General features: G+C 43.6%; 1 protein-coding gene and 2 long non-coding RNA genes across 7 annotated transcripts; 2 read left to right on the top strand and 1 right to left on the bottom strand.

Moving 5' to 3' along the window:
- Positions 1-7,971: 7,971 nt before the first annotated feature.
- Positions 7,972-12,662, top strand: LOC311427582. 2 transcript variants are annotated; one of them, XR_014687441.1, is made up of 2 exons: positions 7,972-9,304; positions 12,190-12,662. It is a non-coding gene; the product is annotated as an uncharacterized lncRNA (long non-coding RNA). The 2 variants fall into 2 exon arrangements; XR_014687442.1 differs by having other exon boundaries at positions 7,972-9,280; positions 12,190-12,563.
- Positions 12,663-28,997: 16,335 nt separating this feature from the next.
- On the bottom strand, positions 28,998-99,375 carry LPAR1 (lysophosphatidic acid receptor 1). Of its 3 annotated transcripts, XM_084503932.1 has the most exons (5): positions 99,251-99,363; positions 76,054-76,222; positions 63,463-64,210; positions 31,892-32,240; positions 28,998-31,804 (listed from the first exon to the last, which is right to left on the bottom strand). In XM_084503932.1, the coding sequence occupies exons 2-4, from the start codon at positions 76,111-76,113 to the stop codon at positions 31,939-31,941; spliced, it is 1,110 nt and encodes a 369-aa protein (XP_084360058.1). In that variant the 5' UTR covers positions 76,114-76,222; positions 99,251-99,363; the 3' UTR covers positions 28,998-31,804; positions 31,892-31,938. The 3 variants fall into 3 exon arrangements, with proteins under 3 accessions (XP_084360058.1, XP_084360056.1, XP_084360057.1); XM_084503930.1 differs by having other exon boundaries at positions 28,998-32,240; positions 99,251-99,375; XM_084503931.1 differs by lacking the exon at positions 99,251-99,363 and adding an exon at positions 84,982-85,003 and having other exon boundaries at positions 28,998-32,240.
- On the top strand, positions 98,968-104,292 carry LOC311427006. 2 transcript variants are annotated; one of them, XR_014687155.1, is made up of 4 exons: positions 98,968-99,233; positions 99,572-99,671; positions 100,079-100,174; positions 104,020-104,292. It is a non-coding gene; the product is annotated as an uncharacterized lncRNA (long non-coding RNA). The 2 variants fall into 2 exon arrangements; XR_014687156.1 differs by having other exon boundaries at positions 99,572-99,675; positions 100,086-100,174.
- The last annotated feature ends 27,727 nt before the right edge of the window (positions 104,293-132,019 follow it).

The following is a 132,019-nucleotide window of genomic DNA, read 5'->3' as shown; positions in this document are numbered from 1 at the left end:
GGGCAAAAAAACAACCAACCAACCGAACAGCAACAACAACAACAAACTTTATAGCATAGGTAAGACTTATACTGTCTCTTTTCTTAAAATATCTGCTGGCTGCTGTTGGAGCGAGGATATCAAATGTCTGACCTTCTGATGCCTTATTTACTATTTACCTTGTGAGATTTGTCTGCAAAAGGCCTGGGTTGTAAAACTGAGGCTCAGATCAGAGACGCCTCCAACCTGAAGGACATTTGGTTGGTCTGAGCCTGCCTTAGGGCATGTTAGGGAGTGTTACGTGTCTCTTGGATAAAGCTTTGATACCTTTAGAGCCAGCACTCCCATGGGTGCTTGCCCTGCGTGGGTCTGCAGGCCCACGAGGCCAGCGGGAGGAGCACTCGCTGCTCACCTGCACTTTCCCAGGGTGAGGTGAGACGAATCACCAGTGACCAAAAACTCTTCCTGACGTATCTTGAAACGTGCCTTGAACCCACGGGTTTGTGTTAATGACTTTTGAAGCCTTCACCGTGTTTTCAGCTGTCAAAGATGCAACGGTGCTAAAAACTAGGGCTCAGTCTGGTAGCAGCAAAGTGCTCAAAGCTGACTGCACAGCCCCAAACAGCTTCTGGAGTCTGGTCCCTCTGTGAGGTGGCCTGCTGCACAGACATGTCGGGATGAGGCCATTTTCCCCCTGCAGCTTCGGCAGTGCTGCTATTTTGTGCTCTTAGCAAGTGCTTTTCCCACTCAGTCACTCTCAGCGATCAGTCCCCCCACTTCCAATCTCGGTGGCCAAACACGATCCTTTCGCTTCCAGGCCCTGAAACCGTCGACCTCAGCAGCTGGCTGCCTCCCCTCCCTGGGGCAGACCTTCTTCCAAGGAACGCCATGATTCATCTGCAGATGGCTCCCTGGATCCGAAGGCATCTCCACCCACAGCCAGGAGCACCGGTGATCCCCGTGTGCCCAGAACACAAACCCAGTGCCCACAGCGTCCTCGTGCTGGTGGCCTCGTGTCTCACGTTCACCCTGGTCTCAGCAGTGGGAAGGACACTTGGCCTTGTGGGCATGTCAGGGGATGAGGGAGCAGGTCACAGGGAGTAATGGCTCCACACCACATCTCTGCTCCCTATGCTGACTCGAGATGAAACCACGCCACCAAGAAATGCTGTGATACTACAGCAGTATGTCCACGGGGCATCCCAGGGTGTGTGTGACTGCTTTGTGATGGCCTTTCTGTCTGTCCCAGAAAGACAACTCATCCTGGCCGAACAGCAGCCCGCGTGTGGATGCTATTAGCATGTAATAGACATCGTGGGATACAGCAGGGATCACATCCTGATCTGCTCCGCTTTCTGGGGAAGAAAAAGGGCAGAAGTGTGTGGAGGCAGTGTCCCTCGCCCTTTCATCCTTCCCCTGTGCAGCCAGCACTGCTTGCCCAACCTCCAAGCCGATCTTGAGGCTGGCAGAAGCTGGCTTGCTCAGAGCACGCTTGAAAATGCCACCCTCCCCGTCAGCAGCGAGGTTTCTGTAATGTCAGTAGTTATGCAAGGCAAAGATTTACAGCGTCCACGCCGACACGAATCCCGACGGTTCTGATCATGTACGGAGGCTTTCTGGAGTTGCTGCGTTTTCGGGCTGCAGTTATATAAGCGTGACCCAGCCCTGACCTTCCCTGGCAACTTCCCCCACGTAATTAGAGATCTCCTGGCGACAAATTCGTGCTGGGATCCAAACAGTTTGGCAAATTCCAGATACTCATTTTTGGCAAGCTGGGGCTCCCAGCAGCCCGCCACCGCCTCTGGAGTGTCCTCCCTGGGGAGGCACGAGCTCTGGGTTGGCAGAGGGAGAAGGAAGATTTCCCATCCCCATCTCTCCCTTTCCCCTAGAGGTACTTCCATAAAGATTATGCTCCCAGCATCCAGCGCCTAGCTGAAATAATAGCTTGTTGTGAGCTCTGGGGAAGCGCCCCTCCTGTGAGGCTGGTCTTTAAAATGAAATGTATGTTTTGCTATGGCCAAACCACTGCTCTCTGCCACCTACAGCAGGGCAAGCTCACGCTGGGAGGTTCCCAAGTCAAAACAGCAAGAGGACATCGGGTGACCCTTGCCTCCCTAACGCTTGAGACACAGCATTCATCGCGGCAGCAGAAGGAAAGCAAGTGGGAAAAGATGAGGAGGTGCATTGCTGGCCCCATGGGAGACGCGGCAGACAAAGGGTGCTGAGATACTGTGCCCTTAGTTTTACCTAGCACAACCCTGCGCTGAATGAGCAAGCAAATGGGTGGCCTTAGGTCCTTGGTGAGTTGCCCAGCAGCGCTCAGTGATGCATAGATCTGTCTAAAAACCACTCTCCTTGTTCTGGCCAAACAGATGCATCAAAGATACACCCACAGTAGCATAATGGAAATTTTGCTAGACCCACCACAGCCAGCTCATTATTTGGGACTCACACAAAATGGGATAGTCTGTCTGATGGTGAGCAAAGAGAAGCTCTCACCACTGCAGTGAATGGGTCAGGATCAGGCTAGTAATTAATCCCTGTTGTGTATTTTGTATGAGCTGCTGAGAGCTATTTCTGTGGAGCCAATAGGTGAGAATGCTCAACGGTGCTTTCCACAGGGGTGTGAGCAGTTTATCCCTTTCTGAGCACAAAAGATCACTGTTTGACACGGGCACTTGCCCATAAACAGCTGACTAGAAACCAAAAACCTATTACCAAACAAATAGGATACATCTCTGAGACACGATCAACTGTTCTTCACCTCTCTTTTTTTTTTACAATCTTGGGTAAAATGCAAACTAAAATAGGGTACACATCATTAAAACCATCCATTATATGCAGCATAATGAGGTCTGATCCCGCTTCCATTCAAGTCAGCTGAACAATTCCCATTGACCTCACTTGGGAAATAGCTGCAATCCGCGGCGAGTTGTAGCTAAGTTAAACACAAACCCAGGCATTCATAAAGCAATGAGGAGCATATGATGGCTGTTTTTCCCTGGAGCTGGCATTCTCAGGAGCCCAAGACAATGTGTGTGCCTGGACCTTTGTGGGAGAAGTTCTTTTACAGGGAAACAGGCTCTTTCATGGCCTTCTTCTAGCACTGAACCGACGTCTTCCACAGAGGTACTACACTAAATCAATTAGACTAAACAAGTGCTAGGATGGTGTTTGGGAATCTCTCCTGGAGACAGAGGGTGAGGCTGTTTTGTTGAGCATCTCTGCTGCTTTCTTTCACTTTTAAGTGCCTCAGTTTACTGGCTGTTGGCACTGACTGCCCCCCAGCTTTCTCTGCCACAGCCGTGATGAATTTCTGTAGGTGTCCAGGGGCACAAAGCATGGCTGTTTGATGAATAATGAACAAAATTATTACTGCTGCAGGGCTGGAAGAGGCTTGGACCACACAGGTTGCATCACTAGCAGAGAGTGCTGCTGGCTGGGCACTTCCGTGCGCTCTCTGGTTCAGATTTATTTACTCGAAGGGAAGAGAAGAGGGGTGGGGAATCAGCTCGTCACCTCTCGCACTGATTGCCCCAAATCTTCACGGTCTGACTAAGGGAGATCTCCTCTCCTCCCTTCAGATCCTGAGAAAGCCAGGCAATAGCTCTCATGACTTGACACCTCTCCTAATCAGGCTCTGATCCGGCTCTCCTCCCTCCTCTCATCGCCAACAGGGAATTGGGGAAAAGATAAGGTGAAGCTCTGCACTGCATTTTGCAGTTTGTGGTTTATGCAGGCAGAGCCATAGGCAGAGCCATGAGCTCTTGGCTGCACATAAAGCTACAGGTTGGATCTTCACCAGTGGGAAACACAGAAAGCTGGAAACTCCAAGAGAAAAAAAAATAATAATAATAAAAAAAAATAAACACACACACACACACACAAAACAACCCAAACAGAAAACACCTGTGGCCTTCCATGTGGGATTAAGAAGTGCCAGGAAGAGAGAAATTTTCCCCATGAAAAACAAAACGAAGGAAAAACAGAGCACCATAAATCAAAGCACGAGGGGCTGCGGCTGCTGAGCTCCCTGAAACTCGGGGAACTGACAACAGGTTTGTGGGCGTCCGATGTTTCGGCAAGGGTGTGCCTGTTCTTCAGGGGACACCGGCCTGCCAAAATATGATGTGCACTCAAATCACAGCCACAAGCTGTGCCGCCACAGGGGAGAAGACAGCACAGCATATTTTTTCTGGGAGGGGAACAAAATCAGAAGAGCCAGAAAAGCTATGAGGTGGGAGCTCACAGAAGGCCCTTTACCAGTTCCCTCGGCTCAGCTCCCCTCACACGCCCTGTGAAAGTGACAGACCTGCACCAGTACCCCTGCCAGGAGGGGGACTGCACGGGTTTGTACTGCTTCCATTTTGTGCTTTGGTGCTAGACCACAGCTTTCTTTGCCAGCACGTTCCTTTTGTGTGTGTGTGCTTGCAAGCAAGAAACAAAGTCTGCCAACGCGAGGAGGCTCAGGCCACATGCAGCATCTGTGGGCTCTCAGAAATAGCTGCTGCTGCCTTTTGGGGGAGGGAATTAGCTCATAAATATTTACAGGGCTGCTAGTTACTGCGATGCAAGACGGTTCCGATCAAAATATGGGAGGCAGGGGTTCAGCACGCCTGACTAATCTAGCCTGGTAATTGCCCAGCAAAATCATTTATGAACACAAGGAAAGCTGCTTCCCTCCCTCTGCTTCACAAATAAAGCAAGAGTGCATGTTGGAGGAGGGCTGCAAAACCCAGCACTGCTCAAAACGTGACCCTTGAGACTGCATTTTTCAGATGATATCTGAGCATGACTCTGTTTTAGAGAGGCTAAATAGCTTTCCTCCCTTCCCTTGTGGTTTTTAGGAAACGAAACCTGAATACATCAACTTAATTGTCACCCTGCGCCCTGAGTCACACAGTCTGGGGCAGCATGAGCAGGCGAGGCCCGGAGGGCACCCTGATGTCCTGAGGCAATGTCCCAAGGCCTGTCTCGGTCGTCCTGCCCCTAATGAGATGTGGCCTCATCAGGCATCTCCTGCAGGGACAAATGCTGCTGTTGCCCTTCTCCTGGGAGAGCGGTGTAACAGCTTGCTGTAACAGCAAGGCACTCATGTCTCCAGGTGAGGACTTGCTCCCTGTCTCTCTTGGAGCTCTCTGTGGCTCGTTCAAGTCTGCAGGCAATAAGTCAAGTCTCTGAGGGCTACACAGGCCTTTGGAGAACCACAAACTCACTGCTGCAAGCTTGATGCTGCCCTTGGCTGAAGGAGCCAACTTGTACACCTGGCGGACAGTCCCCTGGGAAAAGTAATGCCTGCCTCAAAATTTTGTTTTTGAGAGGTTATGGATTTACTTTCAGTAAAAGTTTATTGTTAAATATTAGGAAGGGGTTTATTATTATTATTATTATTATTATTATTATTATTATTATTATTATTATTATTATTATTATTATTATTCCTTCTTTTTTAATGCCCATATAGTAAATGATCTCAAGGCTTAGTTCAGTATTTTGAGCAACAGTACTCCACATCTTTAATCCAATAGATTGAATATGTCAATATAAGATATAGGAAAATATATGGATATAGGGATATAAGGGATATAAGGATGTAGGATAGAATGGAAAATAAAAGATGAGTCATGGTGGTAAGGTGAGAGACTCAAGCATCTAAGGAAATTAGAGGGTTGACATGGATCATCTTATGTTCCCCACCCCAGTTCACATTAATGATGAGCAGAACCTAGCCTTCTGGATACAACTCCACTGTCAAACAGACAAGAGGCTCTGGGCTGGATGGGTCTGTCTGCAGGAAGCTCAGCAACACAGGAAGCCTGGCACCAGCAGCTCTGCTGCCCTGCCAGAGGCTGCAGACATGAGCGTCTGCAGGGCCATGCTCTAGCACATCTGGAGCTGCTTCTAGCACATCTGGCCACTGAAATCTTCCTTTCAAAAGTTAAAATATTTTTTAAAAAAAGCTGAAAGTGTGTTATAGAAATCAATGCCATGGCATGCAAGGACTCACTAGAGTGTTATTCTGTCTTTGCTGAGGAGTAGATTTAAAAAAAAAAAAAAAAAAAAAAAAAAAAAACACAATACAAAACACAAAACAAAAAAAAATACAATTTTTGTTGGGAACTCAATCTTTTGAACTGCAGAGCAGCAGGTCTCATTGTTCATGTCTTCTACAGCATTTTTGCAGAAGCAGAGAAGGATAATATCAGTTCTTTGAAAGATAAAACTAGGTATCTGAGAAAAGTTTTGAAGAGCTATGGTGAATACAGCTGATATTTTGCAAAAAGAAGAAATACCTGTGAGTGAGATATGCACACTTTGAAGGGACACAGGCTAATGTCAGTATGGTGTCAGACCCTACAACAAAATAATCAGGGCAAAACTGGATATATCAAACCACTCTGGGACCAGAAGCTTTTGAAATGCATGTTCATGTTTGTCTGAATCACAAATAAAAGTGCTATTCAGAAAGGAAGAAAAAGCAGTTTAACTCAATGACTTAACCAAACCTTTATGTTATACTTCCAAGTATCATTTATTTTAGTTTATTTTTTTTTATTTTATTATTTTATTTTATTTTATTTTATTTTATTTTATTTTATTTTATTTTATTTTATTTTATTTTATTTTATTTTATTTTATTTTATTTTATTTTATTTTATTTTATTTTATTATTTTATTTTATTTTATTTTATTTTTTATTTTTTCCCTCATCTCTGGCCTCAGTTCTGCAGCCCTTCCCTGCTCAGCAGCACACTGAAATGGCTGTTTGATACCAAGCACTTCAGGGCTTTGCTGTAGGGGTACAGAGCCTTTACTGCCTGGCTGATGCTGCCCTTGCAGGGACTGCTGTGACACCTGGGCATCGGGGATTCTCCAGGATGATCCCCACCACGGAACTGCTGTGGAAGTCCCACAGGAGCTGCTCAGTGTGCAAGGAGCCAAACTCCACTCCTTGATGAACAGGAGCTGAAATGTTGCCCTGTGCCCCTCTGGTTCCCAGGTGGGCCCAGGAAGGTGCTGTGACATCTTTGCCCAGATCTCCTCTGCCCCACTACAGAGCACCAGGGCTATTGGCCTCCTAGCAATATCATGTCCCCAGAGTCAGCTACGTGAAGGGGGAGTGCCTGCTATGAGTGAATTTAAAACCTTCACAGGACGGAGTAGGTTCAGGAAGTGGAATACATATGCTAATTAAAGCTGTATTTCATTGCAGGTTACTTTTATGGCAGGTCTTAAGAAGGGCAGGATAGAGGTAACAGTCCTTAGGGGACAACTTGGCATCACTGTTGTCCCGTTTCCCCCTGCTTTCTGCACCACTAATTTGTACCAGCTTCCCAAAACAGACAAAAACCAGAACATAGCCATTGCTTTTCCCATAATTAAATCATATGTACAGAGTATAGAGGCACAGCGGGATTTGTTTAAGAAGTATGATCTCCTAAGGTTTGTCCTGTGTTTCTGAAGCAAATGCTCAATACCAGTCATGCATGTGCATATAACACATTCAGTATCTGCTCTGTCAACAGGCACAAGCCAGTACAAGTCCCCTTAGCTTGGTAAGATATATACGTCCCCTGTTCTTCCCTCCCCTTCATTCATGTGTACTTGGTCTACTTGGTCAAGTTCATCCCAGCCTACGTTTTTCACGTAGTTTTTTTTTTTTTTTTTTTTTTTTCCCCCAAAAATTTATTTATTTATTTATTTATTTATTTATTTTTACTGAGGGTGCCACGGAAATTTCACAGCTTAGCTCTTGCTGCAGGTGGGAGTTAAATCCTATCCTGAAAGCAAAGACAAGACCTACTAGTATCGTACGGTACAAAAAAACAGAAGTGACTGCATCCCCTCCTTGCTTCCTTTCTGCTCTGCTCAGCTCTGGGATGGATTAAAATAAGCCAATGAGCCCTGGAAAAGGGCTGCAGTACAATCTGAAAAGAGCACAAACCCCAAATCACATCAGGAGTGCTTTTAATGAAAGTGAGACACCATTCAAGGCAGCACTGGTGGTCTGACACTCAGCCTGCTGCTGTGGTTATCGTGCCCACACAGGCAAGGAAGGCCCAAGGACCAGGTCCTGAAAACTGGAGGCAAAAGAGAAGCATGAGGCACATGTAAGCTCCTCGTGCTTCTCCCTGCCTGGTGTGTGAAGCTTGGGAGCTCCTGCAGGCACCTCCTGGAGAAGGACAAGGGCCCGCACTGCTCGGCTGGCAGGTCCAAGTGGTGGCTGTGCTGCAGGGGGAGGCCACAGCCTTTACAACATGGCAGGCCCCAAAGAACGGGGACAATGCCTTTTGTGTGGAGGAAGTGCACCTCCCGGGGGGGAGCACGCGTTGTGTCTCACGACACAGAAGATGGGAGCTGTTTCACAGCTTTGGCTGCCGAGTTGCTCGAGTTGCTCGTGTTGTCGGCCCTGGACGCCTTCGGTTCCTCAGCTCCCTGACTGCTGTCCAAGAGAGGCTTGCGAATAAACAATTAAACAATATTGTCAGTGGGAAACGTGCCAAGAGGTCTGTAAAACATTGTGGTCAGCTGAAAACAAAATAAGGCCCGATCCCTGGCAGGAGATGTTGAGGACATCGGAGGATTGAGCCTGGGCCGAGCCAAAACAAATCCCAAGGAGCAGCAATAAGTCAGCAGCCTCCATGCTAAACACCAGTTTCCTTCAGTTTATCCACTTCTGTGGCGTTGCTGCTTCGGTGTCCAGGTTCTGAGGAAAACATTTTCTCAGAGATCAGAGGTCAAAAAAGATTCTTCAAAAGTGATAGACACCTCTTCACCTTTGACTGTGCTCGGGACCACACACAACCGCCTCCGCTGCTAGCTGTGGGCCTGCCTCCAAAGGCAGGACAGGACAGCTTTGGCAATATAGCTAACTGCAAAGCTAAAAGTTTTTCTGCTGTTACCTTAAGAAAACAGTAATACAAAATCTGTCTCTCCAGGCGCAGAGTGACGTTGCCCCAGGCCAGTATTTTATGAGAGCCCTCCTTGCTGCTCAATGGCAACCTCTAGCAATGCAAGGACAAAGCTATTCTGTCCATAAACAAGCCCCTGAAGGTGTGAATTCGGCTAGATCTTTGTGCTTGACTTTTCAGACCACCACTCAGATGCTGTTGACACAGGACAGTGCAATGAACCCAGATTCAAAATGTAGATTGGGGTTTTTCTGGCAGCTTGCAAGACCACGACAACAGGGGATCTGAGTGAGCAAGGATTCCTTGGGGTAGAGCACCAAGCAGGGGAAGCTTGCCCTCTCCTTTCTGCTGCAGAAGAGGAATCCTTCCCTTTCCTGTCCCTGGAGCAGGTGAGAAGTGCTTCCTCTCCTCAGGTATGCTCCCCATTACAAATTACTTTTTTTTTTTTTTTCTTTTTCTTGAAGCCTGCATCCCAGGTGCCCCCTGGATAGACGAGAATCTGAGGCCAGAATCAAGCTCTGAACCTTCCTGTAGTTGATATAAAAATGTTGGAAAAGTGTTGTAAGACCTGAAGGAGTGCTAACCAGCCGGTAGGGGTGCCCTAAAGTTATTATTTTCAGCCATTCATGATTTTTAATGTAGTGCCATGACTTGTGGATGTTTGGGTCTGCAATTACTGCTAAGAGTGGATACCCAAGGAGCACATTGAGCCCTGGTTCCTGCAGAAATACTGTGTAAAACAAGTATGGCCTTTGTTGCTCAGACCTCCTGCATTTAATCACAGATGCAGTTCCACACAGCAGATATTTAATGTCTCCATGTATTCCCTGACTCAGTTCTTAAATATCTCACGATATGCATATACTGTTACACAACCATTCATTACACACAAGCAGCCATGTCAAAGCAATCATCAATATGAAATCATGAAACGCTGGGGAAGCAGGTTGCCCAGGATCCCAAATGCAAGGTAACATAACTACTTTGGGACAGAACAGGAATGCGCATTTATTTTCCTGTCAGAGGACTAATAATAAAAACATTAATTTACTTCAAATTTTAATATGGTAAATGATTTTACAACATGTAACAAGGTCACATGCTAGAAACTTGAATTGCTGGGTTCATACTGAGCAGTTGTGTTAAAGAAAATGTAAAAAGCAGCAGGCACAAAAGAAGTCAGTATAACTACTGCATAAAACCTTGAAGAGTTGAAACTTTGTTCTTCCCTGAAATGTGTAGAAAGGACTGTGTTTGAACAGTGTGGGGGATTTCTGGCTTCTTGTGAGTGAGGAATATCCCAGGAAGCTGCTCTCTCTCATTATTTCATTCCCTCCTCCATTTCTAATCTTAGCCGTAAACCAGCCTGGAAAATTAAGGGTGGGGAGGGAAGAAGAATAAGAAGAAACTGACTATTTTTGATCCCCAGTGTCATGCATATCAGCAGAAGCTAAAAATATCGGTGCTGTGCTGGTGGGTCCTTCGGCAAAAGCACTAGGTCCAGCCTTGCCTTTAAGGGCATTGGGCCCAGGGTCCTGTTGCCACTGAAAATGAGACATGCCTTATCTTTGCCAAGTGTGAACAGGCACAAATCCATGGCAGCAGCGCTGAGATGGGTGAAAAATAGCAGGATATGCTCCTGGTGAAAATGGAAAATTGTTGAAAGTCTGTGTACACACTCAAAGTAATATCTTTTTTCCTTCTCTTGCCTACAGCCAAAATAACACAATGACCCAACTAACAAATGGATCCCTGCTCTGTCTTTCAGTGGCAAAAAAACACAGACATCCATTATCCAGGAGGTCTGATTGAAAGGGTAGGGGAGTCAGCAGAGACAGCCAGGGACAGTTTTTGAAGACTGCGTTACAAAATAATAAGATGAATGTATTAAGCAGCTTGGGAAACTTCACAATTGGCAAACTCCACACAGGAACTCACCATGAGTTTTCCAAGAAAAAAAAAAAAAAAAAAAAAAAAGAACACAAAGCATATCTTCCCCCCTCAAAAAAAGCCATCAGCTTTACAGGCGTCTGGCTGCGCTGCACCGGCTCTGCGTGGGAATCCTCCGCAGCCATCGCTGCACAGCATCGCGTTGTCTTGCTCTGCTCTTTCCCATGCACACAAAAATGAAATGGGAGATGGAAAGTGAAATCCAGAGATAAAAGTGAGGAGAGGAAAGATATGGAAAATTAATGAAGCGGAGAGATGCTGAAAGGCCAAATGGCAGGGCTGTGCTGTTCCACTGGGCCTTGGCACATGGCAAATGGCTCAGGCTCTTACTTTATTACAAGCAGATCACATGCAGGGGCTGGAACATCCCTCCTGGGCAGCCCTGCGCTTCACACTCCTTGGCTGTGTCTGTAAATAGATTTTTTCCCCTCTTTGTGTATTCTCCTGTTGCTCTTGCTGTTGTAGTTTAGTATCTGACAGCAAAATAAATTGTCGCATTTAACCTTGGTGACATCTAGATCACCACCCAAAAGGTTTAAAAAGTGGCTTGTTTGCCAGGTCCCAGCTTGCACAAGGCACAGAATCACCTTTGGCTGCATCCTTTGCCTCCTGGTCTGGATGCTTTGGGAAGGAGCAGCCTGTGCAGGAAAAGCAGAGAAGAGGCACTGACGCTTCCAAGTTCTCTGTTGCCCTCAGAAACTTTACTGAGAAAAATCCACTAAAAGGAAAAAACACCCTTAAAACCCGAAACAGGGAAGCAAATGGTCTCCTGGGTCCCCATGATGAAAAACCTGCAGAGGCTGGAGGGTCACTTGTGCACCCCTGGGGGGGCTAGTGATGGGGAAGTAGGCAGGGCAGCGTGAAGCCAGAGATGTTATTCATGGCCTGGTCACCACACTGCGGGTCAAAGACCACATGCAGAGGAGGGGTCTGTGAGCAGGGAGGGCACAAACAACAGGGTGCAGCTGAAAAAAGTGTGTCCTGCCTCACATTGAGCATGAAAAACCCACGCTGGGCATTTGTAGGAACCTGTCACCAGCAAAGCCCCAGATTGGTGGTGCTGGGTTTCAGGCACGAGCCTGCCAATGCCTCCCTTGATGCTGTGGGTCCACAAAACACTGCCTGCCAGCTGCATCCTGGGCACTCTGCTGCCTCACTTTGTGCTTTTCTGTCCTCAGCAAGCTGCCGTGCTTGGCTTTGGGTACAGAGTGCTGGAGACTAGATTGCCCCCAGACATCTCCTCATGAGCTTGCCACAGAGATCTTGCTAATCAACTTAACCATAACACAGAAAATGTGATTTCCTAATTGTGTGCTTTTTTTTTTTTTTTTTTTTTTTTTTCCCCTAGGTTTGCTAGCCAAGCTGTTAAAACTACCTTGCTGCCTTCTTTTATGCTCTTTCCTTCTGTGAAGACGGACAAGCTGCTTTATGGCTGAGGAGTAACGACGAGGCAGGCTCGGTTTACTGAGTCAGTCGGAGTACAGATGCCTTTTCCAGCAGCAGGGCAGGTGGTTTTGACATCTGGAGAAGCATGTATCTGCTCCTGTCTGGCAGTCACAGGGCCTCGCCCACCCTGCTTCTGTCTTCTGCATTGCTAGAAGCTGAAAACATCTCCTGTGCTATCTTCCCTGTGAACTTGCAGCCAATTTTATCCTCCCTTACGGAAAAAAAAAGTCTGATTGTAGAGTAGCAGAGGTAGTGAAAAAGACTTTGCCTTCCTCAGTCAGCCTAAGTGGTACTTGCCTTGGTGAATAGGTGCTTGGAAATGGGTGAATCATGCCATGGGCTCTGAGTGAGTAAAGGCAGCAGTTGGCGACAAAACACAGCTTTGTAGATGAAGAAGGTTTAGAAATAGAGCATAGGTCATGGTTTTCACAGAGGTTCACACACAAATTGTTTTAAAAAAGGTTGCTAATGGGTGCTTAGTAAATTGCCTTAGTGACTAGCAATCAATTTTTAAGGAGTCCAAAGGGCAACAAGTTGCCTCTAGCCATCAATTATTTCCAACTTGAAATCCACTGTGACACACACTAGGCATGAATCATTTACAATCTTGCACTAGCCTATAATAAATCTTTTCCCACATAACTTTCTTACAAGGTAGGACTGAGGCCATTCTGCAGTGCATTATGGCTCTTCCTGTCTGTTTAAATTTTTTGAGTACCCTGCAAAATGGGCCTGTGCCATGAGGATGACATAGGGTAAAATGACCGCCTTTCCTGTAATCTTCCCCAGGATAGTAACCTAGGTTTGGGAAACTGAACAGTGACACTGTACTGGTTCATAGAAGTTGTGGTTATAGCAGTTTTTCATTATAGGTAATGGGGAACATGACTAAACCTGCTAATGATTTCCTAAAGCTTCAATTACAAGGCATGTGGCTGTAAGGACTGGCTTGGTATGGGGTCATTCTGTTTTATTTTCCTTTCTTTAGAGTCACTTTGGGAAACATTTTTCATCTTTGCATATGGTTGAACCACTACAAAGTGATAAAATTCCCATACCAGCTCTTAGCTTAGAAAATTTACTTTTGACTAAAGGGCCCCTGTGACTAGCCAAAAATCCCTCCCAGAACAGTTCCGTGGAAAAGAGTTGCCAGCTCGGAGAGATTTGATTCACTAACCAGGCTGCTGATAGGAGGTGGAGCTGGGAATAGTCTTGGATGAATTGAATGAAGTCACCCCCAGACTTTCCATCCTGTTGGGGCAGTCCCTGTGCTCCATGTCCTGCTGCCTGGGACTGCAGGAGTGACTCTGGGCCTGCAGCAGGGACATGGCTGGGCTTCCCACCTGGGTCACACTTACCTGCTCTCTCAGTCCCACTAAAACCAGTACCATGGGCTGCCACAGGGTGCTGGGTCAGGTGAGGCTGGTACGTGGGAAGGCGTTTGTATCACTGTTTGCACAGGTATTTATTTCTTCCCCCTGTTTGTTGATAGCATACAGCTCCAGAAGAGGGAAGCGTGAGAAGTTGAAAAGGGAAAGCTCTGATGTGCATGGGCAAAATGAGCAGAACACTGGAAACAAAGAAGAAAAAAAAAAAAAAAAGCCAGGAAATACACATCTGCCATGTATCTTCTCAAACTCACATCAAACTCACATTAACTGCTCTCCGCAGTCCTGACATTTTTTTTTTTTTTTCCCCAGCAAAATTATTTCAAGTTGTGGAATCCAGAGAGCATCAGAAAACATCTTGTCTGATTCATATATTCACTGATCCAATAGACAGTTTTATAACTGAATCAGTGTCCTTGGAGGAGTAAGTTCATATTTGTCCAAAATCATTTTAAAGGGCTTAGCAACAGATTGAGACAGAATTTCATCCACGACACCCCGCACCACCACGTACGCAGCTCATGAGTTTAGCATGCCATTTCTCTGAAGCAGTCTGTCTTCCTTTGCTTTAGCGTGCAGGGATGGGCAGGATAGGGCCTCCCAGATATTTCTTTCTGTAGGGTGGGCTCATTTAGAAGAAAATCTGTTTTTGCTGTAATCATTACATACGTGCAAAACTCCAGGCTTTTATCTCTTCATGCCAGAGCAAACCCTCATGCCCCTTTAATCCTCAGCCAACGTGTCTAAATTTGGTGCAAAATTCTCAGCAGCGATGAGGGGCTTCCTGTAAAGCTAGGACTTTATGACACTAGGTGCTGCACAAACAAGCAAGGAAAAGGATATTTTTGTCCCACATCAATGACAATATGCATCAGGGGATGAAACAAGAGAGCAGGAACAGAGAGGAGAGAGCAAACAGAAATAAAAGCATTTTTTACTGCAGACAAGTGCAGCTAACTATGCTTGGGACATTGGGAGCTACAACTTCTTCCATATGACTGAGATGCGAGGTCAAAATGGAGAGAGGCTTATCTCAGATGGAAGTGGTGAAAGATGAATGTTAGTTATTGTACCATCTGGCAGAGGAGGTAACCCAGAAATAGAAGAAATGTGCTAACAGAAAGAAGCTCTGAGGTGTTGGTCAAAACAGCAGGGAGCAGATTCAGCATTGCCGAGTCAGGAGGCACTTAAAAGAGAAGGAGCATGCTCAAAAAGAGAGGAGGAGAAGGTGAGGTGGAGAGGGGAAGGGGCCTGTTACGTGGCAGCAGACCCAGAGCAATCAGCATCTGCAGCTGGTGGAAAAGGAGGAATACTCTGTTTTTGAAAGGGACACTTCACATCTGCAATGGTCAAGCTACCTTTTAGCTGCCTTGATTTTTTTCCAGGCAGGCAGATTTTCCAGATCACCTCTGGACGTTTATGGGAGAAAAGGTCTCTTAATAACACTTCTTCTCGCAAGAATCCATCCCACAAGAATTTCCATTAATCACGTTGCTTAAATATGGATTTTCCAGCTGTGGGAAGAGACCTGTCAAGCCTCGCAGTCCCAAACTCTGGGATAGCTTTTTACAGCACAGCTCACATGCCACGGTGCTTTGCACACTTTTCTCAGATGCACATGTTTTGATTCACTTGAAGATAATTTAGAAGATAGTCCAGATGATTAATCTGCCTGTTCTGGGCACGGAGCTAAGAAATGTGAGGTTAATGGATTTCCAGGTTCCCGCTGCACCAGCGAGACAACAGCTGTGGATGAAGAGATCCTCCTGCATCCACACGCCAGGTTGGGCCTGCTCCTGCTATCATCATCACCATGATGGAGCTGGCATCTGGGCACACAGTCTGGGAGGTGCTTCTGCATCCTCCGGGGTGCAAGGACATGCAGGTGGAAGAGGGTGACGTTGTCCCCTTGCTGCATCCATGCTTTGCTGGTCCTCTAATGTGCCCCAGGATAGCTGCACACCTGCATTTCCCCCTCCTTGCTCTGCCAGGAGCTTAGGTTTTGGGTAGGATTACCAGCATTTCCTGACCAGTGGCAGTGTGGTTGTGTCATATCAGGAGTTAAATGCTATTTCCAGCCCATATTAGCCATCTGGCCAGCATGAGGGGACATCCTGGGATGGGGGGACATCTCCTGGGGACACGTTGTCCACCCAGCCACACCACCTCTCCAGCGTTCCCACCCATGGGAGCTTCAGCAGGCCTGAGGCAGGCAGCTTTCCTCCCCCCATTTTTCTGTTTTTCTTTACCTTTTGATTGATTGATTGATTTATTAAATAACATGGTGCTTGGATAACTCCCCCCAGGCGATTAGTGATTGCATAATACTCAACAAGTTCGCTATGTTTGTTAACAGCACCACGTGCCAATACATGACAACCCTTTATGGTGAGTTGCCACATTGCCTGAGGTTACCAACATGGCTTTTGCCTCAACTTACTGTGTTAGGCCTTCATAAAGCCTTCATGCCGAGGTTGGACGTGGACTCACCAGGAGCAGAGCGGAGACCTGCAGATCCAAGTGGTTTCTCTCTGTAGGCGTCATCCTCAGCTCCCTGGTGAACCTGTTATTCCTGTGTCCTTAGACCAGAACGTTAAGATTTTGTCCCATTTTTCCATGCACAACTAATCCTACCATCTGGTGAACATCACCCACATGCCAAGAAGTGCATCACCTTGAACAAAATGTAGGAAAGTCTTTTTGCAACAAAGCAGAGGCTCTCTATAAATGAGCAAGGGCCCCGCTCTTCATCTGTCCTTTATGGTGCTGGAGGATGAATGCTCCTTTGGGCAAAGGGTTGTTGAAGACATGCTCCGTGGGAGACAAGAAAAGATCAATTATGACTACCATTGGAGCTTACAGAGCCATGGCATTTCACCTGCTATCGATAATCAGAGCACGAAAAATAAGAGTTTGAAAACTGCCCAGCATTGGGCTAACTCCTCTTCCTGGGAGGACGGGTAAGGGCAAGTGCAATGGGAAACAAACAAACAAAGCAAAACAACAGCAACAAAAACATCAAACCAAAACAAACACAATAAAATAAAATCCTCCTCTGGAATCATGAGGAAAATTGTTTTAAATTACTGTGTAAGAGAGACCTGTACCTGGCTGCAAGCGATATGTGTGCTAGGTTGGAGGATCAGAGGCAACAGGTCTCACACCACTTTGCAGTGACATCACTCCCTGGATCCGTCGGACAGAAAAGCCTCTGTCTATGAGGGCTCTGCTTTCAGTTTCCATTTCCTCTCTGCAGCCCCCACACTTCCCTTTTCCAACAGTTTCTCCCTTCCTGGTGTTAACACCTCTCGGTACAGTGAGCGTCATCCTGACATCCCTTTCCTAGAGCTATCCCTCAGCTCATTCCCGGTCTTCCCCCATCAGGTGTGAGTGCTCCTGCATGGAATGGCAGGAAATGCAGTCAGCACTGCTGACACGTCTGTGCTAACGTGTGATGGATCATTTCTGGAGAGATCTCCAGCAGCCCAGCCTGGCTCAGCCCTTCAGTGTTTGCTGTTCCTCGCCGCTGGCGGTGAGCGGTGTCGCAGGGCAGTTCAGGCTCCTCAACACTCCTGCTTCAGCTGGAGGTGGGAGAGGACCCTTCTGGGATCTGTAAGGGCTGCTGCTGCATGGGGATGGATGATCCTCGGGAGTCAGAAATGCTAGGTATGTGCTGAAGGCAGACCCATCTTCGTGCCTGGAATTCTGCACATTCCCCAGCTCCTTTGGACCATCCCTTTTGGCCGATAAGGCTCGTACCAAACACATCCTTCAGTCAGCCTCCGATCCCTTCCTCCAGCTTCCCTCTCTCCCCACAGTCCCGTGGCCTCTGCTTATCATAAACCTCACAATGCAGTGAGGATTTTTTCATGAGGCAGTGAGTCTCTCCCTCAGCAGATGTACAAACTTTGCCTGCGCTTTCCTAGGACTGCCCACCACTGAGACAACTCTGAGGCTTGTTCTCAACAGGTGAAGAAGGGACTTGCAGGTGAAATACAGCACTTCTTTTTCCACATGCCAAATTATCTGCTGAAACAGAAATATCCTGAAGAAAACCACATTGTCTACCAGCTTTAAATTTATTGTAGCTGGATAACCAACTAGGAAGCAGGTAAAATCAGCTAATGTCAAACTAAATGGTAAATCATTTTATTCTTGGATTTTTTTTTTTGACTCTGAGAAGGACAACAGATAGCAAACACCTTTGAAAATGTGAAGGGTAAATGCATTTTAGTACTTAGCTTCAGGGAAAAAAATTTTTTAAGTGTTCACAATGTTTAAAAGGAGTTGCAGGAGAAATCAGGTTATTCTGAATCCTACCTATATGAACAAGTCTCTTGCCTTCATGGTTTTGGGTCTCCAGGCAATCACATCCACTTCTCCAGGGTGCAAAATGTGCCAGGAAACAGGCATGTGCCCAACTGGATGTGGGTCTTTACCTGAATTCAGAGCTCCATTTTTTCCTTGAATAAAAAGTCTTGTTGCTCTCGGTTATGATGTCCCAGAGACATACGGCATGAACAGCCCACATGTTGGACGGGAATGTTTCCCTAAAGTGCATTTGCACAGTTAGTTTGGGATTCCCACTGGCTGAGAAAGGGTTTTTAATTTTCCCCACCATCAGCATTAGTTCTATCCAAGATGTTCAGAATAATGTGGAGAGCTTTTCTTTGGGGACCTCAGCGATTATGTCAAACTAAGAACATGAACTTTACATTAAAAAAAGGAAAGTGCTGTGAGGATAATGATAAAGATGATTGAAAATTTGTGCTTGATGCTCAAAACCAGTCTCACCCAAGTACTATCCATGCTCCAGTCACGCTTGCAGCCTTCCATGCCCTGATCACCTGCAGTCATGGAAGCAGCTCAGAGACTCAACACCAGTCCTTGTCAGAGGGGAACTTTGCCCCTGATCTGAACAGTAATCTGGACTTCAGCTTTTTTTTAATGTTCATGAGTTTTCCAGGGTTACATGTTATCAAAGGCAGGTTTAGCTTACTTACTTGAAAGCTAGTAGAAACACTGCCCAGGTTTTGATCCTGGTTTTATAGACTTATATATGGAGTAGCTTTTCTTGTTGTGATATGATCAGCTGGTATATACAGAAAAATGATACAAAACCATGATCGTAGGGATGACAGTAACACCACTTTCTGCATTTCATCTTGTGTGGTTCTGACAGCAGCGTGAATAACCTATTTTAGTATGATTTTAAAGCCTTTTAACTCTTACAGCTAATTTGTGCAGGGTATGCCACCTGCAAGCCTATGAGAAAAAAAAAAAAAAAAAGTTAATGAACTTATTGTGGAATAGTTCTCACTTCTGCTGGGTGCAGTGCTGAACACTGCAGAAAACCTGATGGAGGTTTCATGAAATGAGAATGCTGTTTTTTCTCCAAAGAATGCTGGCCTGTCCAAAGAGCACGTGTTTGCTCTAATGGACATATGCTCTTATCAGATGGACACAAATGGTTGGCATTCCAGCCAAGCCACTGGTGTGCACCACTGAGCATCCTGAACATCCACCCTGAGGCATGCTGCTGGGCAGTGTGGGAAGCCCTGCGCAGGTTTCAGTCCCTGGGACCATCAGTGGAGACGTGCTCTTCCCTCCATGGTAGGGATGTTCCAGTCAGCAGGACTTCCTTCTTCTGGAAGAAAAAGGCTGGGAGAAGGCAGCAGACCCCTGAACTCAATGATTATTCAAAATTACGTAGATGGGAAGTCTTGCATGCGTTCTGAGTCCATTAGCACTCTGTAACTTGCAATATTTTAGAGCCAAATCCCTTCCAATGGCACCAACCTTGTTGGTCTTGGACATGACATTCCTGTTCAGTTATGCATATACTTGCCTTCCCCTCTCTCTCTACACGGAGGTATGAGCACACTGCAGTGAGGCAGACTTCAAGCCACTGTCCTACCACCTTCCTTCAGCTTTGCCATACTTGGTTGTTTCAACAAAATTTAGCAAGACAGCGTTGGGCTGACTTTTAACAATATATGGCTATGGCTGTGGCCTTAGCTTTGGTGAAGGAAACCAGGATCCTATTTTCAGTTGTAACAATGGGAAGGAAAGAAATAAGCCCAACTAAACTCAGCACAACAGGAAACAGAGGGGCTAGCAGCCGGATGGCTTGGACTTCATCCTGCACAAAGTCCAATGGAAACCAACCCCAGTAAGCTGGCAGCCAGCCCACAGAAGGTCATTTTGATGTGGTCACTGGAGCTCTACTCAGCCCCAGATTACAAGTTTCATCTCAGTATTTATCTCTTAGTTGCCCCTGGGGTAGTACCATGCATGAAAGGAAAGCAAGCCCAGGAGAGAAATCCAGGGAACATGGCCAGGGAAAAGCCAGGTTATGTTTTTTCATGGGGTGTTATGGATTCATGCTCCCATCCAACAGACATCTCTCCTGCTAGTGAGTTTGATGCAGTAGGTACCAGCCAAAATCCCTCATAATACATCTCTTGTTGTCAAGTCAGTCTGCTCTAACAAATATCCCTCTGTGCTCTGGCCATATTTTGGTGCTGTATGGCTCAGCGCCTTGTTTTCCAGGCAAAGCCCATTCCCTCCCCTCTCCTCCCAAGTACCACAGGCTCACCTTCGAGAGCCGCTCACAGGTCAACAAGGTCCCACTGGTTTTCCATAACCTTCCTCGGTAGCTGTAAGGATCTGGGTTTGCTTGGATGATAAACTTGCTAACTCAAGTCTTCCAGGCTGTCAGAAAATGTAGTCATTTCCCACTGGACACTACTTCAGCATCCTACTTTCAAGCAGGTCTTTCGGTGCCTTCCTCATCTCCACTCCTGCACAAAAGCAAGCCTTGCGCTCGCATTAGCTTTCTGGATGTTGTCCAGCAAGGTTTGACTGCAAGGAGTCTTTTAACTTTACTTTAAATCCATTACATTCACCTTTTCCTATATTTCCCCTGTTGGTTTACCAACACTGAACATACATTTTGTCTTCTTCCTTCATTACTAGTTATTTTAGTGTCCAACCGCATTCTGATGTAATTCCTTCTTTCTGCTTTCTGGTCCCAACTCCAAAGAATGAGGTAAGTACATTACTTAGCAGCTCATCCTGGAGTTGACAGCGAGTCAACTGAGTGACTGAGTTGCTCTACTAAGGGACTCCTGAGTCCTGCACCAGAAATGGCCTCATTTCCTGGTGGATGCTCATTTATTGCTCCGAGTTCTGCATAAAAGCATTACAAAGAGGCATTCCCCATTTTGTGGTATCTGTGGTGGAAAGGGAACAGAGAGGAGAAAACTACTGCCCCTTGTTGAAGCGGAAAACTTAGTTACTGCATGGAAATTGCCCACAGCCATGCACAGCCTGTGGCAGGGTCAGGAGTCGTATCTGTATCTCCAGTCCTGCTCCAATATTTTACTCAACTGGCTGTATTTCCTCTCTCTTTTGGTAATTTGCATTTGTTGACTGTCTCTGGGTTAGAGCAGGACCAGACGTGGTGTTGGTGCAGTGACCTAACCACTGCACTGTGTTGGTGCTGTGGCCCCGTGCACATCCAGCCAGCCCCAGGAGCAGGGCACAAGTGGGACCACAGCCCCAGCCCTTGAGGGCAGCCCTCCACTGCCAGCTGTGGGGGCAAATCCAGTCACAAATGGGGCTGGCTAGGGAGGAAGGAGTAGGTGGAAGCCCACCCAGCCTGGCGGTGTTATTGCAAAGGCTCATGTAGCATTACTGATGAACGTCTCTTTGATGAATGACTGTATCTGCTTTGTTTTTCATCATACGCTTGACTTCCACACTGTGTTAACTAATGAAGTCATGGTTTTCTTTATTAAAATCACACGTATGTCACTGTTAGTTCATAACAAACAACATGGCTTCATAGTAAATTTATACACAGTATAATTTTTTTTTTCCACTCTTAATGAAAAACACACTGTTTGGCTTGGGCCACCTCCAGACTTTTCAGTTATGGAGTTACTCACTGAAGGTGGAAGCCTGTGGGAGGTTGCTTTAAGCAACATTACTAGCAAAGCCACTTACTCCAAATATTGGCTGTTCTTTTACTTTATTTGGATGAAGAGTAGTATTTTCAAAAGTGTCTGAGCTACTTAAGAGTCTATGGCCTACATCAGAAAAAAATTCACTGGTGCATGCTGGGCTGGCTGTGATGTTTTTCTTTCAGAGCTTGCTCCTTCACACTGTAATACAAAGCACTGGAACAAAGGTGCCTTTTACCAGAAGTTTCTTTTGGTTCCTGAACCAGAATAACCTGGATTGGCACAAGCACTAGCGGACTGGTACAGACACGTTTATGCAAGGGAAGCTGGGTCTCTTCCATCATACTCAGCAAAATGGATGTGGCCACGTTCATGATTGACTTGGTGCACCTAGGAAGAAAAAGCCTGTCTGACTTTCTGCCAAAGTATTCTAACGAAACTTTATGTTTCTGCAGATAAGCAAATGCTTTGGGGAGATCCTAGACTTGCAGATAAAGGAATGGGGCACCAGAAACAAACAAACCAAAAATACAAAACAAAGCAACTGTGCTGCAAAGGCTTTTTTTTTTTTTTTTTTTTTTTTTTTTTCTGAACATGGATTTTGTATAGATCACTTTTTACATGTTCTCCTTACACAACTGCCTGTTGTCTGTTCATTAGTAAAATGGCCCAGCCTGGCCACAGCTGTGCTCCAGGAAGCCTCCAACGTTCTGCTCAAATGCTGGGGAGAAAAAAATCCCCAGACCCTGCTGTAAAGTGTGGGATACACTCATCCTGCTGGCTGTATCTGCTGTGGCACATACCTCCTGGTGAGGCAACCTCACTGTGTGCAGGTTGGATTCAGAAGCTGGTGAGCGTTTTCAAGGACTGCAGTCTTTCTACAGCAGCTAGGTTTACATGGTTTGTTGAAAAAAGGAATCTGTCATCTGTGATGGTGATTTAAAAATCATAATTTCTCCTTTTATTATTGCCTTCTGTGCTTTTCCAGACTTTTCGAGCACTTGAGGTTCAGGTTGTGTTCTGTTTAGAAAAAAAGTAACTCTTCCCAGTTTCTGTCAGATTTCCATACAGAAATATAGAACAATACTAATAAAAGACAAACAACTTTTTAAGTGAAAGTCTGCTAACCCTGCAAGTTTTCATGGAGTATGTCTAAGTAAACGTGCTGCCTGTGTTGCAATTGTGTTTTATTTTTGCACTTAAAATAAGTCATTAAATGTGTCTCATGTTCCTGGACCAAAATAGCCATCGCAATGCAGATGTTAAGCATGCCTCCAGCTGACAAGCAAGGAGGTCTGACAGTTAAGGGCCCCAGTTTACCTCTCTATGTGCTTCCTTGATCCACAGACCAAAAAGAAGGATTGGAGAACTGCAGAGCCTGCTGTTGGATCCTCTCCTCCTGCCTCACGTTGAGCAGTCCTCACCCCACCAGCACTTCCACTGACACTGCTGCTCGGAGTACTTGCAAAGAGCGTGCAAGTCTTGCAATAGCGAGAGGCTGGGCAGATGATCTGGAGACTAAACAACAGCTCATCCCAAAGCGTGGTCATGCAAGGATGCAGGAATTGTGTTTTGAAAATAAAAGAAAGGTCAGTCAGCTTTCTCAAGCTCTTAACCCACTCCAGAGCAGGAAAGTGTGTTTTCCTGGTGTTTCTCCTTAAGTAATGCCACGGGGACAGCCAGCGTGCCTGCTGGACAGTGTGTTAGCTGTAAGGACATATGCATGATATTGGCATCTTCTTTGACATAATTACTAAACAAAATAATTGTCACTTACCAGCATCTAGTTGTGGCTCATACTCAGCCCTCACTGTCAGCACAGAGGAGAAGGGTTTGGAAGGCAATAGCAGCTGGCCTAGCTCAAACCAGGCACATTTTTGAGTAACTCCCTTGAACTAAGGAGTGTTTACATATTTTGAAAAAGCAGGATCGCAAAGAGACACTTGAGGACAAGAAGAATGTACAAACTTCAAAATCTGTGGCAGGACAAGCATTAAAATATCCAGATATTGTGGACCTTGGAAAAAAAACGAGAAGTGAAAAAAATAAAAAAAATAACACATGTCAGTCCTTGAAGCATCCTTCAATCTTTTAGTGGTAAAACATCATTTCTGTAAAAACAGTTTAATTTTGTGTTCAGTGTGGGTGGGAAATGGGAAGGCTTATCCTTGTTTCAGTTGGCCTTTTGAGCTCTTAATAAATGAAATACACCTAAAACAACAAAGTTTTCCATTATACAAAGGAAACAAAAAACAAAAAACAAACAAACAAAAAAAGGCATGCCATGAAAAGGGCATTATCCTTCCTAAGAGAAAAAAGTAGCAGAAACCTTTCCTGAACTTGACTGATAGCCTTTGAAATAATCACAAAATAATGTGCTGAAGGTAGAGGGGGAGTCTCTCCTGCCTTGTCCTTCCCCCTCTGAAACTCTTCTGTGTTCTCTGTGTGCTGTGTTTATCTCCCCCCTCATCCTCGGGGAGTTACAAGGAAATTGTGCCTGTGGTGGCAAGCACCTTGCGGCTCGTTTCAGGGTGGATTCAGGGCTACCTGGAGAAGGCTCAGAGGAAAACAACCTGAACGAGGAGCTGGAAGGGCTCTTCAGAGCAGGTGCAGGGAGAGGAGAAGTCCTGTGGGAGGCTGCGTGCCATGATGGGAGGATGGTGGCGTGTGAAGGCCTCGCAGCTAGCAAGGGGAAGACTTGAGATAAACATGGGGCAGGCTCGTTTGCAGTGGCTCCCACTGGCCCTGGCCCCCCTGCCGCAGCCTGGTGCCGGTGTGAGCACAGATAAGCCGAAGAGATTTCCTAGAGAGCTTCCAAGCTGAGGCCAAAAGTCAGGGGGGCATCTGAGTGAGGAGGCCAGATGGGGGGTCTTCCAGCAAACCCCAGCTAATGCTAGGAACTGAAACCAGACACGGCCTCCCACTTCAGCTCATATAACCTGACCAAGGCTGGTTAGGAAAGAAGACAGAAGTGCGTTTAGACCTTCTGGAAGGTCTAAATGTTGATGTCGCCCTCAGCAATAGGACTGTAAAGAGTTTTCCCTAAAGAGGCCTGATGACTGTCGCTCTCACGTAAAGCAGAGCCAGTGCTGCTGCTGGCTCCTGTGGGCAGAGACAGCCTTGCTTCGGCTTCCAGGCCCAAGGTCCCCAGCCACAGCAGCTCTCTCATCCCAGCCACAACCGACCTGAAGACTGATTTCAGAAAGCACAACACAGGAAAACAAAACAAAACAAAACCAAACAAAACAACAACAACAACAACAAACACTGCATGTGAACAAACACAAAGCACTTAAAGCCAGGCAAGCAAAGGCAATGATGCTTGGGCAGCATGCACCAGCCAAGGTTGGAGCCCCAGCCCGAGGAGCACACTGGCCGTGGTGGATACCATTCTGCTGCAGCACCACAGGGGATGTGCACCCTCCATTTTTCTCCCTATGAAGCACAGCTTCAGGATTGCAAAGTCCTAATGGACCTAGACCCCTCTCTGCTCCAGGCTGGGGCCAGTGGCAGCTGGGCACATTGTCCCCTGCAGCCCTGGGGAACATGCCCCAGGCTCTGGGCATCGTCACCCCAAAGCAGGCTGGTTCTCCATGCTTGTGCTCTGCGTGCTTCCTACTGCACCCTGCGGCCCCGTCCTGCGTCGCCGCACGTGTTGTGTGTTTAACATTAACTGAGCGCCATATAAACACTCTAACCTTGCCAGCAAATGGTGATCCAGCTCTTAAAACAAAAAATCCCAGAGGCACTGCATTGCATTTTCACGAGGCGTGATTTATTTAGCAGTTGTGTGTTTTGGCTTTCTGTGTGTTATGTCCAGCAATCAAGCCTATGGGGCTGCTTTACATTACACTTCCATGCCGTGCAAATCACCAGGGCGTTAGTCATGGATCACCAGTGTTTTGGGAGAGGAAAAAATTGGACTTTTCCCTTTTTGTGTTTTTGTAAGATATTTAATAATGCCCCAGCTGATTAGTACTGTAATTCTACTTTAGGAACATCAACTTTATTTGCTGTTATGTTGAAGCAGCCACTTATTTTTTCACAGTATGTAAGTGATCAGCTTCTCTAACAAAAGGCAAGGGGTTAATTGACCCTTTATTAAAGACCGCTTTCCTTCCAAATGTGGGTGAAGTGGGAATTAGCATAAAAATAGAGTTGTAAACCAGTGGCATTCAACTAGCATTGCAGTAACCCTTTTTATTTTCCAGTTCTTCCTGCTTTCCGTAGCTGTACAAATCTGTGCACGGACACGTTCAATTCCATATATAAGCTCTTCGGCCTTGGGCTAGTTTGTGGATGACCTTCTATGGTTAAATCAAAAGTGTGGATATATTCTAGGAGAAACATGTCCATGCACAGGAAAAAAAAAAAAAAAAAAAAAAAAAAAAAAGGAAAAATGAAGGGAAGGGAGAAGGGAAAAGGGAAAAGAGAGAAGGGAGAGGGAGAAAGGAAAAGAGGAAACGGGGAGGAGGCAGCAGTCTTATGAAGACTTTTCTGTGCCTCACAAAGAGAGGGCCTTAGGTTAAGAGGTGCAAATACGGACTTGAAATAGAGAAGGGGGGTACAGGTAGGACTCAGGAACAGAAATGATCATTGAGTGATCTACATGAAACAGCCTGTCCCTTCATTGTCCCTGCATTTCATCCCTGTGCTGTTCCACGGGCCAGACAAGCCCATGCCTCCACACAGACACACTTCAAGAATTCCTCTCCACACCCAACATACCAGCTCTCCCAATGAAGGGCCTTTCTTGCACACTCCATATTACACACACTAAATACTTCATTGTGCTACATACAACCTCTAAACATTTACAGTAAGTGCACTTAATAGCAAAATTGTTTGCCAAACCTCATTGGCTCTCTCCATACTTGTGAGCTATGAGCACAGTTTTGTTTAAACAGGAAAACAAATGAACAGATTCCTGAGTCTCCCACATACACTTCTGGTTATCAGAAGTTTATCATAGGTAGTGGGGAACATTTCATGGAGGCTCTTGTTAAAACGGTGGCAGCTTATCAGTGGGTTGGATTTCCGTATACTACAGAAGACATCAGCATAGATTAATATCCTTGTATGTTTTTGTATCTACCTTTTCTTTTCTCATTGGTGTACTTAGAAAGCTGGAGCTGACTGAATAACTCTTTGGAAAATCCTCCAAGCGGAGAAAATGGAAGGAAAGAGAAGGGCTCCTTTTCTTGACAAGGCATGGCTGGAAGGGGATGAGCGTTTGGACACTTAAGTTGTCTTTTGGAAGTGGTCTTTCCAATCAAGCCTGTGCAGTCTGGCCCCCAAAACCCATGAGACTGCAGCTGCAAAGACCTTCCAAGTACATTAATCAGTGTCAAGCTGAGACTGTCTGCTATCTGGAAGAAGTGATGGGAAAGAACATAATGGATAGACTTGCACTGTAACTGTGAGAGTACAGCAATGCTTTCCATGGTCTCATCTCTTCCCCGTGGAAGAATTCCCTGTCTTCTTCACTTGCAGATTTGGGATTAAGCGAAGGAGCCAGCCCTTAGTACTGGTGGTGTCTAACACAAGTGGCAGTTATCTTTCTTTAATAACATTTTATTTAAGGTTTATGCATGCCTACTGAGATAGGAAGTCTCAACCATGCTAGTGTAGGGTTGCAGATTTGTGGCCTTCCTATTCCGTCAGCTTTCGTTCTGATTTATCAGTGCTAACTAGAGCACTTGCAAATTGTTGTGCAGATAGGCGCCTTAAAAAGACCGTGAAGGAGAAGGTCATATTTGAGTTATGGCACTTCTGCAGCGCTTGGGAAAATAAGCCAGTTGGTTCAGGCTGGCCTCTGACATCCTCTGTCCATCTCAGGGGCCCAAAGGATGCAGGGTTATTTCTCCCAGCTCTGTGTTGGCATCATCCTGTTTCCCCGTAAGTGAAAGGCAGAGTAGGAGTGTCTGCAGCAAAGCCTCTCCAGCTGGTGGCACCCTCCTTAATCCCACTTGGGGAGAACAAATTTATTTCAAAAACTCATGGTTTTAGTCCATAGGCATCTACCTGCAGTGAGGACAGACAGAGCTGGTGGTGGCAGAGTAACAGAGCGAAAATCCAGCTGGCTTTATTCTAATTAAGCTTGGCATCTGCTAGCATAATATGGGGGTAACAGGAGGGTCAGAAGAAGCTGTAAAACCTGCTTCAAAAGCAGGGCTGGCTTGAGCTTCCCGAGACAGGCTGCTCCTGGAGTCTGGGCTGGCCTGACCCGCAGAGTCAAAAAACACACTCCTTGGAGTGACCCGAGAAGCTTCATCTCAATGCCATACAGGGAGCAATTTATGCTGATATTGACAAGGCATTTTGAAGGGGAAGCAGAAGTAAGATGTCAGTCACAAGAATGTTTCTTCCCTCTTTGACACCCAAATTACTCAGGCGTAGTTTGCAGCATGAACATGTGTAGCACGCTTGGCCTTTCTTTTTCACCAAGTGAACCAGGGCAAGCCTTTCCTGCCAGCTTTTTAAAGCAATGCCATAGTGTTGAACAGTTGGGAAAGACAAAGTAAAAAACAAAAACAAAAACAGTGGTTGGTCTTGGGGCAACTATTTAAAAAAAACCCTGCTACCGGTGCATTATGGACAGGTATGCTTGGTTTTAGGAAGCACTGTAAAAGCTCTTTACTGGTCTGCCATTTCTCCTTGTGCCAGTTACGTGCCCAGCCTTCAGCATCCCAGTCAGCCGCCAGCCTATAGAGAGCCAGCTATAGAGAGATCCCAGAGAACAAGAAATGCACTGTGTAAAACAAAGATCATGTTTTCAGCTTTTCGTGTAAATGCTGCAACTAGCAACTCTGTGGACCACTGCGTCACCCAGCCTCTAATGTCAATTGTGATAGCAGTGGGGAGTTATAATTTTGGTTAATAATCCCTCATTCAAGGGCAATCTTTTCCATTACTTTCCACACTTGTGCTGACCCTGAATAAATGAAGTAGGGAAAACACATTTTCTTTGACCTGCAGGTGACTTCATCAGCCATTTTGCTACAAATACACAGCTCCCACCGCTACAATTGCTGAAACAAACACCATTAAATTTGAACTTCAAGAGGATTTACTTGGGCCAGAGGCAGCCAGCAACAGAAGAATTTTAATGACTGTGGGAGGATCGCTGGTATTTTAAGAAGTCTTTTAAAACCTTCTGTAGGATTTGAGATAAGAAAAATAAGTGGAGCAATTTTTTCCCCTAAGTACTTCACACCACATTTTCACATAGCAGAAATGAGTTCTACATCTCCATAATGAAGGTGGAAAAATCCTGATTGGAGAAGTAAAAGATAAAAAAATCTGAGACGAAACCAAGTGGCATGGGAGCCACTCTAAAGAAGAGAGCAAAAGAATTCTTCTATTCCAAGCTCTTGATTTTATTCTCTTTGCTCACAGCAGCTTTAATTTCATTAGCTTGCAAAGAAACACTCAATCCACAGATCAGATTTCTCAAGGGTATAGGGAGATCACGTCAATAAAACAAAGCACTAATTAAATCTTTAAACAGCAGCCACATGCTCAGTTAGTTCCTCTAGTGGAATCTTAGAAGCAACTTTTGCATCCTGTTGCCTTTGCATTGCACTTCACCTTCTAGAAAAGCCCCCTTCTCCCAGAAGTGCTCCCGGATTAATCAATCCCACGGCTGAAATTTAACTGCTGTCAGGAGTTCGAAAGGTCCAGCTTCATGAATTGTCGAGTGCCTCCTTGGAGAACATCTGATCTATGTACCTGGGCAGCACCTGCCACCTGTTGCAATGGTAATGAGAACACAAGAGCCTCCTTGGGCATCCGTCTTCATGTCAGGTCCCTGGACCCACCAGCATGTCGTGAACAATCGCGCTCCCCATTAAATTATTCACCCACTGCTTCTCCCAAACCACCACGCACTTCCAGCACAGAAAACCGGGGTGAATGAAACACTGCTGTTTCTTAACATCACCCTCCCAACTTATCCAGGACAGACTCTGTGAAGAACATGCAAACAGCAGTTAAAAGGACACTGGGAAAAGGAAGACTACCCCCAAAATAAAGTGTCTATGATGCTCCTTCCTTTTGTGAGGAAGCTGGGGACAGGAAAAAGTGCTCTCCCTAGATTCAGGGGAGAAAATGACTCAGAGCACATTTTAGATAAGAAAAAAATAATAAAGAAGTGTTTGTGAGATGTCCTCTCTCTTTGGAGGCACTCTTACCCTCTCCTTTCTCCTGCTTACCTGCACTAGCTTGGCCATCATGCAGGCACCAGGAAACATTATGAGTGGCTTCGCAAGCAGATGCTTTTACATGAAAAAGTTCATACAGCCTGTTCTCTTTCTCACTACAGTCACATGAATAAAACACAAATCAGCCTTTAGATTCACTTGCTTTTAAACACAATCAGATAAAGACCTCTGCTTTGTCCAAAGGAAGTGCAACATTTGATACCTTGATCAGATGGCAGATAATGCTTCATTTATCCCCTCTTCCCACTCCTCCTTCCACAGTGTCTGTACAAATTTGGCTTAACAGTACAAGTGAATTTCAGTTTTACTGAAAGCAGTGGCAAAACTCTCACTGTGTTTAGTGGGGACAGGTTTTGCTCACTTGCTGTTTTTCCCTCTCTCAGCAAGGAACTGCCTTTTCTGAGCAGCTTTTTCCCACGATTTTAAACAGAGATGTTAAAAACTCTGCTTTGAGTTGAGCTGACCCTCTGATCTCCATTTCTTCCCTGCCCACATGGGAGAATATAGTCCCTTATGTTACATTCCAATACATTACATTGACTGATACACCTCACATTTTTTACTTTTTTTTTTTTTTTTTTTTTTTTTTTGCTATAGAGACATATTACTATAAGGAAAACGGTCTTCGAAATTTACCGTCGATATATTTTACATCATTAGGAGAACACACAGTTTCCCAGAGGAAGGTCCCAAGTTCTTTGTCTGCAAGATTCCATCTTTGCTAATGTTTCTTCCTGTCAAGAAATTTTGATTAACATCACTGATTCTTGGGAGGTGAAATTCACATTAGTGGTATTTCTCTTTGAAACAGCTACATATGAAAAAATCCATCTGTCAGCTTAGCTTTTCATAGTAATGTGCATATGTGACTATTATATATAGAATGGTTCAGTCATTTGCAATAGACTGCTGCATATTTGGTCTTGACTTTACTAAATAAAATTGTACCTTCATTCTTAGTAGCCCACTGCTTTTGAAATGCAGGGTAAATAATTTAGAAGATACCCTACAAACATTTCTCAGTGCAAAACACAGAAGTTGTTGTGTTTCTTATTAGAAGAAAAGTATTTTTTTTTAAAGTACATATATATTTTTTTTTCATGTTAAAAATCCCATTTCTTTCCATAATGAACAAGAAAAGCATTCCAACAGCTAAAATAAGTTTTTTTTGTTGTTGTTGTTGTTGTTTTTTTAAACTTACCAATATGTTTGTAGCCCTTGAAGAGCCCTAGAGATGTGTCCTACTTTAAGAACTTGACCCTGAAAAACTTGGGACCCCTCACACATTACACATTTCATACCACACTTCAAAGAAGAACATTAAATACCTTGTGACTAGAGTATTGTTTATTTCATAATCTAAACAAACACTGGAATACAGTCTATGCTTTTCTACTTTCTTGCAGACTTTACAACGAGCTTTTTTTTTTTTTCTTCCCATAATTAAAACAATCTGCATACACACAGAACATGCATGCTCTCTAACACCAGTAATGAAGGTAAGAAGAGTCTGTTTCCATCATCTTCCTGTTGCCTGTATTAGAAAAAATACTTTTGTTTTTACTGTAGTTACGGCAGTGTGGCTAAGGATACGAAGACTAGAGCACAGTTTTACTCCCTGCACAGAAAATGTTCATCAAAAGCATGCTGATGGTGATAAATATTACATGTCTATTAAATGAAAGGCATACTTTTATCCCCTTTACTCCCTTTTTAAAAAGACTAAGTGGCTACATGTAAATGCAGTGAAGCAGGTATAAGCTTAATTAATCAGAGTTGATTCAGACTGGCACCAAGACGCCGCGAGGGCCGACGAAGTCTCAGCGAGGCTTCCCAGGGGTGAGCGTGGCTGCAAGGCGTCTGCTTCCCACCTTCTGCGAGCAGAAGGCAAAGGCCTGGCAGCACGGCCGGTCCCGGCACCCGCTGCTGTGCCGGGCTGCCTGGAAGAGAAGCTCTCGTAGTCCATTAGTGTTTGAGGAAAACAAAACAAAAAAACAACAAAAAAATCACCTTTACGAGTGGGTTACCTCCCCGGGGTGGCTTCATCAGCAGTGAGGCTGGCTGGCGGGGGGCTTTACACCACCGAGTGGTCATTGCTGTGGACGCCGGCCAGGATGGTGTGGTTGAGCGAGGACGCCGAGCGGTCCGAGCCTTCGGTGGGGCCATTGGCGTTGTCGCTGCGCTGGCAGCAGAGGATCTGCTTGAAGGTCGCGCTCATCTCCTTGTCCCGGTAGGAGTAGATGATGGGGTTCATGGCGGAGTTGAACTCGGCCAGGAGCAGGAAGAACTTCTCGTAGGCCAGGACGTTGCACTGCGGGCAGCAGACGTCGAGGAGCAGCAAGACTAATCCCGGGGTCCAGCAGATGATGAAAGCACCTGGTGAGGGGGAGAGGAGACAACACACAACAAAACCCACAGATATACCAGCGTGCTGGCGCTGGTCACAACACCACAAGAACCATCCAGCTGGAGGTGGTGGTGTTTAGTTTTCTAATGCAAGGGCATCTTTCCCACACTATTTCTTCACTGACCTGATGAGACGGCTGCCTTTCAGAGACCCATGAACAGTTATGGGCAGCACATCAAAAGAGCAAGCCTCCCCCCTCCACCCTCCTCACAATTTTAAATGTTCTCCACTTGGCACATATGCTTGCATTTAAAGTTGATGATGAGGAACATTTTCCCCTTCAGTTAGAGGCCTCTGACTAATCAATCTCTTGATCAGGAGAAACAATGCTGTAATTTACTTCTCGAACCAATAACAACAAAGGAAACCTTTCTGTGAGAGCTGTGACTGAAGCATCAGTAATAGAGAAAAAGTGGTGCAGGCAGCAATTCTCAAGAAAAAAGAAAGCCTGGGTCTTGTTAATCCATTTCAGCCCTATTATGTAATGGAAAGTCCTAAACACACATCCTTCTTGCACTGAAATGCCGTCCTTCAACAAATCTACTCCTTTTCTTAGGGCTCTATTCAACAGAAATTCAGAGACTCCTCGGGCTTCAATAGTGTAAATGCCAAAGAGCCTTACCCTGATTAAAATGCTTCCCCCTCCTTTCTCTGCTTTGCAGAGCTCTGATGGGGACAAAGCCCAGAACAACGCTTGGAGCTCAATGCAGAAATGAAATCAAAATGCCTCACATTGTACTGGAAGTACTGAGTCAAACAGTGATGCTAACTTGCAGGGTTACAGAGGTTCTGAATCCAAGCATGACGGGGGAAGCCCTTGCACACAGATCCTGTCAGAACAGAGACGGTGCTCCTGAGATTTTCCAGGCTGACATGCTTGGTAGGGGTGGGAACCGAGGTCTTATCATCTGCCAGCAGGCTTAAGAGCAGCTACGAGGGCTTCTCAGCACTGCCCGGCCAGCACTGTTTCCAGCAGGTTCTTGTCTCATCACGGTGTTTGCTAACATGCTGCCTCCCTTTTTTTTGGCAGCAGTGAGCCCCATAGGTCCCGTAGCTGCCCTCAGTCAGACTCTGCCATGCTGCTTGCTGTCCCCAGCTTGGGCAGCAGCTGCATGCCACACAGACACCTTTCCCTTCGGATGCTGCTCACCCAGATCAGGCAGAAGAGCAGTTTCTGGATGGCTTTGCAGGGTGTGCTGTGCTCCAAGATGCTGGTTGCCAATCGGGCAAGCACACACAGGTTTTCAATGCACCAAAAAAACAACCCCAAGCCGAGTTTGCTTGCAAACAGTGGTGCCACAGTGCCCCTCGATGCCTATCACTTTGCTGGTCAACAACACGCAGAGGGAAACAGGGAAAGAAGCTGGGAGGCGAGCTGCCAGCTGCTTGTACAAAAGCCCTGACTTCTTTTGCTGGATTGCTTTGTTAGGGGCTGGCAGCAGATTTACAGAATAGGGCTGAAATTCTCCCACAGTGAGGTGGCATCAAACACAAGTCCACTTCAGAGCCTTTGTCTGCAGCTCTTTCGGGTTCCAGCGGGCCTGGAAAAGAGCACTTGAAACCTGGGCAGAGGGTTTTGTTCTTTTGTCCCTCACTCATACCTGTTCCTGCAAGAGTAGAAAGCTGCATCTTCTCATATACAGGACGGCCCAGGCTGATTCAGAGGCTGCCTTCCTCACGGAGCAGCCCTGCTGAGCTCATTTCTGCAGGAGCTGAGAAAATCTTTCAAATTCAACCACTTGCTGCAGAAGCTGTGCGTGTTGTGCTCAGCCTCCTTGCTAGCCAGGCAGTGGTGGACTTTGTTCCAGCTTCGGCGTGTATTTTCTTCATTATGGGCTGCCTCTGGAGAATAACATCAGAGACGGGAACTCTGCAAGTCATGGGATCTCCAGTCAAGGACAAAAGACGATGACAGCATCCTCACCCAGCCTGCAGCAGAGACGTCCAACGTGGGAACAATGGGGCTGACAGGAAGGCTCTCCTAGGGTTGCTCAAAGTTGCGATTGAAAGCTTCCAATTTTCCAACAACTTTTGTTGTTTTGTTTCAAATCTTTTTTGTGGAGAAACTGAACGTACCAAACAGGACGTTCTGTTGCTATCAGTTTTGGGTACTGCTGCCCACAAGAAGTAGCAGTACGGTGAGGCGGGTTGCCATTAGCCCCTGAGAAAGCCCCAAATTCACTGACAGAGGTCCACATGCAGCCCACTGCTCTGAACATTGGTCTCAAGGGGAGTTTTGGAGCCTCTCAAGGCTCCTCAGTATCTCAGGTAGATCCAATAAACTACATGCTGAGGCCTGACATGGTTGCACTCCAGAAAAAAGAGGGCTGTAGCCAAGCAAGCGACTAAACTCTCCGTGCTCCTCATTCTGCCCTTAAAAAATAAAAAGAATAAAAAAATAAAGAAAAAAAAATATAGGGATAATGCCTGAGGCACCTCTGAGAGAGGAGGAAGCTGTCACTCTGCATGCTGCTGCCTTGCTGCTTGTGCCAGCTGGTGACAAGGCTGTGGAGGGCAGAAGACACACGTGGCTCCAGACCCCAGAGGTAACTTGGGCTGCCCTGTCCCCCAGTGGCAGACCCTGACGACTTCCCACCTGGTTTCTTCCACGCAGTTTTCTTCCACACAAGGTCCAGGACTGACCTTTGGGCACACAGTGTGGGTTTCAGGCTTCGGAACAGACGGCTCGTTTGTTTTTGGGAAGTAAAAGCCATTGAAGCCAGCCCCATTCACTCCAGTGGGTTTTGTTTCCCTTTAGCGTCTGGGATTTTCCTAGGAAAACTTCCCACCACGCTAATGGCTCCTGTGGCTTATTAAGCTAAGTGCTTGCAAATGGTGACACAAACAATGCCTCGGGTTTTCTCTCACTTGTTATTTAACTGTCAGTGCCCTGGAAAATACTGGGAAGCATCACTCACGGTGAGGGCGTGTTTGAATTAGGTGCAGTGCAAGGAACGTGAAAGTGTCGGGCTCCTGCTAATTCAGATGTAGGTCATCTGTTAAACGTGGAATTCTTCCCCTGGAATGAAAAGAGCTTGGAGTTTATTTTTTCTACTTCTTTCTTGGAATATTTGTCAAAGTAAAGTGACACCAGGCTAAAAGTGAGGTTAAATTCTTCCCTTTTCTGAAGTCTGCTGTGTGTTGATTTCACCAACAACCTAAAAATATCACATCTAATGAAACAAGAAGATCCAAAAGCATCATGCTGTCTATATGCCAAGAAGCCTTCAGCATACTTCAAAGTCTTTATGTATTTTTCTGCTCAGGAACAGAACCAAGAGGAGCCCAAAGTGGTCAACTCCCTGGTGCATCGTAGCATTTTACAAATGCCATGAAACCCACGTTACAAGGACATACAAAGCAGATCTACTGCATTCAAGGAATCACATCTGATCATCTCTGTGGGTGTGTCACTGTCCTGCCATGGCACTGGGAGGGCCCACCAGGCACAAATGAAGCTGCAGATGATAAGTCCTTGAGTAGCCTGCACAGAGAGTGTCCTGGGGAGATGCCTCCAGCCTTGGCAGCCCGTAGGGTGCTGGCCCCACGCAGAGCTGGCCTGGCTGCTGGTCTGCAGCGTGAGCAACATCCCCATGGTTCATGGCCAAGGTCAGCCCTCTGGGCCTGGGAAATGCCCATCAGGATGAGGGGTGGCAAAGCTTGGGGGAACAGGGAAAATAGCACAGCATCCTTTAACAAGATTTAATGAGACAAGAGGGGAAGCATCCCTATAGACCGGGAAGCAGAAATCTGAGTTACGACACAAATCTCATCTTCTGAAACTTGCTGTGTGATGATACATCTCACTCGGGGCTGAAACTCCAGCTCCTCGAGCATAATCTGGCTTGCTATGCTGCGGGGAAGTGGTGCTGAGGGCTTTCCAGTGACCATGGTATGACTGCATCACGTCTGCCCTGAACCCCTGTCCAGTGCAGCTGTCTGGATTGGAATAAAACCCATGGTAGCTGCAAGCCTGGAAACTCCTGGGTAAGTGTGGCATCATGTCAAGATGTGATTGCGAGAGAGTAGAAACCGTTGTGGGCAATAGACACACGAAACCACGCATGATAAATCACACAAAAATGAGCAACTTGAAAAACAAAAGAGAAAACAACTCCAAGAAAAGAGCAGCAGAAAGGAAACATACCACCACATGAGGATAAACACTGACAAACCAGATAGTTATTGCTAAGTCCTCAGTCCTCTAATGAACGTCTGCAAAAACAATGCAACAAATTTCACACAGTACAGAAGGAAAAAAGGGTAAGGTAAACACCAGTCTCTGAAACACACAGAAATACATGTACTGCTTTAAGGCTGTACCTGTGAGAGACAAATCACACCTGTGCTACCACGGGCAGTTGTGCCATGGTTGAGTTTATCACTAAGAACAGACCTTTTGGGATGGTTTGTTTTGCTGCCGGTGGAGACTGTCTCACACTGATGCCTGTATTTACAAAAACTTGGTTATAGCCAAAGCAAGTATGGCTATAACCCTCCCGAGAAGCACGCTCAGCCAGAAGATTGGACATGGTTAATAGTAAATATGTTGAAGAGGGCGGGAGAAACATTCCCAGTATGTCTTAAGGAGCTTTCTTCTGTTCTTCAGTGAAGTGAAGGGCAGACCCTGCACAGACCCTAAACCAAGCATGGGTACGTGCCCCTGTCCCCCCGTGTCCCCTACCATGGTGTCCCTGCGGTGGCCAAGGACATGACCCAGCCCAGACACAGCTGCTCTTGGAACTTCTCTTGAAGCTTGCAGGCAAAGCATTTCCTAAGCAGCACCATTTATTTATTTTTTTTTTCAGCCTTTTCACCTTGGACGAAGACAGACTGCATTTATTCCATGAGCATTTATTTTCCCCTCGCTCACAATGGTGAAATAAAAGGAGCACGGCTGCTCCTGCCAAGTCACACACCGCTGCTGCCCATACCCTGATCTCCCACACGCAGGGCGGAGCATCCTCTGCTGCTCGTGAATGGGGAGAAAAAATGCATTTCAAGCAGAAAGCAGCAAACCAGAGCTGGAAAGAGGGAAAGGGGGCATGAAGAAGGTTACTCTCAGGCTCTGGTGAGATGTGAGCTGCACCAATACATTCCTGTCCTGAAACATTTGTTTTCCATAACCATTTTCCTTAACCACCGTGTGTCCCTGCTGTGAGTCCTCTTCCACCCATCCATGTGCCCACCCCGACTTTGCTGTTTGCTGGCATGCTCTGAAGCCCAACCTGCAGGTTCCTCATCTGGAGGAGGGATGGAGGAGGAAAATATGGAAAGGGCTCAATTTAGGGAGCAAGAGGAGAGGTTGTCCTCTCCAAATCCCATCCTGGTGTCAGAGTATGATGGACAGCTACACCACCTCCTCCAGCAGGCCAGTGAGGACCAAGAGAGGGAAGGACACTGAGCACCACCACTGGTGACTGACAGGGAGCAGGTTCTTGCTGCAACGACGTGGGGACACAGCTTCCCCAGGAGCACAGCAGCACAGACCTGGCTGGCTGGTGGCTGGGGGAGAAATCTGGAACGTATTGCAGTTGGAAAGCGTGGAGAAAGAAAACAGAAACTGCAGCACCCAAAACGAGCTGCGGGCAAGCAGTGGCCTGCCCCTTGTGCAGCAAGGTGGTGGAGGTGTGGAGGAAACTCTGCATTACATCTGCCTTGCTGATTAAAAACAAGTGTAAAAGCACAGAGCCCTGGCTGTATTTAACAGAGCTACAGCCAGAAGGCTTCAGAAATGCCAGATATTTCCCAGCACAATGACACCTTCAGCAGGGACAGCCGCTTGCTATGCTAGCTGGGGAAAAACCTCATCAGCTGCAGCACAACTGCACTTTTTCATGCCCTCGCCATCTGTTAAGCTTTATCAATAAGCCTCCTTATCACCCCGCATATTATTGTGTGCATAGCTCGGATGGAGATTAGGACTGTGTGAAGTAGTCCACGTTTATAGCTATGTATTGTTTTCCCCAGATAGAAATATTATAGAATGAAATCTAAAATGAATGCTGGATTATTACATATGCAAGGGACCTGTGAAGACCATTTATCGTGCTGTAAACATACAGAGCGTAGGCGTCATTCTTCTAATGCTAGTCTGACATCATTGTCCCTGATTTTGCCACAACACTACTACAATATAGCTTATAGTTCTTACTGAATGAAAACACAGTTGTTGCTGTTATCTGTAGTTTTCTGCTGGAAATAGTCAGCATTGGGGCAAGGTTTGCTTTCACCCATGGAATTTTTATTCTAAAATATAAAACGTGGCTACCAAAAAAAGGACCAGGTTAAGAAAGGTAAAATAACCCCATGCTAGATTTGGCAAAGTCTGCAAAAGTTGAGATATGAGAGTCTTGCTCCTCCATCTACAGGCTCCAAGGCTCCACCAGGCTTGGGGCTTTCCATGCTTTGTGTTTCTGACTGACTGCAAAATGCTGCTTTCTATCGGACGTGATGCTTTCTATCAGGCTGTGAAACTCTGATGCAGTAGAAACTTTGGGTTTCACACCTGACATTTCTCTGATGGGTTGTGTGTGAGGGGAAGGGGCAGTATCTCCAGCAGTACAAAATGGGAAATGAGAACAAAGGAAAGCTGACAAAAATCTGCATCCATCTTCAAGAAACAGTACCTTACATATACTTCTTGGAAGACGGTCTGGGGCAAAAGAATACAGGAAGCAGGAGAAAACACCCAGCTAGGAGGTGTATGGAAGGGTCCCAATGCTATGAGTTACCAGCCTGCCCTTCACAGAACTATACTTGCCCCATTCCTGGGATCCCTGTTTTAAGTCTCCCATGAGCTGAGCAAGTCTGAATTTGCATTTAATAGACAAAATCCTGACCTCCTTATGGACAGGGAGAAAATCTCCAACAGTTTTTCCCAATTTCACATGGAAAATGGACAGGTTTGCCAGATTTTTCAATCTAGTGCATGCATGGTTGACAAAAGGACTTTAAAATAATAAGTTGTTTCTGCTAGCACTGTATACACCCCTTGATTTCCTACCTCCCTCACAGATAGATGCATGCCCACACTCCAACCTCTTCCTGAATCCAACTTCAGGATGTTAAGCTGTTGTGTTTGGTCAGACTTTGCACAAACTGATAGCTGCATTGTAGAGAAGCACAGAAATCATATCTTCCTCCAAAATGTACTTCTTCCCAGGAGGAATGCAGCATGTGTCTGCTTCAAACATCTGTCTTCATCTCTGAGCTCCTGTGCACTTGATTTGTTCAGTGCTTAAGGCATGGCTATCTTTGTCAACAATAACACTTAACATTTCACCTGTGACTGCTTGTCTCTTTTGCCCTTGTCACAGAATCACAGAACCACAGAACAGCCCAGGCTGGAAGGGACCTCAAAACACCATCATTTTGTGGGAAAAAGGAGCCTAGATGAAACTATCTGGCACCCTGTCTGGTTGTGTTTTGAGAGCCTGCAGTGCTGGGGACTTGACCATGTCGCTGTGAAGGTTGTTCCACCAAAGGTGTTTGGATATCCCCTTGTTTCAAATGTATGTTTGTCACTGTTTTAAAGGACATCCTCCAAAGACAGCATGTGTGAGCTGCTTTCAGAAACAAAAAGGAAACACGTGAACCTAAGGCAGCTTATCCACATCCATTTGAATCCCTCAGCTCAAAAGGTTGTTAAGGGAAAATGGATTTCGTCACTGATCTAATTACTGCAGGAGAGAGACAGTGTTTTTTTATTTTTTTTTTTCTCTCCACAAAAGTAAGCCATTTATCTATAAAAAAAGCATTTTAGACAAAAACAGGAAGTCATTAAGTGCCAATGGTCAGGATTCCAACTGATTTCTAAATTCATAAAGATATGTGAAGCTAATCTCTGAATAAAGGCCCGGCTGTTGCCAAAGCAATTTGAGCATTTATCTCTGTGTAAAGACAAACAGTAGTCCCCATGGAGTTCCTCTGTAGCCAAAAACCTGACACACAGAGGAAACCTCAGTGTCTTTTTCAGCTTTCAGCCATTCTACATGAGCCTTTATGCTTTGCTGTGGACAGAAATGCTCGTGCAGTCCCAAACCGGCGGTGGTAGCTTGGCTGGAGCAAGAGCACCAAAGTCCTGCAGATCAGAGGCTCCTGGGGCTCATGGTGCTGGTGTCCCTGGGTCACGGTGAAAATCACCTTTCAGTCCACACCTGGCATCCCATTTGCACGACCTAGCTGAAATTCAGCCTCCCCTTTACTGGCAGTGGTTGCTCACGGTCATGACTTGAGACACCAGGTGGGGGACAGACGCATCCCAGAGGCAAGAGGAATTGGTGAGGCCCTCAGCCCCTGGTGTGGGGCAGCTGCGGGTGACAAGCAGTGACCCTGTGGTGACTCTGAGCCTGAAGACACGCAAAACGCCCTTCACGTGCACCTGTGTCTCCATGGATGATGCCAAGAACCCCATCCCTTCCGTCAGCATCAGCTGTGCGGGGGCCCTGCAGGTCAGCAGGGAGTGGGCAACCCCAAAGTCCTTGTGGTGGCCACGCCACCCACACGTGAAGGCTCATGGCCAGAGGTCACCTCAGGCAGGAGCAGGACAGCTGGCACCCCGCAGGCAGCTCACAAGCCGGGCTCTGTTCTGCCTGTACCTCCAAGGTATATTTAGCATGCCCAGGACCTGGGCGTTTCTTCGCCCCTGTAACTACCTGCAGGTTTTAAGCAGAGAAAAATCTTTCACGGTGGTGTTGAAAAAAAAATGTTTTCCCTCCTTTTCTTTTGGGAATCCTTAAACCCCCTGTGTACTCTGGCACTTCCCCAGGGGCGGTCACAATGCCACACTTAAGCTATACACTTTGTTTAGCAGATTTCAAGTGACATTGGTGCATGAGATTGTTTAATTGTATTTTCCTTTGTTGTCAGGGACATTAAGCGTTGCCGGTATTATCTTTGGATGAGCTCCAGTTGCAACACAAGTTTCCAAACGAAGCATGGGTGGATGCAACTTCATGTGTAAAGGCCTGCTTTGATTCTTACGTAAGACGAAACTAGTAATATTAGAAGGAACATATTAGCCTCTATCTGCTTCCTTAATAGGAATAAAAACAGCTTCTCCCATGCTTGTACCAGACTGTGAACAGGACAAAGTGCTACAAAAGGGTAGAGACACTTGAAATGGCAGCACTGTACACTCAACTGCAAGAAATCTGTGTGTGCTTTTACTTGATAGAGCCCTAGTGGAATTTATGCAACGACAGTTAGCTGGTAAGGTGTGGTGGACATCCCTTGAGGCAATTGCATTAAGCCCAGTTACACAAAACACAGATTTTAGAGACTCCAGAATATGTCTTCCTGGACGATCCGATGGTCTTTTGGATTTGTTGGGATAGCCTCCTTCCCAAGCAGACCTCCTCATCCTGATCTGAACGTTAACAAAATAAAATACTGTCTGAACGTGGCAGCAGCCTGGGGTAGCCCATGCACATAAGTCCCCCATACATGCCGCAGCTGAAGCAGCTCTCACTTGGAGAAGGAGGGTGTCCAGGCCCAGAGGACATTGCTCCTGCTATCACCCGACCACCGAAACATCTACAAAGAGCAGTGATAGAGCAGAGGCAGGATAAAGCCTTAGGACAGCAGACAGGCATGGCACAGCACTTCACAAGAGAACCACCGAGAGATTAACCACCTTGATTTTGTTTGTGGTAAGTATATACTGAGAGCTTATCAGAGGAGTAAGTTCCAGGTTTCAGCACTTAATTCTACATGTACTCATTTAAACCTGTCTAGATGAGGCTGATAGGCAGAAAACACAGCTTCTAGCTCGTCTTTCTACTCCGCAGATGAGACATGATTTAAAGGGAAGCAGCTACCTCTTGGCTCTCACAGATGCCTCTGGTTTGCCTTGGAACACCTGATGTGCACTATCTGGATAAGATCACCTCATACTCTAACTTAAGTCTTAGATGTCAGGGAGAATCAAAGACAAATGCTTTATCAACTTCAATGAAGCCAGTCTGTGGATTCATTAAAATATTATCATGTGGAAAGCAGCATTGCAAAAGTGTACAGTAGGCACTTTTTTTCCCCTGTCAGGAGGGTGTTTGCCATCCTGCAGCATATAATTTCACTGTGCTAAAAACAGTATTTCCCATACTTAAAATGGGAGATACAGCGAACGAGACTACAAGTGTTTCACTGGTGTTGGTGAATATCTGAATTCCAGTGGCAGCTTCTCCGTAATTTCCCTTGTACATGCCATCACTGAATTGATATTGATTAAAACTACTCAGGCAAACACAGAAGACCACATTGATAAAATTTAGCCTTTACTCACAGCTTTGCGAATCACATTGCCAAACAAGGCTTTATACCACTAAATAAATAAATAAATAAATAAATAAATAAATAAATAAAAATGTACATCTTCAGCTGGTCCTTTCTCTCGGCTGTTTAAAGTGCTGGAATACAGTTATTGGGGAAAGGATGCTCTGCACAGTTCTGCATTATGTCCTCAATGCAGTGTGAGCAGGTACAAATCAAAGCAAGGGAGAAATTCAGAATGCAGGAGACACCCCTCATCCCTATGAAGAAGGGAATCCCAGTTTCACCCCCCCTAAAGTTAGCTGTGAAAACTGCTTCTGGGTTAGGCCAGTGATGAGTCTTATATGTGAGTTTCCCCACATTCACACATGTACCACTGGCAAGAGTTTGATTTGGCAGAGCAGATCAATTCTTGTGTCCCAGCTGCTTTTCAGGAGCAGCGCTTTACCTCTGGCAGTGTGCTCTCCAGGTCTAAGTTTAACCCGCTGTTAGCAAAGCATGGGACCTAGAAGTGCCCAAGAATAGTGCTTGCCTTTCAGCTACTGCGTTACCACCACATCCTGCGTCACTGTGGCTTAAAGATTTCTATATAAATAGCTTCTGAAACCACAAAAAAAGAGCACTATCATACCACATCGAAGGTTGCTCAATCTGCGTGTTTCTGAGGATGCGACTCCTTCAACCTCTGGCACACTGCTTGTGCCAGTGTCCTCATAATGGGCTGCAGATTTGGGCTATGACAGAAGAAGTAACAACAACGAAAAAAAATAGTGCAAGGTCTTCTCTTTCAGTTTGTTCTGGATGCTGATGCTGCAGGGCATGGGGGAGCCGTTTCTGCTTCCCCCAGACCCTTGGCTTCCCTAATGACACTGCCAGAGATGACGGTAATTATTTTCCATGGCCAGCTGTCTTCAGACCAGGGTGGGTTCTGGTTTCTCCCAGCTGCACAGAGCTCCTTGTGGCTCCCCAGGAGCACTCAGAGAAGCGTGCTGCTCTGGCGGGGCAGAGTTTGGGAACGGGTCCTTCCTAGCACCCTCCCCAGTCAGGGACCTCGGTCCACAGAGAGCAAGACATAGGTGAGGGTAAGTGTAAAACCTTTGCTGGCTGAAAACAAAACCATCCAGATGTTTTGGAAACACAAAAGGCATTTTAAACAACTTTCTGAGATGCGGACTAGAGCTGATCTGGTAATACTTCAGATAGCTACTATATATAGTAGGATGGTACTTTATGTTTTAAAATAACCAGTAACACCAGTTTGATCAGATATATCAGACCAGCTGTGTGCCAGGCAGCCCACACCATGGGGTGCCAGAGGCAAAAGAAACCTGTGAAAGCTTTTCCTACACACTTGGAAAGGCAGAGACTAAATGCTGAGAATGACAAAAGATTGGCATCCGAAAAGCAAGCCTGATTTGTTCTGCATGCTTGGGATGGCACTTGGATCCTTCTGATCCCCTCCTACCAACTCTGAATGCTGTGCCCACTGGCCACATCTGCATGACATGCTGCAGGAAGAGGTTCTAGATACAGGATCTGGACATCATTTCAGGGAAAGGGGGCAGTGTACAAGCTGGGAGACACCCAGCAAAGACATCATATCTCTGGCTTCCAGAAGCAGTTGTAAAAAAAAAAAAAGAAAAAGGTCACAAAAGGTACAACTTCATTGAAAGCAGCTCCCTAAAAGAAAAACAAAAGGTTCCTCCAGGCTCTCTGGTGCTTTTCACACAAAAAGTTTCTGCAAGGTTATCAGTCTTCAAAAGAAGGTCTTGGTATGCATCCTTCCACTTGAAACAACACAGTGTTGTAATCATGGATGCAGGTTGCGAAACGGAAGCCCTAGCTAGTATACATCTGCTGTTATTCCCTGCTGAAGGAGCAAGTGAAGGACCAGGACTGCTACCAAACCATAAATGCAATGTCCATCTGGATTACCTTCAGCTGCTGCAGCTGCTTGCAGCTCAGCCATCAGGCTGACGAGGCATCAAAGTTATGGAGCTGCAGAAAAGGTGGAACAGAGCCACTGGGATTTAAAAAGACACCTCTTCAGGTTCCTACTGCCAGCTCCTGCATTGCTCCAGGCTGAAAGCCTGCAGCGCCAAGCAGACAGGGTGTGCTCACAGGCACTGCAGAGACAGCACGTGTCCGGGAGGTCGAATATTGGGACACAGGAACTTTTGTTTCAATAACTACAACAGCAACACTGAGCGTTCCTCCTACAGCACAGACCCAAAACAGTGCCTGCAGGATCATTCAGATGTTATAATTTGGCAGTGCTCACAGTTAAGTCTGATTATTTTGGGGTGGACATATTGATGTATGAGTTTGGAAGTTTTCTGCAGTTGTTTTTGAGCAGATATCTGTGGGCTTGCACCTAAAGCAAAGGAAAAACAACAAGAGATAAATGGAGACCTTCAAGGCAAAAGGCACTCTACTCAAGATTTAAAAAAAAAAAAAAAAAAAAAAAAAGCAATTAGTACAATGTAAGCAAACTGCTTGCAAAATCCATCTACTCAGCAAAGTAATTGCTTCCAAGAAGTACTCCATGTGTTCTATTTGAAATACACAGCTTTTTTTCTTTAAACTTGAGATAAGAACAAAAACCCAAACATGCTAAAGGAAGTCAATCAGAGCTGACCTCATTTTCTTTTTAAATGTATTACAATGAAAGAAATATTGCGGTAACATTGGCAAAAATACCCGTGCAGGGGAGGCGTAAGCGGGGGAGCCCTGATGCACCCTCAGATCAGCCTTTGGTGGATGTCAGTGAAAACTCCTGGTGATCCTAGCTGGCTTCTCATGATTTCTCTGCTCAGCTCAGCTCAGCTCAGAGCTGCAGGCACAGCAAAACCAGACAAGCAAAATCAGGGATGAATGCAGAAGGAAGAGAAGCCATGTCAGCTCTGCAGGAAGAGCCCATGCCCCCAGCTGCTTCTCCTCAGAAGGCAGGCTTTGTAGCCTGGGGATGGACCACAGCTGTGCCTCACATAATAAGTCCCAAACCAAGCAGCACAACAGGCTGCAGATCTGCTGGGCTCTTGCTAGTTGTTGTGCAAGCTACGCGCAGGGAAGAGCGAGGCACACCATCTTCTGTCTCAGGTACCTTCTTAAAGAGGCAGGCAGCGAGGGATGCGGCTGCCTGCTCCAAAATCACTCAGCTTTCCGTTTCCTTGGTCAGCTGGTGGCACCACAAGTGTATTGACTGATGCTAAAGTGCTCTGTCTCTGCTGCCCTGTTGTTTGAACCCTGACACGTAACTGTGTCTATTGCTGCTCAATGACAACAGGGGGCTGCAAGCAGGGCAATGACCGGGCAGGTGTTCATGACCAACTGACGGCAAGTTTAACAATCCCATGGTATTTCAAACTCTTTCCCGAAAACACCCACTGGTGTTGTTTATCCCTGACTGCACTCCTTCCTCAAGTGACACTTACCAGACAAGATGCAGGGAATGTCACCAGCTTATGCCTGAGTGCTCTGCAAAGACCCTGGTGCTGGACTTGGTGCTTCAGCACATGGGTGCTGGCAGTGGTGCAGCTGCCCTCCTCCTACACTGACCACTGTTTGCAAGAACAGGGCCGTACCTACCTGGGGAAGGATGCGGGAGAGAATGGAGAGGTGCAAGAGCACCGCTGGGACTTCTGTACACCCTACCAAAAATAAGAGGGCTTGGCCTCAGCAAGTCACAAACAGCATTGTTCAGACAGTGCTGGTCTTTGGTGTCCTCCCAGTTGGTCAGGGAAGTTCCCTCGAGACTGCTGCTGTTGGACACTGGTGTTTATGCTCTATACATTACTGCAATTGCCTATTCATCACATTCATAAAAGAGAAAAATAAAGAAAAAAAAAAAAAAGAAAGGTCTCTGATCTACAGCCTGGATGTTCCTCATCTCCTCCTTACACTGCACCACAGAATAATGCCTGTGTTCATCAGTGTCAATTTGAGAAGGACTTTGAGGTTGATAGGAGAAAGTTTAGTTCAGTTGTAGCCATCAAAACTGCTGTTAGCAGCAGGTCTATGCTACAGTGTAGCTGCCATCCCGGCATTCTGAGTGGGAAATGCAGTAATTTGCAGTAGATGGAGCAGGGCACGGTAGGAAGTAACACATCAAGCAGCAAGGGAATGAGATTGTCCACAAAATGCAGTACGCTACACCCTGTCAGGAGGCTTGAAAGCAGGTAAGGGAACGGCAGAATGCACTGCAACAGATGCATGCAAATATTTAAAGCTGAAGATTTTCCTCAGAAAAGTTCTATGGAAAAACGTGCAAACCATGGAAAGAGCCAACTCCAGAAGTTATTTACAACAGAAGGGGGCCACAGGCAACCTGGTGCCTCTCCGTCCTTTTCCCCAGCCATGCTCTCTGAATTTTGTGATACTTTGGCAGGCTGTCCCATTAAGCCAGCACTGCTAGATCATGAGCTGTCTCCTTTCTGTGCTGAATAATCACCAGACATTTGCTGACAAAACCATTCCTTGCCACAATGCTTAGGTAACTTATTTATTTATTTATTTACTCATTTATTTTTGGGGTGTAGGAGTATTCATAATTAAAGTGATCTGCAACTTGCTAAGTAGGGAGCAGGGAAGGAGTGCAAATTGAGGAATGGCCCTTATGTCTCTCTGTGGCTTATTTAGCACAGCACAGCTTTTCAAAAGCGTGTTGTTAACAGAGTGCTGGAAACATATCTAAGCCACTGCCACAACTCTGTTTGTGCTGGCTGGCTTCAAGGACGTCTAAATGTTTTCCTGTTGTGTTTTGTTTTGTGGGGTGGTGAAAGCAAAAGCACCTGAGTGGAGGGAAGTGCCGTGGCTGTCTGGGAGATGTTAATGGGAGATGGACCAGGAGAAGGAGCCAAGGCTCCTCTGCTTTTGGTCTTCTCGGCGAGAAGGGCCAGGCAGGGCCCAGCAGACCGCCAGAGGGGTCGTGCACACCCTCCATGAGGCCTGCTGGCACCAAAAACACCTCACCCATGGCTGTTCTCAAGCAGCAGGACAACTGGGGAGGCAGCTGCTTCCAGTACGTGATGAAGGCATGCTGATCAGCTGCTGAGAGCTCGTGAGCTCCAGGCAAGGCCTGGGGCGAGAGCTGAGGGCATGGCGCTGAGGGCGAACGCGCAGCAGCAGCCACAGCAACGGGGGCGTCCTCACAGTCCTTGTACACGCGCCTCGGTCTCAAAGGATGGAAATAATCCATCAATGGAAATAATCCAGCACAAGTCCCCTCCATCTACACTGCAGGACGATTCATCCGTGAAGCGAGTTAGCAAATGATTAACCGCTTTCGGATGTTTCTGTTACTGATATCTCTCATGCTGCTTCAGGAAGTTTCTGAACCTATCTCTAGCCTAGAAGCTCTTCTCTAACAGCTCTTTAAAATGCTGGCAATGTGCCTGACTTTTCCAACCACTTTTTTTTTTTTTTTTTTTTTTTCCCCCCTTTAGGGCATTGGAGATAGAGGTGTTTAAACAGTGAAAATATACTTCCAAGTATGCAGGCTTTTTTTCTTCCTCTTTTTTTTTTTTTCTTTCTTTTTTTTTCTTTTTTTTTCTTCCTTTTGTTAAAAAAGTGGTCTGTCCATGTCACAGAAGTGGAGGAGATAGTTTCAAGATGTGGTGACATACATCTCTTATTACCACAGATTTACAAAGCACACGCAGAGGTCCACTATACCACTATTGCAAAATGCTGCCTGCAAAATCATACATTCAGCCTTGTAAGCAATACTAGTGCTTTTTCTACACATAGCACTAACTGCTTGCTTAACAACAAAAAACCTCTCTAAAGAAGTATCAGAAGCCTTCTGCTTGTGCATATATATATATTGATTTCAGCTTTCTTACATGGAAGTTAAAAGATACTCAATAAAATTGTTACGTACAGCATACATTTCTCTTTCCTGTTTGTAAACAACACCAGCAGAAAGAGGCAGTGAACTTAAACTTCAGATGAAAAGCCGGATGTCAGAGCTTCTCTAATAAAACTTTTGGCACATATAACATTTTATTTAGTTCTTTTTTAATTTTTTTTAATTTTTTTTTAGGGAGACTTCCACTCAGCAATGAAATACGCAATGGAGACATCCCTTAGCTGACCCGTTGCAGGATCTGCTCTGTTGTATGAGTCACAGGTAACTTCATGGTCAGGTTTTATTATCTGGTTCATGTCCCTGCTTAGATTTCTGCAGTGTTCAAGGCGAAGTCCTGGCATTGGCAGAGCCAGATGCTGAACTCCTGCTTCATCCCACGCTGGGGGCAGATCTCTTGTGGAGTTTTGGATGGAGATGGGCACATCTGCAGCTTGAGGCACTGTCACAAACGCCGTGTCCTGGACCACCAGCTAGCTTGTGCCTGGACATCCCTTCCAAAGGAAAATTCCCAAACAGGCAGAACTGCTTTCTGCATCGACCCGCCCCAGCCCTACCTGTGTCCCTGGGGAGAGCATGACAGCCCTGGCCTCTGTTCAGGTGGATCCAAAGGGGATTACCAGAGGCCAGGAATCCAAAAATAGTGCACATCCCAGCACCAGCTGCAGAGCCACCAGTCTGTGGCCCTGTGTCTGCCCACAAGCTGCTGCACCAGGGATGCCACCTGCACTGTTTCTGAGCACCAACCATTATCAGTATTCTGGAGGAGGGGGCATTTTCAGTCGAATTTTTTTTTTTTTTCTTCTTAAAATCTGAGCACCATAGGAGAGGTAATCCAAAGCTCCTTAGACTTGTGAACATGTTTACCAGAGAGAAAACTGCAGGTGCCAACTAGCTGTGATGGCCCATAAACCAGTGGTCCCCAGGCAAATGTATCTGAATACAGATGTTCTGAGCAAATGACCACCTACCCAACATGGCAAGCAAGATTAAAAAAAAAAAAAAAAAAGTACCATTTTCAAAAGTAATGTGAGGTTTTTAAATATATATATATATATAAACAACTCTGAAAGTGTCTTGGGCATTCAGAACTTTTTCTGAAAGTAAACAACTTGCAGGTGGACTGCAGTGCATGAAACATGTAATTTCACCAAAAAAATAAAAACAAACCCAAAGCATTTCAAAATTCAAAACAAACAAGCAAACCAGAAAAAGCACACTGAATAAACAGTTCTTTGTTAATAAAATGCCATTTTCTTGTGAAATTAAAATCCATATCCATAACAGAAATGTAAGAGGTTGTATTCTCAAAGCACATTCCTGACAACAGTTTGATTAGATTCACTCATTGTTCAAATAAATCTGTTTTTAATGCCTGCTGGTGGCAGGAAGGGGGCTTGCCACTGGGATGGGAGCTCCTGCAGAGACCTGGGGAGGACAAAGCCAGCATGCCCTCAGCACCAGGTCTGTGGCCCTGGGGGTGCAGCCTTCTTCAGCAGAGGTTGCAGGAGGACCCCAGTGTGGCCGAGAACCCCCTCACCTTCACATCTCAGATGCCTACGTCCTGGCACCAGAACAGAGGCAGAGAGAGCCAAAAGCCAGCTCTCTGCACTCCTCCTCCATTCACCTTGTTGTGCAACAAGCACCTACATTGATGATGAAAAAACTGTCACCTCTTCAAGAAAAAATGAACGTGTTCCACTGCTATGTACTACAAAAGATACTTCCAAAAGAATGTTTTGTTGAAATAAATGAATGGGGAAATCATAGAAGTTCCAGAAAGTATGCCAAGCATTGTAAGAAACATCGATTTATTCTGTATTTCACAACACCGTCTATCAGCTTCTGTGACCAAGGTGCAGACACTCTTCTACTCTCCCTGTTAAGTTTCATCCACTGTCACTGAACAGAGATATTTCCTTTTCTCTACCATGAACTATTTACTGGTCAGCTTCAGAGTAAGAATTTTAGCCATTATGAGTTCTTGGAAAATCAGTCTTTGGTTTCCTAAGTGGTGCTTGGTATGACTCAGCATGCTGGGAAAAACAGTAGACACGCTGCAGCTGCATGCTTCAGATTAACCTTATGGGTGGTCAGTATCTTAGACATAACACAACATAAACTAAAGTGCACTCAATTTACCTATCTTACAAATCTTGCCTTCATCCTACTGCCAGTCTTACAGATTATTTTTTTTAGCCTTCAGGACTTGTGCACCACCCTGCCACATCCATCCTGCACACTAAGATGGGAAACCCTTCCAGTAACCCACCAGCATCCATGTGGCTCCCAGCAGCACAACCTACATTTCGCCTGATTTCTGGCAAGCCAGGTGTAGACCTTCATTGAAGGTATCTTCTATGGCTCTGATGTGCACGTCCGTCTCAAGGCAAACCTCCTTCTGTTTTCAATACTCGTACCTGCAACTGGGTAAACCTAAAAGTTTCATGTGCGATAAGTGCAGCTAGCAAATGGAGATTGTGGCTTTATTATGGCACATGCGTGGGAGCCTACAGCAGAAGAAGAGTTGCTGACCAAGCAAGCCCTTTGCTATTCTTAATTATATATAAAAACACTCACTATAAATAGGCTCAGATGACAAGTCACATGCTTCAAGTGAAGCTGTAGGTACAAAAATGGAGGCATAACTCTGAACCACCCCGAATGCAGACCACAACCTCTCTAAATTCTTTACAGGTGAAAAAAAAAAAAAAAAAAAAAAAAGAAAAAAAAAGAAAAAAGGAAGAGAGAAACTTATTCTCACATGGAGCCTGAGACTGAAATACCTGAGGCTATCAGCAGGAGCACTGCATGCTATGTTCACCTTGTACCTTAAGGTAGAAGAACAGCTTGTAGTCTCCTCAAATGCATTCCTCTGCTCCTCCAAGGAGCAGGAAGGGCAAAGTTTCCAAGTTGCAAACTGTTAATGTATGTCTGGAAAGCTCAAAAGGCAGTCCAAATAAGAACTACAAGAAATACATAGCAGTTTCTTTTGTGTGCAGCAGTATCTAAACAAAAGAGTTGCTGCAGAGGGCAAACTGGATACCATCAGTACAAAACAGACAGAGGAGAAATTTTTGATTCAGAAACAAAGAACCAATTATCTTTCTGCATTGCTGTTACTATCAGAAACTGAAAATATGCTAGTGTTATATTCTTACATTCTTTTGCTTGGGCACACACATGACAAAGGCAGGGGATCTCCTGGTTATTACTTGTCTGCGCAGGACAGTCTTTCCAATGGAACAGACCAAATTGCCCATGCCTGCATGAGTGCCTGGCACATCTTTCTTCCATGCCACTCATTGCCTCCAGAGGAGGAACCTGGTCACCATGGTGTGCACAGCCGACACAACGTGGAACATCAAACACTTGCAGACATGCTTTGCAGGTCTGCCAGCTCAAGACAAACAGCTTTTACATTACAAATTTCCGCTCTGACCTGTGCAAACAGGGGTTAGAAACACCCACACAGTCGCTCTCACACTGCTTCCTACATGGTATGAGCAAAGGGGAGTTGCCTTGCCTTTTTATTTGCAGAAAAGACATGGCTTGACTCCTTCAGCCTGTGTCTCTCCCCATTCATGAGGCTTTTCAGAGCCTGGAGGTATGCAACCTCTTCATGGCCCTTTTCCCAATTAACTGGGAGCAAGGGCTGTTTTCCACGTCACTTACAAGCTGACAGTTCCTTACTATGCACTGAAAGAAATACATTTCCCCATTAAAAGTTTGTAACCTGGAGGTAGACACCTCATTACTTAAAGTACTTAACCAAATTAATGGCTCTGCTGGCAAATTTTTAAATGCAACCCACCTATATCAAACACAGACCTTGTGGCTGCTGATTAATAGGCACAACAAGATAGACTTTGTAATAATATTATTAGTCACTCTTCATTTCTCACACTGCCTGCCAGATGATGAGAGAAATCAAAAACCTGCCTGTTCCTCACCTGCTCACTTTAAATGAAATAAAACTTTTTTATTTTTTATTTATTTATTTATTTTTGGTAATTATGTAGAAGCTTTTCCTCACAATTCACGGGAACTAAATGAAATATGTGTGTAACAGCATCTGCACCAATGGGACTGGCAGGCGACACTGAGTACCCAGCTGGGCATGCTGCCCTGTTTTGGGGCACCAGTGCAGCAACCATGCTATGTTTGGATGTGTGAGCAGAGTTTCCAGTATGTCCCTTCCTCTAACAGAAGCAGGATGCACTTACAGTAGAAAATATGTTATTACATATGCTTACTTTGATAATTAATAACCAACTTAAAAAAATAAATGTCACTCAAGCAATCCAGTTACACATCCAAAACCATTTAATACCTTTTTAAAAATCTTCCTTCAGTTTTCCTTTTATGAACTACAATTTTCATTTTTATTTTAATGGAAGAGAGCAGCAGCTATTCTGTAAATATGCAATAGATTTACACAGCTTTTTTCTTTCTACACACACTGCTTCTGCTGGGAAAAATTCAACTTTACGTTACTCATTGTAATTCTAGAAAAGTAAAAACTGGGCACTTAAAAGCAACTTCAGACAAAGGCAGAAGAGAATTATCAATGCCATATGTAGAAACAACTTCTTCCTGGGGTTATAGCAATATCAGAAAATGGGAAACAGCTCCCCAAACCACTTTTAGGTGAACAAGGAAGGTACTGAGTCCAGGGTCAGAGGAAACAATTTCTATGAAAAGAAGATAAAGGCAGTAGCTCGGCAGCTTTTCCTGCTTTAACAGCTAAATCCTCTCCCTCTTTTTTAGGAGACAACTTCCTCTTTCACAAAGGAAAACGTTTCAAAAATCTTGACTGTCCCTGCACATCTATGGATATATTTTCAACTTCATACTCAGATGCCAAGTCATTTGTCAGAGCAGAAAGCCCCAGATACTTCTTAGTGCAACACAATGAAAAACAATAGATGTGCTCCTTCTCGCCTCCCTCACAAATTTATTTGAAGCATGGTTTTGTTTGTCTGCTAGTTTTAAATAACCTCCCAGGCATTTAGCACCAACATCAGGACACTATTGCTTCAGCCCACTGCATCACAGAGCGCTGCACTCTGAGCAGCAGCCCACAGCAGCAAGCTTTGTCACTGATGGTGGTTCCCCGAGCCCCATTTCCTCATCAGCGAGCAGATTCACACAACAGACCATGTTGAGGGCAGAAAACAAACAAACAAACAAAATGTTTTAGACTTAGCAAATGATGTCATTGCTTCTGAAGCCCTGTGACCTTCCATACCACCTCACAGTCCTTTTATCCGCTCTCCAGGTTTTCCTCTGAGCTCATACAGATCATGCTTTTTGACCTTTCTCACCAGGCCAAGGGCTTCAAATAAACAAGAGAGTAAATTCTCGAGAAAGCTGAGTTCCCAAAGGGTTCACACTTTTGGACAGAGAAGCAATGGGGAGCAAGGAGGAAGAGGAGAGAGCAAAAAAACACCCAGAATCAGGCAGCCACCGAACTTGCCACCAGCCTGGCCATGGCCACCAGCCATGACGCAGCCGTAAACTTTCAACTTTAAGGAAGTGCATCAAGTGTGCAAGTGTGTGCAAAACCTTATTCATAGAATAAGAAGACCTTTGTCTGAAAGAAAAAACGTCCATGTGTGGTCAGTGACGGTGCCCACAGCTGTGTGAAATAGGAAGCAGTCCCACTAGTGACGCCAGAATGAGAAGTACTCAAATTACATTTTTCATTCACATATTCCGCTTCAAAATGCATGCACTGAAAAAAAAAAAAAAAAAAAAAAAAAAAAAAAAAAACACACACAACAAAAAAAAAACAACCAACAACTAGGCGTTCTCCTTTAACACATTTCTCATGTTGAGACTGCAAGCAGGGAGGCACAAAGGCTGCTGTTCGAGGGCTGCAGTCACCATCCCACCAATCCAAACGAGGGCAGATGATGCATCTCAGATGTCTCCATGAGCATTTCTTCTGGAATTAATTAGGTATTTTGACATCAAGAGCAATAATTTCATTAAAACTATAGAAGCAGGAATCATTTCAGACTTAAAATTTTATTTTTCTATATTCATGGACACCATCAGATGAACAGAGGACTTGGGCTACTCTCTCCTGCTGCTCAAGTGAGGTGAAACACACCACAAGCAGCACCCTTATCCTCTCCCACAAAACAGCCTCTTGTTCAAAATGTTTTCCACTGTGGCAAACAAATGATCGTTCAGTGCTTCACTGAACACAGTTTTGCAATGTGACAAGTTAACAGCAGGCATTTTTGTTCACAGTTTCTCAAGATGAGGTCTATCTGTAAATCTGGCTTTGCTGTCTTGGCTTAGCCCTTCAGTGGTTTCCAGTGATACTCAAATGACATCTCAAAGATGAAAACACCCAAGCCTGTGCTGGACATGTGTGTTACTCCAGATCTTCCCACACTGCAAAATGCTGTAGTTTTACAGTTACCAAGGGTGTAACAATTTTAACTGGCAATGCAATAAATTCTATTGGGAGAGTCAGAGAAGAAATTAAGCAAAACGTTTAGAAGCAAACTCCCTGTGCAACTATGTACTTTCCAGAAGATAAAAATGTTATCTTGCAAGCAGCCATTTTGCAAAAGCATTATTGTAGCCCCCTCTAAAGGATAGAATCCCTTCTTCTGTTCCAAAATATTCAGCTGAGAAAGCCTAAGATCAGCAGGTCTTCTTAGCTGTGTGCTGAGACTTCACATGCATGTCTTCTTACAGACACAGATTGCTCATTTTTTTTTGTTAACAATTTCTACCCTGGGCCTTCAGCTTTTTTTCAAAATTTGCCGAGAGTTCTAGGTTAGAACGAACACGCCATAAATGAGTGTCCACTTCAGCTACTTCAGAGAAGCCCAGGTTGATGAGTACATTCATGGCTGTTGCATTGGTAGGTGGAATTAGGAGAACTGAGATACGGCACTAATTCATTTTGTTTTCATGTGCATTTTCACTAAGTGAATTTAACTGTAGAGACTGTGGTTTGTTATTTCACCTGAACCCAATCTAAAAGGTTGTTTTCTGTTGCTTGGGGGTAAGACTGTGTTTTTCAAATGCTATTATTCATAAAGACAGATAAAAAACAATTCCCTTGGCCTTGATGAGAATAAAACCTAGTTTTGAAATCCATTTTTGTAAGCCTTTTGGAAGCAATAAACCACCTATGAAAGCAGTTATAATTATCTGTTTATTTATTTATTTATTTTTAAATCAAAACCTGAACATGAGTGTAAATGTTGAACTACTCAGGCTTATCTTTCTCAGGCCATTCTTGGAGGAACCCAGAGAGTTTGCCCTTTAAATTTATTTCTTCCCTGAAAGGTAATAAATTATGTTGAAGTCAGGGGAAAGACTTTTATTAAACAGGGCCTCATTTCCATCATATGTAAAGAAATGGATTTACTAGAGAGATTTTCCCCCTTAAAAATAAAGTAAAATAAAACCACATTCCTGCCTTTGGAAATGACGGAAGTTCCTCAAAGCAGTTTCGAAAGTTCCCAAACAAAAATAAATAATGTTTATTCCTAACTGATAGGGAAAGGATGGGGTAAACTTCCAAAGGGTTTCCCAAGGGTGAAGTGATGAATTACACAGGGATACCTGGAATACTTTAGAGAAAAGACTGTTACCAACGATGTATCAGCCTTAGCTGAGGATGCAATAAATTTATTTGGGAGCATCAGTGAAGAAATTAGGCAAAACATTTAGAACCAAATCCCCAACACACCCAAACATGCTCTGGGTTCACAGAAAGAGCTGTCTGGATCCAGAGCAACAGAAACTTCTGCTTCAGCAGCAAGAGCTCGCTCAGGCTTGTTTTGAAAAAGGAAGCTACTGATGAGGTTTATGACATAAACTGGTCATACAGTTATTTTCACATGCCACATTTCCTTATTCTTTATTTCCTCGCAACATCCACACCTGCCAGGTACCACCAAGACAGGATTTGGTTTGGGGCCACACTGCGAAATTTGGTAAGATCAGCTGGAATTTGTTTTCAGGAGTATAAACAATAGTAAAAATGACCAGTGAGTGAGATTTAGCAAGACCAGTAAGTGTCACAGAGCACACATGCTATTGCTTTTACTAGAAGAATATGAAAAGTAAGCAAGAAAAAACACATCCATCCAAGTTCAAAGTATCTTAAGACACACTCCAATTACTTCATAATTACGTATGCACTGCAGCTTTCATCCTTAGGAAGTTTTCATACTTCCATTCCTTCAACTGAGAGCAGAAAACCATTTTTCTGATTTTTTAAAAATTACTTTTCATGAAAATAGTTAATCCCTTTATAAAATAATGCCGTATCTAGCTAGTATAGTAAGAAAATTATATCAAGAAAATAAGAATTTGGACACTTGTATGAATATAAAAATTATTAGTCCACTCTTGTTATGGATGACTGACATTGTTAAAATTCTATTTTTGCTGGTATTAAAACAGACTGATTTCACAGTTAAATACTCTAACCAATAAAAGCAATGATCTGAAGACTTCCATTTTCCTTCACCTATGTACAAGCTGAAGGTACACAGATTTATTTTTTTTTAAAGTCAGTATCAAAATGTTATTAAGACAGAAAAAAAAAAAAAAAAAAAAAAAAAAGTAATACATGATAAGCATTTACAGCCCTGGAAACCATCCCCACCCCAAACTGTACGTGTTCTCTATTTCTCTATTTTCCTCTGAAGATTCCTTTGAGGAGCAATCACAACTGCTCATAAGGACTTCCACTAAGAAAAGCGAAAGCAACCCAAGCCATCAAAAATCTTACAGGATTAGGTATGTTGTATAAAAATCTTGCATTTTAATGAAGATTTCACTTCTTCATTCAAATATTTGATGATACACCTTGAAATTATTGCAGTCATGCTGGAGCTCTGAAAGCACTCATTATATACCTTCCCCTCCTCCACACTGCCCATACAATGGTAATAAGAATTAAATCTCATAAACTCCACGAGGAGCGCTCCATTTAGACTATGGTCATCAGCCACAATTTCCCAGTTTACTTGACCGTGGGTTAAATTCACAGTTTATGCACTTTTAAAATATACTTATCTAAAAACACTGGGTCTGCACATAACTGCACCCTGTGTGTTAGAACAGAAAGTCATTGATGCTCAAGCTCGTATTGCCAGCGCCAGTCCCAGAGTTTATTGCCCTGTTTTTCCATCCGGACTAAATCAATACACAAGCGACGTTACTGTGATGCAGGGGTCAGGCCGGGTTGGTGACTCTGAATGAGCCCCCCGTGCTGGCCACAGGGTAACCCGGTATTTACGTCTTCACATCCCCCCACTTCCAGGGAAGATGTGAAATGTGCCACCCTCAGCCTAACGCCAGATGGATCTCAGCTGTACATGTAAAATGCAATCATGTTAAGGGAAAAACACCTGGAGGCCCAAGCAGGGCCACCGCTACCTTGTGGATGGGTGTCTCCAAATGAAGACGACATGTTTATTTCCAGTCATCTCAGGGAAAACACCGCTGAACACCTTGCCTCTCCTCATGCCTGCAGGACTCCACAGGGAGAAGGCGGTGAGGTGAAGCTGTCATCTTCGAGCCCCAGGGCTCAGAGTTAAGCCCCATCCTCTCTGAGAGATCCTCATATCAGCTGCACTGTGTTACTGGGGCTGATGTTTGGTTTGGACCACGAGAGTAACTTTCCATGGGCAGGGAAGGTCTGCTGAAGGTCAAGTGAATCCATGACCAAGCTCTGGCTAGACAGCATCATCTTGATACCAGCCCATGACCAGTTACTCGGTGACTGTCAAAATACAAATTTCATGAAGCTTAGGTTTAAAATCTTTAAGATTTAGCAGCCAGTGAAGACAGGCCATGCCTGTTATCCACGTGACACTGCAGGGGTATGGAAGTAAAGACGTCTCTCCGGTGACACTCGGGGTGTTTTCATTCAGGCTGCAGCACTAATTCCTGCTCTTTTCATTTTCTACTGAAAATTTAGTAGTCTTGCTTCATGGGGGAAGGAAGTGGGAAAAGATGCAGCCCACACGTCAGAAGAGACAGCGTAGATATTGAAAACATTTTTTAAAAGTGTGCCCTCATAGAACTCCATGTTTTTGATTGTGGAATAAAACAGTGCATTTTAATCAATCACCCAGCAAGGTTAAAGTTATCAATAACAAATGCTGTGTGCTTTAGTCGCCTGTTTACATACAGCATGTTGCAACTCAGTGTGTTACCACAGTTATTTGCCTTTTTCCATGCCCATTTGGTACTTAGTTGTGAAAGAAAAGCTACAAAACTACAAAAATAAGTCTCTCATGCACTTCATAACTGTGGCAGAAAGCGAAGGCAGGATAAAAGCTGTTACTGAGCAGTTCCACCCTTCCAGATGTTAATACTGAATTTCCAGATGTTTTCCTTGCATCTATTGCTTCACTATAAGATGGAAAGGAACTGTCTTCAAAAACAGAAAGAGTCCTTTAAATCAAAACAGTTTAGACAAAAAGAACCTTTGCTTTTTTTTTTTTTTTTTTTTTTTTTTTCTTTTCAAATTTGAGCGTACATTAGTTTTCAGAATCTTACAAACTAAACCTTATTCCTACAAACAGAGTGGATGGTCTTACAGGCTGGGAAGGCCTAAGTGTCTTCTTAGCTCCCAGGAACATAAAGGGCAAGCAATGAGGAGTGCATTGTTTGCTCTCCCTCTGTCCTGGAGGGTAACTGTGGTGCTCAGCTCAACAGACAGCCTGGTCTGGGCCAAACTCACCCAAAACAGAAGGCTAATTGGCAGGACCTATTGTAGGAAGAGCTGTTGCTATTGTTATTTTAAATTTAGTTATAAAACCTCAGTATCATAATCTCAGATAGAGCAGTGTTCCACCCTGTATCAGGAAGACCTGTTGACTAATTACCGTGAAAGGACTAACAAAACTACCCCACATTTTAATCATTCTTTTGGGGAACCACACACCAGGTTCATTTTTTTGCCTTTATTGTCTCTTGCATCATAATGGTGGCAAAAGAAGGTTTTCAGACAAAGACTACATTCTAGACAGGGAATACTGTCCAAAAATGTGTACAGAGGTTTAGGGAAGAGTTATCCACATTATGAAAACAGGAGCTGATGAGCAAGGCAGTCTACAATGCATGTATATAAGAACACCTAAAAACACCTAGCCTTACAGGACTTTTTTCATTTCATGGAAACCTAAAGCAGAGCTAGTTTTTCAGGCCTGAGCTCTGAAATATATATACATATATATATATATATATATTATTATTATTATTATTGTTATTGTTATTGTTATTGTTATTGTTATTGTTATTGTTATTGTTATTATTATTATTATTTTCCCCTTTTGGTGTTTTCCTCACTTCTTAAAAGAGCAGTTAGATATTGTCACCCCTTTTTGGATCAAATCTGCAAATCAGGCCCCACCAAGTGCTTTCACATTCCAACTATGACTTCTACAAGGAACAGCAGTTTAGCTTTGTCCTTAAAAACAAGATACAAAAATAGGGACGATAGAAGGGAAGAAAGATGCCAGCTTTCAGCTGTTGCATCCGCTAGGTTTCTGCCTGTTCCTTTGACTGCTCATTTAAACCTAACACATGTTCGTGGTGAAATGCAAAGTGTCATTGGGTTGCAAGCCAAACCAGACCCGATTTTATGGCCGTGTGCGGTATACAGATCAGTCCTGCCTTAGCCCCAGCGCACAGGAAAAGGCATGCTCTGGAGAAAGAGCTTTATGTTCCCTGCTACATTTGAAAGATTTCAAAAGCCGCCTTGTTAGAAGAAGGAAAAAAAAAAAAAAAGGGCTCAACTATGAAATCACTTCCTTCTGTTTAAAATATTTCACTCAAGGAAAAAAAAAAAAAAAAAGCCCAAAACAAAAGGGCACAAAAAGAAAAAAAAAATCTGTTCTTTGCCTCCGACGTGCTCCCAGGACTCGGCACCCCGGCTCTGCGGGATGACGCTGGGTGCCAGACCCCGACCTCTCCTGCTGCACAATCGCCTGCTTGTGCAAGGCGGCTGGCGGCCGTCCTGCTCGCCGGCAGCCCCAGAGCATCGCGCTTGGTCCTGACCGAAATTGGGGTCCCGGCCAGGCCCGAGGACCGGGGTTGCCAGGCAGCTCCTATGCTGACTCCTTCTCACAAAAGGTAGCGTGATGGAGAGAGGGGAAGAGGTGACCTGCTCACACAGAAGAAGCCACACAGCATGAGATACACATTCAGCCATTCCAGGCAGTCCAGGAGAGCCACCTTTTCTGCCTTTCCCAAAGCAGAAACAGACAAACTTCCCCTGCAGCACTGTGGATCAGCTAGCTTTGGGAGGAGCCACTTGGGACATAGGACTCTGTGAAATTAAATCTGCTGCTTGAGAAAATTTTAAACCAGACTTGCAAGTGGACTTCAAGCAGTGCAAGAGCACCAAGACACCCAGAGGAGTGGGTATCTCCAAGTTCTCTCCTCCAAACTCAAACATCTCCTACCTAATCAGTGCTTCCAAATGATGCTCAACTTTCATTTCAGAACCAGAACAATCCTCCACTGGAAGTGATAAATCAGTGATACGGGGCAGCTCTCATCAGCCGGTGGCAACTAACAAGCTTTTCTCATGGTTCAGCTAGCAATCTGCTTAACACTACAATGTACAAACAATTAACCTCCTCAAATTCTCTGTTTTTGCCCCCACGCCTGATTCCTGGCTTCAGGCTGTTCTTCCTCATTTCTACACTGCTGCTTCCCAGCCTTCTTTACCTTGCAGCTGCATCTCACAGATGACAGTGAGGTGAAAGCACTGCTGCTGCTTTACTCAGTAGCCCTACAACTGAACTCTTCCAGCCAAACTGCCTGGAAGTTGCTTTGTCTTCCTCAAAAGATTCAACAAAAGACCACGCTGTCTCACACTAAAAATGGTGGGTTTTGCAGACTAGAAGAGGTGCTAAGGCAAAGTGTGTGCACAACACTGAATGAATTTAGCTGTATCAGTGACAAGAAACAAGGTCCTGTTAGGATTTTGTGGAAAATTTAGTATGTGCTACCCGCAGTACCGACAAATTTCCTCCAAATACTCTAAATGAAGAATCAGAGATACTACTGGCCTACATCAGCAGTTAAACTGTAGTCACCTTCAGTTTGGCTAATGTTATTTAACCATTGGAGTTGTTCCACAGTTTTGAGAACAGTAAATACCTTGAAAAATAGAGGCTCTTATGAGGAAAAATGGGGGCTGCTCTAGGTTCTTTGTACTCCTCTTCTGTTGTGGTACTGGGTGGCCAACACATCTTCAGTGTGATCTCTGCTCTTACCCATAGGAGAATGGAGGAGGGTACAGTCAGTACCAACACTTTCAGCTATCCTCATGCACGCATGGTATTAACTACCATTTGCAATTTATTCAGTGACTTATATATTCCTACAGTTCTGCATTTTACTGTTATCGGTGCTTTCTATTCCCTATTCACTTTTTTTTTTTTTTTTTTTTTTTTTTTTTTTTAATTTTTTTTTAAGCCTGAACCAGTCCTTCTCCTCACAGGAAATACTTCACTGTTATATGAAAAGCAATTTACTCAGAAGAGGAAACAAGGATCTATTAAAAAAAAAAAAAAGTCTTCAAAGTCCAAGTTTTCTTTGTTTCCTTCACCTCATCTTGCCTTCTGCAAGGAGGGAGGTATGGAGAGACAGGTTTCTGAACCACCAGGCAGTCAGAAGAGGTTTAACCCAACACTACAGCCTCCCATGCAAAACTCTGAAAGATACTCTTTCCCTGAAGAGAAAAGCAGGACACTTAGGAATACAGCTTTCCAATGGATGGACAGGGTAGTCCTACGCAGTTCATATTCTGGTTAAAAAGCAAACTGCTAGGTCAGAAAACAGCATGCACATTCTTAAACTAAAACACGAGTTGTCATAGTGACTCATAACAAAGCTCTATAACCATCTTCCTTGTCTGTACAGGCAGTAACTGCTATAAAGCAAAGATCACAGTGTAAAACCATGGATATTAGGACTTCAGAGCAAGAACCTTGATTAAGGTTTGGTCTTTGCAGGCTGGGTACTGTGGCGTTTATGGATGACTAAGGCAACTTCACCATGCAAAAGGGAGCTATCATCCCAAGAGACTCATGTACCATGCTGGACGGTCTCAGGAGTAGGTTCACAGCTGAGGTTGAGGAAGCAACCAGCACCATCCTTGCCTGCCCACAGCTCACCAACATCTGCTGCTACAAAGGGAAGAAGAAACTGCAAGGAAAATCACCAGAGCGTGGTACCCAGTATAGTCAACATGTCCTTTCATATAAGAAAGCTGAGAGCCCAAGACCAAAATCAAATACACCCATCCACAGAAAGCCAGAAAAACATCCAACCCCAAAGTGTGCCATAATATTCACCTGATGTTTCCTCATTTTCCAAGCCCTGAACCTCAAGGACCTCCCAAGTGTTGTGCTGAAACACACCAATAACTCATGTTGTATCTTCCTGCATAAATGAACTAGCAGTTACTTAGATACCCTTATAGCAGAGACCTCAGCATACTGTGCACACAGTCCTGCTTAACGTGTAAAATCCTTTCACTGATAGTCTTTAGCTCCTCTTTGTTCTCCAGACACAAAGAACTGCCTGGATATGCACACTGCTTTTTGAGTAGCAGAAGGAAACAACAGGTACTTCAGTGGATAGTGCAGCTTCCCCTGTAATATTTTTTAAGATTGCAGCCGTTTGGCATATTCCAGAGCAAAAGGGTGAACACTGCCCAGGATGGGCTGCTGCTATAGGTTTCAAACCTGCATTGCTGCAAACAAACACACAAACAACAAAACCAACAACCCTTACATCTCCAGGTCCTGGTTTTTTCATCAGTTTCATGTCACAGGGCTGAATGACCAAGTCTCTGATATGCACTTCAATAAATAAGCTTGATAATCCCAACACAGTAACGAATACTGGGGCTTCTAATTACCCCTGCCTCTTCTACCACCCTTCAAATGCTGCTGACCTCCCAGAAGTTGGACATGCATTACGGCAATCACCTGGTAAGAAACAGAGAGGGGAACATAGGGGGGGATGAAATAAACACTTACCAAGCACAATGACCACAGTCTTCAGGAGGCTCATCATCGTGTCCCGATTCCTGCGGGGTCCAGAACTGTGTCTGGACATTCTCATAGTCCTTTGGCGGACATACCCAAAGATATGAGCGTATAGGACCACCATGACCACGAAAGTGACCAGGTTGAAAATAGCCCAGAAGACCAGGTAGGAGTCACTATAGAGCGGTGCCATGTTGGAGCAGTGAGTGATATCACAAATACAGTTCCATCCGACACTTGGTATGGCGCCCATTACGATGGCCATAGTCCAGATAACAACAATTACCACCACCACTCGCCGGTTGCTCATCCGAGTATGTAGCTGCATGCGAAAGACTGTAATGTGCCGCTCGATAGCGATGGCCAACAGATTGGCTACAGAGGCCGTCAGGCTAGTGTCAATGAGACCCTGACGGAGAAGCCAGGTGCTTACAGTCAATCTTCTAGTGTTGGGTCCTGTGTTAAACATTAAGTAAAAGTAGGCCAGCCCTGCAAAAAAGTCCGCAGCAGCTAAGTTGGCCATTAAGTAATAAATAGGAAAGTGGAATCGGCGGTTGACATAAATAGCCACCATAACCAAGAGGTTGGCCAGCATGATGAAGATGCAGACGGTAATCCCCAAGCCCATTACGAGCTTGCTGACAGTGTTCCATTCAGTGGCTAGATATTTTCCACTCCGGTTATAAAAGAAGGCAATGGTTTCATTGTAGTAGCACTGTGGTTCACTCATGGCTGTGGACTGAAAGAAGAGGGGGAGGGGAGGGGGAAGAGAGAGAAAAAGAACGACATCAGAACTAAAAACATATGATTGCCTGCACAGACAAGGCATGCACAGAGAGCTGGGAGAGGCACTGGAGGCAGGAAGGGAACACGCTTCAGAACAAATTTATTTTTTCAGAACAAATAGCATTCCACAACTCACAAACAATTGCTCTGAGGAGTCCAGTAACTGCAACCAGATTAGAAACCACCAGAAATACTTCCATCTGCTCTGGGAACTAGCATGACTTCTGACATCGTTGTAAATTACATAGTAAATATTAAGAGCTTCTGGCCAAGCAGACCTGCTGAAAAAACTCACTCATGGAGAAGGGCATGCAATTCATAATTAAAAAAGTTAACTCTGTTATACAATGCCTTATTTATGTTATCAATGCATAAAAACATTGTCTGTCTGTAGCTGTGTTAAAAGACAAGCTCCTCAAAAAGCACGAAAAATTATTGCTGTTCTCAGGAGGTTTTCATTCATTTAGGTCTCTGTCAGGGACATTTCTTGTTTTGCTGTCTTAAAAATGGGGAAGAACAACCCTAAATTAAAATCATCAATGTGTACTAACAATGTAAATTCCCTGGGCCAGTGGTCCTATCTGTCCATAAAGCATGAAGTGCATTTATAAGTGATAAAGGAAGCCACTGTATTTCTATGAGCATTCTCCTTTTACTATCAACCACGTTGCTGAACTGGGTTATAAAGGCGCTGTGCCTTTAAATATAACTCACCTAAACTTGCTTATTTCAGTTAGAAAAGGAAAGAGCGAAGCAAGGAAAGAAAAAAAAGCAATATTTGTCTTAACACGTGTTAAAAGCAGCAAACTTTATTTCTTGCATTAAATATTGTTATGGCTATGTCAAGAAATACATGATTAATTTTCCTGCCAGAGTACCCAGCTGAGCACAGCTATAGGTGCAGCAAGCAAGCCCTGTACCCCACCAGAATGTAACAGCTTTGTGTAAAAACACTGGCCAACAAGAAAATGCTTAATAAGTTTCCTTCCTAAGTTATAATCAATTACTGAAGGTGTAATTCCCAAAAGGCAAGCCTCAGAAAAAGAAACTCTTTTGAGTAGCATACTGGTTCCTTGTTTAGCATGGCTTATCATAAAGGACTTAAAAAAAAAAATAATAAAAAGAAAACCAACAAGAAGTTCATGTCAGAAAAGTCTCTGTTTGAAGAGGCTCAGGAGACCTGTCTCTAGTTTTATGGCTGTGAAACTCTAATGACTGATTTTTTTATTACTTTTTTTTTTTTTTTTTTCCTTACACACAGAAAGAGAAGCAGTTTTAGCAAGAAAGCAGGTAATAATCTGGAATGAGGAACAGATCAACAATATTAAAAGATAAGAATTTCTTCCCATTTAAACATGCAAACCAAAAAAACAACATGTTTTGGACAGCTCCAGCCATTCTCAGGAAATGCTACAGCTAACATAACCTTCACTTTGAAACCAAAAATGTACACAACTAGGAAACAGAAATAGTAATTGGACACAAGTTAAAATAGTATCTGATAAAGATTGCCTTAGAATTACTACTCAGAGCTATTTGTTTGTTTTAATTTGCATGTCTTTGTCGTCACAACTAGCCTAGTTCCAATAAAGCAATGTGCAAAACTTCCCACCCGTATCCCAAATCTGCCACATGATAGCTAGATTTGTGTTAAAGAAAAAAGATAAAAGGTTTTTCTAAAAATTATTTTACCTCTAACCTAAACATTTATCAGAAACATTTGCAGACCCAGGATAATAAAAAGCCAGAGTAAATACTATTTCTCAGCATACTTACTATAAAACTTTTATTGTTCCTCTAGGATACATCAACTCTAGGTTAGAAACCTTTCAGTCTTAATTATTTAAGAATTTAAAGAAGTTCTCATGTATGATCTTTCCACTGCCCAGAAAAACTGATTTACAAGGGATACTTAACAAAGGGAGACCTAGCTACAAGGCATCTGGCTTTAATTCTTTGCTTAAATATTGTGTGGTAATAACAGGTCAACTATAAGAAGCCTTGAGGGAGGGAGGAAGTCGTAGGAATGAATTAGCGGACCTTATAAAAGCTTGCCAACATCTGCATTAATTATGTGAACGCCCTGTTTTTTGCCCTCTATATCTGGACACAGCCTCAGTTACACAGGAATTCAAGACTCCAAAATCTGGTTTGTGATCCTGAATAAATTCTATCTTTTCCCATGTATTCACTGATCTAAATGTTTCTTGTAGATGACTGCTGCCCATACTTAACAACTTTTGCTCCCCTGTTGTTCCTGCAGTGAGACACAAACTACACATGGCAGAACATATATTTTAATTTCAGAAATAGAAAATGTGGTAGATGTTGCTTTCCTTTTTCCCTTGTGTTGACTTTGTTTTGCATTCGGGCTTAGAACGTGAAATATCCCTCTCATTTAGTAATATTCTCCCCATGCTCCTCATACGAAACCTGAGACAAGGTAGGATAACACAAGGCTCATTGTAATATGCACAAAGTGCATTGCATTTGTCTCATTCACAAAGTGACAAGCCAGGGCTGAATGTGTGCAACACACATAAGAATATGCTAAGTGCTACAGAGCCAGACTTGTTAAGTTTGAAAACAGGGCAGCACCTGAATAATCCCAGATGAACAGAATGAGGCTTACTAGTTTCTTTTCTTTTGAATACAGAACAAAAGACTCCGGTCATGTAAAGGATTTTGAGAGAAGTTTTGTGCTCAGGGCATGCTAATCCAAAACCTGGAATCCTCCTTTAACAGCAATCTTTTCATTCCTAGGGGAATGAAGAGTTTTCCAGGGCCTCGGTCATGCAGGTGTTTGCTCTTGAGAGTTAAATTGGGAACTGATTCGTGTTCACCACTGGAGTTTTCAGACACCACAATAAATGGGCCCATTAGTGACAGTAATAAGGAACAGGTCACTAACAAAAGTTCAAATAGGGGACTTCCAGATGATGGACTTTCTCGGATGCCAGCAGATATCCACGGGAAGATTTTGACCTCATGGGTCACGAACATACAGAGATCCCAAGGCACCACATTTACCCATGACACTTTTGTCTGGCTGCAAAGGCTTTAGCAAGAGGGAAATAAAATGTACCTCCGAGAACTGAAAGTGTTAACATACCATAATGACACACACAAGTAGGCAGACCCAGCCCCTCTCCTGCCCCTGCAGGAAAAGGGGCAGGGAAGTTTATATTTTAATTTCCTGAAGTTTCACTCAGTGTGTTTCATTGCATGGGTGAGCCAGATGTGCAGTGCCCTGAGATTTACCTCATCCATTTTGTGTATCTCAACAGAAGTTTAAAACAAACTGAGCCACAAATTACCCATGCTAACTAAATCTCCAGAACACGTCTGCACAGAAAAAAAACATCTGAATTACAAACCAACAAGACAGATAAAGGAAAATGGAATAATAGCAGGTTGAAATCAAAGCCTCCTCTAACCATGTGAGGTTGATTTAATATCCAAGCCAAAGAACACGAAAATCCTGAGTATATGGGGTTGAAATCCTCAAAAACTTGAGACCTAGGCACAACCCCAACCCAGTGCACACAGACTGGGAAATGCGGCACCAGGACTTCATAAAGAAAACTCACTCTGGTTTTACAGCCAACACCTTTTCATCCTGCAGTGAGAATGGCACCTTGGCATTGGCCTCTCCAGCCACGCTCTGCTACAGGTGTTCCCTCAGCTCCTCTTCTGTGGTGGTATAGGACCATGCCACTGGGGTGGCAATGGGGAGGCTGGGACGAAGAGCAACTTTCTCTCCAGTGATTAGTGCTTGATTCATCCTGCTGCTGCCCTAGCCCCTCCAGCATGGCTGAAAGAGTGGGGTGAGGAATTGGGCCAAGGCATGGAGAGGTCTTGCCCATGGGGTTATTCTTGGGTGAGCTGCTCATTACTGCCTTCTCCTCTTAGGAAAAGGACTGGAGATGAGAAGGCAGTGGGTGCCTGGAGCAGTAAGGTAAGAGGGGAGCTCAGGATCCTACCACCTCAGTGCATGAATGGCAAATGATCAGTATATAAACCCCACTGCAATCTGAGAATTTGCAGAATTCCTTAGTTCACCTAGCCTCCCACCTCCCCCCAAAAAACACATCAAAAGACCCCCCACCAAGACATGTGTGCATTTATTCCTTGCTGGGAGAAATAGAGATGAACAGTCTTAGCATACTAAGGTCTGACTTTTACAGAACCTTTAAAACTTGGAAGCCACAAAAATGTTTCCATATCCAAGAAAACGTTTTAAAAGTATTTTAACCCTAGGCCCTCCAAACACAGTCTGTTTCTCTCCTTTTCTCCTTTACTGAATTAACCTTGACATGCTGCTGTTTTCTTACCCAGAACACGAAGGGGAGATGAAAATCCATTTATTTGGCAAGGAAGCCTGGGAAAGATGACAACTCTGCATGCAACAAAATGCCAAGTAGAAGCCAGAGACCTCAAATTTACAGAAGTCATTCAACTTGCATGCAGTCTCCTTGAAGTTTGCGAGACTCAGAGGAGACTCATCCTATACAGGATGAGATTTTAATTCTTAGGTAGCTACCCTTGGATCCCAAAAATAATATTTATCATTCTCAGTGCTATCCGGAAGTCCAGAAAATATTTCAGCGGAAAGTCAGAATTGGAAACAGTAGGTTAGGACTCCAAAACTGCAGTAGGTGGCTTACAGCTCTACATTTAGTACAGCAGTGAATGAAAAAGCAATAGCACTGCTTTGAATTTAGCTAAGTACTCTGAAATTTACCAACATACCAGGAAGGCTAGAGCTGAAAAACTTGGGGAAACTGCCAATTTCAAAATCCTCAAAAAGGGTATCAATTAAGAATATCTTTAAAATAAGCATAAGAGAGTAAGTATAGGAATAATTGATTCAATATGTAAATAATTTCTCAAGCCGCAATTGCAAACTCATGGTCTTTATAGAAGTAAAGTTGTAACAGATGAGAAAAAAAATAATCCAATTTGCAACCAAAAAATCTCCACTATCTAATGAAAAGCAAAAACTATTGTTCAGACTATGGGATGCAAAGGAAATAAGAGGTTCAAAAACAAAGGGGAAAGGATGGTGTGTTTTACTGTAAAAATAGAAGTTGATAGGTATCATTTACCCGAAATATTAAGTCCAAAATCAAGAAAGTGTTCAGACAAGGGTGCTGATTCATCAGACCTTGTATCTACTATACCTTATGCAATTATTTAGGCCTGTAAAACAAAAGTATAAAATGCTATCACCAAGATCCAACAGCTTTTCACATACCCTTTGCAGAACTGCATCTTCCAGAACTGTCCAAAGTAACTGTTTGACAGATTTAAATAAAAACATGCATGTTAGATTTAGTAAGCCATCTCAATTTCACTAGAATAATTTTTCAGTTTTCACAGCTGAAAAGAGGGGAGAAATTAATCCCTTTGCAAGGGGATTCCTTTAATTCAGCTATGACAAGATAAAGAAAAGAATTACTTATTATAGACCTTGTGGCAACATCTTAAGAATGCTTTTGTAGTAGACTATGTTGCTGAGTTTCAGACCTAACAAATGTCCAAGCTAGCAAAAATCAAACTGAGAAGCCCTTAGTTATCCAAGAGTTTATACTTAAAAAGAGTAACCTAACACATCTAGACCCTCAGGGTACCAAAGAGACCCAACCACCAGTAACACTGGAAAAAGAAGCAGTTTGACTGCTGGAAGGTATAATTCACAAGTGACACAGATCCTGTTGGAAGCTATGATTACAACCTCCACAGATTGACTATAAAACCAAAGAGGGTGTTGACCTTCCTTAGTGCTTATTCACTGTCCATTACTACAAAAGCAAGTTCAAAAATAGCTTCCATGGGCTAAAAAAACAGAACGGGCAAGAGCAGGAAGTCCAGCAAAGGATAAAAATGCTTTTCTTCTGGAACATAAATAGTAGGTCTCAAATACCTAGATGCAACCCTACAACTTTTCAGGATAGATAAATCAGGGATCATGCAACACACAGACTGAATTCTCACTGGTGAAGAGCAGTAATGGTCAGGAGCACACCAAGCTGGTCCAGCAGGTCTCCAGGTAGCTAACTGTCTGGTTCCACACTCTTGCATTTTCTACTGCTACAGGAAAGAAGCATGCACATGCAAACAAAATATCTTTCACTGCAGAATTCTGCCTAAGGAGATTTAGAAAATCAAAAGGTAGGAGGACTGTAAAAAAATACCCAGTGGAAGACAGACTGAAGACATCCATACAACAGCCTACCAAATAATTCAGACTTTTTTTTTTTTTTTTTTTTTTTTTTTTTTTTTTTTTTTTTTTTATCATTGCTTCTTTTCCACAGCCCCTTCACTTTCAAATGAGCTGCATCCCTCACAAGTTCTACCTGCATGTTCTGATTAACATTTTCCAATACAGTAGGAAACAAAGACCACCTGAATCAGGGTATAATTTCACGTTGTCATATTCCCCCTTCCACTGCAAGGCTGGCTTTAGCTCTTTGATTACCCAAGACTTGTTCTGATACCAGTCAACTTCTTTGCTGCCCCAACACTGCCTTCCAAACTCCTCTCAAAAGAGCCACCACTGCAACGTCTAAGTATTGCAAAAATGTATTAATTCACTTTGCAACTATGAGAGGCATGACTGGGCATATCTTCTGGGTTCCTGAGACTGAATATCCCATACAGACTACATAATGGGTTTTTGCAAAACTCTTTGAGCTTCATTTTCTTCTGGAGGAGCTTTCATGACAAGCTGGGCTCCCAGCTGCCTCTTCCTCCTTGCAGAGGGATCTCAGACAAGGCCTGGTATAGGCCCAACACCTCCTGGCACTATAAGAAATGCAAGAAGTTGTTTATATTCCATCAGGTTACCAGAATATGCTGCCTCTCACACCTTCAAAAAATGTCTGTGTCATGGTACAGACCTAGCTTCTTCAATAAGCCACCTGGCTCACTCCCCATAGGCCTGCCTGCCCTACCCTCCTGGCCTTACCCTTGCCCTCCACCTGAACACCGTGGCAGGTATCCAACCTGCTCTCATGTTCCTGCAGGCTGCTCTGCAGGTTGAGTGCAGCTCAGGACAGCCCTACCCAGCCCTGGGAAGAGCTTTTTTGAGGGTGATATTGCACACAGTCCCCTCTTTGTGTTGCTTTACAAGCCTTCACACTGGAAGAAACCAGGGGTGCCAAAAAAAAAAAAAAGAAAAAAAAAAGAACATAACAACAAACAACCATTGACAAAAAAACAACAAACATCAGAACAAAAGAAAACATAAAACAAACAAACAAACAAAAAACACAACTAACTAACCAAAACAAGCCTCCACAAAACCCACACCTCAAAACTCCCAAGAGTGTTTCCATGCATAAAGAAATGCAACAAGCATCCTTCAGGCCCAGTTTGTTGCTCTGTGAGCCAAGCTGGGGATTAGTTCTTGGCTCCAGCAGCTGAAAGACTGGTCTTTTATGCTGAAAAAATGCTGCAGGCTATTGGGGCTACTTCCATTTCCAGGGCACACCTTTCATCACTCTTCACAGAGCAAACCAGCAAAGCAAGCACTTGGGAGAGTTGAGCCTTCAAGCAAATGCCTATTCAAAATTATGTTAATGAGCAGAGCACATTTAATGGTGGGCTGGAAACTAAGATTTCAAAATGGAAAGAAGGCTGACCTGTGTTTACCACTGCAAATACATCTTTTTCTTGAAATATACATCAGATAGTTTTGGTTTTGTTTGATTTGATGCACTCTTTTGTGAAATGTATTAACAGAATACAGAAAAATCTTTCTCTCTAAGGGTTCTGACAACAACGATAGGGTTCCTTGTCATTAGGTTGTCTGTACAGTACTAAACAGCTGCTTATAAGGCAATGCCAGTCTGTTTTGAACAAATAGAAAGTATATTTTGAACACCGGATAATTTCATCTATTATCATTAAAAAAAAAAAAAAAAAGGCACACTGGTAGTTTAGTTTCCACTGTGGTGTCTGTACCTGGGTAGTTACACCCCTAATCACAAACCGTTTTTTTTTTTTTTTTTTTTTCCCCTCATTTACTTTATCACCCCAAGAGGTCAGTTTTAATACAGAGGGTACTCTGTTTACTCACTTAGAAAGGAAGAAAAATTCAGTGCCTTTGCCAGCTACAGAAGTTTGAGCAGCAAATCCAAGATGTAAAATGTTGGGTTTTACTGGGGAAAGGGGTTCTCCAGCATCATTGAAAAGAGGGAAAAGATACCAAACACAACCATTCTGTGCCAAGGATAGATAGCTTAAATCTCTCCCACTCTAATTTGAACAAAGGGAAGGGAAAATAAAGAAGTATTCAATGGCACTAAGTGGAAGAAGTGGTTTTTGGCTCTGGTAACCACACAGCCATGAAAGGCCACTATAATGGGAAATGCTCCGGTTTTCTCTCTGGAACCGCTGCAAGGCGGTTATTTAAATGTATTCATTTACTTCTAGTATTTGGCTGGTAGGATCCACTGCTGGCAAAAGCAAAGAGAGAATGATGAATTTTTGTTGTTTTCTTGTTTTAAACATTTCTGAAGCACTGTTGGAAGTCCCTAGCTCATTAAGCAAGTAGAGCTCACACAATTTCTTCTTCAAAGCTTTTACAGAAGAGTTCATATCATGCCATTCACAAGAAGAGAAGATACTAATCACTCCATAGAGTAAATTGCTCTGTTTAGATCACTACTTATTACGCTTCCTCTTTGCTAAAAAGAAAGCCCTCTGGGATGCTAAATGTTTCCTACAGACTGCTTTAACTTTCTACTTTACTGCATTATCAGACTAATCAGGTTTCTGTTATCTTTTTGCTGAAACATGAAGTTGTCACATCTGCCAAAAAACATAGAGAACCTTAAAAATAATGAAAAAAGTTTTGTTATTTTGTTGTTTCTCTCTCTTTAGGAACAGTATGGCTTGTCTAATTTGAAATGAATAGATTCAGCCTTACAATAAAACCCCATAGCTAAAAAATTCAAGGCATGTTCTGGCAACTTTTCTTTTAATTGACTTCTTTGGTACATTGGGAGTGTTGTCACTGAACCACTTCCTATTCCAGATTCGAGCTATGGATAATCAAATGACCCTGAAACTTTACTTATCCTTCACATTTAAACTTCACCGAGATGCCTTAAGTCTATTCCCCAGTCGTCATCTGTGGTAACAGGATGCTGGAGGGGCAAAGAAGGTTGGAGCAGAGCTTTTCAGAGATCAGCATGTAGGGAGGATATCAAGAGACACTACTGTGGAAAACAGCTTTGCTTCAGTAGAAAGTTGTAGAGATGCATCTGAACCTTTTCCTATGTTGACACACTACCAATACTTAAAGAAGTAATAGCAATGCCACACCTTGTACCAAGAAGCTACTTTCAGAAATCTTTTTGTTACCTGACTCAGAAAATGAATCTCAGGAAAAATACCAATCACAATTAAATTACCAGAAAATTCCCCAGTGTGGTGCCACCACAAGCATCTGTAGGATCAAACCTAAGCAAGGACTGGACTTCAGGCTGCGAAAATGTACTGCTGAGGTCTCTGCTTGTCCCTATGCAGTTAAAGGGCTGATGACAGACAGAATAATATTTGTTACTGAGATCTATATACATACACACATATAAATGCACAGGTATATAAAATAGATAATACTTATTTCTAATACTACACTGACCAAATGAAAGGAAAACAACTGTCCTGATAATGCTTAAAAAAAAAAAAAAAGTGAAACTTTTTTTTTTAATGTGATGTCATCTAGCTCATGCAGAAAGCATGCAAAACTACTTCCAAGGCTTTTTTAAATATCCTTTAAACATTAGTCTCAAAATGTCTTCTGCAGCACACTGTGGTATCTGCTCAGTTTTAAAGGCAAAATAATGTGCTGTAGAAAAGAACTGTATTGTAATTAATACATTTTTCTAAACTATAACCAACATTCATTGTAATGTGAACACAAATGCTAAAGGCAAGCCCCTTCCCTGTGAAACTGCTGTACTGCAGTACTTGCACTTAGTGATCATCCTCTTTAGATACATTTCACTGCCTCCTTTTCTGTTAAAGAGACGTTCCTTACCATCAGAAAGACAAATTCCAGGCTGGTTCTTTGGAGCCATGACTCCCCTACATAACACTGAAGCCCTGTATCAACCATAACATCCAGGATGGTTTACTGAAATCTGTGGGGAATTCATGCATGCACAAAAGCCTGCCCATGTGGATATCATCTGTGAAATAGGAGTCTGTTTTTACGACATGAGGTTGAGAGAATGATATTTTGCAACCCACACTGAGATATCAGTCTTTTCTTTGTTTTCTGTTGCCATTTCTTTTCTGTTCCCAAATCAAACCTAATGGAAGCACAGCCTCTGAAGCCCAGACAGGGAGGAAGAGCCATCTGTGTTACCAGTCAATGACTGATATCATCTGCTTTTCTCTAGTCTTTGGTCTAGTGATCCAAGTACCATGCAAGATTTACTCAGCAGAAACTCCTTGCAAACTATGAGAAAGGGTGCATTTATTGTAAATACAACAGAACAGTGACCATGCGTATTAGAAAGCCATTTTCACATCAGGTCCTTTACAAGTGGTATCTTTTCTCCCACTCATTCTTGCACCACAGCTGACCGTATTTTTCCTTCAAGAAAACATTTATCCCGAACAGTTATCCCTAAACAGTTACACACACTTCTCATACACAAAGAAGCCTTTCTTCAAAGCAGGAACCCACAGAGACAGTGGTGCAAGTGTCTTTCAGAGCACCAAGGAGATGGCCTGGGGAAGCTTTTCTCCAGAAAGGGAGAAGAGTCCATCAGCAGCCTTGCACCCCAGGACACAGGCAAACATAATCTCTGCTAGGTGTCCTGACCTGCTGTGAAGGCACAAAATCTACCTCCATTTGAAACCAGGAGGAAAAGGAGCACAAAGAAGTTTCCTGCAAACAGATTTTGGGTTCTGCTCTGTGCTCTTTGGTAAGAGCTGCAGTTCTCCTGAGCCAAACGATTTTTGGCAAAGAGAAACAAACAAACAAACAAACAAACACAACAAAAAAGACAAAACAAAGCAAACAAATGAAAAAACCTTCAGATCTCCAATTTTCTGGCAGTGTCATCTACCTTAATCAACGGTAGTACAATGTTCATTAATGTACATACCCTTAAAAGCTTTAACTTGTAACAGACTCTTGGGTCTCAGTGAAGTCAACGGGATTTTGAAAATACTTTCCGAGATGAAATCTTGACTGGTACTAACATCTCCTTTTCTGTTTGTAATATTTACTTCCCCAGCAGGCACAAGTACTTGGCGTTCAGTACATGGAGCAGAAGAAATCGCTTAGGTATTTATAAATATTGAGGCTTAAACACACACTTTGATTCATGAAAGGAAGGTTAGTGTGTTAGTAATTGTAAGTATATGATTAATTTTATTGCTGCTTTTGGCTTAAAACCTTAGCTTTCCTGATATGAGCACTGAACCTGAAATTTTCTGTAGCACTATTCCAACTGAACCCCAACACGACCTGCTTCTTTGTATTCATTATGCACAGTAAAATCAAACCATACTGCAGGGACCACCTACGTGGAAACAATAAAGATCATAATATGCTATATATTTTCTTCTACAAATAGTATTATAACACAGCAATGTAATGCCTCAAAGTATAACAACATTCTTAGCAAATGATGAGTGTTTTCAATACAGTGTTTCAGGGAAAATTCCCTCGATGACTCAGAATTGAGACTGGAAAAAACCTAGGATTTGATGAAGAAATAAAGAGGTTCAGTCAGTTCAGATGTAAGAGTTTCACTACGATCTCCTCACCTCAATCACTTCAGGTTGCGACATCATGGAGGACGGCACCAAGTCGGTGGGGATATCCATTTTAGCTCAAAATGTCCCTGTTGTCCTTGCACCCCTCCTCTGCACCCGTGAACTTTTGGTAGGAATACGGAGATGCTTCCTCAGATCCTAGTCATGCTGGCATTTGTTCCTGGCAGGAAGGAAAAAAATGTTGAGAATAACAAGAAAACTGGGTGTGCAGTCAACACGAGCCCCTCAGCTGCTGCAAAACTAGCCTGGCAGTTTGCACCACCCAACCCGCTTACAATGGACTTGCAGGAGAAGTTTCAAAGGGCACCGTGTAATGTGGTACAGAACAGCAAAACTATTCACTCAGCCACACAAAATGGAATTCACAGAAACTGAATACTGCAAGAAGGCCATGCAGACATTTCCAAATAAAGATGGTCACTTGCAGAGTGCTAGAATTGTGTTAACATTTTTTTCCCCAGTGAAAGAAACAACAGAGAAACCTCACAGAAGAGTATGCATACAACTACTTGCTGGAATTTAGGATACATTTATTTTTTCAACTGGTGTTGTTTTACATTTTAGTGAGCACACTACTTTTCTTCTCTGTTAACAAAAATAACATGGAGATTGTAATGAATTTACGTTATCCTATATGTGCTTTAACCTTTTTTTTTTTTTTTTTTCCAGATGCATACAGTAGGTGAACATACTGAACTGCTGATCAGATGATACAACAAAATGGAGCTATTTCTCTAACTATCATGATTATCAAGATTTGACCACCTTCAGCATATGCTTCTATTCTCATGTGCAAAGAAAAGCAAACAAATGGGTAGAAAACTGTAAACAGCCAAGAAATCAAGTCCGTTTAAAAATTCCAGACTGATGCCACTAGAGTTATTAATTTATTTTCCACAATCAGGCCAGACATATATAACATGTCCCACAAAATAGCTACCACAGAAGGGATTTTGGACAAAATCCTATTGCTCACAGTATCTACCACTTCCTACTCTGTAAGTCACGGTGGAAAACCTCTCCCACAAATTGTATTCAGCATCCAACAAATACACTAGAAATGATCCCTTACCTAACCAGTATTTCTCAAACAGAGACCATGGTGCAAGCACACAGACAACACTACCACCGCTCCCAGCCTTCGGTTCCCTTTTTCAAAGCCAGCCCTTACTTACCCAGCCAAGAAAGGATAGCTAAGTTGCACTCCACATGGTTTTCTGAGTCATTTTTTTTTCTTTTTGTGTGTCTCTGTCTGTGTGTGTGTTCTGTTCGTTTAAACTCAGCCTTCGCACACCACTGTGGAAATTATTCCTCCTTCTTATGAAGCATCATCTTTAAATGCCTGCTCCACATTTCAGCACACCCCAGCCTGCCTTACGTCACGTGTAGCTGACTGGCTCATCTTCCAAGCTCTAGGATCATTTTTTCCATCTTTATATAGCTTTCCAGTGACCCCTATTCTTTCCTATTAATTTCTTGCTAGTAACCTTTCATTCTTTCCACTCGTTGCTCCAAAGTTTTACTACTATGCTCATGTAGAGGACAGAAAATGGAGAGTTAGCATTCCTCCAAGAAAACATTCATTGGAAATCAAAGAGCCAAGCTGCAGATCCTTCAGGCTTCCTATTTCCCTTTCAAAACAAACTTCAGTCTATTTTCTGAAATTCACTAATTTTTCCACTGTGCATGACAGATGAAAGAAACATTAACATACTGTCAACTTGAAACTACTGCTTTCCTGATTCAGAGAAGATCTGCTATTTGACCAAGACTATGACTTTCAGTAAAATTCCATCAAGAGCCTCAAGATCCTCAACTGGCAGATATTTTCATTGTCTTGTGAGCTGTCACAAATGTAACTTAAATAACATCTTACCAGACCTTAGTTTCTGTCATTCTCCAAACATGCTGAAGTACAGCAACAACACTGAACCTACCTTACAGCAGCTCATTGTTAGTTTCTGTTGAAATTTATTCTACTCTCTTACTCCTGAAATGCTGCTGCTGTTGCATAGTGAAGAGAAGAAATATATTACAGATGAAGCAGACTTTAGGGAGGACTATTTTAGACCAAAACTAGATGTATGCTCAGAATCCTGTTTGCCACATATAGAAAAGAGAAAATTATGATTTATTTATTTTTTTATTTTTTTACTAGAGATCATCACACACCAGAAGAGAAAAACTGACAAAAGAAAAAAAAAAAGTCGTGAATCTTTTCACCCTTTTTCTAGCTCTATGTACTTCTGGTAGTACACCAAGGACAGAATAAGCCTAATCTTGTAGCAGGCAATGAGTACTTTAACACAGATGAGACAATATTTCTGTAGTTATTTTTCACCATCTCTCCAATAAACAGAACCAACAGGATTGGTAAATAAAACACCTAGGCATATGAACATTTATTCTTTCCCCTTCTGCACCTCCCCACATTTTCATTGCTTGTGCTGCACCAATCCCTCAATCTGTGCAGGGAGAAGGAGGGTGCTTCTGTATACACCTTGCATGGCAAAAGGTGTCTCCAACTGGTGCAATAAAAATAAATTTTAAAAAAGCAGGATGCAAAAGACTTAAAAAAAAAACAACCACCATAGGATTCACCCATGATATCTTGGATGCCATACATGCCACTAAAGCACTACCCTGCTGCTTCTCTGGCTGAAATTCCAGGACTAAGGCACCTGAGGCTCTGCCCACCGAACAGAAGTCATGCATGGGTAGGAATACATGGGTAGGAGTGCACAGATGAAAGGGGACAGGGATGCACAAGATGGGGCCACTGCTGTTTTTGTGCCGTATCAGAGCTATTCAACATCCTGAGCACAACCCGAGTGGTGATGACGACTTTCTGCCAAATGGTTACGCTCCAAAAATCAGCCGAGCTGTAAGAGAGTTGGGCTGTACAAAAGGGCTCTCCCCCCTGCTCCCATCCCACCCTGTCTCCTTCAGCAGTAACAAAATGCCGAGGGGATAGAGCTTTAAGTGAGGTGCAAAAACAGGCTGCCTTCTTTCAGGCAAACAAAGGTGGCACCTAACTCAATACCCGTGTGAGTTCAGGGTGGAGCCCTGAGGTTTTCAAGAACTACAAATAAAAGCAATAGGATCTCATAATGAATTTCACTATGGGGCATTACGGCAGAAAATGTAATCTCTATTAAACAGGAAGCCTGCTACACAAAAGCACAGGAGTGGCCCCTTATGATATTTGATGACCTAATGCCTACAATATACTGAATAAAAGTCTCCAAATCTGCAAACAGATTCCCACATATCACTCCCAAACACAGTAATTGCAGGTGCCACATGTGAACACCACTCCATGGAGTCTTCTCTTGGTATAAGTTGCATCCCTACCGAGTCCATCTACAGAACTACCAAAAGAAACATGGGAAAAGACATTGGATCCATATTTAAAATCAGTAAAATGAAGATTATAGACTTTCTTTTTCCTCTGAAAAAATGATTCATCTTCAGAAAATGAAACTTCACCATAAACGACAACACTTGGAAAGTCATTTATGGTAACACACTGTGTTTTCAGGTAACTGAGATAAATCAGCTGGCACTTGACAGAGTGGCAGGTGTCTAACATGAAGACTGGGAGTGCACTCTCACCAAATTAAATGCTGCTCTGAAACACATCATGATTAAGCATCATAATTTCTGGACCAGCTGTCCAAGACCACAGAAAAGAGGAACAATGCAGTTTTGGCATTACTTTGAGTACTTAGGAGAAATGCAATCATGCATCACAGAAACGTAGTCTTGATGGAACCACTTCTAAAACACACATTACAATAACAGAAAAAACGAACACGCCCCACACCTCCCCCTGCACACACAATTATATAGTATAGCACATACATATCTGTGATTTAGAGTGACACAATGGTAGCAACAAATTCTGAATCATTGCACATCTCACCTGGACCACAAATACACACAGTGCCTCTGCTAGAATAAGGCCCTGGGACTGGACAGGAAACTGGATTTTCAGAATTTGGGTTTGTCTCCCATGTCAGATCATATCAGTTTTTCTGCACTGTAGTTGTTTTTCAGCTTAGGTTTTCTGCATTCCTATCACAGCATCCTTTGGTACCACTGCTTCTCTGCAGACATCAAGTTTCTGGCTTAGACGACTTAGAAGATACTAGTTTAGTGTGAACTTGAACCTATTTGGCTCAAAGAAGGCTACCCTCCCTGGCCACCTCTAGCTAATACAAGCCTAACTTGCAGTTACAAAGAGGACAATTTTAAGTACTAATTGACCCCAGATGGCTAGGACCAATAAGCCTGTCAAGGAAAATAGAACAACAACAGTCAAACAACATTTAGAAAGGCAAGAAAATTAGAAAATGATCTGAGAGAGGGGCTCCACTTCCAGATGTCGCTCCAGAGACATTCCTCATTTCATATGGCACCCTAAGCCTTGCCATCCAAGAGCCATCATCTGGCATCACTCACCTCCAGCAGCCTCCTTTGCCAGACAACTGCTGCTTGTAAGCTTGAGCTTGTTCGACACAGAATGACCCTGCCACGGCAGCCTTACAAGGCAAAAAGACAAGGAAGTGTGGTCCAGGGAAGGGCTGTAACCATGACTCAGCCTAGCTGCTGCCTCATTTCTCCACTTGTTAGAGTGATGGCGATAATATAGCCCACCTCTATGCTGCTCCCTGCATCCTGCAGGGGTTTTGCACTCAAAAGGATGACCCACAACTTTACTCAGTGCTCTTGCACCAAGAGGTCTGGATTTGTATTAGCACACTCAATACTTCTTCATTGCTCATTTTAGCTTATGAAGTCTGTGATTGCTCCATCTCATACAGACGGGAGGTTTGGTAGTAATATGACTCTTCCAACCTTTTGTCTTTTAGTTTAAGAAAATCTTTTTTTTGGGGGGGGGAGTTTTTTTTTTTTTTAAATCTTTTAAAAAAATCCTTTTTTTTTTTTTTTTTAATAAAAAATAGAAAAAGGGGGGAGATTTTACAACACAAACATGACTTTTCAGTTACCTACTATGGAGGTGTTTCTCTCCTTTTCAGTAACCTCACCATGTTAATAGAACAACAACTACAGATACACTGTCTAGCACATAAAGTACAAATGAAAGGCAGAAAATTAGTTTCAATTTCATGCTGCTAAGAAAGGAGAAGAGAACTTACTATTCTTTCTTCCTTTAATATAGTGACTGCGAGGAACTATTGCAAAAATGTTGGCTTTCTTTTGCACATTGCATACATTGCCCCTTCCTAACATAAAGATATTACCTCTTTTGAGTCCTTATGTTACTTCAGGGAAAGACTTCATTGCGTACAACGTTCAGACCTTGAACAGTAGGTGTACGCATTTGTTTACATAAATACAATTCACTTGCTTAAAATTATTCAGAAAAAAAAGTATGTTTCACAACAACTCTTCAAATTTATCTTGACATACACTTCAAAGAAATAACAACAAAAAAAAATATCTGAAAAACCACAGGATATACCAATATGATTTCATAACTGAGCGGAGGTACCAGCAACCGTGAAATGATGGTCTCACCAGACTGGCACAGGGCAATTCATACCACAGAAATGCAGATAAGGAGTTCTTGGTCTCCGTGAAATTCTTTTAGCATGCTCCAAAGTCTGCTGTCAGCACTGACTTCACCAAAGCACTGAGTCTCTGCAAACCTTTGCATACTGCACTGCATTTTTTTTACACATTCACTACTTCTCAACTGGCAGAAAAAAAGGAGGAAAAGCTGTGTGCCAGCTCCCTGTCCTGTCACCTCAGGACTTTCCTCCTCCTTTTCACATGGCACGCCTCGTGTGGCGTGTCAGGAAAAGTCTGTCTGCTTCTGTGTCAGGGACCAGACTGCTGAATCCCGCAGTGAGTTCAGCGCACGGTGTGCCACGACAAACACCTTTGCAGAGTGATCTGCATAAGAGACGTGAAGCTCCACTGAATGACCTGTCAAAGCATTCTGACAAGCTAAATTAATTCCAGTGGTTATGATCTCTGTGATGTGTATTTCCTCCCACTTCCACCCTCTCTGTTTTAGGATGCATTTTGCCTGTAACTGAAGATAGCCTTCTGTGCCCTGAGCTAGCTTGCTCACTAATTAAAAACACTGCAGTACATTAATAGCTATGATTCAGTATTAGGTACAAGAAGCAGAAGATAAAAACAAAAAAGGAAGTAATTTTCCTGGTAGATGGTGTGGCACATTGCTGTGTTCTTACCTTAAATCCTTCTGAACAACTGCAACAAGTTTGCTGTTTTTTTTTTTTTTTTTTTTTTTTTTTTCTTACTCAAAGAGTCTCTTTCCTTGCAAAAACCCCTTCAAGTATCTTATGTATCAGAAGAGGGACCTCCCCTTCTCTTCCTTCAAAAGATCTGTCACCATCTTGGAAGCTAGTGCGAAATTAACCATACCTTTCAAACCTCTCTGATGCTGTGTGCATTCAAATACATATGTTTTGCTCCACAGTTTCTGCCGCATAGTTGACACCAGCCTGGCTCTCCCCAGCAAGCAGGATAAAGACTGTCTTTGCATCCACTATCCTTTACTATAGCAGTAAGTGGCAGGATAAAGTAACAGCACCAGTTAAGCTGGTTTAGTAGCAGTGAATCTGAAATTACACTGCTGGAGTCAGGAATGATTTTGTCAATAAAAGTACGGAAGGCAACTATCTGTTTCTGATGTCATGTGCACTGACGGCATCATAACAATGTCTATGTATATGCTTATACAAGGAAAAGTTTGCAACTATTAAGCATGTCTTTAGACCTGATGCCATCAAATAGCATGAGTTACACCTGTTGTTACAGCCCATGCAATGCCAGCCTCCATGGTCACGGTGGAGAACACACCTCCTCACAAAGCCCACTCCATTTGCAGTGTTGGCACTATGGTCACCTGCTTGGAAACAGCCTATGCCAGGAAGGTCAGACATTTCTGAGCCTAACTTCACAGTCTAGAAACATGAATTTAATGAAATTTGCTAGTATATGGATAAGTTCAGGCACAATGATGAGAAATCCCTACCTTACAGAAACTGCAAAAAATGAAGAGTAAAACATACACAATTGTCTCTTTTCCACTAGCAAGAGTTCATAGCACAAAAGTTACATCCAGCCCAAAGCACAAGGCCAATTTTTTTCAGTTTGAGTGGAAAGACCTATCACAGACTAAAGATGCCACGAAACCAAGCTACCTGTTCAGTCCTGCAGAAAAAAATAATAATCAAGACACTCACAGAAAACATAGTAAAGTTTTCTGCACTGTTGTTATGTTATCACATCAGATGGGAGCCAAAAATTGTGTTTTAGACATAGACTACAAGATGCTTATATAAATAACAACCCATCCCCAGAATGCAGCACACACATTGCCCAGACTGCAACTGGAAATTAATCCATACCCAGGGACACTTTTCCATCAAATCCCTGGCTCTGTGGAGAAATTAATTAGTCATTTCTTTTCACTAATCAATGGTTAATTCACTTTGGCATTAAAGGCCAGTTATTTGTAGACACAGTTTAAGAGATGAAACACTCTCTTTTGCAGGCTGAGTGAGTTAATCCAATAACATCAATTTCCATCCAGGTAATTTCTGCTCTCAGGATATCTGTACCAGTGATGTAATGCACTGGTTATGCACAAACATTTCCACAGCAATTATTAAAAGAAAAGAAGGATGCATTTCTAACCTGATACAACAAATTAACAACAGGCAACAAATTAAGCGGCTAAATAAAAGGCTGAAAAGGGAGGAAAGGAGTGAGAAAGGGAGTAAGGGAGGAAGATACACGAATAATGCAGTATTTTACATGCTTCACAGTCATCAACAAATGACTAGTTAGTAGTACCCAACCTGGCAGCTGCAGTGGAGCGTTGATCTGGTTGGCCCCAAAACCACAGTTGGGTGGCACTAACCCCTCCCTCCTGCAGTCTCCGTTTGGCTATATGGCAGGGCGATGAGGTTTCGCAATAATATCCATGGAGCTGGTGGCCGCCTCCCAAGGCACAGAGCTGTAGAAGCACTACCAGAGCTCCAGCGTGCACAGGACGTCCAGTGAGAGCTTGTGACAGAGCCAGCAGCAGGGCAGGCTAACACGGCCTTCTGCAGAAGCACGGAGGGACAGCAGGAGCCTCCGGCAAGACCTCTGGGCAGCACGTGCCTGCTACCTGCTGCCTCACCACTGGCATGCTCTGGCCCGCTGAGGAGCAGCAGCACCCCAAGGTCAGGTCACGAGAGTGGAGATCCCCTGCTCCAGCTGCTCAGAAACATCCTGCTTTTATCCCGTGCACATCATCTGCTTTCTGGCTCATCTCAGGCTGTTACGATCTGAGCACTTGTGACATCGGCAGCAAGAAAAGCAGAAGGACAAAAACTTTCACAAGCCCAGACCTAACCCAGCCCCTGAACATGTCAAAGCAGATACTGTTTACACTGCTGCTGCTCCGTCTTCAGGACGAAAAAGTCCTGAACAATTGTCTTGGAAGAGATTCAGCGTTACAAAATACCCACAGTATCAGGGATTTTATTATTGCTGTGGTCCAACATTACCAATATATCTGTTTCTGTGTTTGCATGATGTCGGCTTTGATTGCATGATGCATACTTTTTGCATAATACATGCATGACCACATCTTAGCCACCAGCAGCATCAACAGCATGATGCTTGTTTACCAGTACGCCACCCCACAGATTGCTTGACCGAGAACAGCATCTCTGTCTGGAGCATTTAGCTTCCACGTAAACCAAAATAACAATAAAAAACTCCTTGGGAAATTTAATGTCAACTTGCCCATCCATCTGAAAAGCATCTACCAAAAAATTTCAGCTAACTTAGAGAGCTAACTTAGTAAGTCCAAATAAAAATGCAGAAATCCAAGAGGGTATCACTAAAACATAAAGAGGAACTCACCTTTTCTACTCTGTCTTTTGCTTTCAGCCAATTCACACCTGTACACCTCCAAGGTTTTTAATAAGGTGCTCCAGGGGACTTTGCAGCTTCCTGCAGCTAGAAAAGGCTGATGTTTTCCATTGCCTCAGTCTTTCACGTTCAGGAGCACAATACAAATCTTAGCCTTCCTTAGACAGGGAAGAAAGGTGAGGTTTTCAGCAGTAATCCAAGGCTAAAAAGAAAATTATTTCAGCACATGATAAAATTTGCACTCACATTGGGTAGGAGCCTTCCACAACACAATGATCAACAGAGAACCTCAAAACGATGTCATCTGCACTTGCAGCTCAGCCTGTGCTTCGAAAAAATGACATCAGCCATACTTCTCTGAATAGGGGCTCTGTAGCTAATCAGGAAGAGATCATTGTTCTGGCCTCAAGAATTAGTAATTCTTGAGTACTGCAAGACTGCTGCTAAATCTTTCCGTGACAGACTGCAGCCAGCAAAGAGCTCAGCAGGGAATGCAGAAACGTGTCAGGTGGAGCCTCCTCGCCAAGCAGCCTTATGAACTCTGCAGAGAGTGGAACTGCACCTACCTCAACAGTGCACCATTATGGAGGAAATCCATCACGTTACTCCTTTACCACACACTTTGCTTATTTACAACAGTAAGAGAGTAGTGCTATGCAGAGTCACTCGCTCCAAGAAACCATCTGCTTACATTACATTGGGCAGGAGAAAAACCTTCCCAGTCATCCCAGTAGGGCAACAACAGAGCCTCTATCCATCCAAAAAATAAATAAATAAATAAATAAATAAATAAATAAAATAGTGGAAGATCAATTTGAATATATATAAAAGAAAAAATCTCTATCCACAAACTTGCAGTGCAAAAATTTTAGTAGACCATACACTATCCTGAAGCATTCAGCTTGCAGGGAAATCATTTCCATAAGCCAGCCTGGCTTGCCTTTCACCATGCCTCATTGCCCTTTTGAAGATGACAAAAGCAGGCTGACCACAGCTATGCACTGGGTTTCACCAAAGGGCAGACAGCTCAAACATCTGCAATTAACCTGTGCATTTGTGCCTTTCTCCTTTAGCTACTGTAATGCTGATCCCCAGAAACATCCTATAGATGTCCTTCTGTGGCCACCACAAAGTCTCTTTAGTAAGAGGAATATTCCTAAGATTGCAAGCTACTCCTTTTTCTTGGAATTGTTTCAGTCTTTGTTTGTTTTGTTTTGTCTTCTTGTTTTTTGTTGTTGTCTGTTCGTTTATCCTGGCAAACCAAGAGCCTGATCCTGTGCCCATGAAATTCTCATGTGTTTTGTGGATGACCCTAATGACAGGCAAGGAAGGCAGGAGGACTCCCACTTCCCCAAGCATCTGCTACAGGTCCATCCCTGCTAAAGTCAGAGAGCCCTGACCCCCCTTGCTCTGCTACACATACCTACACGACTTCCTCTTGCCGGTTACTCATGGCAAAAGGTATTTGAGGAGATGGCTGGGAGACGTCACTACAGTGTTGGTGGAAGCAGAACAGGTGCTTATTTGGCCAATTGTGACATTTGTTTTCAGATTAATTGAAAGGACCAAGAACATCCTGAAGGGAAAAAAAACACATCTTCCCTCCTCTGTGTCAGTGGTAGCAAGAGGCTCACTTAAAAGGTCTTTTCTAAGGCACATAAGCATCCTATCATGAAGGCAAGAAACTAAACATTGCTGTATCTGATTAAAAAAAAAAAAAGTAAAAAAAAAGAAAAAAAATTAAAAAAAAAAAAAAGGGTGTTTCTAGTTTTCTGTGTCCAAAACAATTAACTCCTTTGCCTCAGGATATTTTAGGGGACGTGCATCTTTACTATTTTGACTTCTAAAATTAAAAAGCAAATGCTATGTTTTACTAATAAGTAGGTAACACATTTTGAATAACACATTTTGAAAGAACAAATCCACAGTATTTGGTTTTGTAACGTGAAATCATAAATGCACTCTCCCTAAATCTTGTCAGTTATGGTACAGAGTGAATTCCACCTAGCTGGAGGCTAATCCACAAGGCATGCAGCAGCACTCCAAGTTTCTCTTCATACTGCTCAGATGAGCTTCAAAGAACTCAGGAGGCACTCATCGTATCTTAACATTTTTGCTAAAAGTGCCACCACCATGCTGTCCATAACCTTCTCTTCCCCCACTGAACACAAGACACCTTTTCTCACTCTGCTACATATTGAGCTCTCTAGAATCTTATCTACCATCAGACAAAACTTCTGTTTGGTTTGTTTAGGTGTTCCTCTTAAAAGTCTTTTGTGTACTTCCCAGACCAAGGTCAGTTTGCACTATTCAATTTCCATTCCCTCACTTGCTCAGCTTTTTTTTTCCTGCTTATTTTTATGCTATTTCTGTTCTACAAACATCTGTTGGACAGCATATTCTTGTAATTTCTCCATAATTATACTTCATCTTTTCTTGAAGCTTCCTACTTCTCTGAAAAGCTTCTTCTGAGCTCTGTCTGAAAGATCTAAGAAATTCTGCGTGGCTTCCTCAGTTTTCTCATTTTCCTGCATTTCCACCTTTTACACCAACATGTCAACCTCTGATAGGCTGCCTTCCCATCACCAGTCAGAACATCTAGACTTATTTTAGTCATTACCTATCAGCAGTATAGCTTCTCCTAACAACCTTCATTAATTCTTGCACATTAAAGACTGCTTAGAGATGCTTTTTACTTTGCCACTCAGCAAAGCTGCAGAGCCTCCTCCTGCTCTCAGTTGAGGGGGTGAGTGGGCATCTACCACCACAGGGATGCTGGCTGGCATGTATGTGTTTCTTCAGTTATATTAGGAGCTTCTTCACCAAAATGATCAGTTTGGCATAAGATAAAATGAACAAGCAAACAGAAAAAGCAACAAACGAACTAAAAAAAAAAATTAATTTAATTCTTTAAAGTATCTGTACTAACCACAGCATCAGCTGCAATAAACAATTGTAGGCAGCAGCTGCTCTATTGTTCATTTTCTCTTTCTTTTTTTTTTTTTCTTCTTTGAATCAGTGAATGTTAGAACAATAAGATATCCCTGAAAGTGAACTTCTGATTTCCTTCTTTCAAGTACAGGCAATGTAGACTAGGAAAACGCCAGAGTAATAACTCATGCCATCAATGAATTTCAACATCATTCCATTACTCTAAAATAAACTTTATAAAAGAATCACCAGAAAAGAAGAGAAAAATATGCGTAGACACTGACTGCTGGAAAGTAACACCAATGTGCTCAGGCTTATGTAAACAAGTAACTTCAATGTGGATGGTCTCTCAGAGCACAACCACAAGGAAACTGCCGTCATATGACAATGTTTTCATAATCTGCACTTTCATCGTAATGACTTCTGAAGTACCGAATGCTTCTAAAATAAGCTATTTCAAAACAATTTCTGAAACTCTTTCAAAATGGTTTATTCCTACAGGCAGACTTGAAATTTGAAGAGTTTAACCAACGGGGAGAAAAGTTCAAAGTCACCATGGATAGCTCATCCTTTAGGATGCATCATTAACTGTCACCAGCATCACTGGGGTGGGGGCATGTAAAAAGGAAATGCAGTGCATACTTTTGTCCTCCTCCATTATAAACAATGACAAAACCCAAGCAAGGAGATGCTCACTGAAGCCATTCTGAATGCCAGGATTGAAAGCAGCAGCTTTCACAACACAGAGCCAAGAGGGGAGGCATGGCCTCTCACAGGTAGTGGAGAGAATTTAAGTAAGAGTTAACTAAGAGAACTCTCCTTGTTACTTTTCTTAGTAATCAGTAAGACAACAGTAGGCTAAATCCTCGTATCAAGGTATAAATCACCATTTAAAATACAAAGATGCGTCCTCAGCAGGAAAAGCAGCAAGAAATGTTCTTCATAATAACTTACAGACTTCTACTATGTCTTTCAAAAAATAAAAAGCAAAGTAATACAATTCAACACTTCCATGGATCAGCAACATAGACTCCATCTGCTAACCCTACCTGACATGATCCACTTCTTGTTTAAAACACAAAGAAGTAGTAGTAGTCTGGCATTCTTCTGAAACGAGTTTGTATTTAGACGTTCAGGCATTATCCTTTTCACTGGATAAAAAACATCTGGATGATAACAGAATGTCACAATTCTCTAAACAGCTCTGAGGGGGACCGAAGTTAAAGCAAATACACCCCCTCCACACACACACACACAAAACACATGTTCATTCTTCAGACAAAATGAACCACCACGAAATACAATAATCTGGAAATGCTGAAGCCAAGGAAGTCCGCAATTAAGCATGCCAAACCCCAAACCTCAAATTACAAAACGTACCATCTTAATATAGATCTGCATGGACCCTGACCAATGGTGTGCAAACAGGAGTTTAATTAAGTTTATCTGAAGCAGAAATATGCCCCCCAACCCCCACAGAAAACTACACGAAAGACTGCAAGGCATCAGCTTAATGTGGTTCAGGCCAGCACCAACGCAGTAACTGTTTATCAATCTCTCAGAACAAACTAGAATTAACACTCAAGCTGATTCAGAAATATTTCTGTAACATCTGCATCAGTTCAATTGGCCGTTATCCTGGTAATTTCTGCTGCACTGCATTTTGCATAGCTAAGCCAAACGAAGTCTGAAAGAACTTAGAATTGACAACGAGAAAGAATTATCTTAATGGCAGGGTTTAAATTCCCTGTTCTCACGTCATTGCTTTTTCCCAAGGCCACAAACAAACTTATCTGATGGACAGCAGTGACCCAGAAATAAGATCTTACCTTTGATCTCACCACAATGGAGGGACAATGAACCCAGTAGCTCAAGACAACAAAAATCCTAATGTTGACAAATGAAAGGTAATTACTTCTTGCCCACCATGCAAGTGTGCTCACAACAATACACGTGGAGTTTGTGAGCCCATGATGTAAAACTGGGGTTGGATGCTAATTTCTGGGTGGGGATCAAAAGGACTTTTTTTAACCCCCTGGTCCATACCATATGCCTCTCCATCTACACTGCCCTGCCTCTACCAGCTGCAGCTTTTGAGGAACAACATTTAGGGATGATCAGGAAGCCATATACCCCCACAACATCCTGGGAGCAGCACCTCCAGAGGTATTTACTAGAGAGCTGCAGCAAAGTATGGGGTTTTGGCCTCAGGTAGCTCATTCTGATCATTCCACAAATTCAAGATTTATAAATACAAATCAGTTCTGAAACATGCCCCGAAACGATGGAGAAAACACCAAAATTTCATCACATTCCCCTCCAACCCTTCCCCTCTCAATTATCAGGTTAGGTTTGATACAGCTCAGGCTGCTGCATATCTGAATACGCAGGTAAACACAGGGGATTAGCACGCAGCTTGACTAATTCCCTTTAAGAGTTGGCTTGGATTAACTCTGAGTTGTGTTTAGCAGACGGGGCTTTCAGGGCATACAAGAGGTCACGTGAATTAAGTAGGTTGTTGTAAATTCACACCATACTTCAATGATTACTCAGCTTCTCTGACTAGGTCCTCTGCATATGTACCGTCCAGCAGGAACGACATATTTCAGGCAGTGTGTCTGGGAGATACCAGGAATTCAGGAGGAAAAAAAAAAAAAAAGCCAGAAGGCAGAATGCAATTGATGTGAAAACAAAAAAAAAAAAAAAAAAAAAAAAAGTACTTTCAACATTTATACAATGAGGGAAAAGTTTGTGTCCGAGCACTAGCCAGTCTCTCTCTTACTTCTTGTCAGATGCACTGCTTTGCACAAGTTTTAAAGAGCAAAGAAAGGGAAAAAGTAGTTTGATTAAAAAAATGCAACTGTAGAAAAATTGATTATTATATATTAAAAAAAAAAAAAGAGAAAAAAAAAGAAAAAAACATTAAACAAACAAACAAACAAAAATAGAATTAAGTAGTTTGCCTCAAATGTTCTCCTTGGACCTTACTTTACCACAGGCACAAACACCTGAGCGCACACACACACACATACTCCAAAGCCTTGTTATGACAGATAGCAGAAGCACTACTGAGGAACCATTACAACTCTTTTTGTGGTCGTACACCTAAACTAAGGAGTCGAAGGGATTCGGGCCACATGAGGGGAGCATGCTGCTGTCCACCCCTCCACCAGACTTCTTGGGCATTCCAGAGGGGCACCCAGCTCATCCCCAAGAGCAAAGCTGAAGGACCGAGCCCACTGATGACGATCCATCTCTCCCAGGGCTCAGCAGCATCCTCGAGGTTGGCCAAACTTTTGCAAACATGCACACAGCGCTCTAGCTGAATCAACACCGTTTTGGAGAAACCCAGTGCTTGTTGCTCGGCCAGCCCCTGTGGATGATGCTGCACTGCTGGGACCCACTGCTGGGTCCCGCAGTAGCTCTGCCTCCAAGGATGCTCCACTCACCCCAGCAGACAACCAACCACGCCTGTCGGGATGCATTAGGCAGTGTAACTCACCAAATCCTCAAAGTTTCCTGGTATAACTATACTGGCACCCCCCTCTAGTGGAGACACAGCTCACACCAGTGAGAGTCCCTTCTGCACAGTTGTGGAGGGGGAATACAGATCAAACCTCAAGCAGAAATGACAGAGGGGGATACGGGGCAGGGATTGCTTCTGGCAGAGCTGTGGGAGCCAGAGGCACAGCAGCATCATGCCGGGGCCCGCGGCTGACTGAGACACATGGCCTGCCTTGGCAGATCCGAGGGAGGATGGTATTTTCTCTCCCTCCCTTCCCACATGCCTGCCGATGCTAAAGTGCAGATGCTGTGGTGCCAAAAAGCAACTGCTTTCCCAAAATGATCATGCTGAGAGCCCCTTTGTGCAGACCTTGTGGAGCACTCAGAAAAAAATAAATAGATAGAAGTTAATCAAGTCTCTCGATCTGAAGTTTGTCACAAAAATCTGGACAACGTAGTTTCTGCTCATAAGGAACTACATGAAGGAGACACTGAGGATGCAAACTGCAGAGCCACAGCAGAAATGTTTGTCGAGGCGTCTTAGTTTTAAGGCATTTCTGTGTGTTCAACAATCACGTGGTTCCCTCCTGTCATCAGGTTGTCATCAGCTTGCACAGCTCTCCCTGCATGTTTTTCTCTAGGCTGAGCCTCTTAGGATGCTTTTGCTTGTGAAGCTTAAGCAAGGAACAGAAACACACTGCATTTGTTGGAGAATCAGGCAACGAGCTGTGCTATTCCTATCAGCTGTTTGCAAAAATGCAAAGTTTCTATGGACCTGTTTTAAGCCTATTCACTAATTACCTGAATTGCTTTGATCACAGCAATATCCTGCAGTTTCAGTCACCTTGCAGTCTCAGTTGCATGGGGCATGTGAAATTGGATGCTGCAACGGCTGTAAATAAGGAACTTGAGGACAGCAAACATTGATTTGGAAAAGCCATCTCCAGTTTGCATACTTGCTGTAAGGGGATACACTCTGTTCTCAGGTGCAGTTTTTATGAGTTCCATCCAAAGAGGAGCAAAATGAACTTGACCTGTAGCTAGCCACATAGGGACAGCTCTCAAATCACAGATACTGTGCTCAGTGCAGGTGCTGCAGCATTTTGGGAGGGACTGCAAGCAAAAACAGAGACCACTGAGCCCCATAGACAGTTATGGATGTGTCCTTTAAGTACAACATATCACATTTACAATGGTATTCCTTGAATACTGTATACTTCTCCAAACATCGACTATCATTTAGTTACCATGCTGCAACATCTGAGCAAAATGATAAGCAAATCCAGCTTCCTGGACAAGGCACAGGAAGCACAGACTGTGTTGGAGTACTGGCCTTGTGTCTACAAGAGGGGGAATTTTTCAAACCATATTATAACACCATCCTGAACTCGACACATGGACAGAAATAGCTGAATGTCCCAAGAATCACTTACTGAAAGCTAAGACTTCCCTTCTTGACTGAATCTAAATGATGTTGATGGTACACACGTCTTTAAATGTGACTCCCAGTAGGTCCCAGGTGTCACTGTGGCACAGAGGACAAGGTGCTCCTGTACCCGGGTCTGGTTCCTCCTGACAAGATGGGAATGCCCGGGGTATTCTCGATGCGACCCAGAAAACTTTCAAGATATTGTCTTGTACCAGTAATTTGCCAAAAACCCATCAGCCTGACTTGTCAGCAGAGCTGTGTACACATTTGCAAAGATACCTTCTTCCAAGTGCAATATTCACGTACCATGAGGTATTAGTGTGGAATTTACTGTGCAACGCTTTCCTTTGGGACTTACAGGCTTATTGTCTTCTGTCTGAACCTCTTCTGGTTTGTTGTACACTCCTCTGGCAATTTCCTGAATGATTTTGTGCTTCAACAATTAGTTTTATATGTTTAAAGCTATGAGGCAACTGCAGATATGTACTAAAATGTTTAATCCTAAAGCATAACCTGGGGCAATGTAGTCAAATTGTCCCTCTACATCCTACATTACAGCTTCATTACCACATCAAAGCAACGCCTTTTCACTGCAGCTCACCTCACCACTGTACATACCTTGTAAAGCTACAGACCCAGTCTCTCCAGGGAATTGCTAGAAACATACCTGTCACGGTATGCATGGGAACAGTAGCTACACAAACAGGCATCTCGTGCACACAATTTCCTTCTACTAGCTGTAATGTTGATGAAAGCACTCACTGCAGCTGCATTCACTCTCTCCTGCAACCACCAGCAGCAGCCCAGAGGCTTCAGGACACCATCTTGTAGGTCCAACCCCCAGGCTGAAAACAGATTGCACTACTCACCACTGAACATTCAGTGAAATCCATTGGCTATGGATCCTTTACCAATACCGCATTACAACAGACAAATGACACTCAGCACACTTGTAAGGTATTACAAGTAGATATTACTCCTGAGAGGTTAGCAGTCCTTCTCCTTTCCTGCAAATGCCAGTCCAAAGCGTAACCAACCATGTAAAAAATGGATGTGACCTGTACAGCACTTCCTTGACTGCTCAGATACCTGTAAGTTTTTGCTGGAGTTCATGTTAAGCTCAGCAGCCCTAAATAATCACTCACCTTCAAAGGAAGGCACAAGTTTCACTACTTTTTATTTATTTATTTATTTATTTTAAACAAAGCTGCAGCTAGCTTCTTCATGACAAAGAAAAAGAGGGAAAAAAGAGGATACTGCCCTAGTTGTACATACATTTTTCCATCCAGGCTGAAAACAATCATCCCCAAATGGCTAAATAACTTCTAAGAAAAGTCTCTGCAAACTGCTCCCATAAATAATGTGCTGGCACCATTTCGTATTTGACACACACTCCCTAAAAAGAGGGGGAGGAGGGAGGGAGAGGGGCTTACAATGAAAAACAGTATGCATTTCCTTTGCCAGACTTTTACCACTCTAAAAATCTCCAGCATTTTGTACAGAAAGATTTTGCCTTTGATGTCAATCCAACGCTTTTTTGCTTGCTCCTGCAAGCAGTACAGTATGCAATACATTTTCTAACTGGCAAAGAAACAGTGCACTGTCTAGAGAGTGCCTGTGAAATTCACCCTACTCAGAGGGTCACTGCAGCATGTAAATTCCTGAGGAAAAGGTGAAATGGTGTGCAGGCCTCACACTGGTGTATTGCACAGAGGTGAACTTCATCATATGCAGACACCCAGCTCATCATCACTTTTTTCCAACAGTTTAGAAAAATGAATTCTGGAGAGGTTTGCCTGTTATTCACAGAAGCAGATGCAGAAAGACAATATTAGACTCGCATACTTGGCACCTTTGTATTCTTAAATAGAAGGTGAAAGCACCTCCAAATGTTATCTGGGGTATGCCACGCAGAAGCCAAAGAAAATAAGCAGTTCCAACGCCTCTCGAGTTAAAGTAACTTTAAACAAAAATAATCCAGTCGGCACAAAAATGTGGCGCAGTTCTCACAAGTGGTACCTGTGGCGAAAACACCACATGTGATGTGATGAACAATGTTCGTTTTATGAATAAATTCTTCTGTACCCTGGGGTAAAGGCGCCGGCACTCTCCCGTTTATGTGAGCTCACGTAATTGCCGACATTATCTGGGTCAAGAAGGAGCTCGATCCAGTCGGACATGAAGGCAGGACTCAGAAAAATGTGTTTAACAAACCACTCCAGGCTGTGCCTGTCAGGAAAAGCTGAAGACTTTGCACTGCTCCAAGCATGGCTATTGTTCCCCCACACAGAAATGCAGAGCCTGAACCACCTCAAAAGGTCTGTTTCAAGGGCTTGTTGGAGAAATGCAATGATCATGGAGTGGGGCCGTGTGGGATGAGTCCATGTGTTTTCTACCTGAACGGACACTAAATGGGCTCTTTTCCTTACCAGCACTAAACATTGAACAAACGAATACTATTTCAAGAATCAGAGGCACCAGATATTAAAAATGAAGAAACAATTTAATCCTAGAGTGCAACCTTTCAGCCAAGCAATGACCGAGGTTTTGCAAACCAGGTATGCTTCTCATCTGCTTGGGAAGAGTGACAGGACGTCAAAAAACAGCATTGGGTGAAAGCAATAAGGTCTTGATATACATTGACAGACCATTCTCAGAATTCTCCTCTAGCTTATTGAAAATCAAAATAAGGCAGCAGACTTGCTTCAGATGTTCAATTTCCTTCAGAACAGCAGTGAAAGAGCAGGAATGTAGCTACGACTTGCTTTAGATCAATTGAGCTTGGAAGACAAATGAAGAAAACCAAAATTCAAGTCCCCTGAAATCTAAACAGAAGAGCATCTCTTCTTCCCTGGACAGAGCTTTCCTCTGCCCTGGGAATAATTTCATAGTTCTGTCAGAGTGACACATTAGCCTTGGGTCAGATCCAAAGCCGTTCAATCTTGACACAGATTCATCATTGACATCAATGGGTCATTGATGAAGTTTACTATGAAAAAGCAGACAAAAAGAGAAATGTTTAAGTTCAGTCCAAAAGGGGCACCACTGAGACATGTCACCTTTCTGCAGTATCACCTGGAAAAGCAAAATTACGCATGTATAATCACTACCATTTCAAGCCATCACCACCGTGAGTCACTCACGATTAGGTTTTTCTGGAGAGCAGTGGGTAGTGTTCTCACCTCATATTATCATTAAACTGTAAGAACTCAAATGGGTACCTCACCTGAAGGGGAAGCAGACTTAAAGGAAAGGAGATTAAAAAAAAGAGTGCAAATAGTTTTTTTTCATCTGTTACAGCTGCCTTTTGATAAGTCCCGCAATTTTGTTTTGTCCTTTTTCAACCGCTCTGTTTACTTTTTGAAGTCAGTCTGTTCATTTCCTTTTCTTTTTCTACTAGTAAAATGCCAAAAAAAAAAAAAAAAAAAGGAAAAATGAATATAACCCACTGTGAAGGAAGACTCAGTGAAATAACAGATTACGTACAAATAACTAAAGATGCTGTGCATGGATCAAATATTTTTTGTTCTATCCTCCTTCCAGTAAAACAGCTTCTTTTTGCTAGCACTGTTTGTAGTTAGAAGTCATTCATCTAGATGGATATAAACTAACTGTAAGTGTCCCTTAAATTGCACACACCTTTTATTTATCTATTTATTTATTTATTTATTTATTTATTTATTTATTTTCTGTGGGGGAGGGAGAATTCCCATGAATATATCAAATTTCAAATTGTTTTTGGAAATGATAAGGAAAACAGTCTGACAGTACCCCCTGTTCCCACTCCCCAGTTCTGGGTGTCCTTGGACCATCACCAATACCGTGAAAAGCAATTACAAAGAGTTCCTCATCCAGCAACAGAACTACCTCAGGATTTTGGCAGAGCCTGCTTTCACCTGCGGCCATACAATAAAGCAGCCATCCACACAGCAATGACACTGTGCTAGTGTTCAGTGAGTGTTGGCAGGTCACCACCTAGAGGTGCTCAAAGCCAGCTCTTCAGATACCCGACGGAGGCTGCTTACCTCTAGGAGCCAACAATCAAAGCTGCTGTATACCCAAAGGTAGGATGGTGGTGGTCCCCCTGTGACAAAAGATAGTTGGCAGGAATTCTCACCATTCAGTTTAATCCCTTGAATGCTGGACAAGGCAAGGTCAGAATGGAGAGGCTACAGAGAAACCATTAATTATTCATTCAAGCGTTATTAATGGCTTGTCATAGAGATGTAAAAGCTAACCCTATATAACTTCTACCTAAGCTTCAGCTACAGGGCAAAACGCTTCCTTCAACACCCCTGGGCTCCCCACGTAGTTTCACTGTGACTCTTACCAGGGGACCAACTTAAAGACTATTTTTTACTTCATCCCATTTCTTTGTAGTGAAGAAATTGTATTTTAGGTAAGAACACATTCTTCCAGAGCTACTGTTGAAAGCCATGTGGCCTTAAGTGTCCTTGCTCACAGCGACAGGATGGCCTGTTACTCACACGCTAGGTTCACATATTAAAGCTGGGTACACAGTCTAGTTTCGCACTGCACACGTGTTTTGTCTCAAAAGCTGTTTAATCATTCCGTCCTCAATATTTGTTTTGAAGAGAGGGAAAGAAAGCAGACACCAGTCAGTATTTTTCCCACTCCATCCAGCACAATTACAGATAACTTCCCAGAACAAGGTTTACTGCGGCAGCCAAGGGTCTAACCAGTGCAACCTGCAATAGGGAGTGATAAGAGCAGCACCACGCCGAGCACAGAACAGCTTCCCAGTATTCCTAAATAACATTTCCTCAGTTATTTGCAGCTGAAACTAATTTGCAGACAGAACAACCACAGTGTATGTACAATTGCATAGGATGGGACAATGTCAAGCTATTCTGGAGAAGGGCAACACCTGATTTTTAGTAGTTAATAATTAATAAAAGCAACAACAAAAGAGAGGTGTATCAAAAATTTCTTTCTAAGTCTGAGCGTGTATCATTTAAGGAGAAATGCACAACATGCCTAGAGCCAGTATTGGCAAGCTGCAGGAGAGAAGTTCGGTTACGCCTATACAGACAGTGCTGCTTCAGCCCATGGCTGGAATTGCCAGAACATATTGTTTTAATACTACACTATACCCATCCTAACACAGGAGTAACGAGGCTGCATGGCACGCAGTCCTGGCTGCCAAATTGAAACATGAGTCTCAGACCTGAGGGTGACTCATTTCAGACCAAATGGTACGGCGCACCAAACTGGACCTAGTATGCAAGAGCCTTTCTTTGAAAAGATACAGGAGCAAAAGTTTGTTAGAGCCAGCGGCTGCAGCCACCCCACTTCCCTGACCCTTTGGGAGTGCAGGATGCCTATAGAGGCTCTTGCAAGTTAGTTTGCCTCGGATCTTCCAAAACAAACAAACAAACAAACAAAAAAAAAAAAAACAAGGAGAAAGTGGGGATTAGAGCAGCTTCTAATTTATTCATGGACACTCAGCTGCAAGAGAAATCAGAGAGGTGTGAGCTTGTTTCAACGAGAGCTTCACGAGACAAAAAATGTTTACATATTCCAACATTTTTTTTTTTTCTGCTAAAGAGCTGTACAGAAGACTTTTCATGCACTTTCACAGGAAGAAGGTTTTTCAGGTTTTCCCACTGCGGAGCTATCTGAAAAGAACATGCAGAAAAGAGCGAGAGGAACAAAGCTGGTCCCTCTGGTTCCACCTCCCTCTTCTCACTTTAGTTTGCTAACGGCTTTTGTCCTAAAGCTTCCCTCCCGCTCTCCACCCTCCCAGCCTTTCTCCTCTACTCCCTACCCTTGTGCTTGTCATTCATCCCCTGCCCATCCCGCACCTTTGCCAGCACCACGGACACAGGAGTGCAGCTTCTGCCTGACTTCAGCGGGCTCATCGTCCGAAGTGAAGAAGTCAGGAGAGAAAGGTGGCAACCATTTTTTTTTTTTTTTTTTTTTTTTTTTTTTTTTTTTAACGCTGGGACTCTTTCCACTGCCTCAACTTGGTATAACTAAACCCAAAGCGGCTTCACGGGAAAAAAAAAAAAAAAAGAATAAAATAAAATAAGAAGAAAATGTGGACAGGCTCTAAGTCATCGAACAATAGCAGCACTGTTAGCGACCCTTAATCAAACAAGTGTCCATTCCTTACTCCAGGCCAACCTCGCAGGCGCTAGCCCAGCAGAAGCAGCGGTCCGACCCAGTATGGACAGCCCTTGAAGCCCACTCCCCACTGGCGCACCTCCTCCTCCTCCTCCTCCTCGCACCGCACCGGGCATCACCGCACACCCACGGGACTTCAAAACCACTTTCAGAAACCGGGAACCCGGCAGGGAAAAGGGGCAACAGCGGGCTCGGAGACCCGGGGGAGAGGCGAGCCGGGCATCCCTCCAGGGTCCGGGGGGCGCTTACCTGCGGGGGCTGCGCGGGGCTCCGCGGGCGCGGATGGAGGGAGCGCGGCTCCGCCGCCGCCGCCGGCGCGCAGGGAGGGAGGAGGAGGAGGAGGAGGAGGAGGAGGAGGCGAGGAGGAGGAGGAGGAGGAGAGGAGGAGGAGGAGGGACGGGGAGGGACGGGACGGGCTCCCTCCTCCCCCGCTCCGCCCGCCTCGCCGGGCGGGGGCCAGGTGCGCCCCCGTAGCCCCCCGCCGGTCCCCGCACGGTGCCGGGGGAGGAGAGGACCGACTGCAATCTTTTTTTTTTTTTTTTTTTTTTTTTTCTTTTTTCGGGGAAAAAGCAACTTTGAAGCGGTACGCAGCTGGAGCGACAGAGTTGCTGCCTCTGCGAAAGCGCCCGGACCTCCGGGAGATGTCGGCGGCAGGAGTTTGCAGGGATCGGTCCGTAGGTTCACCAAACGCCAGCAGCTGGGAGGGGGCAGGGTTGCACAGCGGGTGCTTTGTCCAGGCTTAGAGGAGTTATTTCATTATAGAAAAACAGGTTCAAATCACTTTTTTTTTTTTCTTTTTTTTTTTTTTTTTTCGCCGCGAGTTTTGTTGTCCGGCGACATCCGATTTAGTTGGATTGCAGTAGCATCTAGAGGCCGCTTCTGCATGTGCACGCATCTGGTGCAAAGTTTCAGTGCCTAGTGGCTGACATGGCTAGGTGTTTCTACATGCTTGTAGAGAGATTTTTGGAGAGATTACTTACAGCTAAACACGGCGGCAGTGCCTGCAGCAGTACAAAAGCCTATAATGAAAGAAAAGACCAAGCCCATTTAAAGCACTCTTTTCTTCTGTTTCTCAAGGAACCAGAAACCAGCAGAGGTAGCTATCCTGAAGGCAGATCTTTGCTTGTGCATCATCAACACAGTGATGACACTGGCCTCAGCAGTCACTGACAGGTATTGGGTGTCAGCATGACCAGATTTCTTGTTGTCATGGCTGGCTGGGAGCTCTTTCCCTTTAGGAAAGAGTTGAATGCATTTTTGTGCATCAACAATGGGTATGTCTGTGTATGCGTGTGTGTTTCACGAAGACAGATGTTTACGCCCCACAAAATCCTGGACTTTATTCTGTGCTCAGCACTGTGCTTTAGCACAGAGATTGGTATTCAACATGCTCAAAGGACTTGTAAAGTATTCAGCAAGCCATTGACTTGGCAAAATGTTTGGTTTCTTCTGTGCTCAAAGCAAGTTATCGAATGATTGCAGATGAGGCCATGATGGATGTTCTGTCACAAGCCGTAATACCTGGTTTAGCACCCATACATTAAGAACCAGGACAGTTCTTGTTAGCTTCCTGTCTATGCACAGGCTGCATCCAGTCTGAACAACTGCACACTTAAAACATACAGCTAAATCAGACAGGTGTCCTGCCCTTAGGGCAGAATTGGAGTCATCTGCATGACCTACTGTTTGAAAAGCGGATCTTCAGAGAGTAAAAGTGATTCCTCCAGTTCTGTAGCAATATGCTTTCCATAAGTAGCTTCATTGGAAAAAGGATTTTCCTTGGCTTTTTGGGACAGGAACTGCCTGCACATGTCCACAGTTCCTGTCCTGTGCTCATTCGGTTGCCCCGATGCCCCTACAACAACCAAGATTAACACAAATTATCAAAGCTTCAAGCAAGGAATAACCTGATAGGGCTCTCATGTCAGTGGTGAGACCTACCACCCTGAGCATGCAGGAGCATGTTTTGCTGGGATGGTGCAGGTAGGAAGGCATTTTGTAGGTAGAGCTACTGCATCTGTGAATTGGGAATTGCCAGCACTTAACTCCATAAAAAGAGTGTCTCACCTAGGATGGTTACAGTATGGCTTTGGTAGTCAAGACCTTCTCGGCAGTGACTCGAGTTACTGATGCCTGAAGGAAAACAGCAGTCTTTGCTGTGCTTGTAGGAAAATGCTGCTCTATGCATGAGATGGAATTATGTGATGGCAAAATGATGACATACATTTAAAAAAATAATAAGAAAAAAAATCATTTTTTAATCCATAGAAGTGGTGAAAATATATACTTTAAGCAGAAATAGCTCTGCAGTTCCTTTGATTTCTGTTAGTAGCTTCAGACATCCCTGAAACAGTGACTTGTTATTTTTGAAGGGCTAACATGATTAATTAAATCTCAGTCCTCCATTCTTTCTCTGACTAGAAAATATAGGGGAACTTCAGTAAGCTTAGAAACAGGCAAATATTGAAGGTCCAGGGAAGATCACATGGTCCAGCAGAGTTTAATGAATGTAACTTCTATGAGACTTGGCTATGCTGCTCTGCAGTCTGTAACGTGTTTCTGTAATCACATACAGATGTACTGAATCACATTAGATAGGGAAGTAGTTTTCACATCCTTCAGTCTGGAAAAAGCGTCTGTTTCCAGAACAAACCACATAAGTTCCATGTGCTTGGTTTTGTGAATCGATTCAAATCATAAATATGCTTAGCATGTACACACATTGATATATTTACATTTAATTCTCAGTGTTCATACAGTTTGAGCTGAGTGTCTGCAAGATTACTCATGCAGTTCCAGAAAAGTTAGACATCTCATTCCTCTTCAGTCTGGGCCTGGAAAGTACCTCTCGTGTTTTTAATTAAAAAATAAAAATTCAGGGAATTTACAGTTAAGATGTCTCTTCACTCTGGCACTTCTCTGTGCAGTGTACTGCGGAGTTCTTTTAATGACAGATATTTCATTTCAGATTGGGAATGTGTTGTATCTTTTAGCGTAGTGGGTGTTTTGAAGGAAGTATTAGATGAGAAGGCAATTAGTATCTTAGTGAATAAAAAAATGGTAAACATCGCTGTCTCTGAGGTAGGAATGACTGGAGAACGTGAAAAATATTTTCAACATAGACTTTCTATTGATCAGATGAAATGGTCTTATAAGTAAGCAGCTTTTAAAAATGTTCCAGTTTCCGAAAATACTGCAGTCCATAGTGCATTGCTGAAGCATGTGTTATGTTATGAAGAGCAGCGACAGCAATGCAGGCAGAAGAAAGTTCTCTCTAGAGTTTGAAGTTTTACTTATTTGTTATATCTGTAATACCAGAACCCCAGTGCTAACATTGTTCAAACATATCTGTTTGGAGCAGGGTGCAGAGAAGTTTGAACAAATAACATTATCCCACAGCTGGAAGGTGTGCTGCTCTCCTGAGCACCTTCAGATGGATTAAAAGTCATGCAGAAAACAAACAGCACTATCCCCAAAGCTGCAGAATCTTTGTGTCATTGTAGTTCTGCCCTGGTTCAATCTCATCCAGCCTCCTGCTATGTACTTAGGGATGTTGCGTGCAGCATCCTATGAGCCATGGACTCTGAAACCTGGAGAGCTCTCAAGTCAAAGAGCTACTTTTTCCACACAAATTCTCTCTCTCACTGGCTCATGCTGCTCAGCCTAGAGCTCGTCCTGGTTCTCCTGCACCATAGCTGGTTACTGGAAGGCTAATATGACTCTACCATGCTTGGAAGCCCGGCCTTTCCTTTGAGAAAAGACTTTCAGCCCATGCCCATCCTGGATGGTCGTGCTGTACCATCTCCATGACAAGATTTGGGCCACGTCAGGATGTTTGGAGCAGCCTTGTGCCAGACAGCAGAGCAGCATCTGTCTGAACTGAGCCTGCGGGGGCTGCCCACAGGCAGCAGCTCTTCAGGACCTGCTCCCACACGGCTCCGCCCCACGGGGTCCATCCATCCATCCCCCAGGAGCAAACTGCTCCAGCACGGGTCCCCCATGGGTGGGTGGCAGCTCCCCCCAGACCCCCTGCTCCTGCGTGGGCTCCTCTCCACGGGCTGCAGCTCCGGCCCGGGGCCTGCTCCTGCGGGGGCTCTCCATGGGCCGCAGCCTCCTCCAGGCCACATCCACCTGCTCCACCGGGGGCTCCTCCACCCATGGGGGGGCTGCAGCATGGAGATCTGCTCCATGTGGGACCCATGGGTGCAGGGGGACAGCCTGCTCCTCCAGGGGCCTCTCCCTGCACAGGCCCCAGGGGAACTGCTGCTGCCTGCCTGCAGCACCTCCTGCCCTCCTGCTGCACTGCCCGTGGGGGCTGCAGGGCTGGCTCTCACCCCTCTCTCCCAGCTGCTGTTGCCCAGCACTTCTTTCCCCCCCTTAACTCTGCTCTCCCAGAGGTCCATCCAGCGTCATTCATGGCTCAGCTCTGGCCAGTGGTGGGTCCCTTTTGGAGCAGCTGGAGCTGGCTCTGCTCTGACATGGGGCAGCTGCTGGGCACTGCTCACAGAGGCCACCCCTGCAGCCCCATGCTACCAAAACCTTGCCACATAAACCCAATACAGATGATTGCGCTGGGGTTTGTAAGACGCTTTGAGAAAGTTATTGTCAGATATGTAAAGAAGCTCAACATGTTACCAAATAATCCGATGGTAACTTGCATAGGACCATAATCCTTAGCATTGCAGCTAATAATCTTTTGAGCCACATGGCATCAAGTACTGGAGTGCGCAAGATCCAGTGGCTGTGTGGAGTGTGGGATGCTGGCTTTGTTGGGGCCAAGGTGGCTGCCATTGCTGAAGAGCCCAATGTGGCATCTGCCCTTCTTGGCTGCAGGTGTAACCAGCCTGTTGTCACTGCCCCTGTTTTGGGGAGGATGTGCATTTATACAAGATGCCGAATAGCCCATGTAGCTGCCAGGACACTGAAACCCTATTAACATTTTGTTAATTTTACTAGGAATGTTGGGTTTCGGGGCAGCTGTAAGGTGACTGTTGCTTTCAATTTGTCTCTTGGTCAAGCACAGGGCCCCGGTCTGCCATGGAAGGACTGAAATTGTCTTTTTTTGTGAGGATGCAAGGAGACAACCAAGAACTTTAGCTTTAGCAAGTGCAGCAGGATCCAGAGGGTTGCACTGCTTTGACACCCCTACTGCGGCCGCTTCTTTGTCTGCAGCTGTGAGATGCAGATGATGGAGAGTTTTTCCTCATGGACATCCTTAGCTAACACAGGCAGCATCCAGAATGCGTGATTTATCCCCCTGTGCCCTTTCACCAGGAACTGAATGATATTTTCACAGAATCACAGAATCACAGAATTTTCTAGGTTGGAAGAGACCTCAAGGTCATCGAGTCCAACCTCCAACCTAACGCTAACAGCCCTCCACTAAACCATATCCCTAAGCTGTACATCTAAGCGTCTTTTGAAGACTTCCAGGGATGGTGACTCCACCACTTCCCTGGGCAGCCTGTTCCAATGCCTCACAACCCTTTCTGTAAAGAAGTTCTTCCTAACATCTAACCTAAAACTCCCCTGGCTCAACTTAAGCCCATTCCCCCTCGTCCTGTCACCAGGCACGTGGGAGAACAGGCCAACCCCCACCTCTCTACAGCCTCCTTTAAGGTATCTGTAAAGAGCAATAAGGTCACCCCTGAGCCTCCTCTTCTCCAGGCTGAACAAGCCCAGCTCCCTCAGCCGCTCCTCGTAGGACTTGTTCTCCAGGCCCCTCACCAGCTTCGTCGCCCTTCTCTGCACCCGCTCAAGCACCTCGATGTCCTTCTTGTAGCGAGGGGCCCAAAACTGAACACAGTACTCGAGGTGCGGCCTCACCAGAGCTGAGTACAGGGGGACGATCACCTCCCTAGCCCTGCTGGTCACGCTGTTCCTAATACAAGCCAGGATGCCTGGTTTTGCTGCTAGTAAGCTGAACACTGTACTCCTAATAAAACAGTGGGTTAATAAAAAATGCTTGGAATAGTCTGATGGATGTCTCTGTACTGTATATAACCTTGTGCATCAGTTTGGTCTGCTTAAATGTCAGATCTCTGAAGAGCTGCTGAAGGTTTCATTTGAAAAAGTTAAATAATGACAAATGAGAAAATCAGTCCTACATTAGAATTGCTTTCATTTGGAGCAACAGTATTTATAATCAGTGCTATTATTTTCACTTGAAATACAGTTTGCCTCTTCTCTTTCTTCCAGAGCTTTGGCACCAAGAACCACTAAAAGTTTTCCAAAAGATGCTGTGCCGACAGGGAGATTGGGAACACACATTCCCAAAGGAGATGTGGCTTAGGATTGAAGCAGTAGCTGAACAAAATAAATGAATGAATAAATAAGATCACTTCCCCTTCCCTCCTCCCCCCCAATAAAAAAAAAAAAAAAAAAAAAAAAAACATACACACACAAAAAAAAACAAACAAAAAACACACACAAAACAAAACACAGCAAACAAACAAACAAAAACACAGGACCACAGGACAAGGACAGAATCTGTAATATTAGCTGAACTGTAAAGAATTTGGATATATTCAGTTAATGAAAGTTCTTGCTTGAAGGTAAGATTGGGTCATTTATGTCTGCGCAATAGCAGCCCCAGCACAGAACATATGAATGCCAGATGGCTGGAACTGTTCCATTAATGAACTGATGCTTTCATTGTTCTGAATTTGATTTTGTAGCTTTTTGCTTATAATGACTTGACTGCACCATTAAAAACCTTCAATAACCTCCCGATAAATTATTCAGTCCTCAGAACGCAAAAGAGGAGATGCCTCAGCCTCCACTTTCCACTGAGCTTAAATGGGACCTGCAGGTGTGCAACACCTCTGGCAGTCAGGCTGATGAACACATTTCATTCTGTTTTCTTAGTACTGCCATTTAAATAATGTATGCAGGACCCACGCACAATATATTCTTCCAAGGCATGGGCAAATTCATTCCAGGTGACTCTCTGTTACAGTCAAGGGGGTTACCCGGTGATGAATATCGAGGACAAAAAAAAAAAAAAAAATAATGGGTGTACGTATAGGGAGAAATTCCTTCCAGATACATGAAAATGCAGGAATGATGTCAGGTTCTGGGAGACACACTCTTCCCCTAGAGCACACACCCCCTTCATTAAATAACATTCCTATTACAGTAATTTACCCAGTCTCCAGGATTTAATTAATGACCAGTCTAGGAGCTCACTACTTGGGTGTGTTACCACAGGCACATTCCTTTTTTTCTGGCTTAAACCTCCACTGTAAACTCACTCGCAGCTCCAACACTCAACTCTACACTAGATGCAGCTCATCACAGCTCTGAAGCCACCTGCTCTCACAGACAGGACTCCTGTAGTTAGGTCTGAAGCATTATCTCTGTCCTCTGCAGCTCACCTGTGGGCCCCATGTCTGAACAGACCTTATGGACAGGAGCTTTTGGGACGCTGGAGAGGCTGCAATTCCTACTGCCACCGGTAAAGCCAGCTGTCTCATTTCTTTTTCTTTTACTCCCATGTCAGCACTTTGAAGGTTATAGTTATCAAGCAAGCTAAAAATATAGTAAAATGAAATGAAAAAAAAAAATACATGGGAAGAAAGAGGGAAAGATGTCTTTCTGTGTAGAGCAGTGTGGATGCAGACAGCTCAGAAGACCCAGTCTCTGATTTTTTTCTGTTCCCAAGAGCCACCTGTGCCCCCCTTTTTACCTAGTTCCCACTGAGGCTTTCAGGGACTAGTTCTGATGCAGCTTTTTGGGGCAGTATCACAGTGAGAAAGAAGGTGGCTGAGGGATCTTTTGGTGTCTGCTCTCCTCAGCTCCCCATTTGGTGCATGAGCACAGGAGTAAAAAGCAGGCTGGGATGGGAGAGGCAGTGACACCAGGTGACAGCAGTGACAGCAGAGCCAGCAGCCCTCTATGTGGTTTGCTTTTCTTACACTTCAGAGTTGCTTCTCAGGGATGCTGAAGGCAGGGGCTGCAGTACTGCTGACCTCCAGCCTCAAAACCAAGCTGTAAAATGGGATTCACCCCACCATCTCATTCTATCTGGATACTATGGGGTATCTGAGATGTGGCACAGAAGCAGAGGGTGCACACATGGAGGTCTTTCTGGAACAGCGGGCTAGGACACTCTGGGGCACCTCAGATGGAAAGGACATGTGGGTTTGGATCCAGCTCCCTCCTAAGGGAGAGTGAGGAGAGCCACTGTGGTGGGGACATCTCAAGTCTTTTCCCACCACCCTGGGAGCAAAGCCCACGTAACCCAGAAACACACACTGCACCCTTACATCTGCTCTGCCTGCTGATGGTGAGAGATGAGGGCCACCACTCTGCCTTCCCACCAGCCCAACCCTGCACACTCAGTGAAATGCCCCCTCTCTGCTTCACCCATCGCAGAGGGAAGACTTTGGGCCAGACCAGCCTTTTTAGTTAATAATTGAAGGCCTGAGTGCCTGCTGCAATCTGGTCATTTAGGGCTGAATCACTGCTTGTGTTTACAAACCCACACATAATATTTGCAGCGTTTGTTTGCAAATGTTCCTGTCATTCCTTTGTGTCGCCTTTGTAGGGCAGGCAGAGTAAGGGCAATGATGAAAAGCAAGTATAAAGTACTTGTTTAATGCCAGTAGGTTAGGGGAACAGACCCCTTGACTTCATCGACTAAAGACATTTTAAGCCTGAAAAAAGTCTGGCCCTATATTTTTAAGAGATGATCCCACCTTCCCTGATGCCACTTTTGCTTTACTGAGCAGCTGCCAGAAGTTTGCTGGCTTGGACTGTGGTTTTAGAAGACATCTGGATGTCCAGTTCTCCGTTATGTTAGTAGGAAGAAGGTGTCCAAAGCACAGAGGAAGTTTTGGTAATTTCTATGGTAATTCATTGGAGACATTGTCAGCCTGTGACCTCCTCAGCCCCGAGAGAAACCAGAAATAGCTCCAGTTCAGGCTTTTGAGTTGTGCCATGAAACGGGTGTGAGGCCACATCACTTTTCGATGTTTAGGTTTGGTTTCAGGAGCAGGCAGGTTTTCAGTTCCCAGGCAAAGCAGAGCGGAGAGTTGCCCCAGCAGAGGCAGGAAGGAGACACAGGGCAACACAGAACTCCGAGGGGGACTGGAGAGGAGCCCATGCTGGAACTGTGGAGTAAGGAACGAGAAGACCAAAGCCAAGGAATCCCAACACACCTGCCCCAGTGCCTGTGCAACCCCATGCCGCACCAAGGGAGAAGATGTGTCAGGAGCAAAACTGAAATGTCTCTCTAAGAGTTTGTTTAATTTTATTTCTCAACACTGGAATAAGTAATTAGAAGCTTGTTAATTGGGAATAATTTCCTGACATAATATATATATTTTTTTCCCTCCATGACAGAAAGGAGCAAAAAAAAAGCCCACCTTTACTGCTTGGTAAGGCAGAAGAACATTGGTTGAAGGTTCCTACAGTTTTGCTGATGAAAGTAATGGATGTCAGGTTGGACAGGACCAGAAATACCTGAATCCAAGGCCTTGCTGTACCATAGTATAAGATCTTCAAGCCAAGGGTATGTAGATTTTATTATTATTATACTTATTTTTTTTGACAAACATGCTTTATCAGTCACCAATTGTGTACACAAAGGATGAGTAGGCAAGGGAACATCTGTGACGGGTATTGTACTGGAGGGCAGACTAAGTGAGTTTTCAGATATATACAGTGAATGAAAAGGGCCAGCCTAATTCTGCACAAGCCTGGGCAAGAAACATCCTCACTTCCAGAAAGCAATAACTGTATTAAATGGAAGGGGAAAACGTGTGCTGCATTACAGGAGCAAGGCGCTGACCTTTCCAGGGGTTAACAGGCAATGCACGGAGTGGAGATTTTTTGTTCATTAAGAGGAAATATGAGAGTGTAATTAGAAACAGGCTGTGCTGTATGGTTTTGCCTACTCCTACTGTTCAACACAGCAGAATAGAGAAAGACACCCACTAGTTTGGGGACCTAATTAACAACTGGAAATTCAACAATGAGTGATTAAAATAGGCACTTTATTATTATTTTTCCCCCAATCAGAATTAGGAAATTGATCTGCAGTTGTGTGTTTGGGCTTAAATCAATTGAATAACGGTAATTTTAAAAATGTGAAATTTTGGATTGTTTGATGGTATAAGGTATTGAAGAAGAACATACACTGTTCAAATATGTCATTAAATGGATGCCACCATAAGAAGCAACAGCAAAATTGTAAAACTACTGCCTGAGGCTGATCTATTCAAACTGTCCTGAAAACCTGTTCATAGAAGACCCTGAGGCAAAAATTAGTCTCCGTCTCTCCAGCTGTGCATAAAAGCTAAAAACTAAGATATTTTCTTCTCATTGAGGGTAGCTCTGTAAGCCCTGTGAAGGTTTAAGAGAACTACAAAAGCATTTACCCCATAGAAAAGTAGAATTATAAATAAAAGATTATTAAAATGCTTGACCTGAAGTTTGGTCTTTAGCATCTCAGCCCACACAGATACACAGATACATCAAACTTTTTTTTTTTTTTTTTTTTTTTTTTTTTCCTAAGCAAAAATTCTTGTTAATATTTTGAATTGTTAAGGTTGAGTAGGATGAAGTAGACCGAGGTGCTAGGCTGCTCAACATTATATACTGAGAGCCTTACCTCTAGATGGCATGTGCTGTGGCCCCATTCCTGAGCTGCTTTCAGAAGAAGTTTTAAAAATATGTCCCATTTTAACTGCTTTCTGCTGAAGGCCACCAAGTTCTTTCTAGTCAGGAAGAACATCTGAAGCTAGGGGTTTTACACAATCTATTGGTAATAAAAAGGAATCCTGACTCAGGTGGTGTAATGCTTGAATCACTGGAAACAGACGTGTCACAGTGCCTCTTTCCATTCAGCTGGAAGAATGGAAACAGGGCAAGATTCATGCCCTCAAAAGGATCAGAAATCCACCTCCTCTTCAGTCAATAACTTCTGTGTACTATTTCAGCTTTGTGGTCACAGATCTGTTGTCCTAGCAATGTGTCTTACTTTCTGATACACAGCAAAAATCCGTGTTTGAAATCCTTAGGAAAATAGCAGATTGCAAGGACAAGAAAGAAGGACTTCCTCTATGTGTATGCCAGAAGCCAGTTTTTCTTCCTGAAGGCACTCTTAAGGTTTATGGACAGCTGGATGACCCAAGTGAAATGCATCCTTCACCCTGTGTCCTTCCCAGCTGAGGATGAATACAGGCAATAATGACAGTTCTCACAACCCTGACCAGGGGGGTACCTGGTCCCATATGAAGTGAATGGGTGAAGTTAGTTAGTCAGTTAGTTAGTTAGTTTTTAACCATACCAACAGTGCTTCCCCATTTGGTGGGTTGAATGAGTGTCTGCTCCCAGGACTTGCATGTTTGAGATTCCATGAGCTGCTGATTTCAGAGAGTAGGGCAAGGTAAAGGAGGGGTGACTACTTCTCCTTCAGGTAGGGGAAACTGGTTGCAAGTGTAGATGACGCCAGCTTCCAAAAGGTCCATTGTGCATGTTCCCCAGAAGGTGAACGGGCATGCTGACAATCTGACTGGAGCACTAAGCAGCTGGGGGTGAAAAATCCTGAGGCAAAATGCTTAAAAATTCTCTTCATAAAAAGACTGTTATCATGTATAGTCTTTCCATTTTTAATAACAATCTGTAAAACTTGCTAAGGAAGCTTTCTGAATACCATGATTTACAGCATCTTCATGAACGTTGCTAGGATATTTTTTGAATTTGTTTCATTAAAGGACATATTCTCAGCCAAACTCTTTTGGACCCTATTGTTCTTTCTTGCCTTTTGAGCTGTGACCTGTTCTCATCATCAGCGTGATTCATCCAAACTTTTATTTACTGCAATAAGTGAAGGATTATGTTTTGTGGAGACCTAATGCCTAACAAGAAAACCTCTGTAAAGTTATTCGCACAGTAACATGCCTATCTTCTGTGAACTCCAGAAATCAGTTACTGCCTCAAAATACACAAGTCTTGTAGGCAATGATGAGTTAATGATTGAGGTCAAAATCAAGTTCTCAGTGTCAGGGGAGGGCTAACGTGAGTTAAGCGGCTTTGCATGAACTGGTCTGCACCACTGTCTGCATGCTGAGGTAGTTCAGCATGTGACTCCCATTAGCACTTGAAAGGAGTGCGATACAGCAAAATCCCTCATCTTCAAACTAGCAACATACCCCCCTATTTCAGCACATTCCCAGGAAGGCTGGAGCAATGCACACATTGTGGCTCGGGGCGGGTGGCTTCCAGATGCTCTTTTGGTCAGTCAGTCAAGCAGGGGCTGAGAGCAGCGCTGCTCCTCGAATTGCAGCACTCCTTACGCTGCTCATTCTGCAGATCAAATACCCGTGCTCCCCTGGATGAAATTTAAGAATAAGAGGCAGCAGGACTTCCCTGTTTTGCTTCCTAGTGAGTCAGGAGAATGGGCTTTGTTACACCAAAGATTTATTGGCCTTACATTACTGGAGTTACAGGAGATTCTCTGGGTACAAGAAAGAGCAAGTTTTCTCTCAGAGTAAGGGGACTCCCTGTACAGAGCAGGAAGAGCTTGTTTCAATATCCTTGGCAAGACGAGAATATTTCTCCCCTTCTCCCTTCCCATTCTAATTTGTTGGTTTCCACTCTGCCTCCCAGGGACCACCAAGAACAATAAATTTGCTCCTCTTCTTCCCATGCATGGGTTTTGTGATATATCATTTAAAGATCATCATTTAAGACATATATCTTTTAAAAGATTATCATCCTCAGAAACTCCTGCCAGTTAGGAGTGGTGGAGAAAAGGCGGGGGAGGAGAAGTGGAGGAGGAGGACATCTCCTTTCAAATGCTCCACTGAAAAGCATCAGCACAAAACTTAGCGACAGCAACAGCAGGGATTGTAAACTCCTGGGTGCAGAGACTGTGTGTTGACACAAAGAGCAGCATCAGTTTTGAGTGCAACCCATGGGTGTTACCATAAAAAAAAAACAGCAATGCTGTTGAAACATTGCCACCCCACAGATTTTGGCTTGTTGGGAGCACGTGAATCCTGGGTTTGAGCTTCACATGACACAAGAAATGTATTAGTATCGAGAGTATCTTTGCTGCTGGCCGCATGCCTTGCTGCAGACATTCTCCTAATTTCATTCACTTTCTGAAACAACTCTGAGGTCCCTGCTGTAATGATATAGACACAAATTAGTGCTCCTCAATGGTATCACAGCCACCAGGCTTGCCTCTTTCCTCACTGGCCACAGGTATGTCGCGACATCCCACTGCCAGCCATGCAGAAGACGACGGGATGAAGTGCAGGCCTTGGTAGTTCATGGAGGCCTACCTCCAATGGTGCCTGTGCTGTGCTGTCAGAGCGGCCCCACAGCAGCCAGGAGCCTCCCTGCAGCCTCTCTAGCCTCCGCTGTGTGATGGCAGACGTGACGGCTGCGGAAAGCCAGGAAACCGTCGAATAAGCACAGCTGGAAACCATCAAGTCCCCCCTCCGAGCCCGCGGCAAGTCTGCAAGCAGGCTGGCTTTGAACGTCCCCCCGCCGCTGCCCCACGCAGCCAGTGTGTTGCAGATCGCTCCGATGGGGGCTTGGGATGCCAAAGATACAAGCCCAGTGATTGAACCCCTTTTAATTTTGGGAGACCTGTGCTGAGGAGTTGGATTTGTTGGGATTATGTGTCAGCGATGGGAATCTGGGAAAGCTCTGTGCTGCTGCTCTGAGATTATAAAGTAGCAATTTATGGAAAGACAGGAAGAAAACTGAATTTTTCCTAAGTGATTATCTAGCATAATAAAATAAAAATAAAAAAGACCTTTTGTGTATGTGGGTTTCATTGTTTCCTCTTGCAAACAATGTTATCTGGAAAACAGGCAAAAATTCCATTTGGTCCAAGGACTGTGGCTATCTCCTCCTTTCAATCATCTCTACACTACAGAAATAAGGGGACAGCACAGATGACTTGTCTTTTCAACTGATTTTCTTTTTTTCCTTGTACCTGAAAACCTCCCCTAAGATGAATGCTTTAGAAGACAGCGTATTTCTCTTTCATTTTTGTAAAGGCTAAAGAGTCATCAGTGCTGTCATCTGCTTGGAAAGTAAATCCCACCCCCCACCCTTCTCTCCTACCAGCAGGAAAAGACAGGTTTTGTCCCATAGTCATGAGTGATTTTAGATATCGTGTTAAGATTTAAGCAACACATGACTAATGCATCTGAGCAGCTCAGTGAATGAGGGCAGCCTGGCAGTCCAAGGCTGAGGTGACTGCTTGAAGCAGAAATGTATATACCCAAGGACACACATTCCTCCTCCTTATTCGGGTGTCTTCCTTTCCAAGTATGTATATCTTGACCTCCTCTGTCTCCTCATCCTAGTATATACTTAAAAATGCCAGCCAATTTAGGCATACAGAAACAGAGACTCTGGAAAAGAACATGTAAGCTAAACATCTCTGTCATTCTGAGTATTGCCTGCAGTCAGTTTTTTTGGGGTGGTTTCCATGCACGACCACCTTCTTGTGGCTTTGAAAGGCGAGCACTGGATAAAAGCAACCAGTACTGAGGATGCCAGAAGGCAGCATCATCAGCACAGATGAAAAAATCCATTACTCCTTTACCACAAATAAATGCATAAATAAACTCAAACCATAGCAGTTGTAAAGGCTTTGTGTTTTGGTTAGAAAATATGAGAAGGAAGGAAGGAAGGAAGGAAGGAAGGAAGGAAGGAAGGAAGGAAGGAAGGAAGGAAGGAAGGAAGGAAGGAAGGAAGGAAGGAAGGAAGGAAGGAAGGAAGGAAGGAAGGAAGGAAGGAAAATCAACCCAACAGGAAATAATTATATATCTCTGCTCTTTTGTTTAATCTTGAGCTGTGTAGCATTCTCCTTTTGATGAAGGTGAGCAGTAGGCTGGATGAAAGCTCTAGTGGCTCATGGCTACTCATGTGCTTTCATCTATCAAAAGGCAATTTCTGCCTAGTTGCCTTCTTACCCTTCACAGAAGCCTAGTCCTTTACTGGTGAATCTGGAAATTATTTGTACTGCAGTAGCACCTATTCTCTCTTCTGCCTCCCAGCTTCTACCCATGGGAATTAGGACTGTAGTGTGCCAGATATGCATATGCTGGAACAGTATTTTATAGTCTCTATAGTTTACAATTTAAATAAGCAAGATATGCAGAGAGCAGGAGGGAAGGAAGAATTATATTTCCCATTAAGAAATGAAGGATTTAGTGATTTGCTCAAGTTGCGCATGTAATTTATCAGAGCTAAGAATTGAAAACAGGACTCTGGAGCTCCCTAAGTGCCAGAACTAAGAAACTAGACTTCTGCAAAATTTGCTCAGCTCTGATTAAAGGAAATAAAAATACACCTTAAAAAATAAACCTGAAGGTTTTATATGCTTGACATAAATCAAAACATGCGCAAGTAAAATCCTTCCTTTCTCAAGCCCAGATTCCGTATGCATGTACAGACACACACGGAGATGTATTCAGAGTTTAAGTGGGTGAAGCTTGGTTTATTCCCCTGGAGCTGTGCCTGTTTACATAGGGCTGAACTAGAGGTATTGCGTCTTTGACAACATACTCCATTAGTATTTTAGTACATATGCATCTGCACCACAATCTCCAACTGTTGTCTATTACTCTGTTTTTCAGTTGTTTAAACTTTTCACCTTCCTGCTGAGTTCCTAATGGAACAGATTCCTAATGCTCTGGTTTCTGGTTTCTCTCTTTTTTTTTTTTTTTCTTTCATTTTTTTTCTCTCTCTCTCTCTCTTTTTCTTTTCTTTTTTTTTTCTTTTTCTTTTTTCTTTTAAGGTTTCAAACATTGTCCAGCACTCTGAGCAAAAATTTTAGGAATAAATATGTAATAGTGGGGCTAATCCTTCTGCCCTTCCTCATTCTGAGGTTCCTCTTTTGGCTTCAAGAGCAGAATCTGCCGAGCAAGACTCTACTCAGCACAAATAGAGTTGGCAGAAGGAGCCATTAAGCAGAAACAGAACTCCTGTCTTTTGGCCAGAAGGCATTATAATTTCTGTGACAAAGGAGATCATGTTGCAGTGTTGTTCCTACAGTCACAATAAGAGGAACAGTCAGTTCTCAGAAATATGTGATTTTATTTTAAGCAGTTTTGCACAGTAGAGAGCTTAACTAACACTGCAGCTAGCATTCTGCAAAGACAAAAAGCAGAAAAAAATATCCAGGGTCAGATCCTTCTGCCCTCTTTGGTCTTTGAAAATACAGCTGGAGGGGATTAGGGGTAACAAACCCACCAGTTGTGACAGTGAGAGAATTGCACCTGCCCAGGTCTGTCTGAAATTGACCTACAGAAACTTCTTCACAGAGCACAGTGGTGGAAAGTGCTTGACCAGGTGCTTCTGGTGAGATTCAGCCACGTTCTACACTGCACCTCGTTCCTACAGTAAAAGAGGGCACTGATATACCCTGTTTATCACAGAGCAGGTGCTAAATCTGTGCCATACTAACCGTGTCCTGTAAATTGAAAGTACAGGTGCACCTGTGTGACTCCAACTTTTCTTCTGAAACAGGATCTCTGCCTTCAGAGGGGGGAGAAACACAATGGAAAATGCAGAGTAGGTGCAGTCACCAAAGGCAGAGCACGTGCTGGCAAAGAAAGACAGTGCTGTGAGAAACTCCCCCCTTACTAAGAATGGGTTTGACAGGAGGGAGAGAAAGCACACTGGAAGCAAAAATGATGTTGTCCAGAGACAGCGCAATTCAAACTGCATGTGGGACAACTGAATGCTCACCCAGTGAGCAAGAGCAGGAGGAGCTGAGAGGCGTGGAAACTTTCTGAGCAAAGCTCATTGAAAAAAAAACTGGAGGAAAAAAAAAAAAAAAGAAAGAAAGAAAAGAAAGAGGGGGAGACGTGCAAACAGCCAGAGGAGGGAAAAACAATGCAGAAAAGGTATGTGAAGAAATACTGAAGACCTAAGGATTGGGGCAGACACTGTAGTAAAGTGGGGAAACACAGAGCTTTGTGCCAAGTGACAATCTGCAAAAGAAGGAATAAGCTAATCAAATGCAAAGGTGGAAACACCCTCAGATTTGGGTAGAAAAAAATAAATAAATACAAAAGATAAACAAAGTAAAAACCACGTAACTTCAAAAAAAAAAAAAAAAAAGTGTAGTTCCACCTTAATACAACCTTCAGTGAAATATGGGAACTTAGCCAAATTTTCATTAATATCAGTCCAATAGAGATGTCAGAAACACGAGCTGCAACTGAGAAGATGAAAAACAATAGAGCAGCAGTCATGAAAGTCCCAGCAGTAATGCTAACGATATGTGACATGTGCCACTTAAAAGAAGCTGTGGCACAGCTCATCAGCACTTCCTGAAAAAGAAAAGAGATGCCTCCAATGCACTGGAAACACAAAATTGTTGTCAAAATGCCCCCAACACGTAATCACAGCAACAGTGATGTCTGGAAAAGAGTTATGAGCTGTCTGTAGTCTGAAAAGTTTTCTGCAAGTGCTGCACCCCGTGGGGTGAAAGGAGCAGTGGATGGAAAGTTTTGAGAACAGCCCTCTGTAGACCAGACACATCCACTTAGCCCACCATAGCATATGCAACACAAGTCTCTGTTTTTCAAAACTCCCAGAATAGCTTCAAGAAATCTTTGCTGTGAAGCATCTTTTGGTCTCAGTTGCCATTATTATTAACACTAGGAAAGAGAAAAATGACATGTTATATGCTATATGATATAGCACACCACCTTTCTCTTTCCTAGTGTAAGAGAAAGAGTAAACAGTGATCTGGCATGAATACTCTTACAAAATGTGCCTGCACTTTGCTTCCAGTTGTACTAGGTCTTGCCAGGGATGGATCATGAATGTGTGCATGAACAATACACATCCTAGTGCGTATGGATAGTCAATAGTTGCTGATATGGCCTTCATTGCTGGTATGCCACTGAACAATGCATGTACGGAGTCATTCATAAGAGCAGAACACCTGGATAAGGACAAGTAGATGAAGCAAAGCTCAGATTCAATTAAGTCCAAGAAATTATCCTTACAACCTGGGTAACATCATCAGTATTTATTTATTTGTTTATTTTTTATATCTATTTTTGTTTGAGAAGTACAATAACAGCTAACAGAAACCACAAGAAAGTTTTGCAATTGAGAACAGGTAAGATACGTGCAGCATTCATGCAGTTTAGCACAGTGTGAAAATCTAAGATACATGTTCACAGAACCAGAGAATTTTGAAATGAAATTCAGTCCGCCCAGCAGAGATCTGTGGGAACTGGGATCTCAACAGAGTTTCAGACTGGAAATCTAAAAATAAAATAATAATACACATAATGATGGAGAAAAAATAAAATCTGTATTTCTGGTATTTTTTGAGAGTAGAAGACTTCATTGCCAAGCAGGAAAAATCATTTCACCATCCAGAAAGAAGTTCTGGAAATATCTGGGGCATGAATGCAGAATGTGGCAACATCCAGTCTCCCCTGAAAACGTCTAATGGAAAGCCAGAGGAGCAAGGAAAGGAAGGTGTACAGGAGAAATTTTTAAGGTTGTTTCCCAGGGAGGATGGATATCTGACTGCAATCTCAGAGCAGACAGAATCAGCAGTGAAGGAGAGAGCAGAACTAAAGAGAGAAATTCCCACCTGAGCACTATCTCTGCTTGTGAAGAGATGCTAATTCTTCCCTCCTGACAGCACAAATGTGTCTGTGTGCTGCTCATTTCCACAAGTCATGGTGTCCAGGCTCTTCGGAGCTCTCAGGAAAAGAAATAAATGCTAGGTCTTTGCATGGCTGCACATGGGCTTATATAGATTGTTCTTTGGAAGAGATAAAAATAACCATGCTTTAGAGGAGAAATTTCAAGCCCTTCAGGCCAGGTGATGGAAGACAGTTCTGCCATGGATGTGACCCATGATCACGCCTCTTTTATGTGCTCAACATGTTGAGGACTTCTCTGAAGGGTGTAATTCATTGTGCAACCTCAAGTTGATTGCAGTGCACATATGCAGGAATAAGCTCCTGCACATTTTGAAAGGCCTCTGGGAAAAGGTGTGGGAGACTAACTCCAGAACAACACATGCAAGTTACTCCTTCTGTCTTTTTTTTTTCTTTTTTTTTTCCATCTGGGCATTCAAGAACGGGCTGGGCGTATTCATCTCATGGCAGCAGCAGCACACTCCATGTTGTTACCTTTGCTGCAACTGTTCCTGATTCACATGGTAGTCTCATTTTCTAGTTGTAGAAATATAACAGATCCAAATGAGACTTACATTGCAGCTATTGTTAGTTGACTGTTCTGTATGCTTTGCTCAATCATGAGCAGTGCGAGTCTGCTGCTTCTTATGGAGGACATCCTAACACACCTCTCTGGTGTCTTAATTGCACAAGCAACTGGCAGGTGAGCTTTCATGGTGGCTCTTCAGCATGGCATTCACCCTTCACTGCCACACCCAGCCATTTAGGTTACTCAGCAGTATCAGGACGGATGCACAGCTTGTGCATGCACAGTGACATCTCTGAGTGAGTTTTGGTAATTTCCCATAGCAGATTTGAGGTTCATTTTCTCCTGTTCATTTGACGATCACTTCAGTGCACTAGAACAGCTAAGTGTTTACTAACATACAGACAGCTGTACCAAGGTACATGAAGTAGGGAGAAGGTTACCTGAACCCTTCTACTCATGCTGTTCAGCACCAGAAGGCTAAGCCAGGAGAAGGTGGACATCCTCACGGAGTGAGCAGGGTTTGATTCAAAGCTCTGAGACTCCACTGCCTCCTACAACATGGACAGGAAACATTTTCAGATGTTCCCAACTGAGTCTTTCAAGGGTGAGGCAGGAAAACGTGGGTGAACATGTGGATGTAGGTGGTTTTTTTTGTTTTTTTTTTTTTTTCTTTCTGTGATGGGTATTTTTTCTCCATCAGCTTGTTGTGATACAGACAGCAGACCCTGCAGAGACACTGGGGCTGTTCCTAGGCACTCAGGTTCTGCTCACACTGAAGCAACCCACAAAGCTGCCATTGCCACTGCTTGCATTGCCAACAGCCATGGGCCACAGACGGGCTTTAGTTGGACAAATGTAGAATCATAAGGAAAAGCAAAAGACTCTTTTAATGAACATTTCCTTGGCCTTGAGTTTTGTCGCTTTGTGGAAGCTCATGCAGCACAGAGAGAAAGAAGGGGAAATTCTCCTGTTTTGCACCATTGCTTTTTGCCAGGGGCTAATCATCACTCATGCACTGCAGTTGTATAACTGATTATCCCAAATTTAATTGAATCCTTGCAGCCCCTAGAACCCTATACAGTTGGGTTGCCAGATTTAACCATTGTATTTAATCAGTCAGCAGCGGAAACAAATTCTGGCTTAGGAAAAAAATACATTCTGAATCTCTTAGCCTATCCATGTATCTTCCAATATCCTGTTTCTTCAAGGAAGAACTCCTTCCAGTTTGCAAACTGAAGTCATGTAAGGATCCTGTCTGCTTGTCCTTCATGCAGACAGCACCACGGGAGTCCACACTCTGCTACTCATGACTCTGCACAGAAAGTAATGTGTGCACATAATTATTTAATCTCTCTGGCTCACCCCATGCTTGAAGAAGCAACCTTTTCCTTCCTTTCTTCCTTGATTTTCACCTCGAAGAGACCAGTTGTCGGGGGCTGAACTGAGTTGCCTATTGCATGCAGGATTTTTTTTTTTTTTTTGTGTGTGTGTACTCACATGACCTCAGCTACTTCTGCATAACACAGTTCAACAAGGAAACTTTGTGCCACAACTGAATTGAAACAGTGCTCCAAGACACCAGGAAAATGTGAAAACTGCCTAAGCGCCTTAGCAATATTTTCTATACTCAGTCAGAAGATGGGGAGGTTAGAAAGAGACTGCCAGCTGTTAGCATGAAGAACCATTGTACCCAGCAGAGTGCTGCACATCTTTCTTCATGAAACGTGTCATTTTCCTCCAGCAAAGAAGCCATCCTTTTTTCTTTCTTTCATCAGCTAAGAGGGATAGTATTTTAAAGAGCAAGTGTGTTAGCCAAAACTGACTCAGTATTCTCAGAAGTGAGAAGAGGAAAACAAGCCCAAATTTTTTCATGCACAAAAAAGTTAGAAGTCTGCTTCTCTGAATATTGTTTGTCTCAGTGATGCAGTTGCTCTGGTATGAATCTGATTGATTTCATGAGCAAACTAACAAAATGTTGGCTAACGTACACTATTTCTATTGTGCAGCAAAGTAGAGAAAATAATTGAAGATGGCTCCTTCTCTGTTACCCTGGGTGGCTATTGAGTGTTGGCTAGAATGAAAGCCAACAAAAAATAATAGTTTTGTCACTGACGCACCCAGACATGACTCTAAATTCAGACCAGGAACAGAACAGTAAAGAATGGAAGTGACATATTTTTCATATTCCAGAATAAAGCCACATCCCAGGCAAAGAAAGAGTGGGATAATCTTCAAACTCCGGTTCCTCAGTAGGAGACAGGACGTCATGTAGGAGTTGTGATGTTCTGGCATTTTGCACTTGGCCAACCACGTTTTTTAAGTACAGGGAAAATCCAAGATGCATGTAAGTAAACAGAGAGGAGAAGGCTTGTGCCACATGGGAGGGAGGGTCATGAACAGAGTGAGCTGTATGCCTTTAGCAGTGAATTACAAGCAGGTCAGAGGTAACAAGTGTAACAAATCGTGGTTCCACAAGTGCTTTTCATGCCATTTAACACCCCACTGCTGCATAGTTCAGTGAGGACATGGAATGATTGGGCAACAGGTGAATGCAGCAGGTTTCCCTCTGACTTCGGCACAGATTTATGTGCAGCCTGAAATAACAGGCAGCCTCAACATGTTAGAGTTTAGTTTGAAAGAGCACGAAAGCATCCTGATGCTTAATGGATCCTTGCAGCCTGTATAGTTAGTGAACATACATGCAAGACATTCCTTGTTGGGATTTTATGTCAGGATAATTTGGCTGGAAGCATAAAGTTTCCTACTGAAACTATTTTTCTTATTTTTCCTTTTCCTATTATCCCTACTGAATGGAAAAAACTCTTTTTTCTGTTTCCATGTCTCTGTCTTGCCATTACACAAAAGACCCAGAAAACCCTGTGAGAATTACAGATTTCCAGCATGGGAGGTCTCTCCTTTGAGTGTATTTAATTTGTTCTTCTCCACATCCTACTTTACTTCCCTGGGTCATCTTACTCCAAAACTCATTTCAAAGCTTTGCAGAGTTTGAGTTACGTTAGGGGCATTTAAATGCAGCTTCTGTATAAAGAATACATCAGAGTCAGTGCTGAGAGAACTGATAGCATGAAAACAACAACCCCACTAATATATCCCTTCTCAAACCACAACAGAGCAACTTTCCGACTAATATTTTCTAGAACCTTTCTTTGCTCACAGTTTAGCCATGAAAGCACTAAACGCCCAGAGTTCAAGTCACATCAGATGATTTTACATGATGCATTTACTTTCATCCATACTAAAAATCTTTCCCTAGGTGAATTTTAGATCAAAAATGAGGTAGCCTTTTAAGTCCTATTGCATTTCATCCATTCCCCATGAATGGAGAGATGCTGTGAGCAGGACTAGTCACCTTGGGGAAGTACTTTAAAGAAAAAACAACAACAACAAAAAAATAAAAATAAGATTTAAGAAATAAAGAAGGAAAAGACAGAGTAAAGCAACTGAAGGTATAAAAAGACAGAGAGGTTGAGGTTTTGTGTTGTCCCTTCCAGGAAAGCAATTTAAATTTCTGCAAATCCATTTGTTCTTATTACTGTACAGGAGTGTTTCCATGCTCATCTGGTTTCTCATCTTAACCTCCTGTCCTCATTTACTGTATATTGCTTGTATCTGAATCCTCACAGCACTGACCTCTGAGAAATGACTCAAGTTAGGCTAAATGGAAACATTTAGAAGATAGTTTCCACTTAGCACGTGATTAAAGTCACATGAGCCAGCTCTTAATTCTGTTTTGTACTGAGAGGAAGAAATTAATTCTGCAATTAAATTCTGCCCAAGACAAGTGGATTGGAGAGAACTCCCAGGACACAGGGATTGAACTGTTGCCTGCAAAGTCACACAAGTGTTTGAGCATAACTCACTCTAAATGGTCCAGGAGAAGTCCAAGGCACCTTCCTTATGGCTTTCTGCTGGGCTACTTATAGGAGGTACTCCAAGAATCTATATGACTGCTACAGAGGCTTTACTTCTTTTGTTTAATAAGGAAGAAATCTAAGGCAACAAAAGGAGTTGGATACTAGGGGCAAACCAGTAGGGCATATTTTGCTCAAATTGGGAACATGGCCACCCCTTCCTAATCTCTGGACTGAAATTTTTTTCAATACCAAGAAGAAACGAAAGACATTTTTTATACAGTGGATGGTCCAACTCATGTTTCCCATGTAGTCAAGAGGAGAATAATAAGTCATTAGTTAAACAGAATGGGATACTTTCTTGATGCTGATGTTGACACTGTGTAAATTTATTTATTTATTTATTTTTGTGAAGTGACACAATGAAAAAAAAAAGAGTGTTTTAGTCTGCTGTAAAGCAGGAGTGCAGTACATAATTTTTTGCAGAGTTGTGAAGGGTATATAAATCCATTAGAAAGTTACCATCTTTGTGTGTCTGATATCTTTCAAGAGGGTCTGAATAAGTTGTTGAAGTCACATCAAAATAAAGAGGTTAGAAAACAAACCAAAATGGAAGATTCAAAGCCTATACCAAAACTTTGGGGTCAAACTAGAAGACTATGAAATAAAACATTCTGGAATTTGTGGTCTGTCCAACCTCCCCTGGTATTTAGAAATAAGGATGCCAGTAATATCTACCCATACAAACAGTAAAGGTAGTTGATGGATCTCTTTGTATTCCCATCCTCTGGAATACCTTCAGTTACACAGACTGTTGGAGACATCTTGGTTTTCCTTTCATTTCACACATAGAAATAACAAGGTTTGCTTGGAGAGTGGTGTAACAGAACTTAAACGTCTTAGCTAAGCATGTAAAGTGTTTGGGGTCACAGATTGGCAAAGACCATTGAAAGCACTTTGCTTTGCAAATTCAGTGCAGACATACTAACCATCTTAATCACATCTGCTTTTGAGTGGAAGACAGATTTAGAAATCTTAAAGCAAATGCTAAAGCCAGGTTTTGCGGTAATTTTGTCTTTTTATTTTTATTTTTCCACTATGAAGCAGTGTAGCATTTTCCCACTATCAAAAATGTACTTCATTATGGGACAAATTTTGTCCTTCTGGAGGTAGGTACTGCAGTCCCTTTGTAGTTTTCAAGTACTGTTAGCAGTCCTACAGAGGCTGATATTCCACAAAAAAAAAACAACACCCATTCATGGTGAGTACATAGTGTGTCCATTGCATGCTCACAGCAATACTTGTGTCCAATATGTGTTTTCAAAAAGAGAATTTTGAGATAAGGCAACTTGTTGATGCTTTGTGAGTTTTCACTTTCCTTGGTTGCTCACAGTTCCTTCTAGGACACAAATGCACCGTACTGGAAGCTGCCACAACTTAATCTTGAGGCATTCTCAGAATATTTTCTTTGATTTTTTACAAGCCAAATTCAAACCCATGATACTCAGAAGCAACATACTCTAACTGTAGGATGGGGAGTAGCCTTCTATATTAGTTGGGCAGAGTAAATTCCTCAGTGTAGACAACTTCTATCCTAACTATTCTTATCCTAAACCCTTAAACCAAGGATCGGTCTTCCCAATGACATCCCTACTATTGCTCTTCTGCTCCTGCTTTAATGTACCTGGACTAACCCTAGGCTTACACTTATCTTAGTGATACCCAGTGGAACTTGCATGTCTGTCTCTTAGAAGCTAACACCAACTGTCTTGAATTCTTTGTTTGCTTCTCACCACTGCCGTAGCTCTGTAGATCCCACTGTACTGAAACAAAAAAAAAAATCTCAACCTGCCCATTTCACAAGATGAAGTGGTACCCTGAAGATGGAAGTTTACAAGTGTCCTACTCAAAGGACCTTTAGGCCAGAGGTCTACATTTATGGTGGTCTACACTTGCAAACACCATCCATAACTTACCTTTGGCATTTAGACTTCTGTTTTATTGCACTCTCACTCTGATCCTACCTTTGGGCTGAGACTAGATTTAGAAGGCTCATAGGGGAATGCTTCCCTAATATTGTCACTGGAAAGCCCTGTGACTATCATACCTGTTCTAAATAAATCTGGAGCCCACTTTCACCTGTCAAATATTTTAAAGCCTGAACTCAAACCCCAATGCCTGGTTTAGGCTCAGATTTGCCTCAGTGATACCCATAAAATGACATTCCCAATTTTATCACCAAGAAAGCAAACAGCTCTTCACTTAAGCTTGCTCAGTGCAGCTGAGAACACCACAGTGAGTACAGTCCCTTGCTTCACCATTAGACTGGTCTTAACCCTTGTCCACACTCAAGAACAGAAAACCCCAATAATTTTCTCAGTAACTCTATCTAAAAAGGTATCTACTGTTCTGAGTTTTGGGGGGGTATGTCTCAAAATTCCTCGTTATTGTATGTCTTTACCTTCTGTTTTAAGGAACAAGTTTTCTCACCCCCACCTTACTAGTTATCAGCATTATTCCTGGAAATATTTTCTGGTGTTTTATCTATCTATCTATCTATCTATCTATCTATCTATCTATCTATCTATCTATCTATCTATCTATTTTCCCCAGTTAGATTCAGTACATTTTAATTCAGTTAACACCTAAATCTGCACTGGGGTAAGATTAAAAGAATACTCTACCTGACCAGGACAGCTCCCTGGTTCATACAGCTCATTTTTTGGTCCTGAAAACCAGCATAACGAGATTATGTTTGGGAAAAGCATGGGTGTCTGGCTGAGCTCTTCAGCTCATCGCCCTTGCTCTGTTCCCCTAGCATCTCTTTGTGTTGGGGATGTTAGGATGTACTTTCCTATGCCTTACAGACCTGTCATCCAGGAATTTATCCCAATTCATTTTTGAAACTTTGTTGTTCTTCTCATTTATGGAACTTTTCCTTAAAAAACAAAACAAAAGAAAACAAACAAACAAACAAAAAAAAGCTGTTTTTTTTTTTTTTTTTTAATGTGAATAGAACAGAATGAATATAGTTACTTAATACTGGTATTTAATGAAAAAATAACCAGTTCTGTAAATAATTTTATATATTAAAAATACTATTGAAACTTGTAACAGTTACTAGATATCAAGAAAAACTGCCAGCCTTTTTACATGTGTATCTTTCCCTTTTGCTGGAAGAAAACAGGGTGTCAGTGTATGTGCTGGAGAGAAGCTCGGTATACTGTGAGTTGAGAACAGAGGAATATTTTTCTGGATGAGAGATGGTTTCTCATTGTCTAATCATCATTACTGATTCTTGTTAACATGAGTTGCTGTACTTAATTTGTCACTCTTTCATTTTCTAGGAAGGATGGATCAATGTTTACCCAATGTTTTGTGTTTTGTGCTTGTCCACACTAGTGAGAGTTTGTTCGGAGGTCAGTTCCAGCTGAGAAGCTCTTCTTGTTCTTCTGTTTCCAAGCCTCAGCCTCCTGTGCTCTATTTATATACTCAGAACCATATTCCTCATTTTCTTCTTTAAAAATCTCATTGCTACAATTGTCAATACACTGGAGGTCCATTATGCAATTACAGTCTAATTCTCACTGCAGAGCTTCTACTTTACTGAGCCATAAACATACTGCTTTAGCCATAAACAGTGCTCTTGTGGTGATAATGCACATAATAGTTTTTCTAAATGTTCAGGTTAACATCTCACACTGCTGTGCCTGAACTATGCTTTCCAGAGGCACTCTTCCTTTGATGAAGATCTACGACACTTCACTGGCATTGCTTTCACAGGCAATGCTGTGACTCTCGCCTCTTCGCATTTCTGCTGCCACGGCACCTGAGCACAGGTCGGATTTATTCTCCTGCAATCCTGTGAGATGCTGCTCTGCTGCACTGAGACTTGAGCTGCTTTCCCATGGTTACTATGGGAGCTTCTGCCAGTGCAAGTAATTGCTCCCTGTCTTCCAGATCTAGGCATCCCTGACTCGGACAAATAAACTCCCATGCGTGAGTGTCAGGGACAGCCAGCAGAAGGGGCCCTGGCAGTCCTGTCCCCTGCATCTTTTGCCGCCGAGCATGAAAAGGCCTTAAAGGACCAACCAGGTAATTTTGTTGCTTTTTGGGCAGTGCTCTCCCTTGTCAAGCCACCCATTCCCTGCTGCAGGAGCCCATCCAGAGATATCTCTTTACCTTCACTCAATGGCCTCACCTGGTACCAAACAGCTGTGGCTAAAATCAACACTCCTGAGTGGCGAAAGCTTAGAGTGAATTTGCCTTTGTTTTATTTGGCAGTGGCTGGCTTTCAGATAACACAGCAATTTAAGCTGAGATACGGCATTATCTTGACGGAGGCATTACCAATATGACAAACAGAAATCTATATGCAGTTAACCCCAGTTATCTTTTCCTGTTCAGTGCTCAGTACTATTGGGCCTGGGAATGCGCTGTGCCAAATAATGCTCTGAAAGAGCCTGAGCTAACACAACCCCTGACATCCCTGTTGACTTTTCCAGTTGTGCTTGGGGAAGGCAAATTTGCCTAAACGTGAAGTGAAAGTAAGTCTGTGCGGCCAGGAAGCAAAGCCCCCGTCACTGCTGCTATGCTTGCAGGCTGTCTGCCAGGCGAGGTTATGGGGAATGGGCTGGGACCTCCTGGCCCTGTTGGGCAAGCCCTGGGTATATTCCTGACACAGGAGTGTGCTCCTGAATGCACACACATGTGCACAAAGCAGGGCTCTCACGGCCTCCACAATAAAACAGAACAAAAACACAACCAGTGACTCCTCAGGAGCCATAACTCCCAGCTCAGAAGCGATGTCACTTGTCCATTATAAATGTAATAAAAAATAAAAAAGTGTTTTATTGCTTTGCCGCTTGCTTTTTAGGTAGAGATATGACTCTGGGTACTGTACATATCTAAGCACTTTGTGGCTGCTATTGTATTTATCCCTGTCCTATGCCTGTGCTGCTGCTCATCTCAGCCACTGCCCTCCCACACAGGCATGAGCAGGGCTGTGGGGACAAAAGTCCTGCCTGTGTCACACATGAGGTCCTGAGACAGGACTCCAAAATACAGACAAGTGCCTTGCTCATGTGTAGTCCAAAGGTCACCTTCACTAGATACTGCATCAGCCCAGGTTCTGCTGCAGTGACCAAGCCTGGTCTGGGGTGGGTTGAGAAAGGATCAAGTGGTTTCTAGATGCTTCTTTTCCTTTTTTTTTTCCAGGTACACACATGAGGTGAGAAAGGGTTGTGTGCTGTCAAGGCAGGATTTGAGGGTAGATAAGGAACATTTTATAATAGAGGACCAATAAAAATACCCATTATCCCTATTAATTTTTGTTTGTTTGTTTTTGTTTTGTTTTAAATGTAACACTGAACTACTGAAAGGATGCAAGGACAAAGTTTCCTCCTGCTAGGTTCTGTTCTCCCAAACATAGTTCCAAGATATTGCTCACAACAAAACAAAGACTATTAAAAAAAAAAAAAAAAAAAAAAAAAAGTGGTCTTTCCAAACAACAAGATAGTAGCCAGGGGCAACGTCCTGTATCATCCACCTCAAGTGTTAGCTTTTAGGTCTGAGTCACCAAATTGTGCTCCTCCTCTTATTCTTACCAGGTTTAATTTCTTCTTCTCTTCTTGTTGTTACTGTACTCAGAAATGCTCAGCAGCACAGACGCTCTCCTGAACACATCCAATCATTTCTTTTGGTCATATTAAATATAAATATTGTTTCTTTTGTCTCCTTCATGTAGCCAAATCCTGTAGAAACCCTACGAGAAGACTTGCTAAAACAAAAAGAGATAACAAACAAACAAACAAATAAATAAATAAAATATCTGTTCTGGGATCTAACAAAATGATCAGAGGTAAAGCAACTTGTGCAGCTTTTTAAGTATGAAGAACTACAAATGCCTAGTACAGTGGCTACTTTCAGCTGGCTGGTGGAGAGGCACAAATCCACATACATAGCCATAAAAAAAATACACCCTTATAAGCATGAAACCGTTCTCTGGTCATTTTTGCCTATTCCATCAGGTGTTCTGAGGTGCATGCTATATAGTGTTTTGTTCTGTTTTGTTCTGTTTTAAGTGTTGTGGGGTACTTCAGTGAACTGCTGCTCTGCAGAGCTGTTCTCCTGTCAGTTTATGCTCTTGTAAACCTCCCTCTCAAACGGCAGAGAACGAGCTAAAATTAAAATCATATGTCTTTCCAGTTGTAGCCAGTAAACGAGGATAAAGGCATTCCTGAATCCCATTAGAGGATCCCTGTGGTATTTCAGACATCTTGAGGTTGCTGTCATCGAGCCTGTCCTTACTACAGGCCACTCCAGCACTGTAAGAAGCTCACCCTCATGGTTATCCTCACTGCAGTACTAACTGTCCCAGGAGCTGGGTGGTCACAACCAAAGTGAGGGTACTCCCTTGCTCCTGCAACCCTGGGAGGATGAGCTGCCGTCCTGTCCCTGGTCTGTGCTGGCCCACTCCGGTAGCCACTTACACAGCCTGTGGGCGTCAGAGTGGGCTTTGGTGGGCTCCTGCTTAAGTAGAGGACTCATCCCCATCCCAGATGGCACCCAGGTGATGGGTGAAATGCATCAGCAGGGGCAGAGGCACAAAGGAAGCAGGACACGAGCGAGACTTTGGGACAGACTAAGTCAGCATGTCAGTGTGAAGAAGGGAAGTGATTACGCATGGGTTATTGAGAAAATACGATGCTCAACAGAAGAGGAAGGAAGCTAGGCTTGGAGTCCAGTGTACAGGGACACTTGACGTCACTCGGTTCTCTACTTTAGTCAGAGTCCCTTATTTTTGTGCCTTTTCTCAGCCTCTGTAAGCTCTTTTGGCTTTCCAAACGTGCTAGCACCATCCGACAAACCACCTGCCATCTCATTTGCTTACTAGCACCAGAGAACAAAAATGGCTTTCATCTGCAAAATGAGGGACAGCCCAGCAATTTCTTGTGGTTATTGCAAGGCCAGCATGGGTTTCCCACACACAGAGCCACACTGCCCCGTGGGACCTTGCACCACACAAGGCAGCCTTGTGCCTCTCAGCCCTCAGGGGCTGGGGTCATGTTAGTTATCGGTTGCTCTATCAACCTTGCTTCTGTGGGCCCTCCTCTCAGGGCGGGCACTCACAGGACTTGCAGCTGCAACCTTGAACATTGCTCTCAGTAGGAAAAAGAAAAAAAAAGGTTAATTAGTGTGGGCGAATTGTTCCTCCCTGCTTGCTTGTGACTGCTTGACCCAGTGGGAGGGATACTCATAAGTAGCAGTGTGCGTGCAAGTAGCAGAACAGAATTACAAAGAAATAAGAATTTTTATTGAAGGATATAATGCCTCCTTTTTTTCAAGAATTCCAGAGTGTATTCTAGAAAAAGGAAAATGCTTCTTTCCTTATTATTATTATTATTATTATTTATTATTATTATTATTATTATTATTATTATTATTATTATTACTTAAACATTAAGGTCCCTTCCCTTCCCTTCCCTTCCCTTCCCTTCCCTTCCCTTCCCTTCCCTTCCCTTCCCTTCCCTTCCCTTCCCTTCCCTTCCCTTCCCTTCCCTTCCCTTCCCTTCCCTTCCCTTCCCTTCCCTTCCCTTCCCTTCCCTTCCCTTCCCTTCCCTTCCCTTCCCTTCCCTTCCCTTCCCTTCCCTTCCCTTCCCTTCCCTTCCCTATGAAGGTATTTTCTTGCTTCATGCTGTTAAAAGCATTTAGCTAATGAATTTCTGATTACCCAGCATTGCCACAGCTAAATGGATGCAGTAAGACTTTCACCAAATTAAAGCAACAAAGCAAATGTATGGGTTAGTCCTTCATCCCGTGTTTTTGAAATCCCAAACAAAGTTGCACTCTTGTGAAAAGAAACCTGCAAATCTGAGTTCATGAGGAAGGTAAAACCAAGGGCCACAGAAACTCTTGATTGCCAGCAATACTGAGAAAAGTGACTTGAACCTTAGTGCATAAACTGGAATCTTTGGGAATATAAACTGCTTGTAGAAAATGTGCTTCTTGAGGTAGAACTCAAAAGTTACAATTTCTGTTTTGTGTATATTTTTTTTCAGCCGGATTATAGCAGAAATATTCTTCAGGGAACAGGGTGAGGAAATTAATTACCCTACAAGGACCCTTGACCTCTCTGAAGCCATCACCTACTCCTGGAGAGGTAAAACTTGCACCTTCTGTGGGGCTTTTTTGTTCTTCTGGTGCAAGGCTGGCAGGGTCACCACTAGAAAGCAGGAGAAGGTGGCAAAGATAGATGGGAAAAAGATCCCAAGGGGAAAGAAGAAGAAAAATAGAGGTTTTGAAATACAGCCCACTCCCAAAATAGAGGTTCTCATATATTATTTTAACTTCACATTCTGGGATGTGCTGTTTGCATGAAAATGCTTGTTTCACTGTAACACCTGCTTAACACAGGCACCACTTTCCAGAATATAATTCTTTCTTAATTTCTGTAGCCTTGCCATGAACTATATGCTACCAATAACATAGTCCTCTGGGTGCCATTGTGCAGTGTGCTCTGCAGACCATATAGTGACATTAAGCCTAAGAAATTAGATATATGTTAAGCATAATGAGAAGTATGCTTCAAAAAAAATAATGACTTTTCATATCCCTGGAAATGAAAAACTCTAAATCTGAGAGAGGCTTGAATGACATGGATAAAGTGCAAACACAGACACAAGTATTCCCAAAGGCTGGTGGTGTTTGGATGCAGAATTTTCCATTAGTGCATCACAACTGTGGTGAATTCTCAGTTTAGTTTCAAGCACATGACTGAATGCTGTCAAATCTCCTCTGGATGCTAAATCTCGGTCTGGGCCCACCTCTGTTGAGCAGCTCTGGCAAAACCCACGTACTTCAAATGCAAGCTTGGTGAACCTCGTGTCTGTTTCTGCCCTCTGCTGGAAACGAACCTGGTGGCACTCAGACAGACAGCAAAATGGAAACACAGTTACTGCCAGAAAAAATACCTCGTTGCACACCTGTGGGTGGGCCAGCTTATTTTCTGCTTTTGTGATGTCTAACAGCTTCACCTGTAAGACCACTATTTGGGGTGACAATACCAGAGCTGAAACAGTCTGTGATGTTGAAAGTCTGAGGCACGCATGTGAGTCCAATGAGGATTTTAAGATAGTGTACCATGGGAAAATAATAATAATAATAATAATAATAATAATAAACACATGGCCATTTCTGCATTCTATAGTAGAGTGTAGATGAGTTTCACCTAGCCCTAATTGAGAGGAGGGAAAGTCCCACGTGGGTCGTGGAAAGGAGTACCTATCCTTTTCTACTGGGGTGGGATTCAGGAGACAGTTGTCACAGGCTTGCTGCTGATGGCCTGGTGTACTCCAAGTCATGATTATCATTGCATTACTGTACTGGTGTGTGGGTATGATGGTCTGCTTGTGAATGGGAGACAGTGTTTTTTTTTTTTTGTTTTTTTTTTTGTTTTTTTTTTTTTTTTGAGCTGTGGGAAAGAGAAAAGCAAATCTTTTCAGGAAAAAAGAGCCATGAGAATATGGAGGAAATTGTGAACGATACTACAAAGTCAGACCATGTAAATGAACAGGACTGTTACAAAGAGAAGGAGCTTTTAGCAGAGTCCTTCTGAGGCACCCCAGGGTGAAGGAATCATCCATAGCTGCAACGCTGCAGGTGCTGGAAGCTCTGTGCAGCTCTCTCCTCCTTGTTTTGATTTCCTTTCATGGTGTGCCATGCCCCCAAACAAGTTTAGGAAACATAATACACTTGGAGTGATCCCAGAGCAAGTATTCACTGCAAGGAAAACTGCCCCAATCTAAAGAGCTGCTGTATGAGTGAACAGATGGATTACACTTCCCTGTTTGACATCAAATCAACTTTATGGTTGCTTACATATACAATATTGTTGTCTTGATAAGAAAGTAGTGTGCTAACAAACAGGAGGAAATAGCATGGTTGTGCATCTGAAAGTCTGAGCCAG

The sequence above is a fragment of the Aythya ferina genome, assembly GCF_964211825.1.
Source record: "Aythya ferina genome assembly, chromosome: Z".
NCBI classification, from domain to species: Eukaryota; Metazoa; Chordata; class Aves; order Anseriformes; family Anatidae; genus Aythya; species Aythya ferina.
This window is presented reverse-complemented; position numbering and strand designations above follow the sequence as displayed.

Coding starts and splice junctions, on each gene's coding strand:
- LPAR1 (XM_084503930.1), bottom strand. CDS start 76,113: ATGGATATCCCCACCGACTTGGTGCCGTCCTCCATGATGTCGCAACCT. Junction 64,211..76,053: donor CGCAACCTGAAGTGATTGAG/GTGAGGAGATCG, acceptor CTCTTCTTTCAG/TCCACAGCCATGAGTGAACC. Junction 32,241..63,462: donor GACTGTGGTCATTGTGCTTG/GTAAGTGTTTAT, acceptor CCCCCTCACCAG/GTGCTTTCATCATCTGCTGG.